The sequence below is a fragment of the Castanea sativa genome, chromosome 11, assembly GCF_040712315.1.
Source record: "Castanea sativa cultivar Marrone di Chiusa Pesio chromosome 11, ASM4071231v1".
Lineage (NCBI taxonomy): Eukaryota > Viridiplantae > Streptophyta > Magnoliopsida > Fagales > Fagaceae > Castanea > Castanea sativa.
This window is the reverse complement of record NC_134023.1, coordinates 68,289,463-68,405,706: the sequence shown is the minus strand read 5'-3', so window position 1 is coordinate 68,405,706 and position 116,244 is coordinate 68,289,463. Positions and strand designations below refer to the sequence as shown.

Sequence of the window (116,244 nt, the reverse complement as noted above, 5' to 3'; positions counted from 1 at the left end):
GACTGAAATTAATCACAACCACTGCAATAATTAAAAGGTAAAGAGTAAAGGAAGAGAGATGCAAACACAAAGATAATCCACTAGAGAATAAAGTTGGGATACAGGAATTGCAAAAGACCCTCCAAGTTTAATCTACCCAGTGCACATAAGCCCTCTAAGTTCTTGGTCCAACAGGGTTACGCCGAACATTATCTTCTCTAGCTTACCGGATCCCACAAACGCCCATTGCGTCAACCAAATGAATTGGTTCATTATGAATTGTTTTCCAAGCACCAAAATGATAAGATATGATCAATAGTATTGTATAATATAAAGTCGTTGTTGAGTGTTTTGTGAAAGTCAAATTCAAAAATCAGCAAAATAATGAGATTCAGATCCACAATGCCTTATAAAATTCTCTCTTGAAAGGTGGACAAACATTGAATAATTTCTAGCGAGTATTACATTTGCATAGTAATACAATTATAATAATAAAAAAAGCCCCCTCGAAAGGTACATATGATCTCATAAAAAATTAAAAAAAAATAAATGTTAAAATGATATTAAAAGTTCAAATAGTGTATAAAACACCAATGAACGTTTAGACCCTCCAAGATTGAAACAACCAACGCAAGCTTATACACAAATAATATATGTGCGAAAAGATGAATATAAGCTAAAACCCAATTGGTAAAACACTTCAGACTGAAATTAATCACAACCACTGCAGTAATTAAAAGGTAAAGAGTAAAGGAAGAGAGATGCAAACACAAAGATAATCCACTAGAGAATAAAGTTAGGATACAGGAATTGCAGAAGACCCTCCAAGTTTGATCTACCCTGTGCACCTAAGCCATCTAAGTTCTTGGTCCAATAGGGTTACGCTGAACATTATCTTCTCTAGCTTACCGGATCCCGCAATCGCCCATTGCGTCAACCAAATGAATTGGTCCATTCTGAATTGTTTTCCAAGCACCAAAATGATAAGATATGATCAATAGTATTGTATAATATTAAGTCGTTGTTGAGTGTTTTATGAAAGTCAAATCCAAAAATCAGCAAAATAATGAGATTCAGATCCACAATACCTTATAAAATTCTCTCTTGAAAGCTGGACAAACATTGAATAATTTCCAGCTAGTATTACATTTGCATAGCAATACAATTATAATAATAAAAAAAGCTTCCTTGAAAGGTAGACATGATCTCATAAAAAAAATATATAAAAAATAAATGTGAAAATGATATTAAAAGTTCAAATGGTGTATAAAACACCAATGAACATTTAGACCCTCCAAGATTGAAACAACCAACGCAAGCTTATACACAAATAATATATGTGCGAAAAGATGAATATAAGCTAAAACCCAATTGGTAAAACACTTCAGACCGAAATTAATCACAACCACTGCAGTAATTAAAAGGTAAAGAGTAAAAGAAGAGAGATGCAAACACAAAGATAATCCACTAGAGAATAAATTTGGGATACAGGAATTGCAAAAGTCCCTCCAAGTTTAATCTACCCAGTGCACCTAAGCCCTCGAAGTTCTTGGTCCAACAGGGTTACGCCGAACATTATCTTCTCTAGCTTACCGGATCCCGCAATCGCCCATTGCGTCCACCAAATGAATTGGTTCATTCTGAATTGTTTTCCAAGCACCAAAATGATAAGATATGATCAATAGTATTGTATAATATTAAGTCGTTGTTGAGTGTTTTATGAAAGTCAAATCCAAAAATCAGCAAAATAATGAGATTCAGATCCACAATACCTTATAAAATTCTCTCTTGAAAGCTGGACAAACATTGAATAATTTCCAGCTAGTATTACATTTGCATAGCAATACAATTATAATAATAAAAAAAGCTTCCTTGAAAGGTAGACATGATCTCATAAAAAAAATATATAAAAAATAAATGTGAAAATGATATTAAAAGTTCAAATGGTGTATAAAACCCAATGAACATTTAGACCCTCCAAGATTGAAACAACCAACGCAAGCTTATACACAAATAATATATGTCCGAAAAGATGAATATAAGCTAAAACCCAATTGGTAAAACACTTCAGACCGAAATTAATCACAACCACTGCAGTAATTAAAAGGTAAAGAGTAAAAGAAGAGAGATGCAAACACAAAGATAATCCACTAGAGAATAAATTTGGGATACAGGAATTGCAAAAGTCCCTCCAAGTTTAATCTACCCAGTGCACCTAAGCCCTCGAAGTTCTTGGTCCAACAGGGTTACGCCGAACATTATCTTCTCTTGCTTACCGGATCCCGCAATCGCCCATTGCGTCCACCAAATGAATTGGTTCATTCTGAATTGTTTTCCAAGCACCAAAATGATAAGATATGATCAATAGTATTGTATAATATAAATTCGTTGTTGAGTGTTTTGTGAAAGTCAAATTCAAAAATCAGGAAAATAATGAGATTCAGATCCACAATGCCTTATAAAATTCCCTCTTGAAAGGTGGACAAACATTGAATAATTTCCAGCGAGTATTACATTTGCGTAGTAATACAATTATAATAATAATAAAAAAGCTCCCTTGAAAGGTAGACATGATCTCATAAAATAAAAAATAAATGTGAAAATGATATTAAAAGTTCAAATAGTGTATAAAACACCAATGAAAGTTTAGACCCTCCAAGATCGAAACAACCAACGCAAGCTTATACACAAATAATATATGTGCGAAAAGATGAATATAAGCTAAAACCAAATTGGTAAAACACTTCAGACCGAAATTAATCACAACCACTGCAGTAATTAAAAGGTGAAGAGTAAAGGAAGAGAGATGCAAACACAAAGATATTCCACTATAGAATAGAGTTGGGATACTCGATTTGCAGAAGACCCTCCAAGTTTAATCTACCCAGTGGACCTAATCCCTCTAAGTTTCTTGATCCAACAGGGTTACGCCGAACATTATCTTCTCTAGCTTACCGGATCCTGCAATCGCCCATTGCGTCAACCAAATGAATTGGTCCATTTTGAATTGTTTTCCAAGCACCAAAATGATAAGATATGATCAATAGTATTGCAAAATACAAATTCGTTGTTGAGTGTTTTGTGAAAGTCAAATTCAAAAATCAGAAAAATAATGAGATTCAAATCCACAATGCCTTATAAAATTCTCTCTTGAAAGGTGGACAAGCATTGAATAATTTCCAGCTAGTATTACATTTGCATAGTAATACAATTATAGTAATAAAAAAAAGCTTCCTTGAAAGGTAGACATGATCTCATAAAAAAAATATATAAAAAATAAATGTGAAAATGATATTAAAAGTTCAAATAGTGTATAAAACACCAATGAACGTTTAGACCCTCCAAGATTGAAACAACCAACGCAAGCTTATACACAAATAATATATGTGCGAAAAGATGAATATAAGCTAAAACCAAATTGGTAAAACACTTCAGACCGAAATTAATCACAACCACTGCAGTAATTAAAAGGTAAAGAGTAAAGGAAGAGAGATGCAAACACAAAGATAATCCACTAGAGAATAAAGTTAGGATACAGGAATTGCAGAAGACCCTCCAAGTTTGATCTACCCTGTGCACCTAAGCCATCTAAGTTCTTGGTCCAATAGAGTTACGCCGAACATTATCTTCTCTAGCTTACCGGATCCCGTAATCGCCCATTGCGTCAACCAAATGAATTGGTCCATTCTGAATTGTTTTCCAAGCACCAAAATGATAAGATATGATCAATAGTATTGTATAATATTAAGTCGTTGTTGAGTGTTTTATGAAAGTCAAATTCAAAAATCAGCAAAATAATGAGATTCAGATCCACAATGCCTTATAAAATTCTCTCTTGAAAGGTGGACAAACATTGAATAATTTCCAGCTAGTATTACATTTGCATAGTAATACAGTTATAATAATAAAAAAAGCTTCCTTGAAAGGTACACATGATCTCATAAAAAAAATATATAAAAAATAAACGTGAAAATGATATTAAAAGTTCAAATAGTGTATAAAACACCAATGAACGTTTAGACCCTCCAAGATTGAAACAACCAACGCAAGCTTATACACAAATAATATATGTGCGAAAAGATGAATATAAGCTAAAACCAAATTGGTAAAACACTTCAGACCGAAATTAATCACAACCACTGCAGTAATTAAAAGGTAAAGAGTAAAAGAAGAGAGATGCAAACACAAAGATAATCCACTAGAGAATAAAGTTGGGATACAGGAATTGCAAAAGATCCTCCAAGTTTAATCTACCCAGTGCACCTAAGCCCTCGAAGTTCTTGGTCCAACAAGGTTACGCCGAACATTATCTTCTCTAGCTTACCGGATCCCGCAATCGCCCATTGCGTCCACCAAATGAATTGGTTCATTCTGAATTGTTTTCCAAGCACCAAAATGATAAGATATGATCAATAGTATTGTATAATATAAATTCGTTGTTGAGTGTTTTGTGAAAGTCAAATTCAAAAATCAGGAAAATAATGAGATTCAGATCCACAATGCCTTATAAAATTCCCTCTTGAAAGGTGGACAAACATTGAATAATTTCCAGCGAGTATTACATTTGCGTAGTAATACAATTATAATAATAATAAAAAGCTCCCTTGAAAGGTAGACATGATCTCATAAAATAAAAAATCAAAAATAAATGTGAAAATGATATTAAAAGTTCAAATAGTGTATAAAACACCAATGAAAGTTTAGACCCTCCAAGATTGAAACAACCAACGCAAGCTTATACACAAATAATATATGTGCGAAAAGATGAATATAAGCTAAAACCAAATTGGTAAAACACTTCAGACCGAAATTAATCACAACCACTGCAGTAATTAAAAGGTAAAGAGTAAAGGAAGAGAGATGCAAACACAAAGATAATCCACTATAGAATAGAGTTGGGATACTCGAATTGCAGAAGACCCTCCAAGTTTAATCTACCCAGTGGACCTAATCCCTCTAAGTTTCTTGATCCAACAGGGTTACGCCGAACATTATCTTCTCTAGCTTACCGGATCCCGCAATCGCCCATTGCGTCAACCAAATGAATTGGTCCATTTTGAATTGTTTTCCAAGCACCAAAATGATAAGATATGATCAATAGTATTGCAACATACAAATTCGTTGTTGAGTGTTTTGTGAAAGTCAAATTCAAAAATCAGAAAAATAATGAGATTCAAATCCACAATGCCTTATAAAATTCTCTCTTGAAAGGTGGACAAACATTGAATAATTTCCAGCTAGTATTACATTTGCATAGTAATACAATTATAGTAATAAAAAAAAGCTTCCTTGAAAGGTAGACATGATCTCATAAAAAAAATATATAAAAAATAAATGTGAAAATGATATTATAAGTTCAAATATTGTATAAAACACTAATGAACGTTTAGACCCTCCAAGATTGAAACAACCAACGCAAGCTTATACACAAATAATATATGTGCGAAAAGATGAATATAAGCTAAAACCAAATTGGTAAAACACTTCAGACCGAAATTAATCACAACCACTGCAGTAATTAAAAGGTAAAGAGTAAAGGAAGAGAGATGCGAACACAAAGATAATCCACTAGAGAATAAAGTTGGGATACAGGAATTGCAAAAGACCCTCCAAGTTTAATCTACCCAGTGCACCTAAGCCCTCTAAGTTTCTTGGTCCAACAGGGTTACGCCGAACATTATCTTCTCTAGCTTACCGGATCCCGCAATCGCCCATTGCGTCAACGAAATGAATTGGTCCATTCTGAATTGTTTTCCAAGAACGAAAATGATAAGATATGATCAATAGTATTGTACAATATAAAGTCGTTGTTGAGTGTTTTGTGAAAGTCAAATTCAAAAATCAGCAAAATAATGAGATTCAGATCCACAATGCCTTATAAAATTCTCTCTTGAAAGGTGGACAAACATTGAATAATTTCCAGCGAGTATTACATTTGTGTAGTAATACAATTATAATAATAATAAAAAAGTTCCCTTGAAAGGTAGACATGATCTCATAAAATAAAAAATAAAAAATAAATGTGAAAATGATGTTAAAAGTTCAAATAGTGTATAAAACACCAATGAACGTTTAGACCCTCCAAGATTGAAACAACCTATGCAAGCTTATACACAAATAATATATGTGCGAAAAGATGAATATAAGCTAAAACAAAATTAGTAAAACACTTCAGACCGAAATTAATCACAACCACTGCAGTAATTAAAAGGTAAAGAGTAAAGGAAGAGAGATGCAAACACAAAGATAATCCACTAGAGAATAGAGTTGGGATACACGAATTGCAGAAGACCCTCCAAGTTTAATCTACCCAGTGCACCTAAGCCCTCTAAGTTTCTTGGTCCAACAGGGTTACGCCGAACATTATCTTCTCTAGCTTACCGGATCCCGCAATCGCCCATTGCGTCAACGAAATGAATTGGTCCATTCTGAATTGTTTTCCAAGAACGAAAATGATAAGATATGATCAATAGTATTGTACAATATAAAGTCGTTGTTGAGTGTTTTGTGAAAGTCAAATTCAAAAATCAGCAAAATAATGAGATTCAGATCCACAATGCCTTATAAAATTCTCTCTTGAAAGGTGGACAAACATTGAATAATTTCCAGCTAGTATTACATTTGCATAGTAATACAATTATAATAATAAAAAAAGCTTCCTTGAAAGATAGACATGATCTCATAAAAAAAAATATAAAAAATTAATGTGAAAATGATATTAAAAGTTCAAATAGTGTATAAAACACCAATGAACGTTTAGACCCTCCAAGATTGAAACAACCAACGCAAGCTTATACACAAATAATATATGTGCGAAAAGATGAACATAAGCTAAAACCAAATTGGTAAAACACTTCAGACCGAAATTAATCACAACCACTGCAGTAATTAAAAGGTAAAAAGTAAAGGAAGAGAGATGCAAACATAAAGATAATCCACTATAGAATAGAGTTGGGATACTCGAATTACAGAAGACCCTCCAAGTTTAATCTACCCAGTGCACCTAAGCCCTCTAAGTTTCTTGATCCAATAGGGTTACGCCGAACATTATCTTCTCTAGCTTACCGGATCCCGCAATCGCCCATTGCGTCAATCAAATGAATTGGTCCATTTTGAATTGTTTTCCAAGCACCAAAATGATAAGATATGATCAATAGTATTGTATAATATAAAGTCGTTGTTGAGTGTTTTGTGAAAGTCAAATTCAAAAATCAGCAAAATAATGAGATTCAAATCCACAATGCCTTATAAAATTCTCTCTTGAAAGGTGGACAAACATTGAATAATTTCCAGCTAGTATTACATTTGCATAGTAATACAATTATAGTAATAAAAAAAGCTTCCTTGAAAGGTAGACATGATCTCATAAAAAAAATATATAAAAAGTAAATGTGAAAATGATATTAAAAGTTCAAATAGTGTATAAAACACCAATGAACGTTTAGACCCTCTAACTCTTCTTTATAAGTCTCCTAGAGAGATAATATATGAGTTAAATGCTCATGGACTAAATATTGGTTGGAGCTTTAGTATATGTGGACTAGATCTTCTTGTCCAAATAATAATATTTTATTTTTTTATGAATGAGTGTTTTTCCCAAAGAAGAGGAGGGGAGGATGCAGAAAACACATGAAATTTAATTAGTTAATAATGTAGATGCGGACATTTTGCTAACAGAGTAAGCCTCAATATTTAATGGTCATGTGGACGCTAAATGAGGATCGTGTAAGCTAGAAAATTCCCAAAATCTCCTTTAATGATCTACTTGTCCCGTATCTTTGTTAGTAATTTAAAAGGCAGCTCACTGACCTTATATATACTTAACGTACACTCTTTCTCTCTTTGGTATAATACTGAGAGTCTGAGACTGATTTGATGGTTTGTTTCACGTTTGGCTGTGAATGCTAGTGTTGAAATGTGTGTCTTTATTTAATTAGGGTATGGAATGTGTGAATGCTGGTGATAGTGTGTTTTTCTTAATATTTATGTATGGTGAGTTAATAGTTGACTTATATTATGACAATAACGTTCCTACCATTAAAATTTATTATGTCAACAATGATGAAAAATGATTGTGTATAACTGCATACATTATTACTTAAAAAAAAAAAAACCATTTTAGAAAGGCAAACAAGCATCATTTACTAAAGAATTAAATCCTTCTCCATTTGAATTCAAGGGCACAACTTGACAGGACCTACTCAGATCCACAACCAATGTTATATAACTTGGTAGGAGACAAACTAGATAAGTTTATGTTCATGATTTGCCAATTTTTCTAAACTTTCAGAAATTAACAGTATTTTATTAGAATAATGTTAGGGACACATCGAAAAATTATAACATTTCCAAAACATTCCAAAATTAGTAAGCCAAACATTGGTTCACCACAATCTCCAAAACATTTCTAAATTAAATTGTTATAGTTTTTTTGTTGTTCATAACATTATTGATGTAAGACACAATTTACTATTTAATTATTATAATTTATTATTTTTGGTATTTTTATGTCACTTTCAATATTTTAGATTTAGGGTATTTATTTCCTTGTTTTTAGGGGCTTTTAATCCTTTTTAGGTCAATTTTTGTTCATGTTAAGGTTATGTATTAATTAGGACTTATTTTAAAATATATTTTCTTATCTATCAATTTTTACGGAGCCCTTAAATAGGTTTCTAAGTCTGTAAACGTTTTTCATAGATTATTTTCAATAAAAATTCAGATATTTAGTCAAATTCTTTTTGTGGTGAATTTTAGTTTATCACCTTATGGATTCAAGAAACTTCTCGTAGACTTAAGGAACTCTTTGTGGATTTGTATAGATCCACAATGCCTTATAAAAAGTTTTTTTTTGTTGAGAAATTATAAAATTTTCTTTGAAAGGTGCACAAATATATATATATGATTACAGTTTCGTATTTCATTACAACCCTGGGAGAGCTGACCATCCCACTCAGAAGATCGAAAATAGAAAAGATGGAATCTCATCCTATCTTTACTCTTTCGACTTATTCAAAGTATTCCAATAATTTGAATGAAAGAGGAGGCTATTCATCGTCCTTCACACATAATAATGAAATGTTTTAGTTTAGATCCATTGTTAAAAAATGTTAAAAATATAGCATAGAGTGAATAAAAAATTGACTTCTAACGTGTCAACTTAAATATAGTATTATCCTTGAGTCCCACGTAAGAAAGAAAAGACTTTTGATTTGATTCATCAGGGAGCCTCCTCTGTAAAGGCATTCCAGCTTCAGAGCTCTAGTCTAGTTAGTGTGTGTATGTGTGTTGCAGTAGCTTCTGTGCCAACTCTTCTTTATAAGTCTCCTGGAGAGATTATATATGAGTTAAATACTCATGGACTGAATATTGGTTGGAGCTTTAGTATATGTAGACTAGATCTTTTTGTCCAAATAATAATATTTTATTTTTTTATGAATGAGTGTTTCTCCCAAAAAAGAGGAGGGGAGGATGTAGAAAACACATGAAATTTAATTAGTTAATAATGTAGATGCTGACATTTTGCTAACAGAGTAAGCCTCAATATTTAATGGTCATGTGGACGCTAAATGAGGATCGTGTAAGCTAGAAAAGTCCCATAATCTCCTCTAATGATCTACTTGTCTCGTATCTTCGTTAGTAATTTAAAAGGCAGCTCACTCACCTTATATATACTTAACGTACACTCTTTCTTTCTTTGGTATAATACTAAGAGTCTGAGACTGATTTGATGGTTTGTTTCCCGTTTGGCTGTGAATGCTGGTGTTGAAATGTGTGTCTTTATTTAATTAGGGTATGGAATGTGTGAATGCTGGTGATAGTGTGTTTTTCTTAATATTTATGTACGGTGAATTAATAGTTGACTTATATTATGACAATAATGTTCCTACAATTATAATTTATTATGTCAACAATGATGAAAAATGATTGTGTATAACTGCATACATTATTACTTAAAAAAAAAAAAAAAACCATTTTGGAAAGGCAAACAAGCATCATTTACTAAAGAATTAAATCCTTCTCCATTTGAATTCAAGGGCACAACTTGACAGGACTAACTCGGATCCACAACCAATGTTATATAACTTGGTAGGAGACAAGCTACTACCAGCCATAGCCACTATGATTGATACCCAATTCTACTTCCTTGGCTTCCTCTTCTTTATTTCTTTAACCTTTCTAATTATATCCTTTGTCAACAAAACTTCTAAGCCAGTAACAACCCATCTACGTCTCCCTCCAAGTCCACCAAGCCTTCCTGTCATTGGCCACCTTCATCACCTCTATGGTGCACCCTTGTGCAAATCCTTGCAAAGCCTCTCCACCCAATATGGCCCTCTTCTATATCTCCGGCTGGGTGCGGTACGATGTCTGGTTGTTTCATCAGCTTCCATGGCCGCCGAGATATTCAAAACCCACGACTTTGCTTTTGCAAGTCGCACAAGTTTTGCTTTTGCCGAAGAATTACCACTTGCAAACCTTGGACTTTTCACTTCCCCTTATGGGGATTATTGGAAGTTCATGAAGAAGCTTTGCATGACAGAAATGCTCTCACCTAAGCAGCTTGAGCGGTCACATGCCATTCGACGTGAAGAAATAGTCCAATTTGTGCATGTAGTGCTGGAGAATGCTAATAAAAAAGAGGTGTTTGATGTGGGTGATGAGCTTATGAGACTGACAAACAACATTGTAAGCAGGATGTTAATGAGCACTAGATGTACAGAGAAGGGTGATGAAGCTGATAGGATTACGGAGTTAGTGAAGGAGTCCTTTAAGGTTTGCTCAAAGATGTGTTTTGGGGATGCCTTGGGACCTCTAAAGAGGTTAGCTTTCTGGCTGTATGGGAAGCAGGCCATGGATTTAAACATGAGATATGATGAGATTTTGGAAAGGATGTTGAAGCAACGTGAAGAGGGTGGGAAGAGGGATGAGAATAAGGATTTGATGGATGTACTATTAAAGGTGTATCAAGATGACAAGGCTGAAATCAAGATCACCAGGAACCATATCAAGGCTTTGTTGCTTGTAAGTTAGGTTTTTCCCTCCCAACCTCAGTTTTCCTTTTCTTGAATTCTCTAACATTTCATTTGGTTATTGGAAATATTAGCAAAAGCTAAATAAACTAAAATGCTTAAGGACTAAATGGGTCAAACTTTTTTCACAAGCTCTTAAGGTGAAACAGTTGAAATTGCTGTAATACTACTTTTATATTAACCATCACTAATATCACTTTTGTTTCGCACTAATTACAACAGAACACATCATCATTTGTGAACAAAATTGAGAGAAATTTTTGTGTACAAACAGATTGTTTTCACATTAGTCACTTTGAGAATATGACATCATATAGAAAGAGGATGATTTAGCCATTGATTAGATGGCGTATTGATTTAACTGGACAATAGAAATGTTAGAAATGTCATATGGCATCTGATTAATACTTGAAATCATGATATTAGATTTTTATATACAAAAGTAAGAAATAATTTCTTGAATGGTTGAGATTTGTACATCTCTATATGTTAAGAGTATAATTATACTAATAGGAAACGTGAGGCTTAGAGAAGTATAGTAAGAATGGAAGGAAAGCATGACAAAACCAGATTGAAATAAATTGCCCTTTTTTCAGGACCTTTTTGCTGGGGGCACCGGTACGGCAGCAGAGGGCATGCAATGGACAATAGCCGAGCTCATCAACCATCCCAAGGTATTCAATAAAGTCAGAGAGGAGATAAAATCTGTAGCTGGATCTAGACTTGTTGAGGAGTCAGATATCCCAAGCCTCCCTTACTTGCGAGCTGTTGTGAAGGAAACACTAAGATTGTACCCACCAGGCCCTACTGCACCAAGAGAATGTTGTCAAAGTTGTAAAATAAAAGGATTTGATGTGGCCCAAAAAACTATGGTGATTGTCAACTTGTATGCCATAATGAGAGACCCTGCTTTATGGGATAATCCAAATGAGTTTCGGCCAGAAAGGTTTTTAGTTTCCTCTAAGGAACAAGATAATTTGGATTTTAATCAAAATAAAACTGAGGAACAAAATTTTAGTTTTATTCCTTTTGGGGGCGGAAGGAAATCGTGCCCAGGGTCAACGTTGGCACTCAACATGATGCATACTACAATTGCAGCCATGGTTCAATGTTTTGACTGGAAGTTTGGTGGAGAAGGAGACAATGCTAAGATCAATATGCAAGTTGGAGGAGGCTTTTCTTTACCCATGGCTAATCCACTTATGTGTCTTCCTCTTATTCATTTCAACCCATTTGTTTCTTCAAGATAATTTCTGAAGAATGGCTTGACTCAGTAAATGTGATTGACTGTTTAATTTTGTGTTTAAATAAGAACTTTGATGTGGGATTGAGGGTATAATTTAGACATAAATTTCAATAATGGCCCCTCTAGATTTTTTTTCTAAAAGCATGTAATGTATTTATATAGTTAATTAATGCACTTTTTATTCACTCTAATTACTCTTATATTATACATAACTCATTAAATTAAAGTTTATTTAATGGAAACCATACATAATTTAATTATATTTTATTTTTATTAAATTGATTTGTATGTTTTTAGACATGACAAGGAATTTAATTATATTTTATTTTTATTAAATTGATTTGTATGTTTTTAGACATGTCAAGGCTTTAACACTTGAACTTGAAACCTTGTTTCTTGGAGCATTAAACACATCCAAGATCTACCAAAATACGAGTAAAGTGCGTTTTCTCAAAGGATTAGTCAATTACATAAAATGTTGACATATGTTCCTAACATGAATCACATATGTCCTAACGGAAGGGATATGCATAAGAATGGACCAAGAAGGTGGAGATGACCACTAATTGGGAGGGCTGGAGGGCTTGGAGGGAGATTTAGAGGGGTGTATGTCTCACAAGATTTCTTAAACAAGAACTTGAGTAGGATTATTGAGAGAAAACAAAGGAGGAAGCACAAGAAGTAGTATTGGTAATCAGTCATGGTGGCCAGGACTAGTCTATCTCTATGAACAAGTTTTTACAAGTAAAACTGAACTCTCAACCATTGAACATAATTTTGCACGTTATAACCTCAAAGAAATAATTAATCCACGGATTTGTTGAGACATTATTTAATTAATTAACGTGCACCTTTCAAAAGTGTTTTATAATTGATAGACATGGTTATTTAACTTCCACTTGTAGAAACTTAATCGCAGCAAAGTTAAGTAATGACGTTTTATCAATTTCTTTCTGCATTGAAGTCAATATCTTCAATCTTGCAGCAACAAGTTTTAAAGGTATGAATGAAATTTTAAACGTTTATAAAGGTAAAGTTGACATAAAGAGAACTTAAATTTACTGAATTGAATGGCTGCCTCTAAAATCACACAAAAACCTGTTAGATTCTAAAAGTTGGTGAGTGAGTCACGTATTGGGATTCGTGCAAAGGAGTTAGTCACATATTGGGATCTGTGCATTAAAGGGTGACGTTCATATATTGAAGAGTTCAGAAGTTCTGAAGCAGTAGAAGGTTTCTGCTGTGAGTTCATCTATATGGATTGTAGAGTCTAGGGACAAATGTTTTGTACTAGATATGAAACTTCTTTTTACTATAGTGGATTGCTTTTCGGGAAGGTTTCCCCCTAGGTTTTTTACTGTGAAACTGGTTGGTTTCATTGGTTTTCCTGGGTCATCATATCTTGTCTTATTTATTTTTCCGCTGCATATGATTTTGACATGATATTGATGTTTTTTTGCTTTAACAAGTTTATGCATAATAAATCTAATTAACAACTTGGATTTAAAATTTGTTAACTTGATCAACCGGGGTCTAAATTTCCCAACAAGTGGTATCAAAGCGGGTACAGTCTAATTGGATTAATTTCCTGAGTGTGATCCTTGACCCCCGTTGTCATGGATCGTGGACAATCTCTTTTGATTCCTTCTTTATTTGATGGCACCAATTATGCGTACTGGAAAGTCCGTATGAAAATGTTTTTGCAGGCTCTAAGTGAACAGGTATGGCAAGCTGTTGAAGTTGTTTGGATTAAGCCAAAGGAATCGCCGGTGGATTGGGATGATGCAACGATCATAGCAGCAAATTTCAACAGTAGGGCCTTGAATGCTTTGTTTTGTGGGGTGACCAATGAAGAATTCAAGAAAATTTCTTCCACAGAAGTTGCCAAGGAAGCATGGACCATTCTTGAGACCACCTATGAAGGTACCATGGCTGTAAAGATTGTGAAGCTTCAAAGACTCATTAGTAGCTTTGAAGAAATAAGGATGGAGGAGGATGAGACCTTTGTTGAGTTCTATGCTAAACTCAAGGATATTGTGAATTCTGCCTTCAACCTTGGAGAGTCTATAGCAGAATCCAAAATTGTTAGGAAAACCCTTAGGTCCTTACTTGAAAGATTCCATGCCAAGATCACTGTCATTGAAGAAGCAAAGGACATTGATCAAATTCCTTTGACCAAGCTTGTAGGGAACCTTCAAACCTATGAGATGGGATTAGGCTCAATGGAAAATGTGGAAAGAGTTAAAAACTTGGCTCTTAAGGGTATAGAGGAATATATCAAGGACTCTGAAGATGAAGATGAAGATGAGAATGAGGATGAGGATCTAACCTTCATAACTGATGAGATAATCAAGCTTCTTCAGTTTAGGAAAAAGGATAAGGGCAAACCACCTAGGAAATCTAAATCCTCTAGGAAGGGTAAGAATGAGAAGCCCCCCATCCAATGCCATGAGTGCAAGGGTTTTGATCATATAAGGATAGAGTGCCCAAATTACCTTATGAGTGAAAAGGCCAAGAAGTCAGAAGATAAATGGTTGGTTGCTACTTGTAGTGACACTGAGAATGACTAGTTTAATGAGTATGTGGATGAATGTAGTCATGTTATGGCCTTTGTTGCCTCAACCGATAATGTGATTGTGGAGAGTGCTAGTGACAGTGAGGATTCTTCTAGTGATGAAATATCCAAGAAGATGACCTTTCAGGAAGCCTATGATAAGCTATGCACTGAATTCATAAATTCTGAAAAGACTTCTCATCTTTGTAGAAAATAGCTTAATGAGGTAAAAATTGAAAAAGCTAATCTGTTAGTCAAACTGGATAAGACTACAAGGTTAGTGGAGACTCTCATTGTGGAGAACACCTCATTAGAAGAGAATGTCAAGAATCTTGAGGTTGAGCTTAATCAAGCTAGAACTCAAATAGAAAGGATGTCTAGTGCAAAGTTTGAAGAGGTCTTGAGTGCTCAAAGTCCTAGTTTTGATAAGACTGGCTTAGGATATGCCGTCTCCTCCGGCCCCTCCTCTTCCACGGCTTCTGGATCAAAGACTGTCATTATGCCTCAATCCGAGAAAGGTAATAAAGGTATGAAATCCAAAACTTTTTTGGCTAATTCTAAATCTTTTGTTAGACCTCATGTTTGTCACCATTGTGGTGTTTCTGGACACATTCGTCCTAATTGCTTTAAGTTGTATCCTCAAAAGCAAGTGTCCAAACGGTCATAGGTTTCCTCTCAAGGACCTACACCTTTGTTTGGAGAGTTATTAAAAGTCTTGAGCTTTTTAACTCAATTTCAGGAGAATTTTAATTCTTCTGTATCATTTAGTAGTCATACTAGGACACGTGTCTTTTCATCTTCACGGCCAAAGACTCGTGATGTGTGGATGAGAAAGGAGCCTAAGACTTAATTGGCTTTTCTGTTATTCCCTGCTTTAATTCTGTTTATCTAAAGTAGGACTCTTTTTGATTGATTTCTTTTCTGCTTTTGGAATCATGCTTTCATGCATTTGCATCTTTCTATCATGCCTTCATGCATTTGCATCTTTCTTTCATGCTTTCATGATTGTTTGTCTGTTTTTGTTTGATCGTTTAGTTTTTATTTTGTTTTGTTTTCACAATAAAAAAATTGAGAAAAATTGATAAACACAAAAACAATGTGTGTATGTGTACATTGGTTCTTGTAAACCTTAAAATGTCCTTTGAAACAGAGTTTTCAAAACTTTGTATCTCTTGTAGCTTAGATGAGCATCTCTATGCACAACTAAGCAAGTGAGCTTTGTGGCTCTTTGTTTGTGATGAGTAAGGTTAAGTGATCTCTTAAACTTAACACTCGTATTACTCTTTTTGACGGGTAGGACTAGAAAACCCTAAGAGAAAGACATAAATAACCATCTCACCACTGTTGCCTACCAATCATGATATGACATCTATATGCTTCGGTATAGCAAAAGTGCAATGTCAATGACATCTGTGTGCTTCGGCATAGCAAAAGTGCAATGTCAAAAGCTTAACATAATTGGGTATTCTTTTCTCTCTTTTATATACCCATGCTTAGTTTGCTTAATAAAAAGAAAATATGCAAAGAAAATAAAAGCAAAAAGATCAAAAATGCTTTAAATATGATTGCAAGCGTGTTTTCTAGGAGATGTGGAAGTTATAAGATGTACCCCAAAGGTGATAGTCTCCATCAAACAGTTATGATTGTGTGTGAGTTAAAGTGATTTTCTCATATCTCAAATCGTCATATCTTAGAGACACTTATGCAATCTTGCGATGTTTTCACACACAACACACAATATTCTTTACTACTTTTGATACATGTGCTGGTACAATGTGATTTGGCCATCACAAGGTTTACATGTGCTGATGTATACTCACTAAACTATCTTGACTTGTTTTTGAAATATAAAATTGGTTAGACTTGTTGTGTGTGTGTGTGTGTGTGTGTGTGTTTTTGGGAGCTAAATGCTTAACTCTTTGTTGGTTAAGAGATGTTTTAAGAGGTTAAAATGTTGGTTGAATCATTGGTTGAGTTGCATGTTTGATTGCATTCATATTTGTGTTTTTCCCTTCTTGAAAAATTGGTTTTAAGTCATCTCAACACCTTCTAAACACCTCTCGATACCTGGCTTATCTGTCGAATTCTTCTGTTGCATCTTATCACAATCTCGACACCTCTTGATAGCTAGGTGGATCGATCGAGAAAGTTTCTGTCCCCTCGATAGCTGTTCGATTCATCGAGGTCTGCTCGATAGCTCCTCGATACCTCTCGATTGATCAAGATCCTCTGCATGCATTGTTTCTCACATGTTTTGCATGTTTCTCTTATCTTGTCATCCATAACATCTTGTTTCATTACATTCATGCATTTTTATGGATCCTTTGTACCCCCTTGATCATTTTTTATCATCGTTATGTTTCTCGAGTGAAGCTTTCTAGCTTCTTGTACCCATTGTCAATCGTGACAAAAAGGGGGAGAAATTGGAGAATTTGTGGTTTCTTTCTTTAAGATTCTATAAGTTAGGGGGAGAAATACATGCCTCTGTAAGGGGGAGATGTGTTTCATCTTGTTAGGAGGAGTGTTTACCTTCTTGTTGTTGTAGGAGCTACTTTTAGCTTCTTGTTCTTGTACCTTAGGTCTTGTGACCATTCTTACATACATAATGCTTATCAAGTGGTATATGTGATGATGTATGTTTTCTTCACCTACCTTTACATGTGTTGTTTCTTTTCTATCTTTATACATATGTTTCTTTATTTGTATGCAATCTATTATTTCTGTTTCACACAAAGATGCCTTGATGTGTTTTGTTTAAAGTGTTTTAGAAATACAAGTTGTCAAAGTCTTCCATGCCATGAACTCTCTTCTTGCAAAGTTTTTCAAGAGTTTGTGTTAGGATAGATTTTATTGTATTCAACAAGTGAGTATGGGTTGAGTAATTTATGACTTCTCTCATATGTTTATTTATTTGTTGTGGTTTTGTCACGGATTGCCAAAGGGGGAGATTGTTAAGGACATATTTTATTTAGTTGGTTAATCCTTTGACAAAACGCACTTTACTTGTATTTGGGTAGATCTAGGATGTGCTTAATACTTCAAAGAACATGTTGTTCAAGTATAGTATTAAAGCTATGAAGATTGGACCAAGGAACAAGTGAAGAAAAGGTGTTTACTAAAGCTGGACACCTGCTGGACACCTGCTGGACACCTGCGGACACTTGCTCGACAGATAGCTATCTATTGAGGTTTAATGAGGCTCGACAGATGCTATCTATCGAGGTATCTATCGAGGTTACGGAAATCAGAATTTTCAGATCTGATTTTTGGGCCAGGCTTTTGTATTTGTATAAGGTTTCTTTTCTCACAACCCTAGGCATATAAGGCTTGTTTTAGAGGCCGTCACATAAGAGAATACAAGGAGAACATATGCAAAAGGTGACCGAAGCCTTACTCTCTCAAAAAGAAGCTACTACTTCTTTGTGCCTTAAGGTTTTGTAACAAAGTGCTTCTTGATCTTCATTGTTGATGAAGTGAAGAATTTTGCAGCCAACTTTCTTCTTCCTCAAACTGGTGAGTGAGTCACGTACTGGAATTCGTACAAAGGAGTTAGTCACGTACTGGGATCCATGCATTAAAGGGTGGCATTCATATATTGAAGAGTTCAAAGGTTCTAAAGCAGTAGAAGGTTTCTGCTGTAAGTTCATCTATTGGGATTGTAAAGTCTAGGGACAAAGGTTTTGTACTAGATTTGAAACTTCTCTTTACTATAGTGGATTTCTTTTCGGGAAGGTTTCCCCCCAGGTTTTTTACTGTGAAACTGATTGGTTTCATTGGTTTTTCTGGGTCATCATATCTTGTCTTATTTATTTTTCTGCTCGATATGATTTTGACATGATATTGATGTTTGTTTGTTTTAACAAGTTTATGCATAATAAATCTAATTAACAACTTGGATTTGAAACTTGTTAATTTGATCAACCGGGATATAAATTTCCCAACAGAGTAGAAGCAAAACATAGACAACCAAACACCTTAAGATGTGAATAATCTGGAATTTGATTGTAAATAAGCTCAAAAGGAGATTTGCTGTTCAAAAGAGGGTAAGGGAGTCTATTTATAAGATGCACAATAATGAGGATACAGTCACCCCAATAAGCAATAGGAATGTTTGATTGAAGGCTTAAAGCTCTTGCAACATAAAGTATATGTTGATGTTTCCTCTTCACAACATAATTTTGTTGTGGAGGGGCAACACAACTATGTTGATGACTAATGTCATGAAGCTTAAAGAATTCAATCATTTGAAACTCAAGCCCATTGTCTATCCTAAAGACCTTAATAGACTTACCAAATTGAGTTTTAATCATGGTATAAAAGGATTGTAATAGAGATCTAGTTTCGGACTTTGATTTCATAAGATAAACCCAAGTTGATCTTGTACAGTCATCAACAATGGTAAGGAAATACTTGTGACCTGCAACAGTATGTATCACATAAGGCCCCCAAATGTCACAATGTATCAAATCAAAAGGAAATTTAGAAACATGACTATGAAAAGGAAAAGGAAGCCTTTTATGCTTAGCTAGAGGGCAAATTTCACAAATTTCATTAGAAATAGAAGTGAGAGCAGGAATTACACTCTTCAAAACAGAAATCTTAGCATTAGAGGGATGCCCAAGTATGGAATGCCAGACAGAAGCTGGAATCTTGACATTATTGATTACATGAGACTTATTTGGACTAAAAATGGAATGAAAAATAGAATTAAAAACAGATTGGAAGCATGGAGTAGCCTGGGACTGAGTTGGAATGGCACAAGTATCAAAAGGGCTATGTTGATGGAGATACAACCCATCATGAACTTCACCCACACCAATCATCCTCTAGCAATTGAGGTCCTAAATGAAATAGAAAGTAGACAAGAAATTGAGATAACAATGCATTTTCTTCGTGAGTTGGCTGACTGATAAAAGGTTGAAAGAGAAAGATGGAACAAAAAGCACATTGGTTAAGATCAGATTTTCAGAAAGACATATAGAACCAATATGAGTTACCAAAGCAGTCTCACCATTAGGAAGTTCAACCACACAATTAATAGCAGTAAAATTAGTCAATAGATTAACAGAATACACTATATGATTTGTTGCACTAGTGTCAATGACCCAAGTATTACCACCAAAAGTTGTTCTATGCACAATTTGGGCAGAAAATACTGAATGCCTCAAATCAAGACAAGTAGAACTTAACATACTTGCCATGGTGAGAGCATCTGTGGTACTGGAAGAAGAAGGAACAACTGGATTGGGCTTAATCACATTATTGGCCATGTGTGCTTCCTTGTTGCCCGTATTGAACCGAGTCTCCTTGCCACCAGAGTTGAGATGAACAGCTTGCATTTGAGTCCCCAACATGGTCAAAAACTACTAACATTGCTCTTGAATGAAAGGAAAAGTAGCAGATGGAGGACCATTGTCTACACAAGCTTCTTGAACATTGACTTGATTCACCATAAAGTGCTTGCCTTTAGGTTTGAAGCCTGGAGGAAAACTGTGTAGCTTGAAGCATTTCTCCATGACATATCCAAGCTTTTCACAGTGAGTACATATAGGTCTATCTTTGCCTTTGGAATTCTTTCCTCCATAAACACCAGAATTACAAAAGAATCCAGGAAAATTGGAATTGACATTAGAACCCTTCATTACTAGAGTAGTAGACTCTATGTGAACAGAATTGCCAAGCCTTGCACTCCTTTGCCTTTCTTATTGAATCAACAAGGAATAGACTTTGTTAATGGTTGGCAATGGTTCCATTAACAAGAACTGCCCTTTGATCTGAAAGTATGACTCGTTGAGCCCCATCAGAAATTGCATCACTGATTCTTGAAAATGAAGATCTTTAAGCTTTTGAGACAGATTACAAGTACACTTTCCACAAGAACAGGTAGGAGTAGGCCTAAAATTCTGAAGTTGATCCCAAAAGAGCTTTAATTGAGTGAAATAATTGGTAATTGAAGACTCACCTTGACACATTGAAGCTATGTCTTTCTGAAGCTGGAAAACCCTAGGTCCATTCACTTGAGAATGTGTATCTTGGAGATCATTCTAGATTTCCAAAGCACTGTCTCTGTAGGTGATACTCACTCGAATCTGAGGTGACACGGCCTTCATCAACCAAGAACCTACCATGTTATCATAGCGAATCCAAGCATCAATTGCTACTGGAGTCTTTATCAATGGTGAAGAGAGAGTAATGCTACCATTGACAAAGCCAAACTTATTCCTAGCAACCAATGCTTTCTTCATTGAACGAAGCCAAGCATGGCAATTCTCACCAATCAATGGTTCAGACACAAGCATGGCTTCAAAACTTTTAGCGTGATGAAGAAACAGAGGATTTGAGATATCCTCTACAAGTGCAAGATCTTGCCCAAAGGATGAAGGTGAAGTATTAGTTGCTTCAGCTATTGAAGAAGCTTTAAAGCTCTCAAGAACAAACCTTAGAAATTTTGGGAGAAAATAAAGCAGGAAGACTCTGATACCATATGAAATTTACTGAGAAAAGTATTTCATTAATCTGAGTAAAACAGATAATTACAAGCATTTATATACAACACTAAGCAACTAACTTAAAAAAAAAAAAAAAAAAACTAACTTAACTAATCTAACAAACTTCCTAACTAACTACCAGAGGTGTACACTTAAGTCAATCACATGTGCTCACATGTTCACCAACCAAAACTACATGTAGTTTTTATCCTTAAGCTACTTGTCGTTGAGCTCTGCTTCAGCTCTGCTACTATCTAGACTTCTGGACTCGTGTAATTCACTTAGCTGCTTTACTTTCTTTGATTTCTAATAGTTGTAGAAACACATATGTTAGGTTCTAAGTGCTTAGGAACTAATGTATTAGAACTCTAATATGTATTGTTAGCAAACCATGATCAAAACAGGTGTCTAGTTGTGTTTTAGACTTGCTCAAAGTATGTGATTTATGTAAAGTTGGAATCGAGTTAACTGCTGAAGTTACTGTGCATTTCTGCCTGGCTCGATCGATCGAAAATTAGACTTGACCAATCAAAATTCGTGCAGATTGTTTTTTCTACAGATTTTCCAACTCAGCCCTAAGCCCATATGACATGTAGGGTTTTATGTTTTGCCCTAGGTATAAAAGGCAAACCCTAGTCACGTTTTTGAGGTTGCTCATATTGCTGTTTGTGTGAATCTCTTGTGAGATCTGAGAGGTGCTTATCTTTACACAAACTTAGGATTATCAAGAAGGAGGTTACTTCAAGAACTTGATGATTATTCAGTTGCTGCCATAAGAGCTAAAAGATACATAAGCAGGAGTGCTTGTACTTGCTGGAGAATCCAAGAAAGAAGGAGTCCGTGGTTTCGGAGCTTGCACGTGGTCGTGTTAGTAAGTTCTACTAGTGGGTAGCAATAGGATGTTAGTGGTCTAAGTCGCTATTGTACAACTTCGATTCTTTCATAGTAGATTCAGGTTTACCTTGAGGATAGCTAGGTTAAATCCTCCCCAGGTTTTTTACCGATTTAGTTTTCTTGGGTCATCATATCTTTGTGTTTTTATATTCCGCACTTTACATTGATATGATTATATGATTGTGTTAACCTAGATCTGGAATTTGGACTAAGTAATAACTTGGCTTGTTAACTAGGTTAATCCAATTGTGGCTTAAGGGGTCTAAATAAACTCTACAAGTGGTATCAGAGTGGGTAGCTCTTGTGTGTAGATCTTTTAATCTTTGAGCTGATCCTGGACCCCTGTTGTCATGGAATATGGACACTCTCTTGTTATTCCTCCTCACTTTGATCGGAATAATTATGCTTACTGGAAAGTAAGGATGAAAGCTTTCCTGAAATCCATTGATGAGAGAGTCTAGAACTCCGTTGAATACGGATGGGAGAAGCCCACTAATCCTGTGAGTGAGTGGCAAACTTCTCAGAAAGAAGCAGCAGCCTTCAATAGCAAAGCTATGAATGCTATCTTTAATGCTGTTTCTATGGAGAAATTTAAGAGAATCTCTAATGTTGAAGTTGTTCACACTGCTTGGAATATCCTTCAGACTGTGCATGAAGGCACAAAGGCAATTAAGATCAATAAGTTGCAACAATTAACAACTAGATTTGAAAGCATTAGGATGTCTGATGATGAATCTTTTGATGAATTCTATGCTAAACTAAATGACATTGTTAATTCTGCTTACAACTTGGGTGAAATCTATGATCAACCTAAAATTGTTAGGAAGATTCTTAGATCTTTAACTGAAGATTTTAGACCCAAAGTGACTGCCATAACTAAGAGCAAGGATGTGGACTCCATCCCTGTTGATGAACTTATAGGATCTCTTCAGTCCTATGAGTTGGACCTACCCAAAACTAGCAAATCCAAATCAATGGCTCTTAAGTCTGTTGATGATGTTGAGATTGGTAGATTTGATGATGAACTCTCTACTACAGAGATTGCTTATCTTGCCAAAAACTTTAGAAATTTCCTTAGAAATAGCAAAAGAAGGGCAAGAGATAAAAACACCGATGAACCTAGAAATTTTAGGAAGAATGATCCCACTAAGGTTAACAAAATAGATAAACCTAGAGAAAAAGTAGGTCAATCTACAAATAATTCTATGGGTCCTCAATGTTTTGGATGTCAAGCGTATGGTCATATGAAATCTGAATGTCCAACATTCTTGAGGTCTAAGGGTAAGGCTATGGCTGTGACGAAGATGGAAACTTCATTGCTTTCATTACTATTGCTGTAGTCGATGAGAGTGTGACTGTTGAAGAGAACCCTTCTGATGGGGAACTCTCTGAGGATGCAGATCTTCAAGAAGCCTACAATAAACTTTGCAAAATTACTGCAAAAGATGCCATGAATGAATTAGGCTTAAAGAAAATTGCATCTCTTGAGCTTGATAAGAAAAATGTGCTTGTGAATCTGTTTGATGCTACTGAACTTTTGAATTATGTGAAGACTGAGAATATGTTTTTGCTTGATAAAGTTAAATATTTGGAACTTGAACTATCTGTTGCTAGAGAACAAATGAATAGGTCTGGTAGTTCCAAACTTGATCAGATGTTGAGTGTTCAAAAGTCTCCTTTCGACAAAACTGGTTTAGGTTTTGTAGAAAGTATCAATGTGTTTGCACCTAATTTCACAATCTTTGTTCATTCATCTTCTTCTAAACCCCCTGTGAGTGAGGTTGTTTGCGATGTTGTCAAACCCATAGAAGTTTCACCTCTCAGGAAGATTAGGGTTGATTTGAAAGAGTCTAAATATCAGAAGTCTACCCTTTCTAAGAACAGGACACATGAGAAGTCTGCTTGGGTGTGTCATTTTTATGGAAGGTCTGGGCACATTCGTCCAAACTGTTACAAGCTTCAAGCTGCTATGAGAGTAAACAAACCAAAAATACATGTTCCTCAAGCACAATATCCTATGGTACTTATTGGTGAGTTGGTAAAGGCTCTAAACCTTTATTCCAATTTTGGAGTTGGAAATCATTCTAATATGAATAAGAACTCCAATGCTCAAGGTGCATCTAAAAGACTTTGGATGCAAAAGGCTCAATCTAAGTGAGTCTTTCTGACATGGTCCTTGTGCTTCATTGCTCTACTCTTTGTGGCCATTTTGCTTGTTTCTATGTTGTTTTTTGTTCACTTTGTTTTCTAGGATTTGCATTGCATAACATTCATGCATTTCATTCTAGGATGTTTTTGTTAATTTTTTTTTTATTTAAAAAAGAAGCAAAATGTGTTTTGCATTTATTTTCTTGGTTTTTGAAAACAAGGTTGGTCAATTTATTTACACATCACTTGTCTATGTACTATGTTTAGCTTGGATGTGCTTATTTCTTGCACTTTACTAGTTGAAGCTTTGCAGTGCATGTTGTGTGAGAAGATGTTTGTAGTTTTTGACTACTTTGTCGTGATCTTGAAGTCACAAGTCTTTGACTGACGGACTTGAACCTTTTGAGAAAAGCATAAATAACCATCTCACCACTGTTCACTAGCCAATCATGAACACCTTAGTGTATATCGTAAGATTTTGTGCTCAAAAAAGTGTAACACATGCACAAAAAGAACATAAGGTATAGCCTCGGTTTAAATGTTAAAATTTGGTGTGTACATTATTGGACTTAATGCTAAATCATATAAATAAAATTGGTGTGTACATTATCCCGGCTATCTTTAATAAGTTTTTGAACAATTAAAATCTGTGTGTACATTATGAGGCAAACTTAAGAAACTTACATGATTGCAAGCTTATGATCTAGGAGATGTGAGAGTTATATGATGTAACTCTTTAGGTGATAGTCTCTTTTAAATTCTTTGTGATGAATTTTGAAGACTTTGTGGTTGATTTTTACTTACATATCACCTCACATGTATCTCAATTTTTTTGCTAATTGTACACACTACAGAAGTTATTCTATGCTAAACTTTATACATGTTATTGTGTGTGTTTTTGGTCTAACCAACCAAGTTTGAAAATGCCTTGAGTATTTTGCAAAATCATTTTGATGCTTGAGAATTCAAAGAAAAAGTTTGGAAAATCTTAATTTTGGGAATCTGGGTTTAAAAACTTGTGTTTTTGAAAAGCATTTCATCTCATACTCATGCATTTTATTCATACTATTCAATGCTTTGAGGAGTTTTTGCATCAAATTACTTTAGTTTTTCAAAAACTGTGCTTTCCAGAATTTTGACCTGTCGAATTTGTTTTTCGATCGATCGAAATTGCGATTAAAATTTTTGGTTAACCTCTATCTGTTTCGATCGATGCTCGATTGGTCTTCGATCAATCGAAGCATTTTCGACCGATCAAATTTGTTTTTCGATCGATCGAAAATCGTGTAGAGACTTTTTTAAAAGGGATTTTTTTTCACGTGTTCATCTACTTTTCAAAATAATTTCACCTTTTCTCTCTCTATACGAACCGGTCAATTCTTCAATCAAATTTTTGTCATTTTCCTCCATTCTTTTTGCAAGGTTTTTCTCTCCAAAGGCCGGTAAGACCTTTATACCCTTCCTTTTGCATTTTATTTCATGTTACATGCATAAATTCATGCATTTAAAGGACATTTTCGGACCTAAGCATTTTTGGGGTTTTTTGTTGATTCAAGCCATATTTTCTGAAATTGATTGATGGGTTTTTGTCATACAATGCTATTATCATGATCCATGTTTTTTAATTTGATTTATTTGGTGTTTTGTGAAGGATTCAAAATTCTAGGGCTTGTTTTGTTCCGAATTGGGGATTGTGTTCAATTTGAGTTTGATTGATGAAATTGGCTTGTTGACTTGATGTCATTGATCATTCAAAACTGTTTTCTAACTTGTGTGATGATCAATTGGTCAATTAAGTAAAGTTTTGACAAGTGGTTTTTTGAAAATTTTGGAGTTTTTGTTTTAAACTCTATGCTCAAGCCAATTTTGTGTTTCTAAACTTACAAATTCGAACGTGTTGTCACTGCATTAGAGCATGCATCATGACAATTATCTGTTCATACATCATATAGATTTTTTATTGTGCTAACTTGTAGTCTGCCCTTGTGTTTTGTTTTTGTTCTTTCTCTTGTGTCTCTGTTTCTTACTTTAGCACCATGCCTAGGAAGACTAGAGCAAATAGGTCATCCACCTCTACTTTTGATCCTTCCTTTGAGAGTGATAGGTTCTTGAGTGAGAAGCACCAAGAGACCTTTGAGACCCTTAACACTAAGAGGAAGATTTGGGTTGAGCGTAGGGTTCTGTTAGATGAAATTGATCCTGCCATTAGGGTAAACTTTGAGCGTCGCGGTTGGTTATCTCTTTTGGATTTTGATTCTCCTCCTCCAGCCATCTTGATTCGAGAGTTCTATTCGAACCTCTCTGTTCACCCCTATGATTCTGGCACTCTTGTGAGGAGTTGGATTCGTGGTGAGGCATACACCATTACCCATTCGGTAGTGGCTGATGCTCTTGGGGTGCCTCTTGTTCAGCGTCCTGTTTACCCCTATGATGAATCTCTTCCCCTAGATGACATCATGTCCTACATCACTGGTACTTCTATCCGGTGGGGTTCTGATCCTCGAATCACTTCTGCTAAGCTCATTGAGTCTACCTATCTTATTTTTAGGATAGCGTGTCATTCCTTGTGGTCTATTTCGCATCTGCACACCATTCCTTTGGAGCGATGTGCATTTTTGTATGCTCTTGTTATGGATGCTCCTATTAGATTTTCTCATCTGTTTCTTTGTTCTTTGAACGAAGTTTATAGGAGTTCCTCTACTGCTCATGCTCTTTTTCATCCTATTTTCATTCATAAGATTTTTTTTTTTTAGGATTTTCTGACTTCCCCGTTTCCGAGCCCGTCCATGTTTTTGCTCCCATCGGTGCCACTTTTCTTAGGCAGAGGGCTGCTCAGATGAGAGAACGCTCTAAACGTCCTAGAGTTGAGTCTTCTGGTATCGTACCCCCTTCTTCTTCTACAGGTGTTCCTTTTGGTGAGAAGTCTGCTGATCCTGTTGGAGATGCTACTGCTGATGTTCCTCCACCATCGACTTTGGATGACTTTGACATTCGTCGTACTTTGGAGTCTGTCGTGACCTTTTAGGTGGCTCATGGTCAGATTTTGGTGGATAATCTGGACGAGATCCATGCTTTATGAGCAGACTTGGTGCTTCTTAGACGTTCGTCTTCGCCACCTCCTTTTGATGATGGATTTTGATTTGTTCTTTGGCATTCCGTCACAAAAAGGGGGAGTAGATTGTATATCTTAGGGGGAGTTTTGTTTTTGGAGAGCTTGGGACTTTGTTCTTTGAAAGCCTGTGGAGATTAGAGACTTTGTTCATTGAGAGCCTGTGGAGATTAGATTGTATCTAGGTGCTTCACTGTGTATTTATTGTTTTTGGCTCTTGTAGTATTCATGTTAGGGGGAGTTTTTTCATTTCATTTTATTTTATTGGATATGTTTCTTGTTTCACTACTTATAGACTTATGATTATTGAGTTATTCATTGATGTTCGTCTAGATTTTGTGTTTTGTGAAATCAAGATTTTTATTATATTGTACTTGTATTTTCCACACATGCGTTTATGCGTTTTGTTTAGTGTTTCAGGAAATATACAGGTTGATTCAATTGAGCTGTTGTCTACACTTGCAACTGATGGATAGCAATTAGGATTGGATTTGTTATAAGGGGCATATTTTTTTGTAAAGGGCTTTTCTTTGCAAACTTTGAGTTTTTATTTGTGTTTTGTCACGGATTACCAAAGGGGGAGTTTGTTAGGTTCTAAGTACTTAGGAACTAATGTATTAGAACTCTAATATGTATTTTTGGCAAACCATGATCAAAACAGGTGTCTAGTTGTGTTTTAGACTTGCTCAAAGTATGTGATTTATGTAAAGTTGGAATCGAGTTAACTGCAGAAGTTATTGTGCATTTCTGTCTGGCTTGATCGATCGAGAATTAGACTCGACCGATCGAAAGTCGTGCAGATTATTTTTCTGCAGAATTTCCAACTCAGCCCTAAGCCCATATGACGTGTAGGGTTTTATGTATTGCCCTAGGTATAAAAGGCAAACCCTAGTCGCGTTTTTGAGGTTGCTCATATTGCTGTTTGTGTGAATCTCTTGTGAGATTTGAGAGGTGCTTACCTTTACACAAACTTAGGACTATCAAGAAGGAGATTACTTCAAGAACTTGATGATTATTCAGTTGCTGCCATAAGAGCTTAAAGATACACAAGCGGGAGTTCTTGTACTTGCTGGAGAATCCAAGAAAGAAGGAGTCCGTGGTTTCGGAGCTTGCACGTGGTCGTGTCAGTAAGTTCTACTGGTAGGCAGCAATAGGATGTTAGTGGTCTAAGTCGCTATTGTACAACTTCGATTCTTTCATAGTGGATTCAGGTTTATCTTGAGGATAGCTAGGTTAAATCCTCCCCAAGTTTTTTACCGATTTAGTTTTCCTGGGTCATCATATCTTTGTGTTTTTATATTCTGCACTTTACATTGATATGATTATATGATTGTGTTAACCTAGATCTGGAATTTGGACTAAGTAATAACCTGACTAAGTAATAACCTGACTTGTTAATTAGGTTAATCCAATTGTGGTTTAAGGGGTCTAAATAAACTCTACAACATATTTAGAGTATGTTCAGTATTCATAAAGCAAAAAAAATGTATTTGGCATCACGTTTCAAGTAACATGTTTCAATGTGTGAAAAAAATATAATTATGTGTTTGGTATGTGTATGCTTTATTTTTAAAAAGCTAACACAGTACAATTTAATATATTTTTTTAGGTGAGAGAAGTTAGTTTATGTTTTGTCCAATGAAGTGGGCCCTATAGTTTTCAATATATTTACAAAAGTGTCATTAAACAACATTGTTTGAAAACTGAAAAATGACAAGAAGAGTTTTCTGAATTCAATGTTTAAACAACTTAAAATGAGCAGCGCAACTTAAACACTTCAATAAAAAATACCATTACCAAACGCGTTTTTTTTAGCCCACCGTTTTTCATATTTAAACACTGAAAGCTGTTATTCAAACACGCTAACAAAAAAATGTACGGTTTCTTTAAATTAGTCCTTGGATGATTGGTTTGAGCTTGTCTCATAATTGTACCACTTTTTATAATTTCCTAGACATTATAATTTAACTCTTGCGTACTTCCATTTTGAATATGAGAGTGGGGATGGGGTGTCCCCTCCATCTTTTCCATTTTCCTCTGAGTGAGATGGTCTGGTCCCAGGGTCATTTGTTCTTTGTTACTCAATAATGTTATATTTATTCAGCCAAAATTGGTCCCAGGCTCGTTTTTTCTTTGTTACTCAATAATGTTATATTTTTTCAACCAAAATTTTCATGTACGTAAAATTAAAAATGTTAAATTTTAGGGGTAATTACACTAAACCCAACAAGACCATGAAGTGTTTGTGAAACAAGACCACGTCTCCATCTCTGATGGTGAACTCGTAGCCAAGATCACCAACCGTCACGACAATCAAATCAAGCCGTTGATTCTCTCCCTCTCCACCTATCAAGATGGGATCCTACGGCTCAAAATCGACGAAGACCCTTCTTCGATCCCACCTCCACTGAAGAAGCGCTTCGAAGTCCTAAACGTCGTCATTCCTGAATTCGCAAGCAAGAAGCTCTGGCTCCAAAACCTTGATACCAAGACTCTAGATGGAGATTAATCTCGGTCCTCGATTTTTTACTTGAATGAGGAATGCGATGCCGTTCTCCGCCACAAACCGTTCGAGATTTACGTCTGCGACAAATCCAGTGGCAAACGCGTCATTTCCTTCAACTCCCATAATTTGTTCGATTTTGAGCAGCTGAAGCACAAAACCCTCCATTTTGATCTTGTTTCTCTTGAGTTTTTGTGCTATTTTTTGTTTGAGAGGAGAGAGGCATAAAATTTAAGAAAAAAAAAACTTATTTACCCTTGATTTTAATAGAGATGGGTTACGGAAAACAAACAGAACATACCTCAGATGAGTAAAGTGACACTTTTTAAATCACGGATAGGCAAAGTGATTTTGGATCGAACCACGGGTGGGTTTAGTGTAATTACCCCTAAATTTTAAAGAAAATTTCAGCCGAAACACTTAACAAAAGTGTATTGAATATACCGTAGTTGGGTGTGAGGAAAGTAGTATCTTGTCCTCTACATGTAATAAAATACGAAACTGTTTTCTGTGTTTTTATGGCCATGTGTGAACTGTTTGAGGTCTGATTTTGCTGTAGTACTCTAGTTTGGAATTTTAGAGAGTTTGTAAGGGGTTCTAGTTTAATTTGTGAGTCATGTGGGGATATACAAATGAGAGATATGCATCATACACTCATAGTCGAAGAATGAACCAAGCAGTGTTCAAAAAAAAAAACAAAACCCTCATTGCAATTGTCTTATACATAGAATACACAATTAGACAATAGTCATTTTATACCATTGGACATATTTATAAAAACATTTTATACATGGCATGCCTCGAAATACTACACGTTACCTACGGATTACAATATGCACTTCTTGAGAACAAATTTTTTTTTTTTTTAAAAACACTTCTTGAGAGCAAAACTACACATATAATTCTACATATTTATATATCAATCAATTAAAATCTAATGCTAAATATAATAGCAGAAGTTAGAAGCCGAGAGAAAGTTAAGTCTTAAAATTATCTTCTATTATGCCATGTAGAATAATACCGAATTAAACAAGTCCACTATCTTGAAGCACAAACCCAAACCTCACAACCAAGTGAAAAGGATAAACATAAAATTTGAGACCTTATATGAGAAAGCATGAAGTTTTACCATGTGACACATTCTTGATATTTTCTTTATTTAAACTTTCACCTTAACAAAATTTGCATTTATATCATAGTATTGTTATGATCCTAATGTCTCATATGTATTAAGTCTAAGCTAACCATGTGTTTATAAGCTCTTGAGTACCCTCCCCTTGCAAGCTCCTTTTCAAGGGTAAGTTATATCCATAAGTTTTTAACTATTATTAATTTATTGAATTAGCAAATGGAGTAAATGCATCAATTATTTATATCAGAGAAATTTAAAGGATTATTTTTTATAAATTTTATATAAGAAACTATTATTATTATTATTATTATTATTATTATTATTATTATTATTATTATTATTTAAAATATGATATTATTCTTCATGTTTAGTCATTTTGATAAAAATTGATACAAAAATAATCAAAAATTAAAGTTTTGTGAATTCACTAAAATTCGCCATAACCATTAAGATATCCTAACTTTTTTTAGTGACATTACACAAAAACACACATATAACCAACATTGAAGTATTTGTTTTATATAATTAAAAAGATTACTAATATGATAAATGCATTTCTTTATTAATTATTTTAAGTGGTGCATTAATTGTTTAAGTATGTATGGTAAAATTTTGATATCATTTTTCTAAAATTTATATGAGAAACAATTCATTAGAAATATGGTATCATTACTCAAATTTAGTTAATTTTGAAACAATGGAAACATAGTCCAACAAAAGAAAATTTTAATTTAATTTAAAAATACACAATCAAAAATGTAAAAAAAAAAAAAAACAATTATTGAAGGATATTCGTATTTTTATTTATCAAAACGACATATGCATTTTTTTTAGTAGGCATGAAACATGTCTATCTATATCAATCACAATATCATGCTATTTCAAATTTGTAGACAAATATGTATAGTATGATCAAATCATTACACCAATTTTTTACTAATAAAATTATTGAAATATTGGAGAAAACTAACAAAATGTACCACTGTATAGAAACCCAGCTACTAATTTTCAAAGCAAGTGGTACGAAAGGATCTATGCAATTTAAATGGTCTAATTAAGTTTATGAAATTACATTGAAGAAGTAAATGGGTTAAAGTGAAAAACATGAAGTCATTTAAATGGATGAGCCATGTGCATAGTTATGCGTTGTCCAACTTGCATATTAACCTTACCGTGGTCTCCCTCTCTACCAACCTTCCAATCAAAGCATTGAACCATTACTTCAATTGTAGTGTGTATCAAGGTGGGTGCTAACTTTGAACCTGGGCATTCTCCCCTTTCAACCCCAAAAGGAATATATTTTATACCATTTTCATTTTCTTTGGAAGAAACCATCAACCTCTCTGCCCGAAAATCATTTGGGATGCCCGAAAATCATTTGGATAATCCCATAGTTTTCCATCTCTCATTGTTAGATTGCCACCATAGTTTTTATCACTAGTTGGTTGCCGTTGCTGTCATTTGTGGTTGTAACTCCGATCAAATTGCCTCCCATAAACAAATCCAAAAATGAAACAACTGCCATGGCTTCACATCAAATCGCTCCGACATCATATGAACTTAAAAACCATGACTCTAATCGAATCGCATCCCACAAACGAATCTCAAAAACCAAACAACTATCATTTAAAATTGACCCACACAGTAGATAGATTTATTGTCAGTGATATTAGACATGGGTGATGATTGTAGTGAAAAGTATTGCATTTTGATTATTTTACCAATAGTTAGAATCAAGTTTGCTACAAACGTATTTACTATACATCAAACTAATACCAAATATTTTTGAAATGGATCTCAGCATAGCCATAACTGAAGTTCTCCTCTTGTTTTATTATTCAAATAAATTATTTTGACCTAAGGAAGCCTTGAAATGTTTTATTTTGTTGATAGTAATACAGTTTGTTTGCTCCAAATGTTATTAATTTAGTAGTTGAAATTATGTTGATAAGGAAAAAAAAGTCCATAACTATGTTTTCTAATATACTTTGTGGATTTTTTTTTTATGGAATTAAGTGAACAATGTATATAAACTTTATAAGTTTTTGAAAAAGAAAGAAATGGAAGAATTAGTATTCATGTTTTTTAGATAAATAATTCTTGAACGTGTACACTCAGATCAAGGAAATCCAAGATAATGGTACCATAATTGGTCTAACATAATCATAATGGATGGCCGAAAAGGATGAGGGATAAAGAGGCTAATAAGGACCACACCTAAAATGTAAGTGGGTTGTCCATATATGGGTTGTTAGAGCATTCACAATGGGAATGCTAAATGCCATATATTTCCTCTATTTAGCATTTGTCTCTCAAAAACCTCCACCATCCGAACTTGTAAAAGTTTAGAAATGCAAAAAATTTGCAATACTGCTACAATACCATCGTAAATTTACAATGGTATTGTAGCAGCATTGTAAAACAAAATAATAATTTTTTATTCTCACCTATAAATATCTACCACTTTCTCTCTCTTCATTGTCTCATCTTCTCTCTCTCTCCAGAACATTCTAGGTCTCACATCTCTCTCACAGTGATTCATTTTTTCTGGCGTGGTCGTGGGTCCAATGTTATCTAGTGGTTTAGCAACGTGGTCCTGGCAGAGTGGGTCGAGATCGACGTGGTGGTTGATCGAGTAGGTCGAGATTGGCATGGGTTTAATTTGTTGAGTGGGACGAGATCGGCGTGGTGTTGATCTAGCAACGGTGCAATGGCGGTGTTGATCTAGCGGCGATGCGATATATGTTGTGTTTTGTGTGTTTTCCAGTGGGATTTTGGTCGAGGTTTTGCTCAACAACTGTCTGGGTTTTGATCGGGGTTAATTTGGGGGGGGGGGGGTTTTAATATGGGTTTTTGTTCTGTTGGGATTTTGGTGGGTAGTGGGCAGTGGGCAGTGGTGGGCATGGTGGAGGCGCAATGGTGGTGACTGGGTTGTTTGGTTTTTTTAATGGGTTTGATGGGTATTTGCTAGTTTTTTTTTTTTTTTCTTAATTTGGATTTTTGGTTCCGATGAGATTTTTGGTAGGTAGGGGGTAATGGTGGCGTAGTGGGCATGGAGGTGGTGTGATAGTGATTGGGTTGTTTGGTTGTTGAGAGAGAGACATAAAGGCAATGACAGAAATGAGAGAAAATAGTGATAGATAATTTGTTTATTATTTTATTGTATAATTTAATTATTTTAATATGTTGTATTATAAAATAAAAGTTAAAATATTAAGTATATTGTAAAATGACATGGTATAATTGATAAAGTAATTTTTGGGATAATAAAATACGATGGGATTACATTTTCAGTTAGGAATGCTCTTGTAATTGGAAAAGTTTGGAAAAAGATAACAAAGACAAGACATGTGAACACTCTGAGTCACGTTGAATGTCAGTTCTTGTCTCATGACAATTAGATGGGGTGATGTTTTGCATGTAAAAGTTGTTACTGTGTGTCAACATGTGTAACATGCACGAGAGGGAGGAAAATAATCTATATCTATATCTATATATATATAATAGACGAAGCTGAGAGAAAGTTGGTTCCTACATTTAAGGACGTGTTGACAAATAGGATAACTGCCTATTTAAAATTCAGACACGTCTACAATTTTTTTAAAAATAGTCGTACGTTACCATGCTTCACTTTTTAGACCCTGCCACATCTGCAATTAAAAAAAAAAAGTGTAGATTAAAAATAAAGTCCGGTTAAAAAAAAAAAAAAAAAAAAGCATTGCAGTTAAAAAAACCCTAGCCATTTCTTTTCATCAGAGTACGCTTAATATCTTCTCTCTCTAAACGAAATCACCTACCAATACTGCTACTCAGAGAAAGCGAAGAAGGGAAAAAAAAATTGGGATCCAGTGACATTCGTACGGCCGGCCATCGCCATTTGATCTTCTGCTCTGCTTCATCTCTCCTCTGCAACAAAATTTTCCTAAAGGTCAGCGTGCTTTTCTGTTTTGGTTTTCTTAAACTTTAGCCATTGATTTTCCTTTTCGGATTAGTATATTAAATCTCCTATGTGTATATGTTTTTCGTTTAAGACTAGATGTTTATACTACATGAATAAGCATCTTCCTTTTCTATATATCTGTTTTTCAAAAAAAAATTCTACAAAATTTTTTTAGCTGAGAGAAAGTTGGTTCCTACATTTAAGGACGTGTTGACAAATAGGATAACTGCCTATTTAAAATTCAGACACGTATACAATTTTTTAAAAAATAGTCGTACCTTACCATGCTTCACTTTTTAGACCCTGCCACGTCTGCAATTAAAAAAAAAGTGTAGATTAAAAATAAAGTCCGGTTAAAAAAAAAGTAAAAAAAAAGCATTGCAGTTAAAAAAACCCTAGCCATTTCTTTTCATCAGAGTACGCTTAATATCTTCTCTCTCTAAACGAAATCACCTACCAATACTGCGACTCAGAGAAAGCGAAGAAGGGAAAAAAAAATTGGGATCCAGTGACATTCGTACGGCCGGCCATCGCCATTTGATCTTCTGCTCTACTTCATCTCTCCTCTGCAACAAAATTTTCCTAAAGGTCAGCGTGCTTTTCTGTTTTGGTTTTCTTAAACTTTAGCCATTGATTTTCCTTTTCGGATTAGCATATTAAATCTCCTATGTGTATATGTTTTTCGTTTAAGACTAGATGTTTATACTACATGAATAAGCATCTTCCTTTTCTATATATCTGTTTTTCAAAAAAAAATTCTACCGAATTTTCTAGGGTTCTTCTTTGATTCCTTTTGAAAAATAGATGGGTTTGTTCCTTTTCCTATGCAAAAATTATAATTTCGGGTTTTATGTCCTGGTAACATAAGGGATTTTGCTCTTGATTTTGCTATCGTCAAACCCATTGATTTTCCTTTTTGGATTAGCATATTAAATCTCCTATGTGTATATGTTTTTCGTTTAAGACTAGATGTTTATACTACATGAATAAGCATCTTCCTTTTCTATATATCTGTTTTTCAAAAAAAATTTCTACCGAATTTTTTAGGGTTCTTCTTTGACTCCTTTTGAAAAATAGATGGGTTTGTTCCTTTTTCTATGCAAAAATTATAATTTCGGGTTTTATGCCCTGGTAACATAAGGGATTTTGCCATCGTCAAACCCATTCCCATTTTCTGTTTTTTGGTTTTTAACTTTTATTTTTATTTTTTTTTATTTTTTAAAAGACAGAAGCTTTTAAAGAGGTTCTGCCACGTTAGGAAAAAATGCCTATCCAAAATTCTGGGAGAAAATAGTAAAATAGCAATAATTTCTAAACAATATAATTATTAGTTTCTGTTTATAAACTATATTTTTTACTAGCATCTCGAGTCTAAAAAACTCGATTTTGGGGTTAAAAATCGAGTATTTGATGGTCGATTTTTATGTCTGATGTGACATTTTTTTCACGTGAAGGTTACCTGGAAATCGAGTCTCTAAGACTCGATTTACCAGCAAAATAATTTTAGCCCAACTCTCTTAACATCCCTTCCCAGAAATACTCTACAGCCACCAAAACTCACATCCCACGTCAAAATCCATCCACCACCATAGAATTGGCTGAGCAAAACCCACCACACAAAAAAAAAAAAAAAAAAAAAAAACCCAAAACCCACTGCACACAAAAAAAAAAAAAAAAAAACCCAACTAGGTCGCGCAACCTGGGCGCGCGCGGCCTGGGTCGCGCCACTTGGGCTCACGCGGCCTGGGTCACACGCGACTTGGGCTCGTGCGGCCTGGGTCTCGCGCGACCTGGGCTTGCGCGGCCTGGGTGCGTGCGGCCTGGGCGCCGCGGTCTGGGAGCGGCGGCCTGGGTCAGCTGGGTTGACGACCATTGTGCAGATTAGCGTTGAGGAGGAAGAAAGGATCAAATGAAGAGGTAGTGAGAGGAAGAAAGAAGCAGATGGAGAGAGGTAGTGAGGAGAGAAATGTGAAACACAGAAAAAATATGGAGGGGAAAAAGAAGAAAGGTTTAGCATATAAATCGAGTCTTAGAGACTCGATTTCCAAGTAGTCGCCACGCGATTTATAGCCCCAAAATCGAGTCTTTTAGACTCGAGATGCTAGTAAAAAATATAGTTTGTAAACCTTAACTACTAATTATATTGTTTGAAAATTAATGTTATTTTAATATTTTCTCCCAAAATTCTGATACGTATAACTTTAAAATGCGATAAATGATGTTTGGCATTGCTTAAGCACCGTTTAAAAGCCACCCTATAAATTAAAAAAAATTAACCGGCTAAAATAATATTCACACAGAGATAAGGTAGAAATAGAGAGAAAGAGAGAGAGAGAGAGAGAGGCGATGAAGCCTTTCTCCTATTACTAAGTCTTTCTCCTTTCTCCGTTCTCCGTTCAATCTGATAAATAAATAAATAAAAACCTGCAAAGAAAATCCATACTATCCTCTAATGACCACCGTCCGTTCCATTTCCAGATCGTCGGAATCGGCATCGACAACGGTACATTTTTTCCTCAATTTTGTAGGTTTGGGTATAAAACGTTACTTTTAATTGATTTTTTTTTTGTTTGGTAGGTTTAGTTTTGATTCGTTTTTGTTATGGGTTTTTCGATTCTCTATCAAAATGTTTGTTTTCTCAATTTTAGATATTTGCTTTTGTTTTGTTTCTTTGTTTGATTTTTTAGATTATAGAAATCACTAAAAATATTGATTTTAGTTTGGGTACTTCTGTTTCTAATCTTAACAAAATCTTTGGGATTAAATAAGTATAGAATTGAATGTTGCATTGATGCTTATTTTAGGTTTTCCTGCCACAATACGGTTGAGAGAGAGATACGTTGTAGAAATACGAGGAAAACCGAGAAAGAGAACAATAGAGAGAGAGATTTGGTTTGAACTGCTACCGGAACTGCTACCGGTTAGTTTTTCTCTTTGCTTTTCAGTTTATACATTAAATTAGATCAGGTTTTTATAATTTTGCTGGATTGTTTTTTATTTGACATTTTGGGTTATATTTATGATTAAGGTGTCTGAGTTAGATTTTTTTTTTTGGGTATTTGGTTAAATTAGATCAGGTTTTAATAATTTGGCTGGGTTGCTTTTAATTTGACTTTTTGGGTTATATTTCTGATTAAGGTGTTTGAGTTATTATTTTTTTTTGTTTTGTTTTGTTTTGTTTTGGGTATTTGGTTAAATTGATGTGTGGGGATCTATTTACGGTGTCCGGTTAAAACTCAGATTAATGGAATGAAAGTCCTTAAGTGAGTTCCAGTCTCTTTTGGATACTTCAAAGATCAAAACAGAGCAATAGATTATTGGGTTTTTTTCCTTTTCAAGGTCTTTTAGAAGTAACGTGGATCTCTTTGGGGAATGCTTTTCAATTTGTTCAATCTATCATTCTTTTGAAGAATCAAGTATTAACTTCAGACAATGGGTATGACCTTTTTAATAGTTTGTTGAATTCATTTTTTTTCCCAATTTATTACACATGGTACAATCTTAGGTATCATACAAAAATGAAAAAATAAAAATAAAAAATGCCTCTTCAAATGTGGCATCGATTATGTCAGCAGGATGTGTATTCTATTCATGATATGTCGCGATCAGATTGTATTCTAATCATGCACCACAACTGTGTATTATCCACTCTTAAGAGGATTGACTCTATATACCTTATGTGCCTACTTTGCTATAATGGATGTGGTTTAGTATCGTGTGACTAGGGGCCATGCATTTGAGTCTCATTTGAGTAATCTTAATATTTTGACTTTTACTGCTACAACACCATTTGAAAGCCTCTCACTATCAATAAAAAAAATAAACTGCTTAAATTGCAATCAAAAGACTTGCCTGCTGTACAGAGAAAGAGGAAAAGAAAGAGATCGATGGAACTAAACAAAAAAATTCCCTTCACTCCATCATTTCAACTTCATCTTAGCTGCTGCTCTAATTGTTCTCAACCCCATCCCTTCTCTGCTCTATAGTTGTCTGCCCCCATCCCTTCTCTTCAACGGTGTATTCTGAAGGTACGCACTGATTCGAATTTGAATTAAAACCTGGCTGTTTATTCTCTTTCTTTGGATGCTTTGGTCTCCGATTATAATCTCTTTTTTACATGTTTTAATAACATTAGGAAAGTTTCCCTTAATTAACGTTTTATGCTTTCAAATCTGAAAGTTTAGTGTACAATTATTGAAAGCTTAGTTATTTGGGTTACGTTAGGTTTTGATTTGTTTTTTTAGTTTCTCTCAAAATTTGTCTTTCTCAATTTAATTTACAATAAGCCTATTAAATTATATTTGCTTTTGTTATGTTTTATAGATTGCTACAATTGAATTTTTTTATTTTTTTTGGGTTTTCACTGTAAAGAAACAGAATGCTTATTAGGTTTCAGGTTCATTAAAACACTGATTTCAAGTTTCTCAATATAAAAAAACTAATCGGTTCAGAATTCTGATGTGACTATTTTTATTCAGTATTTTCGGTAATGGGTTTGTGTTGAATTTATCTCTTTTGGATTTAGATCATTCGATTTCTTTTTTAGCTGAGATGATGTGGAATCTTTCTACAATCTATAACCTCTAATTTCATCAAAGCAGAAGTAGAGTTAAAGGTATTAATTTCTTTTCCTAATATTCTCTTCAATTATGGTTTGTTGTCAGTTTAGGAATTTTGACTCATAACTCTTTTCCTCCCTATAAGTGGAAACACCCACAAAATGAGATCCTACATGAGTTTTAATGGTTAGTAATCCTTTAAAATCATTTCACTTTAATTGTCAAGTTTTGTTTTCCCTCTTACCTGTTCTATTATTTGTAAGGGGGATTGAAATTATTGGATTTTGAAATCTGAAATTATAATGTTCTTTATAAAAAACTTTTTGGATGAAGTATAGTTTGTCTTCTTTTCTTGGTTTGGATGGAATTAGATCTTTGTAGTCTAAAGTCTAAAGATAACCTGGAATTTTTTTTTTTTTTTTTTTGGTGGTGTGGAATTACAGACTTTTTTAGGCAAAGTACATATATTTATGGAAGTTAGCGCAATCTCCAGTTACGGCTATAACTCCTACGTTGTTGGCAGTAAACTTTGGACTGTTTCAATTGACAAGTATACGTATTGATTGTGATTTTCATGTTGCAGAATGATTAATAGATTTGAAAAAAAGAAAAAAGAAAAAAGAAAAAAGAAAAAAGAAAAAGATGAGTGGGAGCCACTGAGAGGAGGAAAAAATCTTTAAAATTGCTTCAAATATTGCTGCATTTGGATGATTTAATAGTTATATAGGCATGGCTTTTTGCATAAATTTGTGGTGTTCTTTTGTTGCTTTTAAGTGTTTGACATCTGAGTTTTTTTGAGTAAATGATCTATTCGTTTTTTCTCCTGTGTATGTGTTTCTAAATGTGCTGTGTGTGTCCCAATCTTTGATATTAAATCAGTTTTATATATGTTCATGATTATTGATATGCAGATTATTTACAGCTTTAAGATACATCATTTCAGTAATCTTAAAATTTTAACTTTTACTGCTACAACACTGTTTGAAAGCCTCTCACTAAAAAAAAAAAAAAACCGCTAAAATTACAATCAAATGCTTGCTGAACATTGAATTTACATTTTAAAACAGTTTAGTCTTGGTCCTATGAGCATTCGACATTACAAGCTTTTTTTTTGCTTCTAACCAAATTCTGCACATGCATGTTTTTGCTGCATATTTCAAAATTTTAAAAAGTGAGAGTATGAAGGATTTGTCACTTTGTTAAAACTGTGAAATTTAAAAGTATAATGTTATTTACTTTTACGTTTTGATAGAGATTTATTTGTTAAAATATTTTTAACTGTTGATTTGATTGTTTACAATGCTCGGTTTTAGAGTTTTTTAAAATTGTATTCCATTCTTAAAATTAGATTGGCAATCTGTTTGGTGCTAAGAATTAAAAAGTAAAACAAAGGTAAACAGTTCTCAAGTTCGTTTCATCATACCCTTTTGTTATTTACTTTATTTTTTGATTTCTTTCAGATTATGAGAGATTTAGGGACTGTTTGTTACACAATTTCAAACTCACATTTTTACATTTTAAACAACTTTACACACATTTCCACACACTTTTTCACCCACACAAATTTCAAAAAACTACAAAAATCTCATCTCAAACTACTTTACCAAACACCACCTTAATATTCTATATTTCGGGTTATAGTTTTATAATTGTTGGAGGATTTGTTTTAGTTTATTTATACCATCCTTTTCATTAAATTTTCGGTTTTGTCATAGGATATTCTGAGTATCCTAAGACTTATATCAACATGAAATTCAAGTGATATAATATTTGTGATTCCAGTTTTGAACTCAGTTGTAATTTAACCTAATGTTGTTTGCTTAATTGTAGTTATGGTTAGGGGGTTTTAGGTAGATCTTGCTTACATCTCAATGTGTTAATGTCATTCTTGCCATCTTATCATTTTCTCTGTGTCTTTGTTCAATTGAAGAAAATTGGAGTGCAAAATGGTATTAGACAAATAACAATTGCCTGCCCTGAACAAGGAAAACATTTGGAGTTCAATTGGTGTTTGATTGAATTGCATCTATTATTTTGTAAATTTTACAAACTCAAAGGAGGAGGGAACTGAACCTGCAATTCGAATTCATCTCCATCCAAACTGAACAAATATGATTTCCACACAAACATTCATTTTAAACTCTCTTTTTTTCTTCTTGTTCTTTTCTTTTTTCTCTTTTGATGTTTGTGTAGGTGATTTTGCAGATTTGCCTGCATTTCAGTATATCTTACATGCCCACATTGCATATCATAAACCAAGAACCCATGCTACAAATCAATAAATGCTATGAACAAAATGTTAATGTTGTTCTAGATGTAAGTAGAGCATTGTATAGACGTAAATACTTCATATATTCTATTTTTATTACAAATAGATCAAATCAGTTGATGTTTGTTTTGTATTGCATTTATGATTTTATAATTTTTATAGAAAAGTAGGAGGTTAACTGCATTTAAAATTCTTCTCCATCTAAACAGAATAGTTATGATTACTACATAATCATTCATTTTAAACTCTCTCCTTTTCTGTTTTTGTGGAGATCATTTTGTAGATTTGCATGCCGATATTGCCTATCATGGACCAAGAACCCACAATATAAGATATGGATTAGGTTTCGATCAAATACCCCTGTTCCACAAGTCTGTAGACCATGCTAAGATCATTGCTTATGTTGTTTTATACGATTTTTTTTTTTAATTTTAAATTTTAAAATTAATTTATTTTTAAACTAAATTCATTTTCTTTATACTCTCTGTAGTTATATTGTAAATAAATAAATTAATGTTGTAAATATTATTGTTCTTTAGATAGTATAGCTATAATTGAGATACAAAATTTAATCAGTCTATAAAATGAATAGATGTACTACATTACCCGGATATATTTTAATGTATTATATTGTATTGTTATGTCAAGTTGATGGTATTTTAAATATGTACAATGTTCCCGCGCATTGCGCGGGTTAAATGCTAGTATGTATAATAGACGAAGCTGAGAGAAAGTTGGTTCCTGCATTTAAGGACGTGATGACAAATAGGATAACTGCCTATTTAAAATTTTGACACGTATACAGTTTTTAAAAAAATAGTCGTATGTTACAATGCTTGGCTTTTTAAATCCTGCCACGTCTGCAATTAAAAAAATGATAAATTACATAGTTTGGTAACGTTATAACCCCGTTTAAAAGCGATAAACTCTAATGTTTCACTCAGTTAAAACACTGTTGGAGCCCTCTTGGTATAAAAGGGTACTAACCGCTTAAAAAAAAAAAAAAAAAAAAAGATGGCTACACGGAGAAAGGAGAGAGATCGAGAGAAAAGAAAGAGAAATAGAGATACAGAGATAGAGAGAAGGGCGATGAAACAGAGAGAGGCCGAGAAAGAGAGAGGGTTCTTTTCGCTTCCTTTGCAATTTTCTTAACACCGATGCTTGCGATCCAGAGATAGAGAAGGAGAAAAAAATAAACCTTGCGATACATAGATGAGAAGGAGACAGACATTGAAAGAACTACCGCCGGTAAGTGTTTTTTTTTTTTTTTTTTTCCTTCTTTCTTAGATCTGGGTTTGGGTATGAAAAATGAATTAGTTTTGGAGAAATTTGGTTGGATTGATTTTTATGTAGGTATTTGGGAAACTTTAGGTTTTGATTTGATATTTTGAAATTTGGGGTTATATATGATTTAGGTTTGGAGAGGGCAAAAACAGAGAAATAAGAGAGAAAGAGAGAGTTCTTCGTTCCCATTTATCTTTACAATTTCTTGGGTTTTCTTTTGTCGATTATTGTTTTTTTGCTTAGAATTTTGTTCCTGATTGGAAGTTTTTTTTTTTTGGGGAAGAGATATGAAACCACAGAATTTTTTTTTTGTAACTACCTAGGCAGAACGTTGCTTCTATAGATTAATTTAGCCATTCTTTTGTTTCTCTAAAGATGTGCGATTGTGTGAGGTGTTTGAGAAAGTTTTCTGAATAACTCACCTTCGCCCAATTTGAAAGTTTCAATTGGAGATCTGAAAAAAGTGAGTCCAGTAAAAGAGAATTAAAATTTCGTAGATTGAAATATGACTCAATAACTTGACAATAACTTGAATCAAAAAATTAAAATGGAACATAGCATTACAACCCCCAAAATGTTTTTGTAAAAACCAAAGGTTCACCACCGTTTTAAAAGAAAGGGTGAAGAATCAGAACCGAAGTTGAATTTTTTGTTTTTGATTTTTCTCATTGGCGGTGTGCATCTGTAACCATAGCTTTTACTAATCAAGTTTTTCCCTGTTTGCAGAAATACTCGGAAACAAGGCTTCTTTTCTACCTTTTAAAAATAATTAAAACAACTGAATCAATATACATAGCAGCAAAAATTATCTAAAAAAAGAAAAAGAAAATTGAGTGAGATAGAGAGACTGTAAGATTTTGAAAGGTATTTTACAAATTTCCCCCTTTATTTTTCTGGCTCTTAATTTATTCTTCTGTTAATAAATGGTTCATTTTGTATTTACATAATTTAAATTTTACTATTAATTGGCTAATGAAATGTGAGGGCATTTGTTGAGGAAGGGGAGGATAATCTGTGCTATATGTTCAAAGTCCAGCAAGATTTGGTTTTTGAGATTAGTTTATGATTAGTTTTAGGGTTATTTTACAAAAGAAATACAGTTGACAGAAATCTAGATAAATAATTAATGAAATAGAAAAAAAATATATATATATATATATATATAAGAATTTTTTTTTGTTGCATGTAATACTATAGGTATTGAACAATTATTGTATCACAATGTTAGGGGTGAATTCCTTGAATTTTGAGTCATTGTTATTCTGTTTTAGTACAATGCAGCCAAACAGATGCGTTGAGAGTTGAAAAGAGTTTTAGTTTCAGTTGTTTTAAGCATTCGAATTTAGTTACCTGCTTGGTAAATCTTTGTTTTAAGGCATTGAAATAAAAAAAGATATGTTATCTATTTGTTTATTATTTTGACTCAACCTATTATTTGAGGATTGAATATAGTGAAAATGGCTGCTTTCCTAATTGTTGCAAAAAAAGAAAAAAAACATCAATCATTCACTTTTTTTTTTAATGGGTTTGGTTTGATACTCTTCAAAATTTGTATTACATGCTGAAATTGGTAACATAAATGCGTGTATGTATGTTTTGTTTGAAATGTAATTTTCCAATTAGTTTTTGTTTAGATGGTTTTCCTCGCCATGTGTTTGATGTGGAGTAGCTTAGATTGTGTAGACTCACTATGTTCATATTTATTTTTGTATTGTAGATAGTTTAGCCTCACCATATGCATTTTATCTTTGCATCTTATAAGCCTTCAAAGAGATGAATGGTAATATCCCTTTTCTGATCTTGAAAAAATGCTGGTATGTCAAGTAGAAATTTATTAATTCGTCAATCTTACTTATTTAAGATAAGTGCTAATCAAATTTAGATGCTTTGCGTATTACGCCAAGAGCAGCAGCTTTTGTATTTAGATTTTTTTGAGACTAGCATGGAGTATTTCAGTTACAAAGGAAGTAGGTCTACAACAAGCCAAAATATATATAAATACATAAATAAAGAAATTTGTTTTCGGGATTACATCTGATGTAATTTGTTGGAGCTTAACATCTCAGAGAATGTGGAGTGCATGATATTGCTCCACTATTCATGTTAGCTGTAAAGGATTAGGAGTTAAGTTTTAATTTTGGAAGCTAATAACTTGTTGTTTTACTAATTTACTTTGTTCAAACACAATCTGTATTTTGTATGTTTCATTCAAGCCATAAATGGAGAATTGTTGTAATACCACTTTTTTGTTTCTTTTGTAGGAAAAAAAAAAGTTTTCATTCATTGGTATTGAATTTTTTTGTATCATCGAACTTAAAATTCATTTAAAATCTGTAATATGCCTTTTAGTTTTGCATAGTGATAAAGTGTTCATTAAAGCTTGCTATTTGTTAAGTCTCTCTCAACCCTCTCTCTGAGTCTTTGCCTCAAATTTATAATATCTAATACCATGCCCATCCTGCGTAATTATATATAATTAAGTTATATAACTTATATTTTAGACCAAGTTACAATTTCAACAGCAAATACTATCATAGAAATTATATCCATAGCCTTTTGTAATTTCCTATGTTAAAATGGAGTTCCAAACATGTTTATATCTATAATTATTTATAGCTGTAAATTGATTTTCTCATGCTCAACCTTTACCACTCTGATGCAAAGAATTATTGTAGTTCTTAGCCTCTAGGGATCATATCATTTGAGTTTTGCTTTTGCCTTTGTCTCTGTTATTCTACTCGCAATATTCCAGCTAAATATAGGCATTTTTGTTTCTCTGTATTACTGTAGTTCTTAGTATGTATGGATCATTCTTCTTCAATTGGTTTATAGGAAAGAAATGAGATTTTAGAAGGAGAATGCTTGGGTCAAGATTGTCATAGGTTCATAGCATTGAGTAACCGTGATAGCTAATTGCGGTTGCTATTGGTTTATGTGTAAATTAAATGTCCAGAACTAAGATAGATGTGGCAATAGTGTTTATTGAATTCTTGATAAATTGAATCTTTAGGTGCATGATTTGCAATTAATATGAAGTTGTATGTTTTTATTGTTGCAAAATTTTATTTGGATTTTGGCTTTGAGCCTAGCTAGGTAAACATACAACAATTGCAATTCTTTGTAAATAGTTTTCCCTTTCTTTTTTTCGTTCTTTTAGATTTTTTCTTCATGGGCAAATCAACCTCTTAATGATTCCTTTAGCCTTTTCTTTTTATAATGAGTTTGATTAATTATTTTTTTATTTAACTATCAAGTGCTTGATGTGGTATGCTTTGAATTGTGTTGGCCACCATTTAAGTGTAATAACTTATGCTTATTTTTTTTTTAATTGGGAATAACTTATGTTTAATGTCTACTTAACTTCTAGGAACTATTTCAAGGCAAAGCGAAAGGGTTTGATGTGGAGAAGGCTTTATTGGCAAAGTCTGTTCGTGATTTTGATAAAGCAATATCTATGGTATCATTACACGAGACATGGTTTGGGAATGTGAAGATTCCTGTTCTCTTTATACAGGTCAAAGTTATCTAATTTTAATGCCATTATGCTTTAATTTTTGTTCAGGATTAGATTAGTCATATCTTGCATCTGTTTACCCTTTGTTTGTTTGTATATTAGTTTTTCAAGAGATTGCTTTACAACTTTGTGTGAATTCTTTAATTCTTATGAGTTCCAGTTAGTAGAGCATTGCTTTTTAGTTATGAGGGATCTAACATTTTTGTTTCTTAGAATGTACTAAATTCCTTGGCAGAAGGAATTGCTTGCATGGCCCCCTGCCCATGATTGGTTGCCTAAAAGAACTGTATGTATCATGGTAAGTTTTTTTTATGAAAATAGGTGCATTAGATTTTTCTTAACAATGATTTATGAACATTATCTGTCATGTTATGTTTATGTTGCATGATACTTATTTAAAATATGCAAATTGATGATTGTTGAAGTACTGTTAAGTGCTCACGTCTCTTAATGGTTACTTTTGAAGTAGACATCATATTCAAGGAGAGTGACTATCCAATGTAGAAACAAAATGAGAGCAAGGCCTTCCATAGTGTATTTGAGCAATGAAAAAGCAAGTTCTTCAAGTTGTTTTGAAATAGTTGAACTGCTAAACGAATGGATAAGAAATGACTAAATGAAAGGAGTTGCAAAAATTGGTTTGACTCATACTCCAAGTTATTTCTTTGTGATTTGGTTGAAGTTTGCATACAGAATGCTATGTATATGCTCTAACTTGATTTCAATATTATAAAACTAGGAATTAGACAATGCCTTGTCTTTTATTTGAGAATGGAAATTAATTTGACATAAATAGCTCTAATAATCTAATATAGGACACATAGCTTTTGACGTAATTATTGCTTAGATTGTGAAAATTAGTTGGATATGTGGATTTAGATGGATGAGTTTGGTAGATTGTCACTTGAAGATATAATTTATAAAAAATTATAACACTAATTATTCTTTAATTTTATACAGGCTTTGAGGTTGATTAAAATGCAAAGACATTCAATGGCCATTTTCCAATTATTTCACTATAAGGGACATTTGGATCTCAGAAAAGGGATGCGCTTAATAAGGTTGTGTAGGACACTACCCAAGAAGATGTCTCTTCTATTGTTTTGAGTTTTGTTATTGCATTTACATAGCTGCCAAATATGTGTTGATGGACTTAATGGTTGTGTCTTTAATTTATTTAACAAGAGATTTGAAATACAGTTTAATAACAATTTACAAAAACTACTGTAATCACAATTGTGACAACTGCATTCATAATGTTTTCTATTTGTTCCTGGTCCTTTCTCAAGCAAAATAGCAAGAGAGAAAAGGTGTTGACTTCTCTCTCTCTCTCTCTCTCTCTCTCTCTCTCTCACACACACACACACACTTATTACGAACAAGTATGTTATTTTGTTCATATTTAAGTTTCAAATAAATGTTGTTAGGACAACTGTTAATATAAAAGGAAAATCTTTATTGATCATGCAAATCTGTGTTCGCAACCAGATTTCATAAGCATGCATACTTTAGAATGTATAGTAATAATAATTTTTTTATAAATGGAAATATGGAAATTTTTGGGTTAATTATTGCATTTTAAAATAATAAACAAACAGCTTGATAACTAGCGTATCTTATACACTTAGCAACAAATTTTTTCTTTACAAATTGATTTTATTAGCCAAATATCTCCTCTACTTATTTTATACTTCAATAACTATATTCTTTTGAACCCACAACCTTTAAAAAAACCTTGAACCAATTAGTTATAACTTATGGAATTTAAATTAACATTTTTTTCTAGATCATGTGTTGATGCCAGGTTATGTTTGTCTTTTAGAAGAACACATGCACATTAGCATCATTATCTGAACAACTAACCATCCACCCACTTCCATATTTTACAATCACATTAAGTATAATATGTTAAGTTGATTTTTTTCTAATTCATAAAATGATCTTGCACATTGCGCTGGTTAAACGCTAGTATATATAATAGACGGAACTAAGAGAAAGTTGGTTCCTGCATTTAAGGACGTGTTGACAAATAGGATAACTGTCTATTTAAAATTCAGACATGTATACAATTTTTTTAAAAAAACAGCTGCACGTTACAATGCTTGGCTTTTTAAACCCTGCCACGTTTGCAGTTAAAAAAAAGGTGTAAATTAAATAACCAATTTGTTTTTTTTTTTAAAAACACCGTTTGACTGTCGTTTTAGTATCTATATCTATATAATAGTAGAAACTGAGAGAAAGTTGGTTTCTACATTTAAGGAGGTGTTGCCATGTAAGAAAACTGCCAATCTAAAAACCTGCCACGTATAAATTGAAAAACTGAAATGTTATACTGTTTCGGCAGTACCAAAACACCACTTAGGAAAAAAGCCTCCTTAAAAACTTGCCACGTTTACAATTAAAATGTAAAAAGTCACACTATTTCGCTAAAAGACGTCTAGAAACTGAAACCTTAAACACTGCATTAGAATAAAAAAAAGAGAAAGCATCCTTATTTTTCTCTCTCCCAAAACAAAAAGGAAAAAGAAAAATCTCTCTCTCAGAGAACAATGGCAAGCAGCATCGTCGAAGGAGAGGAAGTTGCGGCACCGTTGATGTCACCTCCCAACAAGTCTGTCTCTCTACTATTTTCTATCTGTTTGGTTGCCTAGAAAACAATGGAAAGTAAAACCAAAACCCAGAAAAGATAAAAGAAAAACCTTCGAAATCGAATCAAAAGACCACACCTTTTGCTTTACCGAAATCATTAAAAAAATTGATCTTAATTTTGCACTTCCGTTTCTACTCTTAACAAAATAAAAAACTGGAAAGGTTGTGACTTTAAAACATCAACCGTTTCAATTTCATTCTCTGAATTTTATTTCATTTTTTTTTCTTTTCTTGCTTCTTTCTTTTATTTTCAATCCTTATATGATGGTTGTTGTCGAAAGGCAGAGACAGAGTTATGTTCTGTTTTTTTATTTTTGAAATTTAGGCATTAATTATGATTTACATGTGGGTATCATGGTTCATTCGGTTATGATTTAGGTTTTTTGGTTAGGAATAGTTTTTTTTTTTTTTTGGGTATTTTGGATGGGAATCGAATTTGCATACTTGGGTTGTTTTGATTTTGGATTAGAGTTATGTTCTGTTTTGATTCCATGAAATTTCAAGTAAAAGGAGTCACAAGTGCAAGGAAAAGATTTGAAAATATATCATAAATTTAAGAATCAAAGAAGACAAGAAATAGAGAAAATATACTTCTGCTTGGAAGAATTTCATCTTCACAGTTAAAATTAGAGTTGCAAATTTTTTAATATAACATTTTTTCCCCCTGAATTTGGGGATGAGATATGACTTTTCTTTGGTTATTTTAGTTGTATTAGTTTTGATTTACATGTTTGAGTTAGATTAGTTTAGATTTACATCGTTTGAAAAGGCTTCCTATCACAGCTTTAAAACATTCTGATGGTCTTTGAGTATAAATACAACACTAACTGCTTAAAATGGGTAAATTACATTCAAAAGGATTGCCTGTATACGGAGAAAGAGAGAGAACAAAGTTTTTCGTCGGACCCCAAGAGAAAGGGAGAAAGATCCAAGGCCAGCCATTGTCCATTCCCTAGACAGCAAGCACAGAAATAAACTGTTAGGTCATGTACCAACCACCCAAATCGACGGAACCACACCGGTAAATTTGTTCTTTTTCCATTTTTCAAATTTGGATATGAAATGTTACTTTTAATTGATTTTTTTTTTCTCTGTTGGATAGGTTTAGATTTGATTCGTTTTTGTTTTGAGTTTTAGGGTTTTCTATCAAAATGTTTGTAGATATGGTCTCCATCTTTTTCCCCAACCCTCCCCTGTCTAGAACATGTTTGCTGTGATTGGACCGGTCTTTCTCCAAAAGCTTTACCGGTAAAGTTTCCAATTTTGGGTTTTTTACTTGCCAGTTAAATATGATTTAGGCTTTTGGTATTTCAATTGGCTTGATACACCAGATTTGGTTCTTGATTTAAATTTAGAAATTAGGGCTAAGAAAATAGGATCCTAACTGAATCGTTATTAGGAATTTTCAGTTTCTAGGTTTTGTTCCTTTGGTTTCATGAATTTCAATTTCATATTTTGTTTTGTTTTGATTTTTGTTTGGCTCGCTATCTGGGTCATTAAAGAAGAAGATGGGTTATTAGAAAAGAAGAGAAAGGCAGTGGAGCAAACTCAGGTCAAGAAGGGAGAAGGTTTTTATGGTGATTGTTGGATAGTTGGCGTTTTACATGCCCAACAACGATGGTTATTTGATCTTCTATGTGGCTTTTCGATTGTTATAACGTGGACTGTTTTTTTTTTTTTTTTTTTCTTTTTACAAGATCAATTTTTTTCCTTTCGTTTCTCAATTCCCCTCAAACTATTCGAAGATTGCTTCCTAATTCTGATTTTTTTTTGTTTTGGTTTTAGTTGAGTGGAACCATGAAGGCAAGCGGATATAGAAGATGTCCATGAGGCCAAACGTAAGAGAGAGTTTGAGACACAAGTAGCATGACAAGCATTGGAGATTTGTTGCCCATCCAAAATGAGGTTTGTCAGATTTGATCAACAAGGCTAATATTGCAATATTTGCATCTGAATAGGATTTCTATTTCTTCTTTAATATGTCAAATATTTGAGCTTTGAGTCCCAATATCTATTTATCTATTTTTTGTTTAATGATGCACTCTACTTGTTTGTTAAAAGAATTTAGTCAATAAAATTTTCAAAAATTGTTGTTTCCTTTGAGGCATGAGATTATAGGAACTAATTTTGAAGTACCTTTTACTCTTTTGCTATGGAATAGTTGTTTTAAATTTTAATGCATTATCCTTTCTTATTTATCCATTAATATGAATTTAGTTTCTTGCTCTTTTCCTTTTGATGCATCTTAATTTGTGATAATAATATCTTGCTATCTTGGAGGGATAGTAATGTTGTGCAAGTGTGTTCCACTAGATTCACCAAGTACATTCTCATGTTTGTAGGATTTCAATTTTTTCATTTTTGTTCAGAATTTAAAAATCGTTCACTGAGTGAATTCATAAATGTTGCTCAATGTCATTTTGTCTTTGTAAGGGCATCAAAAATCAAACAAAGAGGTACTTAAGAAGATTTTTGACATTGTGAGAAAGATAGAAAGAATTCAGGTAATTTCAAATGTAGTTAATTCACATTGACAGAATTAGAAATTTCATTTTTATTCATTGCACCTTACAGCTTTCTCAAACTTTCATGATGCAGTAATTTGAATTATTATAATTTAGGCATCTATAAATTTGAATTTGGCAATCAATACTCTACAATTTAATTCTAATATAGATATTATTTAGATTGATTAGCGTTAGGATATGAGCATTTTTTAGGTGAAATGGGTTATCCAGTTTTAATTTCGCTCATCTTTGCTTTCTAAATTACAAATGTTGAATTATCAAGTCTGAATTGGTACTAATTTCTCTCTAAGGATATTGACTAACTTTGATTGACCCTGTGATTTTATGTAGCACTTCAAAAACTTGAATAATTTTAGACAAAGTGTCACCAAAGTACAGACCTGTAATTTCATAGTACTTTGGAAAACTGTAGTATTATGCAACATCCTAATTTTGCTATTTTAGGGGTCATTTTTCTTAATTTACAGTTTTACTTGGCACTCTGTGTTTTTTAAAAGGTCAAAAGTGGTCCTCAAATGCATAGATAGTGTTGATACTATAGGATTAAAATGGGGCAAACATTTTGTGCAATGATTGCATAAGTCATGGGACTTTGAAAAAGTGATCCTCTCTTCTTTAAGCTTGTTTTTTTCCTTTTTTTAATGCATATTTTTTAAATTATAACTTGGTGTTGTTTGATTATAATTTTGAAGAAATTTCAGAAAAATAAATTCCATGCATTGATTGCTAAGGCACATGTCATTTTCTACCAAAAAAACTTATTGCATATCGAATTAATTATCAAGTCTGAATTGGTAGGAAATTTGACATGCGTGTTAAGAATATAAGTCATGGGACTTTGACAAAGTGATCCTCTCTTCTTTAAGCTTTTTTTTTTTTTTCCTTTTTTTAATGCATATTTTTTAAAATTATAACTTGGTGTTGTTTGATTATAATTTTGAAGAAATTTCAGAAAAATAAATTCCGTGCATTGATTGCTAAGGCACATGTCATTTTCTACCAAAAAAACTTATTTCATATCGAATTAATTATCAAGTCTGAATTGGTAGGAAATTTGACATGCATGTTAAGAATATAAAGAACATGCAATCTAGTGGCTACATGTTCTTTAGCGTTGCAAGCTTATTATTTCCTATGTACTGTTCTCTCTCCACTTCAATTGTTCATGGAATTTTGTTTGTGGTTGTGGGTGATCAGCTTTGGTGTTTTGGGTTGCTGTGGCTGAATGGTTGGCCTTTGGTTTGCCGGCTTTTAAACGGTTTTTTTTTTTCTTTCTTTCTTTAGGTTCTAGCTATTTAAGGTGGAAAATTTATTTTTCCATCTCGGTTTTGAAGCAAAATTGGGGTTTGGATAGTTTGGGTTTTCTTTGACTCAATTAATTAAATAGCTACTGTTGTATAGGAAGTATAGGTATTTAGGTTCCTTTCTACTTTGAAGGCCTTGATTTGGGGATTTTGAATTTGATCTTATTATTGATGATAATGTGTGGTCTGTGATAAAAAAAAAAAGGGAAAAAATATACACACACACACATTAATATTTGATGAATGTCAACTTTGGTGTTAGTTTACATCTTGGTTCTTTTACAAAAAGGCCATCAATTTTGGTTTGTTTACTTCTATTTACTTTCGACTGCTTAGAATGGTCCTCAGCCACATGGTAAGGTTGTTTTTGCTCACTTGGTAAGGACGTAAACCTTTTTGCTACTTTATGTATAGAAGATGTTTGAGAAAAAGCCAAGCCCAAAGTAGTAGTAGAAGTAGGCGAATTTTTAACATGTTGTAACTACTTTTCGAACATGAATTATTCATTACAATGGAGAGTTCACTTCTTGAATTTTTACAATTATATAGTTCATGTAAAATTAGAAAGCTTTTTTTATCTATAAATTATACTTTCATAAGAATTTTGCCTATGCATTGCATGGGTTAGTGGCTATTATTTCTTTGTTGATTGGTTATTTGCTAATAGTACCCTAGAAAAGGAGGGGGAAAGGATTCTTTCAATGTAACGCCTGCCAAAATAAGTTCAAAAAGCTGGGTGTTTTGGGCTTGCCAAACATACCTGTGCAAAAGTTTTACTAACTATATATGTAATTTAGTCATGAGCTATAGATGTAACCATGCATGTTGAAGTTATAAGATAGTCATATTTAATTTGCTCGCCTTTTCTTTTTATCAGGGAGGATTTGATATGATCTGTAGTGGGAGAGACAAGATTGAAACTGTAGAGCAGTTGAGATTCTTTTTTTTTTTTTTTTTTTAAATTTTGTCTGGCTTATTTATTGACTTTCTACCTATGCGCTAAGACTAACTAATTGCAACTGGATATGATTTTCAGTTTAAGCAAGCTGAAGAAACAACATTGAAGCATGATTTGGATGGGCATTAATATGTTGTTACTTATGTAGTGAGCCACATCAAGTGCAGTTTCTACTCATTATAATGTCTATCAATATTGTATGCTTTGTTTGAGAGCTCAAGTTGTGTTGTAAAGATGTTTGTACTATAAAATTGTTCATTTCCCAGCCTTTGTATTGATTAATAACAGCAACTAGATAAATGTGTGGCCTAGCAAAATGCCACATGTTGAAGTTATCATTTCTTTAAACTTTAAAGTTCACCTGATAAGGCCACATGGAGCAATTGTAAGTTATTAATGAAAATAGAACATGGAAGCACTAATATAGGTGAGTGACTAATGGGGATAATTTGTCATGGATAATGGGAATTAAATTGCGAGAACCATGATTGGGGTTAGGCCCGTTAGGGGGTTTGGTGTCATGGTGAAGAATAAGTTTTTATTTAATTTTTTGGTTATCTTATTTTCATTAGGAATAGGATATTTTTGTGACAGCTAAACGAGCACCCTTTTCAATATTAATTGTTTAGTAAACAGTACCAATCAAGCTTTATACTCAACAGCGAAAATTCAATTCCTTAATTAAAAGATTAGTGTTTTTCTATAAAAATTCAGTTCCTAATATATTTGAATTGTCATTGTATATATGAGACTTTTTTTTCTTCGTTTGTTTGTGTTTGGATTTAATTTAAGTTTATGGGTTGTGTTTTTGTTAATTGTAATTTAAGTTTCATTGATATTTTTTCATTTAGTAATTTAATGTTTTATATCAAAAATAGGAATTTTTGAGATTGGAATTCAATGTACAATCAAAAAGAAATAAACAAAGAATTGTTTAAATTTTCATTTTCCACCCTGAATAAGAATTAAAGTATCCCGCGCATTGCGCGGGTTATATGCTAGTAATAATAATTAACAAAGAAGAAGAAGTTCATATTAGGGAGATTATCATTGAGACAAAAATAAATATTATTTATTAATTCATGTATCCTCTGTCATCTTTGTACATAACAACTTCTTAGGAATGCAATTTCAGTTTTAATATTCTACCATGTTTTGTAATCATTAAACCCCAAAACCAAGTAAGTTAGACAAATGTGAATTTTAAGATTAGCAGTAGAAATTGAGAAATCTAACAAAATAACAGTGTTCTATTTGTTTGGTTGAAAAACCTTCTATAAAAATAATATTTCACATTTTTTAATGTTTGGTAGCATAAAAATAAATTGGTTAATAAAAAACTATCTTTAGTCAATAAAAAACTCAAATAAATATAAGGTTTATTTTTTAAACGTTGTTTTCCAAAAATAAATAAATAATTGAAAAATAATCTTTCTCTTACGTGGCACACAACTATTTGGCATTTATCAAACTATTTGTAATAGATTATTTTCCAAGTTAAACTATTTGGTCTATGTGGAATTTTGAATTATTTAAAATGGAGCTTATGAGTATTTTAAATTATGAGAAGTATGGTTGATTTATACATGTGTGTGTACGCGTGCACGTACGATACTATTCATATATATATATATATATATATATAAACAAAATGAGTGGTAAAAATCATGAAAAATAGAAAACTAAATTTGATAGTATCTGCTATCAAAATTTTAGTTTGAAAACTAAATTCTTTTTTGATTTTTTATTTATATTGATTACATTAGTTGGATTTACACAGTTGACAATACACATGTTATATATGTTTTAAATTGTACAAGAATTTTATAAAAATTTTGTGCATACCAAACACCAGAAAGCATTCCTCTTTCAAACTTATTTTCAAGGTTATTACTAAATATCCGAAAATAAGATAGTTTTCTAGAAAATACTCCCGTTAATGCTGAAACAAATAGAACATAAGAGTGAATCGTGATTGATAGATCATGAATTAAAAAATAAATTTGAACATCCAAATAATTTTTTTTAAAGATTACAATCATAAATAAAAGCAAAAACTAGAAAATAACTAAAATTTAATGAACTAGGGTGTGTAAAAAAATTAAAAAAAAAAAAACTCATTAAATTGTCTTATTTCAAAGAAACACAATTAGAAATAGCTATTTCATACTATTGCACATTTTTTTACAACATTTTATTAAATCTGGCGTGCATTAAAACACCACACACTACATATGGATGGTAATCCAATATTGAAAACAAAAATACATATATAATTACGCAACTTTATTCAATAACTTTTACCTAAAATCTTCTCTCTTATTTTTTGTGATAAATTATGATCAATGAAACATGAAGTGAAACACAAAAAAGAGACAAGAATTTTTATTCAGAAGAAAGGGCATGCAGAATTTAAGTGGCCTAAGTTTAGGAAATCAAATGGAAGAAGTAAATGGATTAAAGTGAACAATGGGAAGGCATATAAGTGGTTTGGCCATGGGTTTAGTGATGCCTGGTCCAACTTGCATATTAACCTTAACATTGTCTCCTTCTCTACCAACCTTCCAATCAAAACATTGAACCATTGCTGCAACTAAAATTTGTATCATACTGAATGCTAACTTTTCACCTGGGCAGCCTCGCCTTCCAGCCCCAAAAGGTATATGTTCCATACCATCTTTTCCTTTAGAGGAAACCAAGAACCTCTCTGGCCGAAAATCATTTGGATAGTCCCATATTTTTTCATCTCTCATTATTGCATACAGATTGACTGCGACCATAGTTTTCTTAGGTACATCAAAGTCTTTGATTTTACAATCTTCGCGGCATTCTCTTACTACCACAGGCAATGCTGGGTGCAACCTTAATGCTTCCTTAATAACTGCTTGCAAGTAGGGGAGACTTGGGACATCTGATTCCTCCACAAGTCTAGTATTACCAACTTCATATTTTATCTCTTCTCTTACCTTATTGAAAACATCAGGATTGTTGATGAGTTCGGCTAATGTCCATAGTGTTACCTCTGCTGATGTACCTACACCCGCAAGGAATAGATCCTGGGGAAAAGGGTAACTTTTAAATAGATGAAATAGACATAGACATAGAAAATAAACTTCTTGTAAATTATCTTTGATATGTTTGAAAGTGTTGAGAATATTGTAGTGTAATTATTTTAACTAATATTTAGTGATGGGTTTACTGCATGTAATTACTATATATCAAATTATTTCCAAATATTTTTGATATGGATGTTATTGTCAGTATAATTAAAAAACTGAAGCTCTCCTCTTGTTTTGTTTTCATGTAGATTAGTTCCTTATATATATATATATATATATCAATAATTGGGAGTTTGGGAATTTAAATCTTAGATACCTTCATTGAAAACACCAAAAAGTGTCAACTACTTAAACTGCAAAGCTTTTTGCTTCAGATAGATTAGTTTGACCCTGTAGAAATTAACTTTAAAATGTTTTTTTATTTATTTATAAATATTACAAAGTTTGTTCGCTGTCAATGTGATGTAGCAGTTGAAATTGGTTTATGAGGAAATGGTACATAATCTTATAGGTCTTTCAAATAAATGGAAGAATTATTATTCATGTTCTTTAGATAAATTACTCATGAATGTGAAGACTCATCAGAATAGGGAAAGCCAAAATAACAGTTTGGGAGGTGTTTATTACTCGTACCCTATTGTACACACTCTTATGTTGGGTGCATTGCACCATGTTCTAGCCCACACTTTGTCTTAACTCATTAAATGAGCTTGTTGGACAAGTGCTGAGAAGTCAGCAAAGTGAAATGGGATTGCAACTTGTCCGTAAGAGAAGAATTGGGTTCATTTTCACCTCTATAATTATGTACAAAAGTCCAGCAACATTTAAGAAGGGATGTACAAAAGTCAAGCAACATAAATAAATATGTGATGTTAAACTTATGAGACACGTTGGAAGGAAGAAAGAAAAGAAAGAAGCAAAAGGTAAGGGTCATTCAGCCTAAGGGAGAGCTGAAGAAAGAGATTTTGGTTGAAGCAAAGTCAAGGTAAGTGGCTTGCATTTAGTGTGACTAGATGTGAAGAGTGAAAGAGAGAAAAGAAGGAAAAGATGAAGAAATAAAAGGAGAGGTCATTCGGCCATTTGAAGATGTGAAGAAAAGAAGTGAAATCCCAAAAGTGTGCGGACTGGTGCAGTCTTGAAGAACTACGTGAGTGAAAGCAAAAGAGAAGAGAAAAATAGAGAGGGTAAGAGAAAATACACAACGAGGAAGAGAACAGTGAGTGAAAAGAAAAAGAGAGTTTTCTCTTTACTCAAGTTGTATTTCTAAATATTGTAATATCTATTTAATCTAGTAAAATTATTCGGAATTTATCTCGTAGTTTTTCCTTTCAAGGAGAAAGAGTTTCCATGTAAATTTTTGTGTTCTTGTATGGTTGTGCTTACTGAAATTTATTCATAGTTATATAAAATTTTTCCCAACATTTTACACACACTCAAATATGCAGTTTGATTATATGTGTGAGAATGTTTATAATAAGATGTGTAATAGTTTTTCCCAAAATAAAAATACAAACACAACTAAAATGAGGTGGGAAAAGAGAAAAACACATTAAGAGAGAGACTTACTAGCAAGAAAGCCTTGAGATGTATTCTGTTAATTTTAAACTCAGACTTGTCATCTCGATAGGCCTTCAATAGCAGATCCATCAAGTCCTCGTTCTCTCTCTCGTTACTAATCTCTTCATGTTGTTTCAAAAACCTTTCTAAAATCTCATCATACTTCAAGGTGACATCTATGGCCCGCTGTCCATACAACCAAAAGGCCAACTTACTCAGTGGCCCAAACATATCCCCAAGACATGCCTTTGCGCCAACTTCATTGGACTCCTTCACCAGCTTCCTTATCCTTTCAGCTTCATGAGGCTCGTCTAAACTCCTCATGCTCATTGCCAATCTGAATGTAGAATTGTTTGTGAGCTTCATTATCTCAACACTCATGTCAAGGGTCTGTTTTTTCTTAGCACTCTCCAATACCTTAAGCAAAAAACGGACAAGTTCTTCGTGTCTGGCAACACGTGACTTTTCAACCTGCTTGGCAGATAGAAGTTCTGTCATGCAGAGTTTTTTGATGAACCGCCATTGATCACCATACGGAGCAACAAAAAATCCACTGCTTCCATATGGCAGTTTATCGCTGAAAGGGAAGCTTGGACGTTCTGCAAAAGCTAAGTCATGAGTTTTAAATATTTCATTGGCCACGGAGGCTGATGAAACAACCAGACACCTTGAAACGCCTAGCTTTAGATAGAGGAGAGGGCCATATTTGGTGGAGAGTTTGGTTAGTGATTTGTATAAGGATGGACCAAGATAGTGGAGATGACCAATGATTGGGAGGGCTGGTGGGCTTGGAGGGAGGTGTAGAGAGGTCTTTGTCTTAGAGGGTTTCTTGAAAAAGGGCTTGAGTAGGAAGATTGAAATGAAGGAAAGGATGAAGCACAGAAAGTAGTATTGGGTATCAGTCATGGCGGCCATAACCACGAGTACTACAATATGCACTTTTCAAAGGCTTTTTTGAATCTAAACGAAACTTAGAAGCCACTATATATAAGCTAGCGATGCCTATAGGCCACTGTGAAATAGAGTCGGTGTAACAATAATTTCTCACTATTCTTTTCACACTTACTTTTTTTTTTTTTTTTTTTATCCTAGATAAAATTCTACTCTAAAATAATATATATATATATGTGTGTGTGTGTAAAACTTTCTCTTGACATTATAAGTAAGATAATTTCAAACATATGTTTTTCAACTTATTACATGGCAACATATAAGACTATTTGTATATGCTCCCTATGTCCTAATTTGTTGGTCTTCTATTTTATTTTTGGATATTCCAAAATGAAGTCATATTTCTAAAATTAGTAAATAAAATTTGTATCTTACCTTGTACTTTATTTAAAAAGTCAGTGCCCTTCTTTTTCTGTAGTCTAAATTAAAGAGGGTAATTCTAGAAACTTAATATGTTAATTTTAATTTGTTTTGAGTGAGTTTTTGTCCAGAGGAGGGGAGGCGGCAGAAAATAATTGAGATTTAATTGCTTAATAATTAATGAAGAAGCTGACTTTAAATCAGTGACGTTTCGTTGTATCAATGGGAATCTTTAAACGTGGATATGAATGGGAAACAAATCTTTAAGCTAACAGAGGAAGCCTCAATATTTAATGATCATGTACATGTGGATGCTAAATTAGGATCATGTAAGCTAGAAAAGTCCCATAATCTCCTCTAATGATCTACTTGTCCCTTATCTTCGTTAATAATTTAAAAGGCAGCTCACTCACCTTATATATACTTAACGTGCACTCCTTTCTTTTTTCTTTCTTTTTTTTTTTTTTTTTGAGAAAAAGGTAAGCTCTTATTAATTAAGAAAATCAGTTTGGAATACACTTTCCAAATCAAAAGGTAGTTCTTCTACCCAAACATCTAAACTCGCAAATGAAACTGCTCTTCTAGCGAGGCCGTGGCCTAACTTATTCCCACCTCGACGCACATGACTAAACCTGCAAATCTAAAACTAACAAGCTTGACGACATGCCTCCTCTTCCATACAACGTGTTGCAGCTGACCGAAGAGTTCAAAGCTAAAACCACTTGAAGACAATCTCCCTTCGTCATCACCTTAGAGAGACTCAGTTCTTGCGTAAAAAGAAGTGCTCGACGAGCTGCCATCAAACAAGGTAGCATCAAAATTCAACTTAAAAACTCCTTCTGGAGGCCGAGATCATCAAACTTGAACACCAAAACCTCTCGGCAACGCAACAGGACTGCACAAATCAAGGAATTCCTGAACCAGCATGACAGCCCTCTCACCCACTTCAAGCAACGGCCAAGTAGATTGATGCTCCCTCAATCTGTTTTGCTTCTGCCACAAACACCAGGAAAATAGTCGAAAATAGAGCAACCTGAAATTCTGAAGCCATATCCAATACTTCCTCAAATAATTCAAAAAAACTCCTGTACTGTTTTCTACAAAATCAGACAAAATGAATGTTGGATTTCCACACAGCCTAGGCATGCTCACACAACCACAAACAATGAATTAGAGATTCTGAATGCTCATCATAGGTTGGACAAGAAGCTTCCACAGGTACATGACGATGTCGAAGATTTTGATTAGTAGATAAAGAATCACGAGCAGCTCTCCAGATGAAGTGCCGAATCCAATTCGGAGTTTTGATCTTCCAAATCCCCTTCCAAACCTTGCACTGCCCATCCTTGGAAGATGACCCTGGATTAACACTCCTTTCATTAGATTCCAACATACGATAAGCGCTCCTTACACTATAGTCCCCAGTAGGAGTGAAAGGCCAGATCAACAAACCAGCTACGAACTCCTCATTCACTGGAATTCTTCAGATCAAGTCAGCCTCCCAAGGCAGAAAACCTGCGGCTCTAAACCCAAATCCCACACCCTTCAACCTACCAAAAACAGATCCTTCACATAAACAACATCAGTATTAGTTCTTGGAGAAACAACCTTACTATTTGAGTGCTCAAGCAACCATTTATGCTCCCAAATTTTGATAGATTCTCCGTTCCCCACTCGCCACGCTGCACCATTATTGATGACATCCCTCGCCTGTAAAATGGTCCTCCAAGCAAAAGAACAACATGGATGAATCGGCGCTTCCAAGATGCTACTATTAGGGAAATATTTAGCACTAAAGACCTTATAAAGTAAAGAGTCCTTATGATGTAATAACCGCCAAACATGCTTTGCAAGAAGAGCATTGTTAAAATTTTAAATATCTCTAAAACCCATTCCACCCACAGACTTAGATGAACAAAGATCACTCCACTTTACCCAATGATCCGGAAGTTTTGGTGGGGGCAAGGGTATACTCCTTTCTTTGGTATAATACTGAGAGTCTGAGACTGATTTGATGGTTTGTTTCTTCTTTGACTGTGAATGCTGGTGTTGAAATGTGTCTTTATTTAATTAGGGTATGGAATGTGTGTTTTCAAAAAGATTAAAATACACATGCCTTCACAAATTCAAGGTGATAGTGTGTTTTTCTTAATATTTATGTATGGTGAATTAATAGTTGACTTATATTGTGGCAATAACATTGCTACTTTTAGACCAAGTAATTATTCTCGTCCAAGGAAACCAACTTGGACAAAGATAGAGCATCATGAAAGCTACCATTTAATGCCCCAATGGTTACACATCAGTGAGAAAACCATTGGGGTCCTATTAAAGGCCAAATTGAAGACGTGAGACATTACCCAAGCTCTCATTAAACCACCATTTAAGGAGGGCAATGGCTACTAAAGAAATCCAATATATATAGACCCATAAAATCCAAGAGAAGGTATAGACATTCTACTTAGCTTAAATCCCTACTACTAAGTTCTCTACGTCTCTCAAGCCATATTCACTGACTTTATCATCGGAGACACTGTGGCCAGCACCACACCGGTGACCACCTTGGTGTTGATCCATCTGGACGAGCTCATGTTGATCCATCTGGACGAACTTACTTACTGATGATTTCTGCATCATCAGCTGCAATTACAATTTATTATGTCAAGAATGGTGAAAAATGATTGTGTATAACTGCATATATCATTACTTAAAATAAAAAAATAAAAAATAAAAACCATTTTAGAAAGGCAAACATGCATCATTTATCAAAGAATTATATCCTTCTCAATTTGAATTCGAGGGCACAACTTGACAGGACCTACTCGGATCCATAACCAATGTTATATAACATGGTAGGAGACAAACTCCTACCAGCCATAACATGGCCACCATGATTGATACCCAATTCTACTTCCTTGGCTTCCTCTCCTTTATTTCTTTAACCTTTCTAATTATATCCTTTGTCAACAAAACTTCCAAGCCATAACAACCCATCTAAGTCTCTGTCCAAGTCCACCAAGCCTTCCTGTCATTGGCCACCTTCATCACCTCTATGGTGCACCCTTGTGCAGATCCTTGCAAAGCCTCTACACCCAATATGGCCCTCTTCTATATCTTTGGTTGGCCGCGGTACAATGCTTGGTTGTTACATCAGCTTCCATGGCAGTCGAGATATTCAAAACCCACAACTTTGCTTTTGCAAGTCGCACAAATTTTGCTTTTGCCAAAGAATTACCACTTGCAAACCTTAGACTTTTCACTTCTCCTTATGGGGATTATTGGAAGTTCATGAAGAAGCGTTGCATGATAGAAATGCTCTCACCTAAGCAGCTTGAGCTGTCACGCCCCAAACCCAAAAAGGTGCAAAGCACAAAAAATATATCTCAAAGGTAATTGTAGATTTTTCCCTTTTGACAATTCAAACTGTAGGAGATCTTTCTTTCCCATAGGTTAAGGATATATCACCATACCAAAATCTCCACATTACAAGTCAGAGCTCTATAACACATTTATGAACAATAACTAAAAGTCATGTGCCTCCACATAATACATGAATATATTACAAGACTCCAATTGGATTACACAAAATCATAATCTTATCAAGAATAAGGACCTTAACATCGAGTCTAGGCCTACCACGCCAAAGGCTAACAAACCTCAAGCGACCAACCTCCAATACAATTAATTAAGGTCTCGTTGCACATAGCAAGATCAAGTCACCAACCATTTACAGCAGAAGTCTCCAAATTTAATATAGCATTCCAATCATCATTAATGAAGTAAGCTCCATACCTAAGGTATAGCTAATTAATCTGAAGGTAGGATGAGCTAAAGTCTAGTAAGTAACATAATTAATGGGGGTGGGGGAAATGCAAGTTTCATCTTCAATAATAATAATTTTACAAGAATGATTAAATAATGAAATACAAAGTTTCTTAAAGTAAATACCTTGAAACTATATACTATAATTAGTGAGCACCAACAATATAATTTCCAAAGCCATAATATCTAACATAAAGTAAATTATCACAAATATACCACACTACCACATAGACTGGTCAGGAGATCCACCCATTCACAATTGACATGATATTGTCCTCTCTAGTATGCGATCTCTTGGCCCCATGGGCAGCAGCCTCACCCATACTCTTAAGGTTTTTCTCTCTCCCCATGGGTAGCAGGGAAAGTGCATCAAATAGGACCTCTTTTGCATGTGGCCTTTTGGCCCCATGGGCAATAGCCTCACCCACACACAATCAAGGAGTCTCTTCCCCCCATAGACAACAAGGAAGAACGTGTCATCTAAAGTGAAAGAACACTGACCTGGATCTGATTCCGTTGTCATAAAGACTACGGAAACCAAATCGGGTGATCACTGGGAAATCACACATGACATAAGGTTAAAACAACATAAAGCTCATAGATATACATGTACTTTCAAATACATAGTTTATATCTTGACAATTTCAGAAAGACCTCAAATAATCTAACTTCCACAAAGTTGATAAGGTTTTCAACTTTATTCTTGTCAAAAAGATTTTCTATCAATTTCCCAATAATAAGACAAGATAAGCATCTTTTAAATTTTCCAATATACCATATGCAGTACCAAATATGATGCACTTTTATATATAATTATATATAGTAGGGTCACAACACAATACTTTTTAAGAATACATAGTTCTATAAATAATTTTCCAAAATGTGTTTGACCCAAAAACAATGTTTATGCAACATGGTTGTTTTTCAAAATTCCCATTAAAAAGCTACTTACCTCGCAACCCGCAAAAGCTTAATTCTCCAAGCTCCAATGAGATTAGCTAGAACCTAAACAATATCAAGCAAACTTATCACAATAAGCATAAAGCTTGAAATTGTATCTAGCTATTAGGAATTGCCAAATAAGCACTTAATTAGGCAATCCTAGTATTTAACCTCATCAATAATATATTCCACTTCCAAAGTTTCTCAACAAATTAATTAACAAGGCATAAACTCCAATTTATAAAGTTAACCCATTCAATTTCATCTCCAACATTATGACTAGCTTCCATAAGGTTTACACTACATCATCAAGAGACCCATGAAAGCAAAATCAAAACATCCTCCAAGACAAGAAATTTAGAACTTCAACTAACTCCAAATAAACCCAATAGCAATGGAAAAATTAGATTTACCAACCATCACATATTATAACTCAAAACCCCTAAATTTCCACCACAAATAAACCTTAAATAGACACCATTAGCACAAACAATAAACCCACTTATCAAATAATTTCACTAGAACAAAACCCATACATATAAACACATAAATATCACTTCCAATGCTCATAAATCACATGGGTATCATTATTAAAGTTTAGATAAAAATAACCTCAAGCACAAGTGTAAAACCCACCAAAAATATTAAAAAAATTTACCTCAAAAAAGATGTGAAGGTGCTTATAGGTTCTTAAGGATTTTCCGGTAATGTTGCCGGAAAAAATGATGGTGGAAGTGGTGGTATGGAGGTACACCACTGGGAGAGGATGAGAAAGTGTGAGATGAGTGTTTGAATTTGTGAGAAAGAAAATGAAAAGGCAGACAAGCATAAAGGACCCTTGTTGACCAGCCAAGAGAGTGAGAGTGTGAGATGATATTTGTGTGGTATGGAAGTGAGTGGGGTAGGTGGGCACGTGTGAATGCAAATAAAAATCTAACCATAACTGATAAGGTGAAAATGAATTGACCTATTTGCAAATTAATTAATTACCCAAGTTAATTAATTAAGTTTAATTTCATGTAATGGTGTGATAGCACAAACAAATCACCAAATAACTAAATGCAAAGGAAATTAAATTTGACACAAGTGATTTGTTTATGAATGGAGAAAACCACCGAGGCAAAACCCCATCGGGTGATTTTAAGGTTTCCACTTTTAAGAATCCAATTTTATCATTCACAAGTGGTTACAAGTATAAGAAATCTTACCAAACTCTTTGGCCTATCCCGAAATACCAACTTACAGTTGAACCCTTACCCCAATACCCAATTAGACTTGTATTGTAGTGGCAATCTCTCCGTTCAATACACGAATCCCGGTACGTGACTAACCAATGAAGATCAGGAAGCTCATTGGTCACAATACTATTGATGTAAGACGTAGTAGCTTCTACAGAGAGAATAGTGAACTAGGCAACCTTTTGCATTTGGTCACACAATGCATGCGCGACGGCCTTCAAAATAATCCTTATATATGTCTATGGTTGTGAGAAAAGAAATCCTACACAAATATATAGGAATATGAATGTAATCAAATCTGAAGAGTCTGATTTTGTAATATTTAATAGATACAGTTTGTGTCGAGCTTCAATATTAAATATTGATAGAAATGATTCTCTCGAGACTTCTGTCAAGTTTTAATGAAGCACTTTTTTTTTTTCACTTGTTTCTTGGTCATATTTGCATGACTTCAATACTTTACTTGAACACTTATTTCTTGAAGTCTTAAACACATCCTAGATCTACTCAATTATAAGTAAAGTGTGTTTTGTCAAAGAATTAGTTAATTACATAAAATATGACCTTAAGCAAAAAATGGACAAGTTCTTTGTGTCTAGCAGCACGTGACTTTTCAACCTGCTTGGTAGATAGAAGTTCTGTCATGCAGAGTTTTTTGATGAACCGCCATTGATCACCATACAGAGCAACGAAAAATCCACTGTTTCCATATGGCAGTTTATCGCTAAAAGGGAAGCTTGGACGTTCTACAAAAGCTAAGTCATGAGTTTTAAATATTTCATTGGCCATGGAGGCTGATGAAACAACCAGACACCTTGAAACGCCTAGCTTTAGATAGAGGAGAGGGCCATATTTGGTGGAGAGTTTGGTTAGTGATTTGTATAAGGATGGACCAAGATAGTGGAGATGAGCAATGATTAGGAGGGCTGGTGAGCTTGGAGGGAGGTGTAGAGAGGTCTTTGTCTTGGACGGTTTCTTGAATAAGGGCTTCAGTAGGAAGATTGAAATGAAGGAAAGGATGAAGCACAGAAAGTAGTATTGGGTATCAGTCATGGTGGCCATAACTATGAGTACTACAATTGGCACTTTTCAAAGGCTTTCTTGAATCTAACCGAAACTTAGAAGCCACTATATATAAGCTAGCGATGCCTATGGCTATGGGTGTAACAATAATGTCTCATAATTCTTTTCACACTTACTTTTTTTTTTTTTTTTTTTTTAATCTTAGATAGAATTTTACTCTGAAATAATTTATATATATATGTGTGTGTGAAACTCCCTCTTAAAGATATGAGTAAGATAACACTGAACATATTTTTCCAACTTATTACATGGCAAAGTATAAGACTATTCGTAAATGCTCCGTCCGTCTTAATTTGTTGGTCTTCTATTTTATTTTGGGATGTCCCAAAATGAAGTCATCTTTCTAAAATTAATATCTTGCCCTTTACTTTATTTAAAAAGTCAGTGTCATTCTTTTTCTATAGTTTAAATTAAAGAGGGTAGTTCTGGAAACTTATACTTTTTTATACAGCAAACAAGACAATAAATGATGTTCCATTAAAATGTAGAAATTTTTAAATAAGACAAACAAATTGGAACAAAGGGTATATATGCATTGTCTATTACCACATGAAAGATTTGAGTAACATAAGTCTGAACATATTCTTTTTAGCATTTGGAAATAATCTCCAAATTATCTATTTATAACTTTTTTTTTTTTATACAAGATAGAATTTCTACTCTAGCCTAATCTAAGTATAAATATGTGTGAATCTTTCTCCTAGAAACTTGAACCCCGGTCCTTGCCCCCCACACTTCACAAGCATTTATACCGTTTGAGTAATCATCGCACTAAGGGTGTACAGTGGTATTTATAACTTCTTCAATGGTCCATGGCTCATAATCTTCACTTTATATTCAATTAAACTATTAATATAAAATAAGACAATGACTAAAGTAGCCTAATTATTATCTCATCACAATAGCTAGAATAATGAAAAAGTTCAAGAAAGAAAAAAAAAAGGCTCCAAAGAAGTAACAAACCTGAGGATTGGACTCCAACGAGGAGAAGAGGGTTTGAAGCAGTGTGGCCGATACCGTACCGGTACCGGCCAGTGCACCGGTACCGGTACACTTTTATATTGTACCGGAAAAAATACCGGCCGTACCGGCTGCGTACCGGCCATACCGGCCAATTTCGGGCAATACCGGCCGGTATAGAAAAAAACTTTTTTTTTTTTTTTAATTTTTTAGTTTTGTAATTTTTAAATTTTTGTAAAGGCATAATGGTAACTTATTTATATTAACTTCTTAGTATTATTTGTTTTCTTAGTATGCAATGAACAACTAAATTTTCTATTTTTTATATTGTTTTATTTTTCTTTTATTTGATACTAAAGTCTAAAACTATGAATAATTTGTTTTAAATTGAGGTAATATTTTATAATAAACTTTTATATTTACTATAATATAAGTGAAATATTATATGTTTATAAACATGGTTCTAGAGATTTTAATATGTGTGTGTCTATATATATATATATATATATATATATATATATATATATATATATATATATATATATATATAATATAGCAGTAAACCTGAAACGGTACACCGGTATTGACCGGTATTCGAAATATATCGTACCGGTGGCCAAACCGGTACAGCCTCCGGTACGGTATTGACTTCCTTGGTTTGAAGCGCAGTAGCTACAACTTTTTAAAAGATCTCCTTTCTACTCTTTAAAGAGAGTGTGAGGAAAATAATGGAACAAGCCGCTACTCAAACCCATAATTTCAGAATCACAAGCTAATGTGACACAAAAACTTCCAACCGGTAATTCACCTCCTAAATGGTAAGTTATCCTCCATCTTTCTATGCGCAACAACTTGGTGCAAATATTTTAATGGTAAAGTAACCTTACTTCACAAAACAACAAGAAGGCACACGGAATATATTCCAATGATACGCCGCACCTCACATTTCACAAAGACCATACTTAATAAAAAAAAAAAATTTTAAAAAAAAGGTAAGCAACAGTGTAAACAAAAAATATTTTAATCATAAACAATTAATACCTTTTAAGTCATAAAAGCTAAAAAGCCACTACTATACTTTCAACAAAACAAAAAAAAAAAAAAAAAAATTCCTGTGTACTAGTACAACACATAAATCCGACCTTCACCAATTAGCAATAAAATGCAATCATTCCACTCCTTTGCTTATAAAGAGATAGTACTGGAAAGTTCCTCTCAATATCATATACCTCCATTTCACAATCAGAACCCACCTCAATCTCCAGATATACATGACCGCAAAATAATCCATAAACCCAACATCAAAACTCTTCCTTTCAACACTTTGGAACCTAGCCAAAATAATAGAGAAATTGGATGGAGTGATAGTAGTGATTCGGAGGCTTGGATAGATGATAAGGAAATGGGAGTTCACAATTTCCATGAAAACAATGCCATTCGAGGAGGGGTCCAGTTATCCAAATGGATAGAGAGTCTTTGGAGAGTAACAGAGTGTTTTGGAGACAATGTATTGGAGGTTACCTCCCTATGAAGCACGGGTGCGGGTGCGGGTGCGGGTGCGGGTGCGGGTGCGGTGGGACTCGGCAATTAAAAAATTATTAAAAATATTTTTATTTATATTTTCTATATATTTTTACTATTAAAATATTCTTAAAAAACATATTACTAATTTACTATGCCTTGATTCACAAAACAAAGAAAGAAAAAAGCAAGAAACACAAAATACAACACAAAACCAAAAAGGAAACACAAAGAAGCAACAAATATTCAAAATAAAATTAAGGAATGATAGATTTAGGGTTTTTGGGTCTCATTTAGAGCCGATTTCGGCTGATGCAGAATGATTCGAGGCTTGTTTCGGTCTGTTTTGGCCGTTTCGGGCCTGTTTCGGCCGTTTCGGTCGCCGGCCGAAACAGCTCGATTCTGGCCGAATCGGCGCCACGTCGGTGCGAGTCGGCAGGAAAAATAAGATGCCACGTGGCCGACACAGCCGAACGCCGCACCGACGCGCGAGCAGCGACGTCCCTCGCGCGTCAACGAGTCCCGCCGCGTCGGACGCGGGTGAGGCACCTCCGGTGCCGCGTCCGTGCATCCCAGTTACCTCCTTGACAGAAGGTGTTTCTCTGTATGAAGAATGCAATCTATTCTAGCCTCCGCCTGGAGACTCAGAGGAGGAATCAGAATAGTGGGCAGACAAGGTAATTTTTATATAATACATTGTGAGTTCCCATCAGACCAAGAGTACATTCTTTAAGAGGGACCCTGGTTTGTTGATACACAACCTCCCACTAGAATACCATGATACTGATCTTGCTCATATTCTTGGAAATTTGTTGGGAGATTTTGTGTCTATTGACTGGCAACCCACCTTTTCACGAAACATACGATTTATGAGAATTCGAGGTAAGATTGACCCATGGCTTCCACTGATAGCTAGCTTCGTTCTTAAAAGGGATGATGGGCAATATACTTGGGTGAAGTGTAGATATGAAAGAGTCTTCAAGATTTGCAAAAGATGTGGAATCATTGGTCATGCTCGCTCACAATGCCAAATGGACATGTTTGATATAGAAGAACTTCTGAGAGACCAAGCTTATTGAATCCGAGTTCAATACCCCATGGAGTTTGCTCTTGATCTTATGGAAGTAATGTACACTGATGACATCAGAGCATTTCGCAAGCATCCAAGCCGTAGGACCACAAGGGTGAGGTATGATTCTAGTTCTACTCCTAGTCCTACTCAACCCAACCAACCTCAAACACAACCAATACATCAACACTCAAATCAAACTTAATCACAACCAGCACACCAAACATACCAACGCCCAAATCAGCATTTGAATACACTACCACATCCTCCAAATACCACAACGGCCCACCATTACTCTACTATTTCCAGATTTGATAGATTTGTGGTAACCAATTTAGATGATTTAGATGTACATCACCAAGAAGCTAGCCACATCAATCCTAATAGTCCAACAAATGACAGCTTTTGGGGAAATAATCTTTTTACAGACTCGGACAATGAACTTGACCCACCAAACACCCCAATCACCTCGTCCCATATCAACCCCCACAACTGACCAAAATGCAAATCAATCTGAATGTTGGATGCCACCATAAGGCTCCAATCTAAGATTTGTTGATGTTGAAGAAGGTTATAGTGGATGGACTAATGCAGAAATTTTTAGTATGGATTGGGAACCAGCAGCACCATGCAACATGGACTGTGATGACTGCCAAAATTTCTGTGTAGAGCTATTTCTAGTGAACAACCCAGAGGCTTATGAGGACTCAAGTGAGACAAGGTGGAATGGACATTCCCATTTTCATGTGGGAGAGAGCAGCGGAACAACAAATGATCCAGATGAAACCCAAATCACAACTGGTATTCTTACTAGGATGGAACAAGCTGTTCCATAGGAGAGCACTTAGAATCAAGAAATTACAACCTGGCAGAATTCACACAGCAGAATGCATGATTTGGAATCAGAAGCTTGCAGGAGCATTGACAACTGATTTTTAATGGGAATAGAGATGATGGTATATCTATCTAATACACAATCCCCTAGCTATATTCTTTGTCTGGTTCAATTACTTTCTCAGAACACTTTACAATCAATGGGCCTCTTTTTTCAACAACTGGTCCCTCTGTGGTTGGATAACATCAATTCTACTTAACCTAACCACGACTCAAATCTAGTAACAAACCCACTTCTTGGAAGGCAAACAAGAATTGCAATTGAAGACATTGTTCCAAGTAGGACTACATCAATGGAAGGATTATCTCCTTCGGCATCACAAGCAGATTATGGCTCAAGACCATCCTCCTCTACGAAATAGCGGGATGAGGAAGATGGAGAGACAAGCAGAGTTAATAGGAGAAGATTGACTCAAGAGCAGTGGAATTTTACCAATAGTACTTGTAACTTAAATGAAGATGTTGATCCAATAATTACCTCACTTCAAAACATTGAGTTTGAGAATAATGGGTTTATTTTTATACTTAGGATCACACGGTGATCAGATCAGTTTCAAGAGACTGAAGTTATCTGGAGCAGACAGAATGCAGGAACTGAACATCAGCAGAGTATAGTTACCAATCTAATACAACTTTTGTCAAACATAAGGCTTTCAGAGGCAGCCCAAGAAAGGCCTCCGCAACAACCATGAGGACATTGGTATGGAATTGTAGAGGCCTCGATAATACCTCTGCATTTAAGCTCATGTCAAAAATTGCTGAAACTACCAACCCTTCTATCTTATTTTTAATGGAGACAAAGCAGAAGAAAGGAAGGGGAAAGTATTGGACCCATAAGTGGAATTTTGAAAATTTTTGTGAAGTAGAAAGAGTAGGATTATCTGGGGGGGCTTTTGTTGTGCTGGAAAAATATCATTTTGACTGTATTAGATGCCACCAAAAATTTCATCCATACTAGAATGAAACATCTTACTTTTGGTCTGTGTTATTTTACTTTTGTTTATGGCCATCCAAAAACCAGCAAAAGAAAGGAAGTTTGGGACCAATTTGTTTCCTTCCAGGAGAATCTAAATGGACCTTGGATTTGGATTGGTGATTTCAACGAGGTGTTATTTAATGTAGATAAACAATCTTCAACCTTCCACAATTGCCCAGGAGCATCAGATTTGCATACTTGTCTACAAGACACAGAGATGATACCATTACAATCAATGGGAGTCAAATACGCATAGAAAAATAAAAGAGGTGGTGATGATCTTGTCCTGGAAAAATTAGACAGCGTTTATTAACAATGCATGGTTACATACCTTTGAACATTGTACTCTTGAAGCCTGGCCTATCACGATATCTGATCATGCATCACTAGTCTTAGACATCAACAACATTCCCATTTACAGAAGAAGGCCGTTCAGATTTGAAGCTATGTGTCTAATGTACCCAAGATGTAAACAAATAATCTAGAAGGAATGGCAAAAAGAAAATCTCACGTTCCCCTACTTATATCCTTAAATCAAAATTATGCAATGTCAAGCAAGCTTACATTAGTTGGAATAAAAATGAATTTGGAAATTTGCACCAGAAACTTTCCAAAACAAAGGAGGAGCTTGCATATACACAAAACCATAGTGACAATCCAGAAATTGCCCAAAAAAAAAAAAAAAAGTCCAACAACTTCTAAATATGGAGTAAGTGTTTTGGGCACAAAATGCAAGGAAGGATTGGACAAAAAAATGCAACAGAAATATTAGATACTTCCATGCTATTGTTCGCAAGAGAAGAGCAACCAATCGCATCACAAGACTAAAGAACCACTCAAATCAATGGATAGATGAAGATCAGAAGTTAAGGGAACATATACAACAACATTTCCAAAGAATCTTCCAATCAGAATCAAACAAAAGTGCAAAGAGTATTATGGAGGTCTTGAATACATACACACTACCAGGACTCTCGCACCTACATCGACAAATATTGGATAGGGAGTTCAATATAGAGGAGATTAAAGAGGCCGCTTTCCAATTGGATTCCTAGAAAGCACTAGACCTAAATGGCATTCCTGCAATGCTCTTACAAAAATGTTGGGATACAATGGGACAAATAGTAATACAAGTAACATTAAGGTTTCTCAGAACATGCTACATTCTTAAGGAACTTAACATCACGTTTATCACTTTGGTTCCTAAAAGTCTTAATCTGGAGGAAATTAGTGAGTATAGATCTATTAGCATATGCAATGCGGCATACAAAATTGCTGCCAAAGTTTTAGCAAATAGGCTAAAACTAATCTTTGATGATCTTATCATTCCTCATCAAAATGCATTTGTTAAGGGTAAATTGATCACTGACAATATCATCTTGACTCATGAATTACTCCACACAATTAAGAGGAAAAAAAAGGGAAGACTTCGTTTCGCTGCACTGAAAGTGGATTTGAGCAAAGCTTATGATAGACTAAATTTGAATTTTATTGAAGCCACACTCCAAAAAATGGGCTTTAGCCAACAATGGACTCAATTGGTAATGCAATGTGTCAGCACAGTGACATACATCATTCTAGTCAATGGTACTCCCACAGAAAAATTCAAACCTAATTGTGGTATAAGGCAAGGTGACCCATTATCACCATACATATTCATTATCTGCACAATTATACTTTCATGCATGTTTCAAGATTTAGAATCTAAAGGCATGCTGAAGGGATTGGAAATAAATAAAGGAGGGCTTCCTATTTCTCACCTCATATTTGCGGATGACATTATTATCTTCTTCAAAGTTGTCAATCAAACTACAGAAAAGCTCAGCCAAACCCTTCAAAGCTTTTGCGAAATGTTGGGTCAAAAGATAAATGGCACCAAATCAGTCATGATGGTTAGTCCCAACTGCGATGAAGCTATAAAAGAAGACTTAGCCAAAAAGTTAACAGTAAACATTGCAGCAAAGATTGGGAAATATTTAGGGATCCTAGTGGACCTAGGAACAACAAGGAGAGAAATTGGCAACCAAATCATTGATCGGCTACAAAGTAGACTTCAAACTTGGAAAGGTAAACTCTTATCATCTGCGGGGAAGCTAACTCTTATTAAATTGGTCATGCAAGCGATGCCAATATATTCTATGTCGTTCCATAGATTGCCAAAAGATACATGCAATAGAATTGATAGAATCATTAGAGATTTTTGGTGGGGAAACACTGTAGAAGTTAGGAAATTACATACCATAGCTTGGGATACAATTTTCCAACCTAAGGATAGATTTTAGGAAGACAAAACAATTCAATCAAGCCCTCCTAGCCAAACAATACTGGAGAATAACTCAGAATCCTCAATCATTACTAGCCACTACTCCTAAAGGAAAGTATTTTCCAAAAGTTCCTAATGTTTGGGGTATGGAAAGATGTCTAGCTATTGCATCCCAAATATGGAAAGGAATATGGATGACAAAAGAAACACAACTTTCAGGAGCTAAATGCCAAGTAGAAATGGGTGATAACATTAAATTAAGGGATCCGCTATGGTATAGACCTCGTAATGAAACAACATTGTTGGAATACCGACTTGACAAAGGCATAGTTCGAAATCTTATGGACTCTAAAACAGGTACTTGAAAAGCTGAGCTCATTGCAAATATATATGACATGAGAGTTGCACGAGAGATTATCAATACCCCACATTTAATGTTTGGAGCTCTGGATAAAATCTTATGGTCTCAGTCGCAGAAAGGGACATACAAGGTGGAGAATGATACAATTGATTACTAAGGAGCAATATGGGACAGCTAATTATGGTATGAATGGAATGGGCTGGAAAAATCTTTGGAGATTAAAAACCCCATATAAAATCCATTTGTTCTTCTGGAAATTATTACACAATGGGTTACCGAGTAGAATGGAGCTAATTAGAAGACAAATTATTGTTAGCCCCAAATGTGTAATGTGTGATCAAGAAGATGAAACATTGGATAATCTTTTACTTAAATGTCCTTTTGCTAGAGCTTTATGGTTTGCCTCGCCTCGGAACTTTCAATCTAATGTTATTCCATCTGTTCGACAATGGTTGATAACCACTCTTGAAAAATACAAAGCAGGTAATGGATAGGAAGATAGTTCTTACAGATATTAGTGCCACTCTTTGGGTGATTTGGAGCAACAAAAATAAGGTTATATTTGAAAATAAAATTGCTGATGTTCAACAAGCCATTTCAAGCACCAGAAACCTCCTGACCGAATGGAAAACAGATTTCGATGATTGTATCCAAATTGGTTCAACAACTAGCGTAATTGTTGGAAACCAGATTCCACGCCAAATTTAGAATTGGCAAGCAATAATAATAGTTGACACAAAAAGCGTTCACACGAAGCTAATTGGAATGGAGGTGTCTTTGTGATAAAAAATCGTTTAGGCCAATCCATTCATAAAGGTTGTTATTCATGGCACTCCTGCAATGATGAGAACAACCTATTATCCACAACCAGAGAAGCATTATATGAGGCGTGGATGCAAGGTTTCAGGGAGGTAATCCTTTTTCTAAAATCAAATCAAGGAGTGAAGCTAATTCAGACACATCGCTTGACTAGCTTGGATAACGTCCCCATCATGGATGATATTGCAACATTAAAAAGGATGATTAAGCATATTGACATCCAAGTTGCTCCTCAACTAGTGCTCTAAGAAGTTCAAGGACTAACAAACATGCCATCAATATGTTTTACACGGCTTTCTTGAATGTGATTTTATTTGGCGATAACCAAAAAAAAAAAAAAAAATCTGACCTCGGAGGATTTTTAATATTTTAGAGTCTAGAGTCTAGACACGCTATCCTCTCATCTTTTTTTTTTTTTTTTAATATGTATATTCTTTAAGTCATGATCCCAACTTCCTTAGACCCGAATTTGACATGGTGCAAGATTACTCGAAAAATAATGAAACAAGGTAGCTTCCCTACTTGGGTGTGACTATAGTAGTATCTTACTTACTCTTAGGCGAGACCCCATATTCTTGGTCTATGAAAAACTCACTTATTATCTTTAGACCAATTTAGATGAAGGTGAGATATAAAAAGTACCAACACACAGCTAATTGTTGAGATTCCTGAGACTTTTTAACTAGTATCTAACCAACTAGGTATCTAACCAATTAGACCACTGGGATGTTGGTTATTATCCATCTTTTTACGAACAACAGCTAGGTGCAAATATTTTAATGGCAAAGTAACCTTATCTCACAAAACAACAACAATGTGCACAAAAAATAATTCGATGATAAGATTCGCTTTTGTTGTAGCGATTGATAATAGCCTTATTCTCATATTTCCATTCATAAAAACTTTACGCAAGTAAACTTTCCTCACAAAGTGTTGCAGCCACCGCCACGGGACAAAGCAATAGTGTGAACAGAAATTATTTTAATCATAAACCTTCCCTTAATTACCATTGACAAAGCCCCAACTAAACAAAACAACTTTCACATTAAATTTAAAAAATTCTATCCATGGATGCCATGACCGACATCCAATACTACTCCTTCTTCTTCTTCGTATCTATCATCACAACCCTCCTAATCCGATCCATTCTCAACAAACCCACCAAGCAAACCACGAGTCTTCACCTTCCTCCAAGCCCACCAGCCCTCCCACTCATCGGTCACCTCCACCTCCTCACTCCATTCTTATACAAGTCCTTCCACAGCCTCTCCAACCAATATGGTCCTCTACTCTATCTTCGCTTTGGCTCAGCACGTTGCCTACTTGTTTCTTCAGCTTCTGTTGCTTCTGAAATCTTCAAATCCCAGGATCTTACCTTTTCTTCTAGGCCTATATTTGCCTTTGCTGACATGTTACAGTATAATAATTCAGGTTTTATCACTGCCCCATATGGTGATTATTGGAGATTCATGAAGAAACTTTGTGTTACAAAACTATTTGCCACAAAACAGCTTGAAGTTTCACGTGGCATTCGGCGTGAAGAGATAGAGAGGCTGTTGAGGAAAGTGGTGGAAAGTGCAAGGAAAAATGAGAATGTTGATGTGGGTGCTGAGGTGATGAAGCTTACAAACAATGTGACATGCAGGGTAGTGATGAGCGCTATGTGTTCAGAGCAAGATGGTGAAGCTGAAAAGGTTAGAGATCTGGTAAAGGAGTCATTTGAGCTGGCTGCAAAGTTGTGCTTTGGGGATGTGTTGGGGCCTTTGAAGAAATTGGGGTTTTGGTTGTATGGGAAACAGGCTTTGGATGTGACCAGAAGGTTTGATGAATTGTTGGAGAGGGTGTTGAAGGAGCATGAAGAGAGAAGGAAGAGAGATGGGAGTGTGAGAGAAGATAAGGATTTGATGGATATACTCTTGGATGTTTATCAAGATGAGGAAGCTGAAGTTAAGATTACAAGGACCCATATCAAGGCCTTCTTTTTGGTAAAGTTTGTCTCTCTTTTAGATCTGTTCTTTTCTGGTTTTTATTCCCCATTAGCCATTAGTTGACTCTTGCAAATTAGAATAATGGTGCATCTCATTTGAATTATTTGTTTATGTATGATTTTCTAAAGCCATTTCTTAGCTAGATACAATTATAATTGTATTCTCTTTTATCAATGCGAATCAATAAACTAAAAAGCCATTCTAAAGGAAGCTAAGGAACACTAAAAAAGATAAATTGATGGAGAATTGTTATTTTGTCTTAAAATTGAAGTGGTGGAGAATTGCTATTTTGTCTTAAAATTGATGGGGTACTTGTATAAAAATTTGGTAGTGGATACCTATTATATATGTTCTACTTATTGAATTTGGCTTTCAAGATTGTCTAACATTCAGTTACATTTTGTTTGGTTACATACGACAGAAAAAGAAAGGAGAAGAAAAGAGTGAGAGAAACAAAAGGAGAGGGAGAAAGAAAAAGAAAATGCTTCTCTCATTAGTGTTTGGAAATAAGAAGGGAAGGAGAAAAGAAAAGAAAATAATTTCTTTATTTGGTTTGCAAGGGAAGAGAAACGGAAAGAAAAATATTAATTTTTTTTTACTTTTATACCCTTATGAAGTAAAAAGTGGAACACGAAATAATATGCAATAATGTAATTTTGAAGCACTTGAAAGCCAAAGTTTGTTGTTGCAATTTTTTTAAAATGGGTTTCTCTACATGTCCGCCCTTATTGGGAGGAAACCAACCAAAGTGTGGGCCAAAAGTGCTTCAATTTCTCCTCTCTTGCTAGCCAAACAACAGAAATCTCACTCTTCACTTCTTCTTCCCCCTTTTCCAAACGCAACACTAGAGTTATAACAGGAAGGACAATACACTACAACAAAGTGTAGTTATTTCAACCCTTTTTTATCGAGGGTTTACTAAAATCTGTCGATACAACCTATAAATAAAAATGCAAAGGGCTTTATTACTAAACTTTATTTCAAATGTTATTTGGTCCCTCAAAATAAGTTAAAGCACCCATGAAATAAATGTGAAAAAAAAAACCCACCAGTTTTTTCAGCCAACAACCCTTGGTAAAATATTACAAATTTTTCAGCCCTTGAAAAAAAGCCCACAACAAAATTTTCATCCCTTGCAAAAAGCCCACAACGAAATTTAAAACTATAGCCGTATTATATAAATTTAAAACAAATTAACTAACAAAATACAGAGCTCTTATCACTCTCAGAGCATAGAAATCGCAGAGCATGGAGATCTCATAGCTCGTCGATCACGGAGATCTCATAGAGCTCGACGATCATCGATTTTGTACGTAATCGCATAGCTCCGATTGGGTACAAGTTCATCTCCGTTTTGTGACTCTTCATCTCTCTACCGATTTAGACGATCACCGTTTCTCAGCTCCGATTAGGTACGAATCACAAACCCTAATTTCGTCTTTGATTTTTTTGTTTTTTTGGTTTACCCACACTTTTTCATCAATTTCCCCATGATTTCGTTTCACATTTCTCAGAAAACGGAGCTCATCATCGATTTCCCTATAGAAAGCTGTGCAGCACCATCAGGTAATGATATTCCAGCAAACTCATTGTGCACTGTGCACTGTTTCTCACTCTCTACCGCTTTTGCTTTTCGAAATTCACTTTCCATTTCCAAAAAATCCGTGTTTTACTTGTAATGCGATTGATCTAGGGTTTCATTTCTCACTGAAAATTTCCATAACTGTCAAATCAAATGCTAGGTGTTCCTCTTTTCATTGTGATTCCTAAGCTATAGTTCTCGAACCTACTAGAAAATTAAAGGAAAAAAAAGAAGAAGAAAGAGTGCAATGAAGCTCAAGCTTAGTTATATATTGCTAATTGTTACAAATAGAGTCCAATTTAGTAACGATCGGAAAAATGTGTGTGTGTGTGTATTATTTTCATGGTGCTATGTTATTAGCTGAAGAACTTGCTAGAGATGCATTAGGAGTTTCACTGATCATTGAAATATTTTCAATTTCTTTGAATTTTTTTTTTTTTTTGTTGATCTTAAATGTGCTCAATGTGTGATGTTATATATTATGTTTGAATTTATAGTTCATATGCGGGGGCTGTTATGTGGACCTCTTTATTTTTGGATATATCTATTACGATGGCAATCCTCTTGAATAAACCATGTTTTCTTTTTATTGGGTTTTTGCTGTAAATGTGGAAGTTTTGTGCTAAACTGTAATTGCTATGTTTGTATTTTTTTTTTTATCAAATTAGATATAGAAAGTGTAAAAGCCATTAGAAAACTATGATTAGTTCTTAATTTATAAATTAATGTGTCTGTATTCACTGTTTTCCAATGATTTATCACTTAGTATGTTTTCCTTCCTTAGTTGTTCCTTGTTTTTGGTTCTAATGTATGCTGTGGCAATGGAGGTTACAATTACAGGAGCAGATATTTGCGATTTATATCTTATTGAGAATTGAACTTGAGCTTGCATTTTCTGTAGGTGGGCATCATAGAATTATTTTTTTTTTACTTCATACTCTGTTTCGAGCTTATATCCTTTTATTGCCATTTTCGTTTAAAAATTGCAGATATAATTGGTTCTTGTTTGTTTTTTTTATTTATTTATTTTTTTTTAATTTTTTTATGTATGTGCATTTTCATGTGATGTTATAGGAGGTGTAACTTATTTGGATATTTGGACTGCTATTTGCAACCCAGCATATTCCTGGCCTTACTACTTTCCCTTCTGGTGAAGTTTAATGCTGGTAGTGCCATAACCCACCGCCTCCCTCGATCACTCGTGACCCACCACCGCCAATACCAGTGACCATTTCAAAAACCCCCACAAAAGAAAAAAAAAACAACAAAATATTCGAAAAAATTTATAATTGTTTGCTTTATATAATTATATATATATATATATGTACTAATATGTGCGTGTGTACGGGGTGGAGAAATAACTGGGGATTTTTTGGTTGAATCTTATACATGGAATGAAGAAGTTGCTATTTTTAATTTGCTGGTTTCTTTTTAAAAATTATTTTTCAGAAAGAATTGTGAGAAAAGGATGGTCTGCCTTGGAGGTGGAAAGCCCCTGTTTGGTTCCATTTTGGTGGTTGGATTAACTATTTGAGTGACAATATTTGCCTTGCTTATTCTCTATTGAAGTATGAATATCAGTAATTGTTCAGTTTCTCCCTATTTGAATAGTTTTTTTTTTCCACTCAGAAGCATCAACGACATCAATATGAACCAATTTTATGTTAGTGTATGACACTTGAGTTCAAAAATGTTGAACATTTGAGTTTCCCACGCTGTGCTCCCTGAAGAGTTTGTTTTTGTGCTTGACTAGATAATGATCCTTAACACAATTACCTTTCCACTATTCACTCATTTCCTTCCTAATGGAAAGAAAGTTACTATTTAGTATTTAGAATATGATGGGAAGTGGGATTTATCTGGAAAGATTGATGAGGAGTTATAGAAGCCTATATACTGACTCAGAAATTATTGAATTGAAAATAAAAAAGTTTTTGAGGGGTTAATGAAATACTTATTTACTGATAAAATAAAATAAAAAGTTTTGAGGGGTAGGTGAGGTAAGACAGGTGGACGAAAAATTTATATTTTTTTTCTTGATAGTATAATACTGTAATTATATGTGGAGTGGCTATTAGAGAAAAATTTCATCCCTGGACTAGAGCCAGACTTGGTAGGCTTGTATGTGGTGTTGTCTTTGAGTGGCACATAAATGTGTGCGGGGCAAAGTGCTAAGGGGACAGTTTTACTCAGATTATAAAAAAGAAAAATTATCTTTAAGGCTTTTTTTTACTCTTAACGTTGTGTCATCATGCTTTCCTTATACCATTTATTGACTATTGTCTACGGGTTTGGTCTGAGTATTTGTCATTTACATACTCTCACCATCTTCAAGTGTTGCCTTGTTAGGCAGAGTCATGTGTGTTTGATATGGTACCTATCTTATTGCGAATACTTAAATTCATCCAAAGAGTAAGTGTTACTTAATTTTTTGACTCTGGTATTTTGTCATGTTGGATTGATGGATATAACATCTTTGTATTGCCATTTTCACAGTGAGAATTTTGAAATAAACTTTAATCCTTGCATGAAAAATAATTCTATTATTTCTTCTTTTGCAGCTTGCTTGGACCTGCTACAACTTCTATTAGTCAACATCAACAAAATTGGCCGGGAAGAATCATTTCTTTCATTTTGGGTAGGTGAGTTTCTTGACATCCTGATAACAGAATTACACATGCCATTCCCTACTAAATACAATAGGTTCTGAGGGATCCATACCAAAAATGAAAAAGTCCAGGCTCTTGTTTGGCATGTATTCATACACTAGCTTTGATAAAATTACATTTGTCTGTGACATAGCAGAGTTTTTATTTCAGATGATCTTTTAACCTTAAATTAAGAACTGGACCTGGAATTCAGCTATGTAATTAATAGTTTAGAAATAAGATCAATTAGTAAGCAAAAAAATTGAGTTTCTCAATGAACTTATCAACTGTTTTGATAGGTATCTTGTGTTGTCCTAAGATTATGAACTGCTCCCTGAACATTTGATGGGTTCAGTTCTTGGAAGCTCTGCTTTGTTATATTTAATTAGTGCAATAATTTGCTATAGTTTGTTTATGCTTCTCATGTAAATCTGATAGAGCAAATGTTCTCATAAGCATTAATGTTAAATTTTTATCTGATTTTTTGTCCTTATCTTTTCTTTTTTCTTTTTCAATTTGAAACCAAAAAAAAAGAAAAAGAAAAAAGAAAGGATTCCCTTGTGTTTTTTTTTTTGAAAAGTTTCGTTGTGGATTGATGAAATGCGAGACAAATGGGTTGAGTTATTAGTTTTGTGTGATTCTTCCACTATTTTTCTGTTTTTTTTTTTTTTCCCAGTTTTCTTTTTACTACTTGTGAAATTTGGGGTTTGTCTTGGAAGGAATTGAAGTGTTGTTAACTTATGGAGATGAATTCACAAAGCCAGAAGCAAGGTCAATGGTAGAAGATAGAAAGAAAATATTAATAATAATTGGGACATGCAGCTTTCGTGTTTTTGGGCTTAATATTTTTCAGAATGTTTTTTTTTAATTAAATAAAAAACACTAATTTTCATGTTCCTTAATCCTCACAGAATGTATAGAGCCACCTTCCAATGTTGCCATCTTGGAATGCATTTATTAATGCTTTGCTTTTGTCCTTCTTCTCCTTAAGGGTCCATTTGGTTGGAGAGGTAGAAAAGTGGGGGATAAAAATGGTGAAAGAATAAAAAAGTGGAAGGATACCTTGGATGTACAGAATCATTTAAGCTAATACAATCAGAAATTTCTCAGCCTTCTTGCTCTGTTGCTCTCTGTTTTCTTCTTTCTCTGATAGTGTTAGATTCTTTTAGTTCTAATTGAGAAGGGATTTAGGTGTTTGGCTTTTGGGAGAGACTGATTATTTGATTCTTAAGTAACATCGCTGTTTTAGGAATTCGAAAGTGAACAAAAAATAACCAAAACATCTATGTTTTGGACAGAACCATCCAAACTGTTCTGACCCGCAAATGGTTCTACAAATTTACCTGTTGAGCCATTGAGTTGAGAATTTTAACAATAATTTTACTAGAACAGTTTTAGGGGGTGTGTTGAACCATTACACTGATTACAGAGACCAGTTCATGGTTGGCGGTCCAGGCCATTTGTTTTTTCAAACACTGGTCATAACATTTTAAAGGCGGCATTTGAACCTTTCTTTTTAATCAATGTGTATGTATTACCCAAGGTAATTGGATTAGAAATCTGTGTATGTATCTATGTTAGCGTAGATTGATACCCAAGGTAATTGGTTTAGAGTTTTCAGTACTGTAGAAACTCTTTGGAAACCTTATAGGTAACTCTTTTAAACTTATATTCTCTTACACTACTTAATAGTTAATATAGCTGATCTATATAATAATCAAGTTTGTATAAGTCAATAATTATCTACTTATACCTCTGTTAGGTATACAAGATTAGGTACGTATATATATATATTCAACCCGTAGCACCCAATATAGAGATCAGCTTTTACCCTGTGCAATTCCACATTAGAAAACCCAATCAACAATTGCATATTTGAATCTAAGGATCAACCCCACTAGGTTATAAAGCCAAAGCCTCCGCACCTCAGTTCCTATCTCCAAATCCCACACATAAAGTTATCCCAACGGAAATTATTCTAATTCAATGAAGGCCAAGAGACTGACATTATGTTTAGTCAATAAACAGTAACATAAGTAAGTTCCATTTATGGTAGAACCCTATGTAGCTATATTTCTCCAGCAAAATTCCCTCAGAAGGTGCCTTGAGCAGTAACACTAGAGATTTTTGCACTGTTTATTTTACTCATTCAAAGGGACAGCGCTTACTGCAATTATACCAGTTGGACAATCAATTGTGGAGCAATAAGTTATTGAATGATTAAAATTTAAGCCTATTTTGCAAAAAGAAATTTTTTTGCCAAACTAAATCGAGAAATTATATATATTCTGTTAAAAACAAAATTTAAAAACCAACTAAACAGTACAAAAATCTTTGTTTCCCTCCAACAAACCACTATACTAACACTATGAACTACTTAGTTTGCATTCCTTTTCTTCAAACAAAATAACAATTATCAAACCTCTTTGCCAATACCCACCTATCCTCCAGCTCTTATAGCATCAACACATACCTTAAGGGTCTGCCATTATAATAAACTTTCATCTGAGTAGGAGCCACGTCAGAGTCCTTCCATAGTATCCCATATGCCTTTTGGGATATGATTTTACAAATTCTCTTTTGTAATGCACAACTGAAATTATGACCTTTTTTATTTCAAAATCGTAGAAACAGTCACTTGCACCTTGCTTCATTTATAGTGAGGACATTTTGTTTATACAAATGAATATGAATTGGATGCCTCCTCTAGTTGATCACTTTAGAAGTTTAAGATGTTTAATTACTATATACTTTCTATTTGTTTTTTCAAATGGTAGAAAGAGAAGACAGGTCATAGCCCTAATAGAATTAAATTATTTGACATCACCCATGTGCAAGCTAATGGGCAAGCAATAAATGAATCAACACAAGATGCATTGGTATGAAATCTTCTAATTATATTAATATAGATAGTATATTTTTATGTGGTTTTGTTGCAAGTTACTTTTCTTTTTAGGTGGCATTGAGGAATCTTACTACTCAAGTGAATGAGGGGGCATTGCAAATATCTCAAGATCAAATGTTTGTGGAGGTGTTTGGACCTGAGCGTCATGGACGAGTTCGTGGCTATGGGGCTGGAGTCACTCCTACCATGTTATGGGGTTCCTCCTCATCTAAAATGTATGATCTTGAGAAGCAACTCCAAGAATCTAAACAAAAACGCTTAGAATCTGAACACAAACGAATAGAGGCTGATGCAGAGTTGAAAGGAGAAGTAAAGCACCTCAAAAGCATGCTCGAACAACAAGCTATTCAAATGGCAGAACAAAGAAGACATTTTGAGGAACAACAAGCTAGTCAAATGGATGAACAAAGAGCACATTATGATAATATGATGATGCGAATGTTCAGTTATATCACCTCGCAATCAGCCCAATCTAGTAGTGATCACTAAGGTATGAAGATTAACTCAAGCTAGTGACTGTTTTAGTACTATTGGATAAATTTGGATTGACTTATTGAGTTGTTTACACTGAGTTGTTATATATATTTCCTTATTGGGGTTTGAGACTTTAAGTCATGATAAAGTACTAGTTATCCATTTTCCTTTTTAGATGCATTATACTAAAACTTTCATACCTGCTAAAGCATAGAATATATCTAAGAATTTTTTGCCTCTGTTGTAATTCAACTTTCAAGTAATTAATAATTATTTTTTCCTCTGTTTCAGCTCAACAAGCAGCATTACAACATCTGTTATGCTTGTAGCCGATCAAATTATTCTTGTGATTTTTCTAGTTTGGCTATTGTGACTGATGATGATCCGTCTAAAGAGGACTGCCAGTTCCCAATGATGATTTCTTATGGTTCTCCATTGTTGCTGCATAGTGGACTTTCAGATACCTTTATAAGAATCATTGAGGGATTTGTGTAGTTTTTGATTCTGCTAAATTGATAAGTGATAGGCCTAGACCTATGTGTCTGTTAAAGCTATGGTATATTGAAATTTTCCAGAGGGATTTTATAGATGCTTTTCTCCCCTAATGATTGTTTGATCATACAGGATTGTTGATACTTTTCACTTTGTGTATTTGGGTTCTTGTACAGTCCTTTAATTTCTTGTTTTAAGCTTTCTAAATCAATTGCCAGGTTTATCGTTGGCATCAATTTGCCACCACTTGCTACCATGTCTAACTTCATGAATGTATATATATAGTGCATGATTGTGGTTTTTTTTTTTAAATAAAATAAAATCTTATTTTGAAGGTCAAGAGACCCCTTAAATAACCTTATTTATCAAGGGTTGTAAGAATAAATCTTTTAAACCTTGGTAAAAGGTTATTTAAGAGTCTCTTGAACCTCAAAATAAGATTAGAGCAATTGTTTTGAGGGGCACGAAGGCTCTCAAAATTTCTTTTTCGACGGTATATGTTTCAAAGGTTATCAAGAGTCGGTTGGACTCTTAAAATAACTTCTTTCAAGGTTTTTTAATACTTTTTTTAGGGGTTTTGACCCTTGAAAAAAGTATAATTTGTTGTAGTGATACTAACTAGAATTGACAAAAACTATGAAGAATGTTGCATGTGAATTATGTGAGACCAAACCATTTTAATTTCATAATAAGAACCTTTCACAAGATCTGTTAACTAATATCTCTGGATGCATTATGCAGTAGTTCGATTTGTGATGCCCCAAATTAAAGACTTGTATGATTAATTGTAGAGCCTTACATTAGTTGTTTATTAGGTTGATCTGAGTTATATAAGCAGTTACAAAAAATTTTAATTACAATTTGACTAATTCTTTTAATGTATAGCGTAGATGTGACCAGTATTCATTTATTTAACAAAAGAGAAGTTAAGGGTTTATGAAAAGCTTGGTAACTTGTTGCATGTGTTGTAGTTGCAATTATGCAACTAAGTACTTGTAAAAAATACGTATAGTCATTCAATTTCAGTACAAAATGAGTCCAATACCAGTTTGATCACATTGAATTTTGCTATTATGCCAGGATCTCTTTATTGCAGGCACTGACACCTCAGCAGAAGGAATGCAATGGGTAATGGCTGAGCTCATTAATCATCCTTGTGTCTTCAACAAGGTTAGAGAGGAAATAGAATCTGTTGTGGGAAAGACTAGACTTGTTGAAGAGTCAGATATCCCAAATCTCTCTTACTTAGAAGCAGTTGTAAAGGAAACACTAAGACTATACCCACCAGGCCCCGTGACAACAAGAGAATGCCGCGAAAATTGCAAAATCAATGGCTATAATATACCAGAAAAAACTGCAGTGGCAATCAATCTTTATGCCATTATGAGGGATCCAGACTCATGGGATGATCCTAATGAGTTCCGCCCGGAAAGGTTTTTGGTTTCACTCAATGAGCAAGAGAAATTAGACCAATGTCAAGTTGAAGGAAAGGGACAAAGCTTCAATTTTGTACCATTTGGGGCAGGAAGGAGAGGGTGTCCAGGAACAACATTGGCGTTCAGTATGATGAATACTGCGGTTGCAGCTTTGGTTCAATGCTTTGATTGGAAGGTTAGTGGAGAAGGCGATGGAACTAAGGTTGATATGCAATCTGGACCAGGCATGTCATTGCACATGTCTCACCCACTAATAGTTCGTCCTATTGTTCACTTCAATCCATTTACTGCTTCAATGTAATCATATATGCATCAAGAATTGCCTGTGTTATGCATGAATGTCCAATAAACTAGGTATTCTACTATTGTGATGTGCTTCTAGAAAACATGTTTTCTCGTGGAATGTTGTTTTGGACATATGGAAGGGTTCATAATGATTAAGAATTATTGTCAACTCGTTAAATTGTCAATAACAATAATACCTAATTTGGATTGGCTACTCAAAGTGAAACAAAAATAAATGCTTTTTTATTTTTCAAATAATGTATTTAGATTCAAATTTCACTTACACAAAAAAAAAAAAAAAAAAAAAAAAAAAAAAAAAAGAAGAGTAATGTCTAGACTTTATGGTAAAGACAAATTATTATGAAGTGAAGACTCAATAATTTATCTTTGCCATGGTTTTAAAAACCGAACCGAGAATCAAACCGTTTTTTTTCAAAATTTTTGGTTTTTGACCGGTTTTCCGATTGTTGACCGGTTTTAAGGCATTTAACCGGAGTGGACTGCACCGGTCGGACCGGCCGGTCCGGTCTGGTTTTTAAAACAGTGATCTTTGCTGAAGTTGATATTGGAGGATCTGACTCTCCTCCCATTTAAAACTCTCTTATTCCCTCTTATTTTTAACTGGATGAGTAACACTTGGCGAATAAAAATCCCAAAGGCTAATAATTACCCACTACAGTTTCAAATTTTCTCTCAATATGTTTCTTTCTTAACACCTCAGATGCTGAGGTGTCAAGACCATAGCTTTCCAGAGAAGAATGGGTGAAAACGAGAATATCCATTTAATTTGAAATTACTTTAAGCCAATTTAAATCTATTTCCTTTGGAAATAAAATCTTTTTTCAATCCACTTTAATTTGATTCAGAATTGAGTTTCAAGTGTTATACTTATCACTAACTCAAACAAACATTAAAACAACTTTGACTAAAGTTATTCTTTCTATCTTTTTTTTTTTTTTTTTTTGAGAAGAGTTATTCTTTCTATCTTTAATGCACATAATTGAAATAATTTCGACTTTTCACGAAGCACTAAATTATCCTCCTATTATATATAGACTAAAATGTCAAATTTGGTTCTCTGACAAGTTTGAAGAAAACAACTTTAACACGTTATATACACTAGTATCCGTTTGGATATCGAGTAAACCACAATAAATTTCACTGGCACGCATGCAATGAGACTTTTTTTTAGTGGTCCTATTTTGTAGAAAAAAAAACTGTATTTAATTTTTTTTTTTGAGAACATATTTAATTATTTTATATATATAATTTTTATTTTAAAAATCTAATTTATAAGTGAATAAATCAATTTAAAAATTAATAGAAGAGTGGTCTTATTTTTTAGGCAATGTTTTAGTAGGAGTTAGAGTTACATTTTTACCGAATTGTCCTTTAATTTTGTCTCTACTTAAACATAGGACTGTAGGGGCATTTTTGAACTAAAAAATAAGAAATCCAAACAAAGGAAACCCTTTAAATAATAGTATAGATGAGTATTTATTATTAGAAAATATAGAGACGATATATGGAACTTTGACACGTTATTCAAAACAAAACAACTTCCTCCTAATCCTTTAGTAAAAGGCGAAAGAATAGTTTGCTCACTGCGTGGCTGGTTAACTTCCTCCTAATCCTAATCCTAATCTTGGCCTATACGTTCTCAACCAACCCACGAAGCCAACAAGAAGTCTTCAACTTCCTTCAAGCCCACCAATCATCTGATCTTGGAAGATTTTCAGTACTCTAGAATCTAGGCACGTTATCCTCGTCTTCCTTATATATATATATATATATATATATATATATATATATATATATATAAAATGAAGTTATCCTCCGTTAAAAAGAAATAAAACTTGTAAAAATGATGGTTCTAGTTAACTCAACTAGTAAAGTTTTCAATGATTTAATAAGAGATATGAGATTCAATCTCCTCCTATACCGAAAACTGATTAGTGTCTTAGTGTGATGATAAAGAGCAAAAATCACAGAAATAGACGTCATAGGTTAATAATAATAATAATAATAATAACTCCGTTAAATTTGAATTTGAATTTGAAATGGTGTAGGATCATCCGAAAAATAGTGAAATTTGTCACTACTCAAATCCAAAAACCTCAAACTCACAAAATAACAAGACACAAAAACTTCTTACTACTAAACCAGCCCCTCGTATAAGTTATCCTCCATCTTTCTAAGCACATTAACTTGTTGCAAATATTTTAATGGTAAGGTAACCTTGCCTCACAAAGCTGTTACTAAACAAAACGACACAATTGCTTAGAAAATATTTCAATATTGATAAGCTCACCTAACATTTCACAAAGTCAATACTAAACAAAACAACAAATATTTTATTCATAAACGATACCTTATAGGTTATAAAGAAAATCTTATGTTTTGCTTAACACGAGTTGATTAGGCAATTAAAAAATTACACTCAAATTATTTTAATTAAGAAAATTGATATCCCATTGATTTCTTTGCTTCCAGCCCTAAGAATATATCCTTCTTCTTCTTTTTATTAATATTTTTAGTTGAATAAGATACAAAGGAGAGAGAAGAGCTACAAAAGGCTTCCTGGGTCAAGTTAATCTAGTTGTAACAGGAAGAAAACTCATGTTGTGATTGAAGAGATGGATTTGGAGCCAGGAGCAGCATTCAAACCAACCCAGACAAGCCCATGGCCCAAACTATTGGCCTGGCTAGAAGTGTTGAAAACATTCCAAATTACGAAAAAAAAAAAATTTGCCTTCTCACTAATCTAAAAAACGATACCAAAAATTTTCAATCAACTACCTTGCAATATTGAGAAAAATATATCAGTTGCTAACTTTTTAATCATCAAAATTTCAAATTGTTGTACTTTACCTAGAACACATAAACCCAATATTTTTTTTATAAATATCTTATCATTTTGATCCTTGATTTTTATATTGTGTGGCAATTTGATTTCTAACGTTTCAAATGTGTCATAAAAAATGCTAACATAATTCATGGCTAAAATAAAAATATTATTCTTATGCCATGAATGGCCGCATCAGCCTAAACTTAAGAAAGCCCATTAGAGTTGTAGGCTAAATTTGGCTTCAGACCCAATGACACAGGTTAAGCATCTTCATGAATTCGAGCATATGTGCTGGTCAAGCTGAGCATCAATAATTGAGGCTAAAAAAACAAGAAGACACGCCAAGTGGAAATAAATCACTTCACTCACAAGCAACAACTCCTAGCCGATTTTATACTTTTCTTTCCTTCGTTGAATGAATTTGTACCAATACTTTCCGTATCACAGTTTAAAAATAAAAAAAAAAAAAAAAAAAAAATACTCGGTCGTTTTGTTTATTCTGGTATACACAATTCCCGGTTGTGACTATCTTAAAACAAAAGGTTGGTAATTGTTTGTTTCTTCTTTCAATTTATAATGATGACCCATTTCACAACACAAACACACCCTTTTTCCTCCAAATTCCACAAACAAAGCTATTCTTTCTTCCAGACTTTCAACCATCTTTTATGGCATTGTACATTCTTCCAATTCTCCTGGTTCTATCTCTATCAGGTACCATAATTCAAACCCATGTCACATCTTTTCTTAAACATTATTTGATATCAAAAAAAATTTTGGGGTATGTGGGGCTATATTGTAGCTAATTATTTTCAAAAGCTAAACTACAAGAGTTGTTGGTTTAATAATTTTTAAAGCTTCATGAGATTTTAAATTCAAAACTCCTGACTAGTATCTTAGAACCATTTAGGGATTCATCCCCATAATTATCTGGTGTGTATGGGGCAAAAAAATATACATTCAAAGAGAAATAGTTACTCTCCAAGAGCTTTGGTCACCCGCGTTAAAAATAAATAAATAATGTTTAAAACATAAAAGGTCTGTACATTTTGTATTACCTCTTAATGTAGCTAATGTTGATAAATACGTGTGAATTTTCAGGAGCTGAAGCGGCTGTGTTTACATTGCAAAACAAATGTAGGAACACAATATGGCCAGGGATTCTACCTGGGAGTGGACAAATTCAGCTAATGAATGGAGGATTTCAGCTTAACCCTGGTGAAGTTGTAAATGTTACAGCACCTAAGAAATGGTCAGGCCGGTTCTGGCCTCGTCGTTTTTGCAAGTTCGATTCCGCTGGTAATGGACAATGCTTGACAGGAGACTGTGGTGGCAAGCTACAATGTACTGGAGCTGGTGGTGCACCACCAGCAACACTCGCTGAGTTTACCTTAGATAGTCCTGTGGATTACTATGATGTTAGTCTCGTTGATGGCTATAACGTACGTGTTTCAATAGAGCCTTTGAGCGGTACAGGGCCTATATGTAAACCAATTAGTTGTCTTTCGGAGTTGAATAGGCTCTGCCCTGTGGGATTGCAAGTGAAGAGAAATGGTCATGTTGTGGCGTGCAAGAGTGCTTGCTTGGCCTTCAACACGCCTGAATATTGTTGTACTGGTGCATATGCCACCCCTAATTCATGCAAGCCTACCAATTATTCCAAGGTGTTCAAGGCTGTTTGCCCCACGTCTTATAGTTTTGCATATGATGATCCCACAAGCACTTTCACTTGCAAAGATGGTAATTATTTGATTAGGTTTTGCTGAATATAATGTAAAAAAGAAAGAAATGTATGTGTGCGTATTGCAAAATTATGATGAGAAGTAAACTCTCCACGGATGCTGGGATGTATAACTATTCATATAAAAACGTATGTAATTAAAATATACTTAAAGCAATTGTTTTAGTTAGTAATTTTTGTAACAATCAAAAGTCTCTCAGGTCTCAATTGTCAAAGTTGTAACATATATTTATATTCTTCTACCAAAAAAAACATATATTTATATTCAGTTTTTTTTTTTTTTCCCTTTATTTTGATAAGCAATGACCTTTTCGACTTTTGGTATATCACTAGTTGCTAACCCGTGCGATATATGGAAAAATTGAGCAAAATTTTTAAGTGAAATTATGATCACTTGAAAATAAAAGTTATAATTTTAAAGGGGAAAAAATTCTAATACCAATGATAAGTCCAACACCAATAATAATTTGGTATTTCTTTGCTATAAGTAATAATTTGTTATACCTAAAATTTATGCTAAAGATGACATTAATATATAATTATTCGCAATACCCAAAAATCATACTCAATAAAAATAGTATTTTTTAAAAAAGATTAAAGAAATTGTTAACAAACCTGGAGCAGCACTATTATAAGTTATTAAAATGTAAAGGGAATAACGTAACTAATCTGATATAAAAAGATTAAAGAAATTTTTAACAAAACCTTAAGTAGCAGTTACTAAAATGAAAAGGGAATAATGTAAATAATCTGATATCACTCAACCTATTTTATAATTTTAAAAAAATCAATCAATGAGTACCGCTGAAGAGAAAGTGATATGAGGGTTGTAATTTTTTTATTATTATTATATAAAAGTGGGAAATTACTTGGGTAAAAAGAAAGTTTTAAATTCCTAAATTGCATTAGTCCAATCTGTATTTCCCCTTTTTTTTTTCTTGCTCCACCGTTTTTTCAATTCTGTCATCTTTATCTCCTTGTTATTTTTTTTTACTCTTATCTTGAATTGTTCTCATCCACACATTTAAATTATTTATACTTTCCCAATACCTTGACTTTTCTCTCCCAATGGCTACATGGCTACACATACAGATGTTCTATTCTTCATTCTCATCCTCACAAATCTCTTAACCTCTGTCTCAGTCTCTTCATTCTCTTCCTCACAAATAAGTCTCAGTCACAAAAACAATAAAAATGCAAGATTTTTTTTCCATATTGCATCGTCATCGTGCTCCTTTCTTTTTCTTTTTTTTCAAAAGAATTTGCAAAAGCATTCATCTCAACATTTTGAGTGATCTCATGGTGGTTGAGGCTTCAATAATAGTGATAAAGTGCTGTGAGCCTATAAAATACTAATTAAAAAAAAATCTTTATTGTTTTTTTTTCATGATTTTTTTTTTCAACATCAGATCTTTAGTCATCTTTATCATATATTACGGTTCTTTTTTGCAATGATCTAAGTTTTAACATAGTGGGCATTTCAGGGGCATTTCAATTCTTTGAGTTTCTATTACAAATATTGTAATACGTTACTTGATATATCCTATTGTCACCCTAATACTTCACGTGTATTTAATACCCAATTTTTCTTTACCATAAATTTTTTTTTCTTTACCATACATTTCAGAAAAGGTATCTGACCTTTAAATTTTCTTTGACACTTTGCTGGCCAATGTTACTGAAAAGAGAAGTCCATGCTAATAGGAGAAAATTTCATGGAGAAATTTGTTTCAAAGTTGTCCACAGGAAATAAATTTTGGAGAGAGGGAGAGAGAGGGAAAGAAAAGCGTACAAAGATAAAGATAAAAGAAAGAAGTGATGTTTAATTTATAAAAACTATCAAACGTTGTGTTTATAGTTTAGTATAAGCAGTTGGGCTTTTAAGAGGCGTGTATATAAGGAAAAAAATAGTCAAAATATTTTGTAACTATAGTCCAAAAGATAGAACATTTTGTCTGTAATTTACTATAGATAACTGATTGTTCAAAAAAGTGAAAATATCACTAAAACTTCCATCAATTTTTTTTTTTTTCTTTGAGAAGGAAAACTTCCATCAAATGAAAAGAAACAACTGTTCAGGTTTTTTTAAATATACATGTGACATTAATCTATATAGTCACGTGGCACAATGTGGAGTGGTCAACAAAAAACAACTGTTTAGGGCGATTTCATTGCTTTTCTTGCATAAGGTAGTTTTATGGGTTAAAAGAATCGTTTTGGTGAATGGTTTACAATTAGCCCGGTTGGACTGTACGGTTCAATCCAGGTTTACAGATTGTTCAAGCACTTTTTTAATGTTGACAATGTTTTGGGTTGGAGGTTCAAGGGGTTTGATTCTAAAAGATTTTGTTTGTGTGTGTGTGTGTGTGTGTGTGTTTTTTTTTTTTTTCGTCTGTTTGCTTGCTAAGAACCCCACGACAAATATCCATGGCTTCAAATTTGATAATTTTGTGGGGACTCCATGCTGGGAAGGATTGGATTTTGCAATGGCATAAGTTAGGCTGATAGGCTCTTTATTTATGGAGGAAGAAAGATTGCAGATATATATAGAAAAAAAATAAAGCAATGGGTGTTCTATTTCCAATAAGCAACAATTGAACGTTTTGAAAAATCTCTTGATCAAGAATAGGAATCATCACCACTAATCAAGATAGATTTGAAGAAGGTCCAAATTAATGCTCAATTAGTTGAAAGAATAGCAAAATATTAATTACAAAAGGAAGGGATAATGTGTACCTAATATGGACTCAATTTTTTTTTCTCAGTATAGTGGCAATTGAACGAGTATGAAGGAGTGATTCAGTTAAATGAGGAGAGGAAGAGACCAAGGAGGGAAGAGCGAGAGTTTGGCGTTAGAAAGCTGAAGTTATGAATTTTTGAATGTGTGAAAGACAGGAAGGCAGTTAGAAAGCTAAAGTTGTGAAGTTTTGTAAGCCTGAATGACAGGAAGGCTGTGAAGTTTTGTAAGCTTGAAAGACAGGAAGACAGAGAGGGGTTAGCATTAAAGACTATTGAACTTGGTTGGGAATTTATAGTGGTCAACATTAACCGTAATATATAAAGATTGGCCTTTAAAGTGGAGATAGGGTTGAGAATAATTTCTTTTTAATAGTATGTTAAAATAATGAAAAAAAAAATAGAAAAAAGATGGATAATGACGTGGCTGCTGATGTGGCTCAACGTGAGCGTAACAACATTAAATGCTATGCTTCAACTTTTAATATGATATAGATTGGGGGCATGACAGTGGGGGAAAATGCCTCTACATATTGAAAAAAAAAAAAAAAATCACTTCTTATAACTTATAAGCACATTTTCATGTGCTTCCCCAAGCAATATAAGATTTTAGGATTGCTTCTCCCTTTGGTTCTTCACATGAGCTGTTCAAATTGTTGTGTGGGGTTGCCGATGATGACTGGGATGATAGTTGGCTTGATGCGTATGATAGAATCTACAATTTAATATGCAATAATGATAGTAGAGAATGACAAGGACTTCCTTATCCAAGGTTGATCAAAGCTAAATTTACAATAAAGAGAAATGGTCATGTTGTGGCGTGCAAGAGTGCTTGCTTGGCCTTCAACACGCCTGAATATTGTTGTACTGGTGCATATGCCACCCCTAATTCATGCAAGCCTACCAATTATTCCAAGGTGTTCAAGGCTGTTTGCCCCACGTCCTACAGTTATGCATATGATGATCCCACAAGCACTTTCACTTGCCAAGATGGTAATTATTTGATTAGGTTTTGCTGAATATAATGTAAAAAAGAAAGAAATGTATGCGTGTGTATTGAAAAATTATGATGAGAAGTAAACTCTCCACGGATGCTGGGATGTATAACTATTCGGATGTATAACTATTCATATAAAAGCATATGTAATTAAGATATACTTAAAGTAACTGTTTTAGTTAGTAATTTTTGTAACAATCAAAAGTTTCTCAAGTCTCAATTGTCAATGTTATAACATATATTTATGTTCAGGTTTTTTTTCCCTATTCTTTGAAAAGCAATGACCCTTTCAACTTTTGATCTATCATTGGGAGCATGACGGTGGGGAAAAATGCCTCTACATATTGAAAAGAAATCACTTTTTATAACTTATTAGCGCATTTCCATGTGCTTCCTTAGGTAATATAAGATTCCAGGATTGATTTTCCCTTTGGTCCTTCACATGAGCTGTTCGATCAAACTGTTGTGTGGGGTTGTCGATGATGACTGGGACGATAGTTGGCTTGATACGAATGGTAGAGTCTACCATTTAATACGCAATAATGATAGTAGAGCATGACAACGACTTCCTTATCCAAGGTTGATCAAAGCTAAATTTACATTAAGCTTTATCCAAGAACAAGGAAGGGAACTCCACTTAAACAGAATCTAGCAACCCTACATCGCAAAGCCAAGGATTTAGTTGCTATTCTATAAAAAAGGCATCTTTAATTTCTCATAAATCTGGCTTCCCAATAACCTTTTCCATATCTTTGTATTTACTTGATTAAAATCAGATTAATGCTCCACCTTATAGGCAGATTTCTATAGTGAGTGAACCTGACTTATTAGCGGATCTTTTTAATTGCTGCAACCGATTCCTCATCAAATATTTGCGGTAGTTTATAAAAGAAGACACCATAATTTGCTGGGCTCTTAACTCTTCAAACGTTGGACTCAATTTGAAGCCGGATGTTTTTGGCACACATGACTCATTCCAAAAGTGAATTTCATGACCCTAGCCAAAGAAATTACATCTACCTTCATCAATCATTTTTGTAGAACTCTCAATTCCCTTCTAAAGCCAAAACGAAATCTAACCTTCCTTCTATATAACCAATGTTGAGCTCGAACATATTTGGAGAGCAATAATTCTACACCAATCTATCTTAATATGTTTCCTTTTTGTGCTATGATATTAGTTTTTTTTTTTTTTAGTGCAATTAGGATTTGAACCTTAATCTCTTATTAGACAACAAGAGACATTATCAATTAATATATACCAAAGTCTGCATCATGTGCGAATTAAACAAGTTGATGGACTGCTAATTGAAATAAAATAATGATGCATGAATTATCTAGTTATTTATTGTTTGTTGTCTCTATTTTATCAAAATTCTCATTTCAACAAATGATTCAAAAAATATCCTATTACTATTAGGACTTAATTGACCATATTTTTTCAATAATGTTTCACTATTTTATACTTTTGATTGAGTAAAAGGTTGTGGAGTCCAGAAAAAGAAAGTGGACAAGAATGAGAAGCCAAGTATTGACCAAGTCGCTAAGCTCATATTTGAGTCCCATAAGTTAAAAATATAGATATTGAAGCTTTAAGGTCAAAGAGGTTTTCCCGCTATACGCAGAAACTGTGTGACAGATAGGCCATCCTATTAGAGGCTCTGGAGTTGAATGTGAATTTGAAATATTCAGCTATTGGAGGCAGAGGCAAGTGAGAGAACTCAAGAAATAATTGGACGAGTTGGTACCTTCCTAAGTCATGATTTGGTACCCTAAACCACTACAGCCAAAAAAAAGAATGCCCATAATCATGATTATGCCATATATATAAGTAATCAATAATGTCGTTGTTGATTGTTCTGTGAAAGTCAAATTCAAAGATCAGCAAAATATCATGATTTATATATGAGCTACTAAGAAATGAGGAAAAACAACCATCAATTAGATTCAGATCCACAATGCCTTATAAAATTCTCTCTTGAAAGGTGGATAAACATTGAATAATTTCAAGCGAGTGTTACGTGTGCATAGTATAAAATAAAATACTTTATCCGTCTCACTTTGTTTGTCTTCTATTCCATTTTGAAATGTCCCAAAATATTGTCTTGTTTCTAAAAATAAAAATCATTAATTTACTAATATTCCTATTATATTTCTAGTTTATTTTTAAAACTATTTCAAAAGAAAATCAACAAGAAATTTATTTAAGAATAGTTTTGGAAACTTATACATTTTTAAAATGTATAAAAGACAATAAATGATGTTCCCTTAAAAAGTTTGACTTTTTAAACAAAACAAAGAAAGTGAGACGAAATGAGTAAAATAAAATATAAAGCTCTCTTGAAAGGTGGACATGATCTCATAAAAAATATAAAAAAGAAACGTCAAAAGTGAGCATCAGATGTGCATCCCTTGTAACTTACTGTTTTAGTATTTTATTAGAGTTATGCTAGATTAGTAAGCCAAATCACACATTGGTTCACCACAATCTCCAAAACATTTCTAAATTAAAAATATTGTGAAATTGTTGAATACTTGCAAGTTGCAATAGCCATGGATGAAGACATTTCCCTTACTTGTAATGTCTAGTACTCACACATCTGTTGCATACTTGTCACTTTTGCACAGAAATCAGGACTTGTTCAAAAAAAAAAAAAGGTGTTTGTGTACGGTGTGCATAAGAGACATTTCCCTTAATTCACTTTTAATATTCTATATAACCTCACATAGTAATTTACAGTATTATCTGTGCATCACAAGAACCCATTACTAGTATAAATAAATGATTGCCCGATCTTATATGAGATTGGGATGAATAGGAGCAAGAAAGGAGTTCCAAAAGGCCCTAGCTTGAGGACAATCTCTCAAAATGTGGATGATTAATTCAACTTCTACATTACACAAAGGACAAGAGATGGGAATAGATAACCCCCTCGCACCTAGAATTTCTCTCGCTGGAATACTTCTATGGAGGCATTGCCATAGGAAGCACTTAATCTTAGGTAGGGTAATTACTTTCCAAATCCAATTTCCCATGAATGGCCCACACAAGCTGGGGAGGAGGGGAGGTCATGGTTTGCACAAGTCAGATTATAAGCTCCTCTCAGGTCAAATTCCATTAGGTAATGAACACCAAGAAATACGATCTACACCTACCACTACCATTGGAATAGGAGTAGTTTTGATTTTCTGACTTGGGAATTTGGAAAGACAAAGGAAATTCCTCCTAAGTTCTAGAAATTTTGATGCATAACATTCCTGAGGAGCAAAGACTCCTCGTTTCTTTGAAAAGGATCTGAAATGAGGCTTCTAAAGGGACCATCGCTCAACCACTTGTCATGCCAAAAGGACCACCATCCACCTTGGGCTTAGTGATTTTTTTCCAGCTGACTAAGTGAAGTTTCTTTTTGTTCTCTGTCGTGCCCCAAATAAGATTGCAACAAAGTTTATCCACAGTCTATGTTACCTTTACAGGAAGGGAAGCACATTGCATGATATAATTTGGGATAGTGGATAGTATAGCTTGCATCAACAAAGTCTCTTGGAAAAAGATAGGAGGTGAGTTTTCCACCCCGCTAAACGACTTTGAACATGCTCAATTATAGCACCAAAATCTTGAGGGATTGACGTGTGTTTGATGCGGAAGCCAATATATTTCCCCAACGAAGGGGTAGATTGGAACTCTAAGATGTTGTACAGCTCCTCCCTATAATGTTGAGTCAGGTTAAGGGAGAAATAAACACGAGATTTTTCTGCACTCACCTTTTAGCCGAAAAGTTCACAAAAAATGTCTAAAACATCTTTCACAGCTTAACAATTTTTAGTATCAGTCTTAGCAAAGAGAACTAGATCATCTGCAAAGAAGAGGTGAGAAAAGGCTAAACCACCTTTAGAGGTCGAAATCGTATCCCAAAGCTTATCCTCACATTTTCTAGATATGAGAGCTCTTAGAACTTCCATGCACAAGATAAAAAGGTATGGAGAGAGGAGGTCCCCTTGCCTTATACCCCTTGAAGGCTAAAACGGATCCAAAGCCCCACCATTGAAGAGAATCGAAATGGATGAGGATGAGACGCAGCTCATAATAAGAGATATAAGGTGATTAAGGAACTTGAATAGGGCTAGAGTGTCTCTAATAAAACTCCACTCATGGCGATTGTAGGCTTTCTCCAAATCAATTTAAATAGCCACGTCTCCTTTTCTGCGTCTCTTTTTGGACATAGAGTGAATCAACTCTTGAACTATGATGGCATTATCAACACCCTTCCTCTTAGGCACAAAGGCAGTTTGGAGAGGAGAGACTAAATAATCCAACAACAGATGGATGCAGCCCATAATAAGTTTAGTTATGACCTTGTACACCGTGTTGCACAAACCAATGGGGCGATAGTTATTAAGAGATTCCGGACTATTGCATTTAGGAATGAAAGTAATCAAGGTTCTATTAAGATACTCAGGAAATATCCCAGAGCAAAAATTCTCTTGACTTCATCCTTAACTGCAATTAGCCAAAAATGCTGAAAAAAACTTGTGGGAAGCCCATTAGGTCCCGAAGCTTTGTAAAGTTTGAGAGATTGAAGAGTAGCAAGAATTTTAGTATCTGTTGAAGAAACAAGTGAAGAAGTGTTGTTCATTAAAGTTCAACAAATCATATCTATCGAGGTTTAAAGCTAATGCTCGACAGAAGCTATTTTTGTCGAGAACTACGAAATTTAGATTTCCAAATCATATTTCATGCATATCCATATGTATTTATGTAAGGTTTCTTTTCTCACAACCCTAAACATATATAAGGATTATTTTAAGAACCGTCACATAGGATGCAAAGTGATGCAAAGGTTGTTGCAATTGTTGTAACACACATATTGTGACTGGAGACAATTGGCCCTAGTTCATCATATTCTTTTAAAAAGCTTCTGTATTTTTGCGCTAAGAGTTTTGTAACCAAGGAGCTTCTTAATCTTTATCGATTGATGAATTGAAGAACTTTGCAGCCAACATCTTCTTCAAGTTGGTGTGTTAGTCACATACTTGGATCCGTGCATCATTAGTTAGTCACATATTGGGAGCCATGCATTGAAAGGAGAGATTGTCACTACTTCACAAGTCCCATTAGGTATTGGGGTAAGGGTTCAACTGTAGGTTGGTATTAGGCACTGGGATTCTTTTTACTTGTAACCACTTGTTTTGATAATAGTGAATTATCGGGAATGGCGACCTTAAATTAAACCAGTGGGGTTTTATCTCGGTGGTTTTCCCCATTCGTAAACAAATCACCTGTTTTAAATTTATTTTCTGCTGCATTTAACTTAGTTGATGATTTGTTTGTACTACCATGCTTATTGCATGTAATTAATTTTAATTAATTAACTTGGCTAATTAATTTATTAATTTACCAAATAGGTCAATACATTCTTGGCCTATCACAATGGTTGAGAGTTCAGTTTTACTTATAAAAACTTGGTCATAGAGATAAACTACCAATACTATTTCTTATGCTTCCTCTTTTGTTTCCTTTCAATCATCCTACTAATCAAGTCTTTGTTCAAGAAATCTTGCAAGACAAGCACCTCTCTAAATCTCCCTCCAAGCCCTCCCAATCATTGGTCATCTCCACCTTCTTGGTCCATTCTTATACATATCCCTTCAAAACCTCTCCATCAAATATGGCCCTCTCCCCTAACTTCACTTTTATGTGTCCAAGTACCTTGCAGTTTCAACTACTTTCATGGCCATCGAAATATTATGGTTTTAAAAAAATGACCGGATCGGCTGGTTCGACCGATTGTGATGGGTGGTTTCATGGTTGCTTCTTCTCCATCTCCTCTGGTGTCCAAGGATGAGAGTGACGATGGCTCCAACAGTGATAAGGATGATGATGCTGGCTCGCCTAGTGATGATTAGATGTCTACTAGATGTACTTACCCTTTGTCACTCGTGACAAAAAAAGGAAGTAGTTTTGAGATGAGAGTAGTCATACTCATAAAGGGATGGATAGTTTAGGAGATAGGGGGAGTGTTCATATTTTTTAGGGATGTAGTGAGGATTTTGATGTATCTTTTTCTTTTCTCTCTATTTTAGATACATTGTTCATGTACCTTAGATCTTATGATCATATTGTGATAGCAAACCTTGTACTTGTTGGTATATATACATTTAAGATTGTTAATGCAGTATTTCACCTATCTTTACATATGTTGTTTCTTTTCTCTCTTTATACACATGTTTTTTATTTATTGTATGCAATCTCTTATTTCTGTTTCACACAAAGATGCCTTGATGAGTTTTGTTTAATTGTTTCAAAAATACAGGTTGTCAAAGTCTTCCTTGCCATAAACTCTCTTCTTGCAAAATTTTTTAAGAGTTTGTGTTAGGATAGGTTTTGTTATACTTAACAAGTGAATATGAGTTGAGTAATTTATGACTTCTCTCATATGTTCATTTTTTTGTTGTGGTTTTGTCACGGGTTGCCAAAGGGGGAGATTGTTAGGACATATGTGATTTGATATTAGGAACATATGTCAACATTTTATGTATTAACTAATCCTTTGACAAAACGCACTTTACTTGTAATTGGGTAAATTTATGATGTGTTTAATACTTCAAGAAACAAGAGTTCAAATCTAAGTATTGAAACCATGTAAGTCTATCCTAAAAACAAGTGAAGAAGTGCTAGATTTTAAATCTCGACAGCTAGTATCTATCGAGTTTAAAAAGCTGCTAAAACTCGTGGCTCGACAGTTAGCTCGATAGATAGCTATCTATTGAGATTTATGAAACTCAATTTTTCAGGACTGTTTTCCATCCAATCCATGAGCATGTGTTTGGGCTTTCTTTTCTCACAACCCCAAACATATATAAGGATTATTTTAAGAACAGTCACAGGTTGCACAGTCAAGAGCACAATTGCACAAGAGCATAATTCTGCAAGTGTGACCTAAAACTTAGTTTGCCCTAGTTCTTGAAGAAGCTACTATATTTGTACACTGTAGGGTTTTGTGACGAAGCAATTTCCTGATCTTCATCATGTAATGAACAGAAGAATTTTGCAGCCAACATCCTTCTCAAGTTGGTGATTAAGTCTTGTATTAGGATCCGCGCATCTTTTGGTTAGTTACGTATTGGGAGCTGTGTAATACAAGGAGAGATTGTCACTATAGAATAAGTCCTATTGGGTATTGGGGTAAGGGTTCATCTGTAGATTGGTATAAGATACTGGGATTCCTTTAGTTGTAACCACTTGTTTTGATAATAGTGGATTCTCGGGAGTGGTGACCTTAAAATCACATGGTGGGATTTCTGCAATGTAGGTTTTCCCCATTCGTAAACAAATCATCATGTCATTTAATTTTCGCTGCATATTTAATTATTTGGTGATTTGTTTGTGCTACCATGCTCATTGCATGTAATTAAACCTAATTGATTCACTTAGCTAATTAATTGGTTAATTCATTACAAGGAGTCAATACATTTTTGGCCCATCATCAATGGTTACTTATTTGATATGAATTTTTTTAAATCAATAAGTTGTACACGCCAATTAATAGGTTTTACATTCAAAACATCACCCTTCATCTGTTTATTACGAATATAGAATTTGTCATTTATGTCAGAGCTTAAGTGATTCTTGTTATGGATTTTAGTTAATTCAACTAAATAATCTTGTCATTAAATAAAAAGTTTGGGTTCAAATCTCACTTACACAAAAAATAAACCAATTAGTATACTCTTGAGTCTTAGCCTCATGATAAATGCCATTCATCATGTCACTGAGTTCAAATCTTGTTTACACTGAAGTGAAACCATTAGTACCATTATTTGATAATAAAAATACAATTACCATGGAGTTGAATGGTATTTAATTTAACCCTCTGGTATCTTTTTTTTTTTTTTTTTTTTGAATGTGACTTATCAATGACACTATTATTCTATTATAGTTATCAACAAAAAATTTGACTAGTCAATGATGATAGGCCAAAAAAGTATTGACTCCTTGTGATGAATTAATTGATTAATTACCCAAGTTTATTAATTAATCAAATTAACATGCAATGTACGTGGCAGCACAAATAAATCACCTACTAAAATAAAATGCAGTGGAAAATAAATTTGACAAGGTGATTTGTTTTCGAATAGGGAAAACTTTCAAGACAAAAATCTCACCAGGTGATTTTAAGGTCACCACTCCCGAGAATTCACTATTATCATAACAAGCAGTTATAAGTAAAAGAATCACAGTACCTTATACCAACCTACAGTTGAACCCTTATCCAAATACTCAATTGAACTTGTTCTGTAGTGACAATCTCTCCTTTTAATGCACGGCTCCCAATACGTGACTAACCAAAAAAATGCGCGGATTCTAGTAAACGACTGAATCACCAACTTGAGAAAGATGTTGGTTACAAAGTTCTTCAGTTCATCACATGATGAAGATCACAAAGTTGCTTGGTCATAAAACCCTACGGTGTACAAATATAGCAATTTCGTCAAGAGAAAGATGAATTAGGGCAAACTAGGTTTCTAGTCACAATTTGCATGAACAACACTTTGCTTCACACTTGTGCAATTGTGCTCACTATGACGGCCCGTAAAATAACCTTTATATATGTTTAGGGTTATGAGAAAAGAAAGTCTAAACACATACTCACGGATTTGAATAAAATCAGAACTAAAAATCTAATTTTCATAATTCTCGATAGATACCATATTTGTTGAGCAGCTGTCGAGTTTCGGGCTTAATCAGCTTTTTAAATCTCGATAGATACTAGCTGTTGAGCTTTAAAAACCAGCATTTCATTACTTGATTCTTGGACAGACTTGCATGACTTTAACATTTGAACTTGAAACCTTATTCCTTGAAGCATTAAACACATCTTAGATAAGCATTACTCAATACATGATGACATATGTTCCTAACATGAATCACATATGTCCTAACAGATGATGAAATATATATATATATATATATATATATATATATATATATATATATATATATATTGTGAGGGCAAGATGAGCCGAGCAGGAGATTTGGGCTGTGGGCCATACTCGAGGGCCTATGGGAACCCAAGGATGGTTGAGAAGTTTAACAAGTATCAAGGTCAATGGGCCGAGGAGAGAGAAAAATGATAGTGAGCTGGTGGGCTCTCCAAAGGAGCCAGGCCCCCTCAAGAAATCATTGTGGAAGGTTGGAACCTGGATGCTTAGAGGATACCGCGCAAAAGGAAACCATACCTCTAAAGATAGGCTTCAAAGAATGGAGTCAACAGTAAACTGAGATATATCTGAGAAGAAAACTACTACCACCATATTAAATGTTCTGCACCTAATCAATTTTCCGCATTTATGTGGAAATGACACCTAAGCAATAATATTTAGTCTTACAGCTACATACAAAGTTTCCAGGAGGGCTCTGATGGGACAAGCATCTAAAAGATCATCTACATAATCAACAAGTGGAAGGCTGTGATCAAAAGGAGGAAGACTATATAAGGGAATGACCTCCATGAAAAATGGGGCATGTAATCTGAGAGCAAAAGAGAAAACTCCTTGTACTTAGAAAAAGCTTTAGTAAATATAAGAACACTTCCTTCTTGGACTTGACCGAGAAGCATAATTCCCTTCAAATTGTGTTTTCTTAGCTTTCTGATACGAATCCAAACTACTGTGGCAAATACTTTATTGAGTCTTTTCCCTATAAAATTCACTCTCTAACAAATATATTGATTTGGACTTGTTGGGTCATTATTCATTTTCTTTGGGTTGAGGGTCATATTTTAAGTCCTTTTATATATATATTACTAATTATATATTCTGAGGTAGGTGATCCTTTCAAATTATTAACGGAAAGAAGATATTTTAAATTAATCATTGAAATATTTAATTATAATACCATACTCAGTTATAACATGAAATTATGTTAATCAGTTGAATAATCTTCTCAAAAAAAAAAGTTGAATAATTTTCAACATAAATACTTCTTCCGTTCCAATTTGTTTGTCCTCTGTTCCATTTTGAGATATTCCAAAATATTGTCCTATTTCTAAAAATAAAAGTTATTAGTTTATTAATATTCCTATTATACCCTTACTTTATTTTCAAAATTATTTGAAAAGAAAACTAACAAATATATATATATATATATATATATATATATATATATATATTAAATCAATGTAATTGGGGCACCTTTTCAGTTGCTTCATTAAGAATAATTTGGGACAGAGGGAGTAATATTTTTACTTGGTTTATGGGCAGGATTTTAAACATTAAGAATTTACAAGAAAATATGTTTCGGATAAATAGAAGATGTCCCAAAAAAAAAAAACTGTGGATTACTGCAGCGCATCTAAATCTGTATAACTGACTCGATCAAGAATACAAACACTATACTCAAGAGAAATTCTAGGGACACATATTTTTGCACAACTTTAGTCATAACTCACCACATGGCGAGTTGTAATTGATTAGAATGTGTCACCACATGGCCCACTAATACACTCTAACCGATCACAACTCGTCATGTGACGAGATATGGCACAAAATTGTGCAAAAGTGTGTGTGTCCCTAGCATTTTTCCTATATCTCCTATACTCAAATATTGAAAACTCATCTCACAATCCCATACCTTTTCCCGTACGCCAAATTGCAATATAATTAAATATCATTCTTCCTTTCACACCCCTAAAATTCAAAGACAACACGAAATGTCATGATTATATATATAATATAAAAGATAGAGAAATCTTATACAAAGGTTTTTTTTTTTTTTTTTTTTGGTAGGAGAATCAGTCTTATACTAAGAAAGCAACTATCAATTAAATGAAGATCGACAATGCCTTAAAAAAAGATCTTGAAAGGTGCACAAACATTAAATAATTTCAAGCGAGCTTCACAAGGGGCAGTTAAATTATTAGCAAAGTCAATGAATCAAAAAACGATTTTGAAAGTGGAACAATAATTAAGAGACAATGACAAGAAAGACTACTTCAGGATCAATTATAAAGCTACCCATAAATTGAGAGGTTATAAATAGTTTAGTGTTTAATAAGTTGATACAAACTTGTCCTAGAGTGAGTATCAGAGTAGTCATGGCCGCAATGACTGATTACCAATATTACTTCTTTATTTTCCTCCTTTATTTCATCTCAACCCTCTTACTCAAGTCCTTGTTCAAGACAAAGAGCCCTCTAAACCTCCCTCCAAGCCCACCAGCCCTCCCAATCATTGGTCATCTCCACCTTCTTGGTCCATCTATATTCAAATCCTTCCACAACATCTCCAACAAATATGGTCCTCTCCTGTATCTCCGGTTTGGTGCTTCGCGGTGCCTCGTTGTGTCAACGGCTTCCATTGCCACTGAAATATTTAAAACCAATGACGTTACCTTTTCAGATCGACCACCATTTGCTTTCAGCGATAAATTACCATATGGAAGATATGGATTTTTCATAGCTCCATACGGTAATTACTGGAAGTTCATAAAAAAACTTTGCAATTCTTAATTGATCAGTGCCCATCAAGTTGAACAATCCCGTGCTGTACGACACGAAGAACTGACTTGGTTTTTGCGTAAAGTGTTAGAGAGTGCTGAGAGAAAACAGGTCCTTGACATTGGTGTTGAGTTGATGAAGCTTACAAACAATTCTTCATGTAGGGTGATTATGAGCATGAGGTGTTCAGATGACAACGATGAAGCTGAGAGGATTAGGCAGTTGGTGAAGGAGTCCTTTGAGGTTGGTGCAAAGATATCCTTTGGGGATGTGTTGGGGCCATTGAGGTTTTTGGCTTTTTGGCTATATGGAAGGAAGGCCATAGATGTGGCCTTAAGGTACGATGAGATTTTAGAAAGGGTGTTGAAGCAGCATGAAGAGAGTCCTCAAATAGAGAATGAGGATTTAGTGGACATATTATTGAAAGTGTATCAAGATGACAAAGCTGAGTTCAAGATTAAGAGAACACATCTCAAGGCTTTCTTGCTAGTAAGTCACCTTTGTTTTTGTCTGTGTTTCTCTTTTTCAGCCTCATTGTTGCATGAATAAAATGAGAGCATGATCCATTTCTTTTTAAACTTTGGACATTTTATAAGGGAAAAGAAAAAGGAACGTATGACAGGTTACAATTACAATTGATAAAACATAAAGTAGTACACTTAGACGGATTAATTTTTATTCCATTCTGCATATGTTTTTTGTTTTTATTTTCTTCCCTCAATTCTTTTCAACCTCCTTAATTCATTATCAATTCATTTGGTTCCTTAATACAACAGCCATACCAAGAGTAAATTCCTTAAATAATGCTTAAAGGTTCAAATTGGGTATACAAAATGGTGTCATCCTTTCTTTTCCCTAGTCATTTTGAGGTATCAAAGATTGATTTAGTCATTGACTTGTTTGGGATAGGGGTTTTGATTAAGTGTGCGTTTGGCTCCAAATTAAAAAACTAGTTTATATTGCTATTCATGTACATCACTGTAATTTTTAGTACTATTAATGGGTCGCACTATATTATTTCTCATAATTTTTACCTTTATTTACAGTACTTTTAGCAAAAAAATTTCAATTTCAGCAAAATAAACGAATCTCAAACAGACTTGTGAGAACACAATTTGAGCCCAAACCCACAGTCAAAAGGGGATGGACCTAAATAGTCTTTTTACAATAAAATTTGTAGACAGTGAGCTTGAAATCTAGGTTCTAGTGATGTTAGATAACAAAAATGATAGGCTTTGATCACAATTATACATACAAGGAACTGTTTATATGAAAGAATCTTCTCCTCAGACACAAGCCAAGGACGATTTATATTATTTCTTCCCAAGATAGATTACAGTATGGATAGTGAGGTATACAGTGTTTTTTCTCTGTTTCTTTCGATCCCCTTTCATGAAGGTCCCTTCTTCCTTTTATATCCCCTCCTTCTCCTTTTCATGCTCCACGTAGGGGTTAAATTGCTGGTTTAGATACTTGTCCCATCTACCTCCCCTGAAATTTTTGGAGACAGGAGCAAGGCTCAACTCTGACGCTCAGGTTTCACTTCCCCATTTATGTAGCCAGAATAGTAGTTGCAAAGCATTCAATGATAGGGCGGTGGCAACAACTTTATCTTAGATATTCTACCGCTCTTCTTCTTATCTTCCACGTTTACCATGTTTACCCTTACCTTACACTCCTTACTGGCTTTTTGATCAAAGATTTCCTTAAGTCGTGCTCTGCAGGTAAGCCGACCTTGAAGGTCCTTATCGCCACATCATCAAAGTCCCCTATCAATCTCATTGAACATCTCCTAGTATCTATCTGAGTATGTTTTTAGGGTTTCCCCTTCTCTCATGGCCATGGATAATAACGAATCCAAGGGCCAAGGAACTCTACTGCAGGTGCTGAAACGAGAACCAAATGCCTTAATAAGTTCCCTAAAAGAATTGATAGAACTTGTTCTCAAACCATCAAACCACCTCATCACCACAAGTCCTAGGCTAAAAGGGAAAACTTTGCATACTAAAGTTTCATTTTTAGAATGCACTGTCATTCTCTGATTAAAATGACTAACATGCTCTACAGAATCTTTTCGGCCATTATAAATGGCGAATGCTGGTTGTGTGAAGTGTCGAGGGAGCTTCACTTCTTCCACCCTACACGTGAAGGGTGATTTGGAGATTTGATGTAACGCCCTTCCCATAGCATCATTTCCCAAGCCCCTCGAAAAAGAATTTTTACCATTACGCTCATGCAAATTGTCCTCCTTATTGGAGAAAGACTCACCCGGGGGAGTTCTTGACCTGGCTCTGTAATTGTCATCCCCAGAGCCCTCAAAAGAAGGATCAGAAAAGGAAGGAGTTCTCCTTCGCCTTTCGCAGCGTAACTTCTTCTTCAAGTAGTCAATTTCCTTCTACATGGCTTTTGCATTTTCCTCGTGAGGAAGGCCACTTTCACTTTGTGAACGACTCCTACTAGTATGCATTGTATGCACACTACCCTCTCGGTCCCTATCCTCCTCTAGATGCAAGGAGTGATCCTCTCGTTGGGACCCCATAGACTCCGCACAACGTGGACCTGAGCCTACCATAATGCTAAACCTCCTAAAATACAAGATTTTCCATAGACGGCGTCAATTGTAAGGACACAATTTAAGCCTCCATAGTCAGAAAGGGATAGGCCTAAATGGCCTTTTTACAATTAAATTTGTAGAGGGTGGGTTTGAAATCTAGGTTCTAGTGATGTTAGATAACAAAAATGATGGGCTTTGATCATAATGATGCACACAAAGAACTGTTTATATAAAAGAATCTTCTCCTCGGACACAAGCCGAGGATGATTTATATTATTTCTTTTCAAGATAGATTATAGTATGGATAGTGAGGCATACAGTGTTTTTTCTCTGTTTCTTCCGATTCCCCTTCCTAAAGGCCCCTTCTTTCTTTTATATCCCCTCCTTCTTCTCCTCTTCATCCTCCACGTAGGAGTTAGATTGCTGGTTTAGATACTTGTCTCATCCACCTCCCCTGAAATTTTTGGAGATAAGAGTAAGGCTCAACTCTGACACTCAGATCTCACTTCCCCATTAATGCGGCCAAAATAGTAGTTGCAGAGCATTCAATGCGGGGGTGGGGGCGGGGGCGGTGGCAATAGCTTTATCTTAGATATTCTACCGCCCTTCTTCTTATCTTCCACGTTTACCATGTTTACCCTTACCTACAGAATTTTCTAGCACATTGCCTATGGATGTTTACCCAACCCTTCTCCTACCTCGGCTTTACATAGCTGAGGACATAATCTTCCTTGGACTATATTCTTAGACATACTTGTTCAGGTATCACCTCTTTACTTATTAATATTGCTTTATGAGTTGACATTCTTACATCCTCAGACCATTTAATGTCCTCAGATTGGGCCTTTAGCTCAAAAAATACTCTTGGGCCAACCCCACACACATTCCTGGACCCAATGACCCTACAAGACCCTAAAGAGAAAATTACACAATGTTCTCTAAATATATATATATATATATTATGAGCCTCTCAGGTCAAAAACTTAACATTACACCTACATATATTCAGTTTCAAAGGAACATATATATTGTAGAAAATCAAAACTTATTGTTAGATACAAGAATGACAAAGGAGATGTAAAATTAATAAATAATAGAGATATTTTTATCTCAATGATAGCTTTTTTTATTTGAACTATTTTTTATTGATAAGTTACACATATATGACTATTATATGTCCAAAACCTCATTTCTATTGTCTAATTACTAAGGCCAAAGTGATATTTAACACCTGTTGTTTTGTTGTACATTAGTTTACATTTGTTTGTTTCACTATAAAAATGTTTTATTAAAAATATTTTCAACATTTTATTGTGTTTGTTTCATCATAAAATTTGTTCAAATTCAAAAATGTTTTCAATTGACCGTAAAATTATATTTGCAAAATATTGTAAAACGTTTTCCCTTTAAAAAGTTGGTAAAACATCTACCGCAAACCAACTTTCTATTACAATCAATAAAAATGAAACAATTAAAGATTTCCTTGGATTTAGAGTCAAACTAATCTATCTGAAAAACAAAACAAAATAGGAGAACTTCAATTATTGCTATGTAAAATTATTTGGCATCATTTTGGTATACAGTAATTACCTGTGTGGTAAACTGAAACTAAATATTAGTTAATTAATCACAATGCAATACTCTACTACAATCATTACAGATATCAAATACCATTTACAACAAACTCTTTATCCATTTCATTGATTCAAATGATGCCCTTCCCCTAGGATCTATTCGTTGGGGGCACAGGTACCTCATCAGAGGCCATACAATGGACAATAGCTGAACTCATCAATCATCCTTACGTTTTCAATAAGGTCAGAGAAGAGATTGAATTTCTAGTTGGTAGCACTAGACTTGTGGAGGAATCAGATGTACAAAGTCTCCCATATTTGCAAGCAGTTGTGAAGGAAGCATTAAGACTACATCCACCAGTGCCTGTTGTAATAAGAGAGTGCCGCGAAGCTTGTAAAATCAAAGAATTTGATATACCAGAGAAAACTGTGGTGGCAATAAATGTGTATACAATAATGAGGGATGGAAAAACATGGGATTATCCAAATGATTTTCGGCCAGAGAGGTTCATGGTTTCTTCCAAAGAAAAAGAAAATGGTATGGAATATATTCCTTTTGGGGCTGGGAGGCGAGCATGCCCAGGTTCAAAGTTAGCACTCAGTTTGATTCACACTACAATTGCAACAATGGTTCAATGCTTTGATTGGAAGGTTGGTGGAGAGGGAGAGCACGTTAAGGCTAATATGCAAGTCGGACCAGGCATGACTATGCCCATGGCTCATCCATTTAAATGTCTTCCGGTTGTTCACTTCAATCCATTTGCTTCTTCAATGTAATTTAATAACTTAGACCCCTTAAATTGCGCTCATCCTTTAATGGACTTGCTTTGAAAATTATTGAATAAATATGTAGAATTATATATATATATATATATATATATATATATATATATATATATATATAAATGAGTTTTACTAAACAATTTTAGAAAGCTTTTTTTATGGAAAAAGTGAAAAAAATTATTAACTTTTTTTTATAGCTTTTTCAATAATTTGCATATTACAATCTGTAGGTAACGTGTAAATGGTGTAATGTTTCAACTTTCAAGGCACACCATGTTTAATAAAACGTTCTTATGAAATATGTCCAATAGTGTAAAATAACTAGTCTAATTATGTATTTTTATGTATAAGACAATGTAATGAGGTTTTTTTTTCCTTAACACTGCCTGGTTCATTTTTCGACTATGATATGTATATCTCTCATTTGTATATCTCCAAATGACCAACAAATTAAATTAGGACCCCCGAACCCTTAAAAACTCTCGATAAATACAAACTTCAGTCTAGCAAAATCCGACCTCATACAGTTCATAAATGGCCACAAAGAAAACGAAAAACGATGTCAACCGAGCTTCACATGTTCGTACTATATATTGTATGCATAGGAAAGTAATATTATGTATATGTTCTAGATTTCTAGTAGATCAATGATTTTAGTCTCTAACCATGTCAATTTTTTCTTTGGTATTTTTTCAACCAAGTACACCTTTTTTTTTCTCCTCTTTAGCTGGAAATTTAATGAACCAGCCAATAGCCAAAAGAAAATTGTAGCTACGGGTAAAACTAGGGCAAAGTACATTGATTAAGGAACCTTAATTTACTTATTTTACAACATTAACAACAATTAATGTGACTATTATTTTTTTAATTATATGACACAGTTTGTGTCAAGTGTAGTAATGCACTATACGTATCCAGTTTTAAACCTGCCTCCCGTACATCAATTATATAATAGGATATTGGGTAATTCTACGGTATCCTCAAAAAAAAAAAAAAAAAAAAAGTACGGTACCCATTAGCAAGTAACCTGTTATGCCAAGTTATTTTTTTCTCACATTTAATAGTTCCATCTTCACATTGTGTAGTTCCAACATCACATATGACAATTCTTTTCTCACATTTGGTGGTTCTTTTACTTTTTTTCTCACATTTGACAATTCTATCGTCATATTGTGCAATTTTAATATCATATGTGACAGTTCTTTTCTTATATTTAGTGGTTTCCTTGCTTTTTTTCTCACATTTGACAGTTCCATCGTCACATTGTATAGTTCCAACATCACATGTGACAGTTCTTTTGTCACATTGAGTGGTTCTCTTACTCTCTTTTTTCTCACATTTGATGGTTTTATCCTCATATTGTGCAGTTCTAACATCATATGTGACAGTTCATTTCTTACATTTAGTGGTTCTCTTACTTTTTTTTCACAATTTACAATTCCCACCTCACATTGTATAGTTCCAACATCACATCTAATAGTTCTTTTCTCACATTTAGTAGTTTCCTTAGTTTTTTTTATAATATTTGACTGTTTCATGCTCACATTGTGCAGTTTTAACATCACATATAATAGTTCTTTTCTCACATTTGGTAGTTCCCTTACTTTTTTTTCTCACATTTAACAGTTCCATCCTCACACTGTGTAGTTCCAACATCACATTTGATAGTTCTCTTCTCACATTTGGTGTTCCCTTATTTTTTTCTCACATTTGACGGTTCTATTATCACACTGTGCAGTTCCAACATCACATATGACAGTTCTTTTTTAACATTTGGTGATTCGCTTTTTTTTTTTCTCACATTTGACGGTTTCATTATCACATTATGCAGTTCCAACATTACATGTGACCGTTCTTTTCTCACATTTGGTAATTTCCTTACTTTTTTCTCACATTTGACGGTTCTATGCAGTTCCAACATCACATGTGACAGTTCTTTTCACACATTTGATGGTTCCCTTACATTTTTCTCACATTTGGTAATTCCCTTACATTTTTCTCACATTTGACGGTTTCATTCTCATATTGTGTAATTCCAACATCACATTTAACAATTCTTTTCTCATATTTGGCAGTTCTCTTTTTTTTTTTTCTCACATTTGACGATTTCATTATCATATTGTATAGTTCTAATATCATATTTGACAGTTCTTTTGTCACATATAGTGGTTCCTTTTTTTCTTTTCTTTTTTCTCAAATTTGATGGTTCCATTGGCATATTAAGCAACAGTATCAACATTGCATCTACTCTATTTTTGTCACATGTGATAGTTCTTTTGTCACAATAGGTGGTTCCATTACTTTTTTCTTACATTTGACAGTTCCATCCTCATATTGTGTAGTTCCAACATCACGTGTGACAATTTTTTTTCACACATTTGGTGGTTCCCTTACTTTTTTCTCACATTTGATGGTTCCATTCTCATATTGTGTAATTTCAACATCATGTGTAGTTCCCTTATTTTTTTCCTCATATTTGACGGTTCTATTATCACATTGTACAGTTCCAATATCACATTTGATAGTTTTTTTTTGTCTATATAGTGGTTCTTTTATTATATTTTTTTTCTCAAATTTGATGGTTTCATTGTCATATTGAGCAGTACCAACATCGCATGTATTTTATTTTTGTCACATGTGACAGTTCTTTTGTCACATTAGGTGTTCCCTTACTTTTTTTTCTCACATTTGAAGGTTCTATTCTCAAATTCTGCAATTCCAACATCACATGTGATGGTTCTTTTCTCACATTTGGTGGTTCCCTTACTTTTTTTCTCATATTTGACAGTTTCATCCTCATATTGTACAGTTCTAATATCACATTTGACAGTTCTTTTCTCATATTTGGTGGTTCACTTTTTTTTTTTTTCACATTTGATAGTTTCATCTTCACATTGTATAATTCCAACATTACATGTAACAATTCTTTTGTCACATTGGGTGTTTTCCTTACTTTTTTTTTTTCACATTTGACGATTTCATTATCACATTGAGTAGTACTAAGTACTAACATCACATGTGACTAAAATGACTTCGAAAACTTTAGGGATGACTGAAATTTCATTAAAACCTAGAAAATGACCAAAATGCCCCTAATTCCCTCTAAAATTACCGAAATATCTTTAGAACCTAAAAAGTGACCTTGAAACTTAAAAAATTACTAAAATAACCTTAGAACAAAAAAATGACCGTATTGCCCCCATTACCTAGAGAATGTTTGAAATACCCTTAGAAACTTAAAAAATGACCGAAATGTAACTAAAAAAATGACTAAAATGATCTTAAAGCTTAGAAAAGTACTGAAATACCCTCGAAACATAAAAATGATCAAAATACTCCCAATTACTTAAAATAATCTTCCAATTAACACTCTATTAATATATTTTTTTTAAATCTAAAAAAAATTTGATTATTTACTTCTACTAATTTTTATTATTATTTTTTCACACTTTTTTGTTGAGCATCTGGCATGAGTCACGTGACCTGTCATCATCAATAACACGATTACATTATGCTTCCAAAATAAAATGCCATACTTGAGATGTCATTCCTGGCTGCTTATGAAACTCACTACAACAATTTGAGATGTCATTCCTTTTTGCCCTCTTTGCATTTGAGATATTTTGAAATTTGTATTTTGATTTTTTTTTTTAAAAATAATGGATTGTATAAGGAGTCTTAGTGTGTCTATTAGTCTCTCACTTTCTCTTCCTTTCCAAGCGACACTTTGGCATGGATGG

The 116,244-nt window shown here is 34.0% G+C and overlaps 5 protein-coding genes and 1 long non-coding RNA gene across 6 annotated transcripts; 4 read left to right on the top strand and 2 right to left on the bottom strand.

Moving 5' to 3' along the window:
* Nucleotides 1-10,019: 10,019 nt before the first annotated feature.
* LOC142617469 (cytochrome P450 705A22-like) lies at nt 10,020-12,442 on the top strand. Its single transcript, XM_075790349.1, has 2 exons — nt 10,020-11,004; nt 11,609-12,442. Exons 1-2 carry the CDS (start codon nt 10,054-10,056, stop codon nt 12,260-12,262), a joined length of 1,605 nt encoding a protein of 534 aa, XP_075646464.1. The 5' UTR covers nt 10,020-10,053; the 3' UTR covers nt 12,263-12,442.
* Nucleotides 12,443-56,451: 44,009 nt separating this feature from the next.
* LOC142617902 (cytochrome P450 705A20-like) lies at nt 56,452-59,729 on the bottom strand. The gene is made up of 2 exons (XM_075790876.1): nt 58,717-59,729; nt 56,452-57,147 (listed from the first exon to the last, which is right to left on the bottom strand). The coding sequence occupies exons 1-2, from the start codon at nt 59,620-59,622 to the stop codon at nt 56,527-56,529; spliced, it is 1,527 nt and encodes a 508-aa protein (XP_075646991.1). The 5' UTR covers nt 59,623-59,729; the 3' UTR covers nt 56,452-56,526.
* Nucleotides 59,730-63,929: 4,200 nt separating this feature from the next.
* Nucleotides 63,930-65,563, bottom strand: LOC142614734 (uncharacterized). The gene is made up of 3 exons (XR_012840531.1): nt 65,441-65,563; nt 64,793-64,845; nt 63,930-64,393 (listed from the first exon to the last, which is right to left on the bottom strand). It is a non-coding gene; the product is annotated as an uncharacterized LOC142614734 (long non-coding RNA).
* Nucleotides 65,564-76,929: 11,366 nt separating this feature from the next.
* Nucleotides 76,930-87,936, top strand: LOC142615268 (cytochrome P450 705A22-like). The gene is made up of 2 exons (XM_075788003.1): nt 76,930-77,951; nt 87,136-87,936. The coding sequence occupies exons 1-2, from the start codon at nt 77,034-77,036 to the stop codon at nt 87,790-87,792; spliced, it is 1,575 nt and encodes a 524-aa protein (XP_075644118.1). The 5' UTR covers nt 76,930-77,033; the 3' UTR covers nt 87,793-87,936.
* Nucleotides 87,937-91,216: 3,280 nt separating this feature from the next.
* On the top strand, nt 91,217-92,514 carry LOC142617848 (thaumatin-like protein). The gene is made up of 2 exons (XM_075790830.1): nt 91,217-91,338; nt 91,726-92,514. Exons 1-2 carry the CDS (start codon nt 91,293-91,295, stop codon nt 92,388-92,390), a joined length of 711 nt encoding a protein of 236 aa, XP_075646945.1. The 5' UTR covers nt 91,217-91,292; the 3' UTR covers nt 92,391-92,514.
* A 14,639-nt stretch (nt 92,515-107,153) lies between these two features.
* On the top strand, nt 107,154-112,583 carry LOC142617398 (cytochrome P450 705A5-like). Its single transcript, XM_075790231.1, has 2 exons — nt 107,154-108,082; nt 111,875-112,583. The coding sequence occupies exons 1-2, from the start codon at nt 107,729-107,731 to the stop codon at nt 112,496-112,498; spliced, it is 978 nt and encodes a 325-aa protein (XP_075646346.1). The 5' UTR covers nt 107,154-107,728; the 3' UTR covers nt 112,499-112,583.
* Nucleotides 112,584-116,244: the final 3,661 nt, after the last annotated feature.

What these genes read in the sequence shown, in the direction of transcription:
- LOC142617469 (XM_075790349.1), top strand. Translation starts at nt 10,054, where the DNA reads ATGTTATATAACTTGGTAGGAGACAAGCTACTACCAGCCATAGCCACT. An exon ending in ATATCAAGGCTTTGTTGCTT is followed by an intron (nt 11,005 to 11,608) that starts GTAAGTTAGGTT and finishes CCCTTTTTTCAG; the next exon opens with GACCTTTTTGCTGGGGGCAC.
- LOC142617902 (XM_075790876.1), bottom strand. Translation starts at nt 59,622, where the DNA reads ATGGCCGCCATGACTGATACCCAATACTACTTTCTGTGCTTCATCCTT. An exon ending in ATCTCAAGGCTTTCTTGCTA is followed by an intron (nt 57,148 to 58,716) that starts GTAAGTCTCTCT and finishes CCTTTTCCCCAG; the next exon opens with GATCTATTCCTTGCGGGTGT.
- LOC142615268 (XM_075788003.1), top strand. Translation starts at nt 77,034, where the DNA reads ATGGATGCCATGACCGACATCCAATACTACTCCTTCTTCTTCTTCGTA. An exon ending in ATATCAAGGCCTTCTTTTTG is followed by an intron (nt 77,952 to 87,135) that starts GTAAAGTTTGTC and finishes CTATTATGCCAG; the next exon opens with GATCTCTTTATTGCAGGCAC.
- LOC142617848 (XM_075790830.1), top strand. Translation starts at nt 91,293, where the DNA reads ATGGCATTGTACATTCTTCCAATTCTCCTGGTTCTATCTCTATCAG. An exon ending in CCTGGTTCTATCTCTATCAG is followed by an intron (nt 91,339 to 91,725) that starts GTACCATAATTC and finishes GTGAATTTTCAG; the next exon opens with GAGCTGAAGCGGCTGTGTTT.
- LOC142617398 (XM_075790231.1), top strand. Translation starts at nt 107,729, where the DNA reads ATGAAGCTTACAAACAATTCTTCATGTAGGGTGATTATGAGCATGAGG. An exon ending in ATCTCAAGGCTTTCTTGCTA is followed by an intron (nt 108,083 to 111,874) that starts GTAAGTCACCTT and finishes CCCTTCCCCTAG; the next exon opens with GATCTATTCGTTGGGGGCAC.